The sequence below is a fragment of the Mesoplodon densirostris genome, chromosome 16, assembly GCF_025265405.1.
Source record: "Mesoplodon densirostris isolate mMesDen1 chromosome 16, mMesDen1 primary haplotype, whole genome shotgun sequence".
Lineage (NCBI taxonomy): Eukaryota > Metazoa > Chordata > Mammalia > Artiodactyla > Ziphiidae > Mesoplodon > Mesoplodon densirostris.
Window position 1 is genome coordinate 40,053,677 of NC_082676.1, and position 144,179 is coordinate 40,197,855.

Here is a 144,179-nt window from a genome sequence, read left to right on the forward strand (position 1 = left end):
CTCTTAGGCCCTTTACCCTGCTGGTTTTCAGATGAAATGCAAGCTGCCCCCAAGGCATTTCCTGCTGTGAGAAGCAGGACTGGGGGGACCCTGAGGTCATGGCTACTCTAGAGCCTACTCTTCACTCCTGAGCATCTGTCTCCAAATGCTTCATTCCCTCTCTGCAGCTAGCAGCCATCCATTTCCTCCTTTGAAAGACAATGCCAAAAGAGAAAAAATTAGGTTAAGAGAAAGAAGACACAATTTATGAGTCTTTCCTTGTGTATTTCTTGTTCCTTCTACTTAAGACATCGTTACCCATGATTTGTGCATTGACACCCTATGGATATGGGAAAGCCCTGTATATAGGAAGGAAATAGACACTTTGATGGATGTCTTCTTGTTTTTCTGTCATTCACTTAATAACATATCATACTCCAAACCATAATAGCAAGTAGTTTTTAGATTGCATCTTGCAGGGGAGAAAATATGTTAGAAATGGTCTTTCTCTGCATAATCTTTTCTTTGGTACCGTTTAGGAGGAAAGATATTCACTGATTTACCTGCGAGCTGAGGAGGAAGGTGTCCTTGGATAGACTGTGGGGGCGGGGCGGGCACCAATTTGACTGTGGTTCATTTGTCTGAAATGCAAACATGGTCATTTCCTATGAAATAAGCTGACCCTGCAAACAAATTCCATCCAGGTGTAACATTTTGTACTGACCTCGAAGATATTTGATGTTTTTCGTTATTGATATTTTTCCACTGTGAAGAGTCCTAAATTCCTTAGAACTTCCAAGGGTCATAATGAAATGTCAGTGGTCTTGCCTTCTGGTTTTCTGTCTTCCTCCTCCAATTCATGTAGTCATCAGGCATCACTAAGTGTACCAGGGGCAGTGTACCAGACATATTCGGGTGAACTGGGACGCAGGCTCTGCATTCAAATAGCTGCACACCGTGAGGAAGGTGGATTATGCAAATAGAGTTAACAATCGATGTATAGATAGCATCTCATCAGGCAGGGGCCTTAGAACACAAGCCCATGAGAACACACGGGCAGGGGCATGAACTCCAAGCTGTGTACTGAAGGATGAGTAGGAGTATCTGGGCAAACAAAGTAGGCAGAGGATAGCCCAAGCCAAGGGAAAATGATGTGCACTGCGACACGTCATGCCAGAGGCTGCCATGCCCAGAGCTATGAACGCGCCTCCAAGAGCATGAAGTGACGGAAGTGGCAGAGGGAAAGAAAGAATACTTTAAAAATAAAAAAAAGATAGAGACTTTTATTCTGAGAACAGTACATTTAGCAAGCACTTAATGAGCACCTATTGTATGTCTTACATTGTATGCAAGCATCTTACTATTTTTTGTTTGTTTGTTTGTTTTTGTGGTACGTGGGCCTCTCACTGCTGTGGCCTCTCCCGTTGCGGAGCACAGGCTCCGGACGCGCAGGCTCAGCGGCCATTGCTCACGGGCCCAGTTGCTCCACGGCATGTGGGATCCTCCCGGACCAGGGCACGAACCCGCATCCCCTGCATCGGCAGGCGGACCCCCAACCACTGCGCCACCAGGGAAGCCCCAAGCATCTTACTATTGATAGAACTTCACTGACTAATCCGAAGTTGATTTTATATTTTTAATTAATTTATTCATTTTTGGCCACACCCCACAGCTTGCGGGATCTCAGTTCCCCGACCAGAGACTGAACCTAGGCCATGGCCGCAAAAGCCCAGAATCCTAACCACTAGGCCACCAGAGAACTCCCCCTGATTTTAAAGATATGTATGGACCCCAGACAGCAAACCTCAGTTCAGAAGTGAGAGTGCTGGGCCCATCTACTTGATATATGTGTTCCCAGCACATATATAAGATTCTGTGGTTAGTTCTACATCAAGGCTGCATAGCACAGTGGCTAGGGACACAGTTTCAGTAGCATAGGTTTAAATTCTGGCACCCGAGGTACTAGCCAGGTGAGTGCACCTAAACTCTCTCCATCTCAGTTTTCTCATCTATGATTTGGAGATTACCATGGCACCTACCTCACTGGGTTATTATCAAGAGTAAAAAAGCTAGTTTATTAAGCACCTACAAAATACCCTGGAATATAGGAAAGAACTGTATACTTTCTAACTGTATTAGTTTGTTAACTAAATAAAATAGATTTTATTGGAAAGCTTATCAAGAAATGATCCCTGCCTTCAGGACCTGAGAATAAGAGTTATAACCTGATTCTAAAGGACAGTAACTAGCTACTCACAAACCTTAGCCATAAAAACTGGGCTGTACCTCCAAATCAAATCAACTTGCTGAAATTAACCCTGAGATTACTGCTGCTATTGAAAACTGCTAATTTGGGGAATCTGGTAAAAGTTGGTCCTGTCTAGACTAATCTTCATTCACAGCAAGAGCAGCAATTCTGAGATTTTACTTTGAGTAGGAAAGAAAGGACGAGTAGAGGGAGTTAAATTTCCTCCCTGGTTACAGGCTATTTTCTGTGTAGGGATGAAAACCATTTTAAACGTCCTCAATTTCAAATTCTTCCTCTTTTTCCGTTCTCTCTCCTCACTCATGAGGTACTGATCACAAACTTTACAGTTCTTTTAGTTTAAAGGACAAATTTTAATGCTGAGTAAAAATCGACTGGTATTTAGAGTTGCTATTTGTTAGTTTAAATGTTAAGTAAATTTTTTAGAAATTAAAAAGCTCTTTTTCTTCTCTGACCCCTTGAGCCAGGTAAAAACAAGGATAAAAAAAAATTTTTTTTTTAAAAGCTGACTTCTTTTAGTCAGTACTTGCTCTCACAAAAACACTGACTATTTGCTGGTGTTAACATTTTCTGTCATCGCAACAGCCATGTGGAGGTTTTGACTGATTCTAGGAAAACAGCAGGATGGGGGCAGGGTGTTAATTTCCTTGAACAAATCTGGTTGACCCACACCCTAAAAGGAGGTTCCAGGGCACATGCAAGCCTCCTGCTGTCACTGCAAAGGCTCCATCGAGCCTCAACAGACACTGTTTCCTAGGGTCCTGGGGAGACCTTGCTGGGCGGAGTCAGTGTGCCCGACATCCACGGAAAGGGCATTCCAGGGTTTCCCCTTCATCCCATTGGTTTGGGGTGGATGGAGCTTTTTTTCTTTATGTTCCATCAACAGAGGGAAGAGGTGGGAATAATCATGTCAAAAAAAGAGATATTACAACCACTGCTTCCTTCTCAAATTGGGTCCCGATAAGGACTACCATTAAAAAAAAAAAAAAAAGTCAAGTTTTCAGCCTAGTGGCCAAAGACCCATATAGGTAGAATCTGAATATATAATCTAATCACCATCAGTTTTAGGTGGTTACATTACGAAGAAATTATACGCATTCTTTAACCCAAATTAAAAGGTTACGCGGAGTTATAGCAAACAAGCTTTGAACTTCAGACCTCATACAAATCAGAGATTCTTACCTTCTTCTTGCCAGGAGTTGTGTTTAAACCTCCTGCCTCCTCTGAGCCTACAATTACGCCCTCCTTCAACCTCTTCAGTAACAAGCTCTCAAGGCTACCCTTTCAAAGGGCAATCGCTTACAAACCACAGAGGTACACAGCCCTGGACTAAAGGATACTGTTAAATATGACTTTGATTTAGTGGCTCTGATTTTATCTTTTGCACTGTGCAAGGAAAAACAAAGCAGCAATGTTTTCTCAGCAGCTACATCGTGAGCACATTGTACACTTCAATTAGACTCCCTTTATCTAGCACATCCTGCCTTAAGTGAACTGCTGCCTTGTGTTTCTCCCATTCCCCAGGCAGGCACACGCAGCCCACGTTGAGGGTTCTAAGATGCATTATTAAACAGAAAATTAATATAATGCTATTGTGTCAGCTGGCAGCGTCTTGAGAGTAAAATACTTTGCAATATTTTATTATCAGAACCAAATTCCAGCTTCTGGGAACTGACAACCTAGAGACTTTAATATCCATGCTTTCCCAGGAGAAAATTGCATAAGCCCCAATGTGAAGCTTTGGCTACAACCACATGGAGCCGAAACAACAAGTGATTATATGAATTAAGCCAAACACTTGGCTCTTTCCTAACCAAGCATAAAACTGGTCTTTATATGGTGTATAAACTGATGGGAGTTGGGGGATTTGTGTAGATTTCATTTGTTTACTCAATAAATGTTTAAATGAACCCCTTCTATGCCCAGCACTGTAGGTCCTGGAGAGAGGGGAATGAGCCATGCTCTGGACTTCAAGGAACTCACTGTTTAGTAAGGAGAAAAACAGGAAACAAAAGAATTATAATACCATATGTGGCGGTTGCTGTTGTCATTATCATTTACCCAATATTCAATCCTTTCTCTCATTTTTCTTACTAACAGATGCCACTTGTGTTTGGGTTGGTGATGTGCCCAACTCTATACTCACTTTATCAGTTTCCTTTGTAGCTAGGAGTGGGCTGGTAATACAATTCTGGACAACAAAATATAAGCTGATGTCTAATGGGATATTCTGGGATAGCTTTTGCCTGCTTGAATAAAGAGGACAGACATGGCCAGTGCTGCACTAATTTCCACCTTTTGCATTGAACACAGATGTGATGCCTGGTGCAGCAGCAGCCATCTTGAAACCATGAGGTGACAAGCATGCAAATGAGAGCTAATTCTCAAAGCATGGAAAATAGAAGGACAGAAAAGTCCTGGCTTCCTGATGACAACACTGAGATCCTGAGTCAATGCCAGATACCACCAAAACCTGGATGTTTTGTTAAACAAGAAACACCAAAGAAACAGTTTTTTTTTTTTTTACTTAAGCCATTCTTCATCCAGTTTTCTGTTAATGTATAGCTGTATTCCTACTAAAGACCAGCATAAAAGCTAAAGATGTATACAGGTTACAGAGGAAGGTGTGAGTAACTATTCTTGGGTTGGGAAAGGTCAAGGAAGGTCATACGTCCTCCTTGGGAGGATATACTTCTTCCATGGAATGACATTTAGATCAGTTTCAGTGGAAGCACAAAAGTTCCCTTGAGGGACCAGCACATGTAAGGTTGGGTAGCATGAAAAAGCAAGCATGCTGGGGAACCAGAGTGGTTCAACATGAAGGAAGCATGGGTTTGGGGAAGAGAAAGTGTGGAAGTGATGGTATGTGAAGATGGAGACATATGTGCACGGGAGCTAGACTGTAAGGGGCTTTGAAAGCAGATTAGGAAACCAATAAAGGTTTTAAACAGGTGAGCCATGTGAGTTTGAAAGATAACTCGCTTCCATGGAAACATGAAAGAGAAAGGGGTGGGGGTTGGGAAGGTGGCTTGAGAAAGATCAGTTTGAATATAATTTTATAATTATCCAGAACTATTTAAACCCTGGAGCCAATGAGCCATTTTTATAGTATGTGGGAGAGAAATAATATTCATATTTCAAGCCCGGCACATACACTATCTTATTTAATTTTTCCTTAACCCACTGGGTTGGGTGTGATATATCCTTTTTACAGATGAGAAGACTAAATGTACGGAGCTTAAGTAGTTGCCCAGGTTCTCACAACTACGGATAGGAGGTCCAGTTCCTAAGGCCACGTGGGTCTGGTGTACCACCCTGCCTGACACCCCCCGCTCCTATGTGACAAGGGAATTTGAACCCAACTGGATGGGGGGTTACAGGTGCCCAACACAGGGACCCAGAGATCACAAACATGGTGACCTGGAAACCAATCTCCTGGCCCGAAGAAGTATCATCCAGAAGGACCCGGGTAGACTGATCTTGTCGGCGTGGTACAGGCGTACATAGGCTCTGCCAAAAATAGGTCTGCAGGGAAATCCCTCTTGATAAGAATTCCCTAAATCTGTGGGAACCAGAATCATTGTCTTAAGCTTGTCCAAGATAGATCACCTCGAGACATTTATTTATTTAATATATATATATTTTTTGGCTGTGTTGGGTCCTCGTTGCTGCCCGCGGCCTTTCTCTAGCTGCGGCGAACAGGGGCTACTTTTCGCTGTGGTGTGCAGGCTTCTCATTGCGGTGGCTTCTCTTGTTGCAGAGCACGGGCTCTAGGCGCACGGGCTTCAGTAGTTGTGGCGCACGGGCTTAGTTGCTCCACAGCCATGTGGGATCTTCCCAGATCAGGGCTCGAGCCCGTGTCCCCTGCACTGGCAGGCGGATTCTTAACCACTGTGCTACCAGGGAAGCCCTCAAGACATTTTTTTAAATGGTACTACTCATAACAAACCCTTTAAGAGTAACTTTTCCCAATTGCCAGGCACTGTTCTAAGTGCCTTACATACATTATTTCATTTAATCAACAACAGCATCACATGGGAAAACCTCCAAAGCAGGGTTTTTATGTTGCACATTAAACCGCGTAGAGGCTGCCAATATGGAGTGGTACCTACCAGGGGGAAGGGAGGGAGCTGCCCACCACCCGCTCCCTGCTATTTAAATGCTCTGCAACGGGGGCCGAAATGTGTATTCCTTCAGGGCAGAGCCTCCAGAGAGAGGAACACAGTGGCTGACCCGGGCTGAAGGGAGAAAAGGAAAACAGCCAGCATTTATCAGGACATATTATACGACTGAACTGGAGTCGGGTCCTCTGGAAGCCCATACAAAATTGACTGCACAGTACCCACCCCTGAGCTAATGCTATCAAGAGGGCTGTTTAATGGCATTACCCAGGAAGAATCATGGCAGTTTTGTTCCTGCCCAGCGAGGAAATCCATTTTCACTTAGGACATCAACCAGGAAGTTCCATAGCCAGGCAAATGGAATAAAGCATGGATCCCATGGCCCCACGTGGGCAGCACACAGGTGATAATTCTGATGGCGAACATTTATCGAGTACATATACATGCCAGGCACAGCCCAAAGCACTGTATGTTTGTTTTCTCATTTGTTCCATATGAGGTGAAAATGCCATCTCCAGTTTATTGATGAGGAGAGGGAGACAGAGGGTTTCAGTAACTTGACCAAGTTTATCCAGCGGCTGAGCTGGGGGTTGGGGGAGGGCTACAAAGTACAAGATACAGAGTGGTCAGATCAATGAGAAGGCAGGCAGAGCTAATAAACTGAAGGGTCCATTCTTGGAGTGGCTAATAGGAGTCATATCAAGTCCAGTGATGGCCAGTAAGGCACTGGCACCAGCCAAGCGGACTGGAGGCTGGCCATGGGCACCCACCAGAGTTGGTAGGTGTTGAATGGATGAATGTGTGCCCAGGTGATGAGCAGGCAGCCAGCATCAGGCCAAGTATTTCGGAAGGAAGCCAAGTTTCTCAACAAGAGCACAATAAAGATCTAGCTCTTGGAGCAAACATTGAACAAGTGTTTAAGTGAAGACTAAACATCTTTACCAGGCTTTATTTTATTTCGTGGTGCTCATTAATTCTTTCACTCAATCAGTAAGCATTTGTTGAGTACCCACTGTATACCAGGCATGGCTGTAAATGCCTAGAATACAACTGTGAATAAGAAGAGACAAAAATCCCTGCCCTCATGGAGTTTACATTCTAGTAAAGAGAGGGAGAGACATTAACTAAGAAAAAGTAATAACTAGGTAAACTATACTAGAAGATGATTGTGTTATACAAAATAAAATAGGGACAGGTGGATTGGGAGTGCTGGGACTAGGGCCAGGGCCCCAGTGAAAAGGTAACATTTGAGCAACACTTCATGAAGGTGAAGAGCTTCTGATCCAGGCCTTAGAAACAGCCAATTCACAGGCCCGAAGTGAAAGCAGTGTTTGGGCTTCACGGGGGAAGAGAGGAGAATCCAGCAACACCAGTGGCAGGAATAAAAGCCACTGAACATGGCGCCCTGGAGTCTAGGGGGCGGGGCTCATGTCCCAGCTCTGCCAGGTTCTGAGCAAGCTCTTCACCTTTCTGAGTCTTACTTTCCTCATCTGTAAAATGGGAATAACAACTGTAGCTGCCTCACAGGTCCTCACAAGGATTAAATGTGACAATATGAAGAAAGCGCTTAGCACACTCGTGCCTGTTGCCCCCACTTTACCTGAGGGGCAGGGGCTGTGTCGTACTTAACTCTGAATCTCCAGACCCTCAATCAGGATGTGGCACAGGGTAAACCCAGGGTGTAGGGGGGTGTGGAAGAGGGGACTGAAGATGACCCAGCAGGGAAATGGTAGGTAGAATTGTAACTCCAGTACTTAATAATGCAAGTTATTGGCTGTTGCATTGAGCAATATAAACACTCTCTAAAGATGAGAGTTGGGTCAGGTGTTCCAGACCTCAGCCTGGAGGGGGAGGTGTAGCCAGGGACGTGGAAGAACCACCAAAAACAGACACTGACTGGAAGGGAACCACGTGAACCAGGCCTGTGTGGCCCTTTACGGCTCTTGGACAGAGGTATAATTTGTGAGGGGTCCAGGGCCACTGTCGTCCATAAAGCAGGAGAAGTTGGAGCCTCTTTCTCCTCTGCAGTGTGCCGCCCGAGTCTCAGTGCCAGGGTCTGCCCAGCGCGACTTCCTACAGCTTTGCATCACTGCACAGAGATGGGTCCTAATGAGCTGGAATTCATCTCATGCCTCGTTCATGAGATTTCTCTATTGCCAGGGACAAAAACAGGTACTTTTTCCCCCCTGGAAGCCTGAATCTGTGCTTTTCATGTATCTCTGTCCTCAAATAGCCTGGGGACAACTGGGCTTGTGTGTTAGGTGAAGAGCAGAACAGGAAGAGGAGTGAAGGAAAATCTATATTCAGTGGGAGGCTGGACCCCACGCCCATGACAGGGACATGGCTTGTGCACAGGCTCCCGGGCACCACGCTCGGGCAGAAGGTGCCTCAGGAGCTGCCGTTAATTCCCGAGCCTCTCCTGCAGCCAATTTTAGTCCAGCTCCTTGATTTAATTACACTCCCACGTACAACAGGAAGCTTGCATTCTCTTATTCGCAATGAATATTAAGCTGATAGACCTGTACTTTCCTCCGCCAGGCACACTCCCATTTTTGCATATTGATGCCACATTTATTTTCTAATTTTCCATCCTCCTGGTCCTGTGCTCACCACCTCATCCCCATAATAATTTCTATCAGCAAGCACATGCATCCTCCTTCCCTCTCTCCTCCGACCCCACCCAGATGGCGAGCAGCACACACCTGAGCAATCTGAGCCCCCTTTTACAGCTGTCACAGCAGTGGAGAGAGGTCTGGGCTCTGGGCTCTAATTGGAGGCCACATGGCTATAAATGGTCAAGGACAGTCAATAAAGAACAGAGCTGCAGGTGGGGTTCTAAGGGTGAATGGGGAGATGGGAGACGTGCACATGCTCACAGACATGAGAGCTAGCCTTCCTCAGGATGGCCTCCCTCCATAAGGTGTCCGGTACCTTTAAGGTATTCAGGGGACAGCAACATCTTGCCAGGGAGGGAATAGGAATAAAAGTCAGGAGCAGGTTGGGGTGTCCAGCAAAATTCAGCCTGGCTCCCACGTGTCCTTTCCCGGCAACGGTTTGTAATTTTGTGAGTTCTCTTGGTGTCTTGGTCAGTACAGCCTGCTGTAACAAAGCACCACAGAGTGGGTGGCTTACAAAAAAAACAGATATTTATTTCTCACCGTTCTGGAGGCTTGGAGGGCAGGCTTCCTGGTTCATAGAGGGCTGTCTTCTCACTGAGTCCTCACATGGTGGAAGGGGATGGAATGGGAGCTCTCTAGAATCTCTTTTATAAGGGCACTAATTCCATTCATGAGAGCTCCATCCTCATGACCTAATCACCTCCCAAAGGACCCACCTCCAGATACCATCACATTGGGGATTAGGTTTCAACATATGAATTTCGGGGGAGGAGGGCACATCCAGTCCACAGCACTTGGCTTTAGTCTTATGTAGTAGCCTCCCTATCATTTCTCTGGAACCCTGTCGCAGGGGCAGCTCACTCTTGGCTCCATCCAATTTGGTCTCAGGCTCCCAAATCTATGCATGTTCTCTGATTCCATTTGAACACACCCCCCCCCTTAGTTTTAACCTTGTTTTGTCCAATTCCTGGGTCTGTTCTCACCCAAAACCTTCCTCTGGCACCACCACAGGCTCTGACTCTTCCTTCCCTCCCCAGGAACATTTCAGGGGTCTGCCGTGCCAAGTACTGGGCTAGACCCTGGTTGAATGGGCACTTGGACTCTGGCTTCAGGCTCATGCTCCAGCCAAGCCCTAGGTCCCTTGCTATCCACAAGGAACCTCTCCACCAAAGACAGGCAGAAGAAAAGAAAGCAAGTTCAGAACTATTCAGTGCAGGCAGCTTTGCCTGCATCTCCTAATAGTTCGCCTTTGTGTTGAACAATTTGGACACTTCTAACCTGCTTGGTCCTCAAAGAAATTCTTCATTCATTGGCCCTGTGGAGGTTGATGACCAGCTGAGCTCTCTGCTTACACTTCCATAAAGCACACTGGATAACACTGTCAGAAGCTCCCAGCCCTTTGAGAGGATGAGTGACACCATGCACATCCTCCCATGAATCATAGTTCTCATTCACACAAGTCATTCCTTGAAAGGATTGGGGAACAGAAGGGAAGCAAGCCCCATGGATATCAGAATCTCCATGGAGACTTGTTTCAGTCCCCATCAACACTTTCTGATACGTACCCTTACTAAGACTCGCTGACAGACAACTGCTGTTTACATCTGCAAAGTTTAATAAGAAACTTAAATGGACATTTTAATAGAGATGCATCCCTCTGGATGAAATACAGATATACTTTGGAAACCACATGAAATGTAGATGGCTTAGCCTACTTAAATTTTTAACCTTAATTTGAGTGCCATGTGCTAAATGCATAGTGCATTATTTCATTTCCTCTTCACTAGAGCCCTACAAGGTAACTATTGTTTTCATTTTTATTTTATAGATTAGGAAATTGGGGTTCATAAATGGTGAAGGATCTGCCCAGGTCCCACTGGAACTAAGTGGCAGGATGGAGATTCAAACTCAGAATTCTTTATCCCAAAGCCTATGTTCTTAACCACTATGCAGAAAAGACATCCAGGTGTGATCAGGTGACGGTACAGACTGACCACTCATCTCTCAGGACAGTGCATGGCGAATCCAGAAAAATTCAGAGTTGGACTGAATTTGAGGACAAAAATCTCCATTTTATTAGGCTTTCCAGAGGTCCTAACAACAGATGACCAAATTCACAAGGCCAGCAGTTAAGCCAAGGGCCCCTTATTCTTTGGGGAGGGGAAGCTTCACAAAAGCCTTCCTGCACATCAACAGTCATCTCATTCTCTGTCTTAGAGGCGAGGGTCCAAGGGAAGCCATTCTCCCACCTGGGGCCACGTAGGGCACCTAGAACTGATCAGAGACTAGGATAATCTTAAAGCCAAAGTCACTCAGTTAGGCAGCCTGGGGTCGACCTTCACTCTAAGAAGAAACCCGTCAACCAGCCAGCAGAATTCTTGTTACTGGACACAGCGACTTTTTTCACCAGTTCTGACAAGTTCTTACTCACTGATTGCCCTTCTACAGACTGAATGTAAATACTGTCTTTCTATTATTAGTCTTTGTTTAGACAAACTAGGAGTTACGGTTTAGGTTGAGGCTGGCTTTCCTTTACACGCTCATCTTGAGCACACTCTGGCCACCCCAGTTAGACTGAAAGACATGCCAGGCTAATGGTATTTTCTGGTGGTCCCCAAATCTCCTTAGCAACACATTTATAAAGGCTCTTAGAATAGGTTGCGTCTGCAGCTGACTAATTCCATCCATTATGTGTTGCTTCATATTGGTTCCATTTGGAAGAAGATCTTTCCCTCTGTGATCCTCAATTATCTCCCTGATAAAATGGGGATCATTATTTAGGAGGAGGAGGAGGAGGAGGAGGAGGAGGATGAAGATGATGATGATAAGTGACCTGTATCATAGGATTTCTGTGAAGATAATCAAAGGAATGTATGTAAAAATGTAAACTGTCAAGTGTCCAACTGAAGCAGATGTATCTAACAGACTATATGATAAAATAGAGCAAACACTGAACTGGGAGTTAGATTTCATGCTATTTCCGAGGCTGGGCACATCACTTAACATTTCAGTGAAATGTTCCTCTCCCACCTGTGAAATGCAAGCCATGACCCTTGCCTTTCTGACTAGCAGAACTATTATGGAACCCGCGTGAGCATTCTGGAAAGTCATTTGTAAACTGTAACATGGTGCGCAGGCATACAGGACAGCCAAATTCACCAAGGAGGTTTCTTACATGAAGAAATCGTATGGCAAATCCTTTTGTAAAGCAAATAATCTCCTGCTCACATATGGCACATAAGTCCAAAACACACTTAGATTTCAATTTTAAACCAGCTCAAATGAATGTGCCACATGTTCATACTGAAGTGAACTGTACTCAATGGCTGTTTGATAAATGAATGAATGAGTGAATGAATGACTGAATCATGCCAGGTATAATGAAGAGATGGCTCACTTCTTATATCACCAACTCCACATGAAGTTTTTTTTTCCATTTTTTTATTGAAGTATAGTTGATTTATAATGTGCTAATTTCTGCTGTACAGCAAAGTGACTCAGTTATACACATATACACATTCTTTTTTTAATATTCTTTTCCATTATGGTTTATCCCAGGAGATTGAATATAGTTCCCTGTGCTTTACAGTAGGACCTTGTTGTTTACCCATTCTAAATATAATAGTTTGCATCTACTAACCCCAAACTCCCAGTCCATCCATCTCCCTCCCCTCTGCCCCTTGGCAACCACAAGTGTGTTCCCTACATCTGTGAGTCTGTTTCTGTTCTACATGATGTTTTTCAATTCCTCCATATAATTAGCTTCGTGAACCACCAAGCAGCATAAATCTTCATTGGTGCTAAGAATATCTGAATTATTGGGCCTCCCTGGTGGCGCAAGTGGTTGAGTGTCCGCCTGCCGATGCAGGGGATACGGGTTCGTGCCCCGGTCTGGGAGGATCCCATGTGCCGCGGAGCGGCTGGGCCCGTGAGCCGTGGCCGCTGGGCCTGCGCGTCCGGAGCCTGCGCGTCCGGAGCCTGTGCTCCGCAACGGGGGAGGCCGCGGCAGTGAGAGGCCTGCATACCGCAAAAAAAAAAAAAAAAAAAAAAAGAATATCTGAATTATTGAAAAATCACTCTTACTACAAAGTTTTATTAAGAAGTGTGATCATACAGTGTTTCTGTTAATTGAGCATCAAGTGAAGGCAATACACGCAGATGCAGAGAACTCACCAGGTGAGCAGCAGAGACGGCTTTTGCACCCAGTCTCACAGCTGTCCTGGGTCTCTGTCCCCACCCAGTGCCCTGAGCTCTGACAGCTGTAAGGAAGACCCTGCCAGCTTCTCTTGTGGTCAAGCTGCCATCTCTTTTCTCCACCCACTGCAAGCCCTGTCCTTCAATGTCTGGGCTGCAGTCTCTTCACACCCCATTCAAAAGCACACAGTAAACAAACAAACAAACAAAACAAAAAACACACAGTAGATGGTTCCTGCTTACTCTGCCAGCAGGAGAGGAAGCCATACCTGTTTGATTTCCTGGGTGCCTGGTACTGTGCTTGCTTTGCCTTAGGGCATTCTTCCTGTCCTTTACCCCACAAGGACATCCTTCCTTCTCAGCCCCTGAACCCCACACCTTGTGTAGGACACCCCTATATTACAGGATGCTATTCTCAAGTGCATTTTCTGGCCCTTCCCTAATACTGTAAAAAATTAATGGACTGGAGATTTGTGTCCAGTTCTCAAAGAACTTCCCTTAAAAAGCTGCAATAGGAGAAAGCCTAGTTCAATGGTAAAAATGATGACTAGCTTGGATGATGACCAATTCAGATAATTGGCCATAGACCTCTAATCTTGCTGGCATCCCTCTGTCATTTAGCAGGGAACCAGCCGATCATTCCATCAATACATTTATTTTGTCAGCTGTCACTGTGTGGCGCCCACACGTCTCAGCTGGGTAACTTAGGCTGAGAAATGGAAACTTGACAATATCAGAATCAGTTCATCCCTATCACGTGCCTTTCTTGTCAATGGGTTTCAATGCATTTCTGCCTGGCTTGGCAAATCTAAGCCATGATCTTGCTTTTAGCTGCTGGGTCCCTTTAATTATTACTACCAATTCCAACCAGCTTGAGTCAGTGTGTTTCCAAACTACATTAATTCAGTAAGTTCCACCCACAATATTTCTATTTATTCTGTCCCACATCCACCTTTATAAACACACACACACACACACACACACACACTTATCCATTATCACTTTGAACTGGTTATTTCTTCTTAGCAGCAAACACATGTATGTACACGCATTGATTGATTTTCATGCACAGTTTTTCTTTAGAGTAACTTTACTCCTGTCAGAAGGAAAGTACTAGATTCTTGATAATGTTAAATAACTAAGCTATTGCCTATTCAACCCTGAGTCCTTCCCATCGGGCACTATTAAGTTCACAGGCTATCAGTCATCATTTTGAGATGTGAAGCACAAAAAAACCCCAAAAAATGGTTCTCAGAGAAAAGCTACCTCTTACTTTTTTTATAACCCCCCAAATGAAATGAGGACATCAGACATCTCATGAGAAAGTGATCATGAAATAGCCTGTCCCACCCATCAGGACTAGGGATGCACCACTGCCATCCTCCCTTTATAGGGCCCTTGCCTGCTGGTCTCCAGGTAAACAGTGCTTCTGAGCATTGCACCAACTAAAGTGATTTTGCTCTGATGTTGAAGGCTGGGCACCCAGGTGTGGAAGGGGAATGAATGTGAGTTCTCAAGTCAGGTCTGCATTCAAACCAAGGCCTGGAACCTGTGATCGTGGATAAGCTTTATTGTCTGTATAACGGGAATGATAATAGGGTTGTCAGCTGGGTTCAAGTTAAGTAATGCACACACACAAAGGCCCAGAACAGAGCCTGTTACTTTGTAGCACCTCAAAGGTATATGCTACACCTGCTGCTGCTACTGTTATTACCCCAGCTCAGCCATTACCCAAGTATATAATCTGTAATACTTATTTTGAAACAATCTTTGGACTCCTCACCCCTCTCAAAGAACAACGACAAATAGTGTAGAGATGCTACTAGCTAACTCCCAATATATATCACCCTCTTCTTTAATAACATAATCATGATTTCCCACGAGCAATATTGTTAGCCACTTGGAAGAGTACATTCCACAGCCTCCCTTGCATCTACGTGCAGACATGACTAAGTTCTGGACAATAAGATACAAGTAAAAGTCATGTGAAATTTCAAAATTTTTTTTTTAATTTCAGGAAATATCTTTAAAAGAAGGAGGCATTCCTTCTTTCCTTCTACTTCCTCCATCTTGTTACCTGGAACATTTATGTGAAGACTGGTGCTCTAGCAGCCATCTTGGATTATGAGCAGCGGTCCCCCAACTTTTTGGCACCAGGGATAGGTTTCGTGGAAGAAAATTTTTCCACTGACTGGGGCGGAGTGGGAGGATGGTTCAGGCGGTAATGCGAGCGATGGGGTGCCGCAGATGAAGCTTCACACGCTCGTCCACCGCTCACCTCCTGCTGTGCTGCCTGGTTCACAGTAACAGGCCTCGGACCAGTACGGGACCGTGTCCCGGGGGTTGGGGACCCCTGATTATGAGGACAAGCCCATAGCCCATAGCCTAGGAATGCAGAGTATGAGGACTCTGGGTCTCTGACATCTTCTTATAATGGCTTTACCATTCATGGGCTACTTATTCCTGGACTTCTTTTATATGAGAGAGAAATCCATTTTTACCTCATGTAAACCATAAAGTTATTGGGGAGTTTCCTGTTATAAACAGGCAAACGAACTCATGTGCCTGATTTCTGTCCTCCTCCCCATCAGCTCAAGGGCCAGTTGGGCTCCGACTACTTCTTCTCCTCTTGCTTCATTTCAAAGAGTCTAAGGTCCCAGGATAGACGTTCCCATTCGCTGAGTTTAGATCAGGTGCCTGACCCTTCTCCATCAGGAATGAGGGACACTGAATTGGAGGAAGGAGCCTCCAGAGACTTCTGGACTGACTGACCACACCTTCAGGAGGTGAAGGTAATGTCCCAAAGGGAAATGAGGGCACCGCCGACACAGGTCCACCATCAAAGCTTCTCTTCTTCATTCTCCCACTGAGCAGCTTGTCACTTCTGAGACCACGGCAGGAGCAGTAATTAGTGTGTTTGTGACTGTGAGTGCCAACGTCTCTGCCTTCCCAAAAGGGACACACAACGCTTTCACCATGGGGTGACTCTAGGAGTGGGACAAGGAGGCACGTATTTGTGGCACAGAAGAAGGTTGGGGGCTTCTTTGTTCCAACATTTATCGTAAGTCTCCTAATGCCAGGCCTATTCTAGACACTGAGGACACAAGGATGCAGAGTTAGCTGTCCTGCCTGGTACCCATAGCCTCAAAGGAGATGCACAAGTTGACAGACAAGTGTGTGATACACGCCAAGGTAGAGACCTGGCTGGGAGTTCACAGGAGTGCACACAGCGGCATGTAACCCAGGCTGGGGGGACTTGGGGAGGAGGAGGGAGGAAGAATAATTTCCACAGTGAGTCCAACTTCGAAGCAGAACAGGAGTTGGGGTAAGCAGAGGGCTGAGCAGCCTGGAGGCAGCGGAGGGAGGGAAAGCAGAGTGGGTCTGGGGAAGCACAGGTTACACCACTGGTCTTACTGGAGCCCAGAGTGTGAGGGGATGTCACGGGCCATGGGGAGTTGCCTCATGGGATATGGAGCAGAGCCTGGAATTTATTCTGTAACCAAGGGAAAGCCATTGCAGCATCACAATCGCGAGGCGCAACAGGATGAAATATGCATTTTAGAATGATTAGAATGATGACTCAGTGTGGAAAATGGATGGCGGAGGAGGGGGCCAGAATCAAGCCCCAGTAACTGACCAATCAGGAGCCTGCTGAAATAATATCATCAAAAAGTAACGGTACCCTGAACTGAGAAGAACACTGCTTTACAGATAAAAGTACAGTATAAAAGTATAAAATGTTCTTCTCCCAGCCAGTTCTTTTTGTTCCCCCAGTGAAAGCCAAAAACAAAATGCTAAATGACAGGCATGTCTGCATGTATCCAGGGGAACAGAAGCCAAGTGTCCAGATTGCTGGGACCCCACTTGGTACTCTAGTGGAGCATCCAAAAATTAGCACATAGCTCAGTGCTTCTTTAGACCATCTCTCTGGAATGTCAATGATTTCCAACAAGCCCATCCTTTGTCAGGGGCTGGAAAAGTGACCAATCAGAAAGGTGTTGTGGGTTATACCAGTATTCTGAATGAATGAGAGAGGGAATGAGTGAATATATGAATTTAGCAATTAATTGCATTTCTGAATCAGGGCCACTCTGGTTTCCACAGTAAAACTTCAGGGTGAGGAGATTTTTGCCCATTTCCCACTTCTGCCTCTCTTTCTTAAGTACTTCTTAAAAGGACAGGAAAGTGTTACTGAACCATCCCTACCTCTCCACTCCATGGAAAGAACTGAGCAATTATCCTCCATCAGAAACAGTATCCAGGATGGGTGTGAGACAACTTATAGCCTGGAATTTTAAATGATCTTAGAGTCTTTTACTGACAACAAGGCAGATAATGGGGGAAATGTAGTTTTGTAAATGCAGAAAAAAAGTTAAGCAGATAGATAACATATGGAACCTGAATTATCAAACACCTTGTTAACTCTGTGAAAAGTTTCACTGAGCTGTTGGCCTTCACTTCGGAGCCCTGGGAGAAGTAGATTTTTTCCAGGTATGGCACTTGTCCTGGTGGTAGTGAATTCAGCAAAGGAAATAATGTGCCATATGCCTAGCTAGTCAGTGATTTTATTTATGCTGAATTGTCTGTAATGAGTTTATTCCCTTTCCATTCTGCCTCTTAACCTCTTGAAAGAAGACAAGGAAATTTTCTAGGGTAAATCAACATTCAGGATTATCAAGCAGATGCTGATCTACATCTCATATTTAGAGAATTCTAAGAACATTCACCAGCGCCTCACTTCCCCTTCCACTGTGATCAAACACATTCATTAGCATTTTTGGGCCTGGGGACCCTGAGATGCCCCAGAAAATTTCCAGGAGCCTTCTTGCCACCCTAAGCCAGGACACACAGTGTTTGATCACACAAAATGATAGCACAAACTAATAATGTCAGCCAAAAAGTACCTATGGACCACCTCAGACCCATGAGGATAGCTACTGTAAAAATGAAAATGAATAAAAAACAGAAAATAGCAAGTGTTGGTAAGGATGTAGAGAAATTGGAACCCTTGTGCACTCTTGGTGGAAATGTAAAATGGTGCAGCCACTGTGGAAGACAGTATTGTGGCATCTTAAAAGTTTTAAATTAGAATTATTGTTCTATATGATCCAGCAATGCCACTTCTGGGTACATATTCAAAAGAATTGAAACCAGAGTCTCTAAGAGTTATTTGTACACCCATATTCATAGCAGTATTCTTCACAATAGCTAAAAGGTAGAAGCAACCCAAATGTCCATTGATGGATGAATATGTAAGCAAAATGTGGTAATATATACATACAATGGAGTATTATTCAGCCTTAAGATGGAAGGAAATTGTGACACCTGCTACCACATGGATGAACCTGGAGGACATTATGTTAAGTGAAATAAGCCCATCACAAAAAGACAAATACTGTAGGATTCCACTTAGATGAGAAACCTAGAGTAGTCAAAAATTCATAGAGACAGAAAGTAGAATGGTGATTGCCAGGGGCTGATGGGAGCAGGGAATGGGGAGTTAGTGTTTAATGGGTATAGAGTTTCAGTTTTACAAGATGAAAAGAGGTCTGGAGATGGATAATGGTGATGGTTGCACAAAAATGTGAACATATGTAATACCACTGAGCTGAACTATACACATAAAAATGGTCAGGATGATAAGTTTCATGTTACATGTATTTCACCACAATTAAAAAAAAATTAAAAAGCATCTATGGGCCTGGAAGAGAGAAGAGGTACCAGAGTCAGTGCAAAGCACATCATTGCATTGTGACTATTTTTAAACCTAAGGGGCATGTGTCTTCTCTTCTTCTTGCCCTCTGCCCTCTCAATCCCTCCCTTCCTCTCTCTACCCTACTGACTTTGGACATGCAGAGGCCATCCGGTGTCCTCAGAGCTTGGGAGCCCTCTGCTCTACCTCCTCCCCCACCACAAAGGTCATTGTCACCAAGACTTCAGCCACCCTCCTAGTTCACAATGAGCCCCAAATCGAAACTCCAGATGCCTCCTTTCTGCCAAGTTTCAGACCCACGTTTTCACTTGCCCACTGGAAAGGTCTCCCTGCAGGTCCCACAGAGAACTCATTCTCTCCCCAGACACACCTCCTTCTGAGTTCTGATCTTAGTTAATAGTGTTACTTCTTCAGCAGGGTCCGGGGACTCTTTCTTGAACCATCCCTACCTGCCTGCCTCTCCTTTTCTCAGCTCCCAGGCATCATCCTTTCGTTTCTATCACCAAAATGTTGACTCTCTTCCCTCCATCAGCCCCTTCCAAGTGCCCTGGCCACCCTGTGCCACATCCTAACTGATCCCTCAACTTTCTCTATTCTCTAAATTCCTACGTTCCGTTTTCTACACACCTTTTTAAAAACATAGATGTGACAATTCACTCTCCTGCTGAGAAACTTTACCAAGGCTCCCCATTGCTTACAAAAGAAACCACCTCCAATGTCCCAAGGCAGAGTAAGGTAGTTTCAAATAGCTCAGGAAATAAACTAATTGGCCCAGCTTTGACAATTTCCGGTCTAACCACTTGTGACATGAAGGCTGTGGTCATTTAGGAAGAAGGCAGCTGTGGGAAGCAGAATTCTAAAGATGACACCCCAAGATTCCTGTCCCACGATTATTAAATCAAACATGAATCGAGTGACTTCTGTGAAGGGATTTTGCTAATGCAATTAAAGTCCCAAATTAACTAAACTTAAAGTACAGAGATGATCTGGGTGGGCCTGACCCAACCAGGTGAACCCTTAAAAGAGGGAGCTTTTTCTGTAGCAGAAGAGGGAGTCAGAGAGAATCAAATCGAGGGAAGGATTCAACGTGCTGTTCTGGCTTTGAAGATGGAGGAGCCACGTGCAAGACCAGAGACCAGCCTCTTGCAATGCAGAGTGACCCACCCCCCTTAAACTCTTCCAACAACTGAACGAGCCTGGAAGCAGCATCTTCTTTAGACCCTCCATGCAAAAGCCCAGCCTGACCAACACCTCCATTTCAGCCTTGTGAGACCCCAGGCAAAGCACCCACCCAAGCCCACCCACATATCTACCTAAAGTACCGCAGGCTAATAGATGTGTCTGGTTTGAAGCAGCTAGTTTGTGGCAATGTGTTACACAGCAATAGGAAATGAATACAGCCGCTCTCTGCATGTCTCATGATGGGGGCGGAGAGGGCTTCCTGGAGGGCAGGATGTGCTGAGCAGACAATTCCCTAAGTAGCTGTTCCACCCACCAACCCACTTTGAACAGTTCCACGGACCTCTATCTGTCCTTCATTACTGTCTCTGCCCTCCATCAGATTCACTTGGAAATTCATGGACTTTTCAAAAACAAGCATTAAAATTGTAATTACTTTTATCCTAATCTAGATATATGTCAGATTGCCAAAGTCTAATATATCATCATCTTTCCCACACATTCTTGTATAAGGTTGTAATAAGCTTCACAAATTAATATCAACTCCTCCCACTACCTCCATCCCCCATTTCTCTCCCCCTCTCTCTCTCTCACACACACACACTCACACACACTTACTGCATGATCATATTATGCCTTTATCTCTTAACTGGAAGGAAATAAATGGCCATTTTCAATAAGAAAATAAAAGAGTATTCACCCTTAACCAGTACCCAAGCGGCCCGTTAATTCTGATTTCTGAACGTGAACTTTGGAATCACTTAGAGCAAAATCTGAATCCCAGATGCCTCATTTAGTGGCTAAATGACATCTCTCAGTCTCAGTTTTATCATCTGTCAAATGCATACAGTAATATCACCTACCTCATAGCATTCCTATGAGGATTAATTTAAATAATGCTCTTGGAGTCCTGAGCAACTGCCTGGCGTGAAGTCTGTACTCAGTAAATGGGGCCATTATTGTTGCAAAGGAGAGGAAATGTGATCCTTTAAAAGTAAGGACATTAGAACCAGCTCAGGCTCACTCAAGTCTAGGTGCCCATAGTAGTTTGGTTTGGTTAGGGTTTTGAGTTTAGCCTGGTCTAACTAATTCTCTCCCTGACTCTGAGTCCATCTTTCTGCCATGGAAACATTACCAAGAAACTTCCAGCTACTCATTTTGAGTTACCTGCAGACACTTGGTTGATGAGGAACAGAGAAAGGAATGCAGATAGGAGCCATCATAGCATCTCTTCTGTCTGGTGCATTCCACAGTGAAGCCCAGGACCCTGAGTGCTAGAAGCACGCAGCAAATACACCTGCACCCATCAGGAGGTGCTCCTCTGGGCTGTGACCGCTGTATCCATGGGGGATGTCAGAATGGATTACTGAACACGGCAACAACAAATCAGCGGAGACTAAATGGACACAAAGAAGTGCAGAGTGAGCCAGTAATTGCTTTGCATCTGAGTGTTCAAAAGAAAGAGCTCAAGAACACAGAAAATGCAGTAGAGCTTGCCATGGTACGGGGGGCCTTTGCTACCAGCAGCTCTTGGGACCTGGGCAGAGTCCAAGGCATACTGTGGTCCCAAGTGTTCTTAGCCTGGCAATGAAACTGACCTGCTTAATATCATACTTATTACCTCACTTTTGTTACTTTGATTTTTCGTACTGGAGCCTAATCAAGGTAACTTTGTGAAGGAGGGCTCTTATATAATTTTCGAGGATTTGGAAGAATTTAGAGCTACCTTTCAAATTCAGGTCCTGGGTATGTTATTTTAATAACATTATTAAACTCTCTGATTCCAGTCTGTTCTTTGAAACATGAGAACAAGTGATTCCCCATGGAGCTGTCAGGATCAAGCGAGAAAACATACAAATGGCACCTAGCATGCTGCCTTTGACACAATACAGTAGGTGCTTGCCAAGTGATACCAGCTTGTAGGATTGCATTTCACACTGGATGAAAACTTCCCCCATTATAAGATTCTCCGACGTCTTATAGGCAAGTGTGTGGATAGGTTTTGAGTAGATAAACCCCTGAACTCTCACTGGACCCACTAGTGGATTCCAAAAGCAAACCTGATCTGGAACTTTCAGTTGGGTTAGAATGGTGGGAAATGCATGCTGCCTTCATTGAAGAAAAGGGGGAAGGGATGGAGAAAATGAATAAATGGGAATGCTTTATTCTACAGACAAGCTGAAAAGTGGTTTTAGGGCATGAGAATTACCCAGACATGCACAGCATTCTACCATCCTGTAAGGACAAAATAACATGACTGAAAGTGCCCACATCACAAAGAAAGGGAATCCAGCAACCTTGTCAACTCACTGGTCTAACCAGTTCTCTCCCTTTGTACAGACTCCTTTGTACATGTGCTACTAAGAAAGCCTGCTACAGGAGGGAAGGGTCTGAAGGAGAACACCTGGGGGCATTGCCTCTCCTGGAAATTAAGTGCTCTAAAGGGAGCAGGCAGGTACAATTCATCTCAGGCAGGAGGTCTCTACCTGGGGTTTGTAATCATAATTTTGGATGGAGGGGAAAGAAGTGCCTCTTTAGTTTTCTCTTCCCTCTAACTGAAATATAGCATTTCCTTCAATTATGGATGCAGACAACAAACTGCAGTAGAATTTGCATTGCCTGTGACTTTATCCCTGATAAAAAACACAGATATTTACATATCACATCATGTCTGTTGCAGATATCACAAAATAGCAATTATGCTCGTCGTGACTTAAAATTAGGCTCACCACTAGAAAGTGTTACCTCAGGTGTTAATAAAGAAACAGATCCATTACTATGTCACAAATTTGTTTTTGTAATAGTGTGATAAATAGTTTAAGCATAATTGGTTTCTTCTTTGACCTAAGTTATTTTACTTTATTCTTTAGAGATGGTTTTCTGGGAAGGGGTCTATAGGGCTCACCAGACTTCCAAGGGGTCCATGGCTTAAGTGGGGGTAATGAACCTGCTGCCTGAGCATTAGGACCCAGCGCTGTAGAATGTGTCCTGTCCATGAGAAAAAGTGATTCCTAAGGAAGAGTGTACACTCTGCACCCTGGTGAGGAGGACAAGAAATCCCACAAGGGAAGGAATAAAAGGAACTGACTTGGTAGAGTACCCACTTCATGTCACATACTGCATTTTATTTAAATACGGTACTACCTAAGAGCAAACGCATGAAGTGAGAACAATTTCCCCCAATTCACAGATGAGGAAACTGTGGCTCAGAGATATACAGTCACCCTGCTAGGAAGTGAAGGCACTAGGTACAACTCCAACCCAGGTCAGTTTGACTTTCTACTCTCTGACCATGGCAATGACAGTGAGATGAAACTGCTGGACAAACGAAGAGGTCAATGCACCCAGCAGAGAAGAAGCCACCTTGGGTGGTCTCAGAGGTGTACCACCTAGAGTGCCCTTCATGAGAACCTGCTGCGAGGAATACAGCTTCGGCACCTTCAGCTCCTTGACAGCATCTGCTCTGAGGACACACCCTCCCCAGCTACTCCCAGTGATTGAGGAGGGCTAGGCCATTCCTGCCTGCGAAGCAGGTCTCCTCCAATGGACAATCTGCCTGCAGTCCAAGGCTTCTCCTATTCAACTACATCCTCCTTCCTTCCCTCCATCCTTTCACAGGGGCCAGACTGGCAGTGTGGTGTGTAGGCTCTCCTGGCCTGTTCCTGCTCACTCTCCCCTTTATCCTTCACAGGTATTTCCTTCAATCAATTTCTGGGATGCCTACTTCCATCTTGATGTCTGCTTCTTGCAGGACCCAAATTAATGCAGCCCCCAAGTCTGGGAAAAGCTACAACCCTATCCCCCTCTGATGGGCAATCAAAGGAGAGTGTGTTTCTTATGACAGATTCATGGGCCAAAGAGGGACACCCAATCTCTCCTTCTAAGGACTGTCACCTGGGGAGTACATCATGGGAAAAGAAACACACGTGGCACGGGACAAGGCTGTTAAGGCTGAAAACAGGGTAACTATACCAAAAGTCAAGACAGTGGTTACATTGATGGAGAATATTTGGGGGAAGGGGGCATGAAGGGGGATTTCTGGGGTGCTGGTAATGTTCTGTTTCTTGAGCCGGGTGCTGAATAAAGAGGTGTGCTCATTTGTTGACAATTCATGGAGAAGTTCACTTGTGATGAGTGCAGTTTTCTGTCCATCTGTTCCTCATTAAACAGTTTTTTAAAAACTAGGTATATTTATAGTACTTAGCACCTCTCCCAGTGAGGTGGGATTTGAGGGGCTGCTCTCTGTATATATAGGATGCAATGTATTCATTAACTGGGGGGGGGGTACTCTGCGCACGAGCTCCAGGGATCCCTGATGTGAACTTGGCTGTGGTCCTTAGAGAACCTTAAGGCTATTTATCTTGGGGTCCTGAGTCGCTAACAGAGGTTCTAGACTGATCGGATATAAATGCCCTTTATAGCCAAATGTCGGTTGAATAAATAAATGACTTACTTATGTCTTGACATTTTGGAGATGTCAGAAAGAGAAGAAATAGGGAGTTCTACAATCCTCGGTATTGCCTGTGACAGGATTCAGTGCTTGACTTTGAAAGCATGATGTGTAGCTCGCCGAGAAAATGAATCTTCCCCGGGTGGAGAAATGTGGATATATGTTTGACAAATCAATTCCTTTCTTGGAGGAGGAGAAGGGAGGCTCCCACAGAGGTCGGGCAGCTCAATTACCAGAGGCAAAGCAGAGCAGCGGAGGTCTTGCAGAATCAAGGAGGCCCCTCACGCTGACGGCTGCACAGGGACTGGCTGGCATCCCCTGGTCGGCTGGGCACTGCAGCGAGCCTCTGAAATTAATGACATCCTCACTTCCATGAGCAGGGCCAGCCTCCGCCTTCAGTCTCACCGGTTCAGAAACATCTCAAGGCTAAAAGGCATGCAGCGCTCTGCTAAACAGGAAAAGTGCCCCCACCGGATCACGGGAGCCCGGACAATGGCTGCCTTTCTCCTGTTCATTCTGCCAACCCTCTGCCCCGGGGGCCCCCTGCCTCTAGTGCCCATGATTGAGGTCATTTACCTCTTCCTCCCAGGCAGAGGGAGCTAGCATTGTGGTACCCAGGCAAGCTATAGAGAATATGGCTTCAGCTCAACAGCAGCACATGAGAGGCAGTGAACTAACTGTAAGGGTGAAGCACATGGGTTAAAAGTATCACTCTACCACTCAGTAGCAGTATGACCATAGGCAAGATTGTAACCTCTCTGTGCCTCAATCTTCTCATCTATTAAAATAATTATTTGTTATAGTACTTACTTCAGAGAATTATGAGATTTTAATTAGTACATAGAGAGCACTGTAAAATTTTAAAAAGTGCAATTGATAGACATCAGCTATTATTATCACGGTAATCATTAGTGATGTCCACCAAATATTTCTTGCTCTCTTATCCAGGTACCTGTCACATGGTAGATTGCCCCAGAAAGGTAAGCTATCCATGAGACCTGTTTTAGTCAATGAAATGTATCACATGTCATTACCAGACAGAAGCTTTAAAAATTGGTGTGCAGTTCACCATATTCATTTTTTCTTGGAAAACATGGCAACATGGAGATGAAGCTTCTTTCATTCTGAAGGCTTGAGTGGGGAAGGTAAAGAGCCAAGCTCCCAGCCTACCTTAGGTAGACCTGTAGTATGAACAAGAAATACATCTCCACTGAAATGTCCCATTTATTGGCCGCTTTGACCTCATCTTGCCTTTTCTACCTGAACAAAAAATGGTTCCTAAAAATGAGGTGATGCCATTAACATGAACCTCAAGATGTGGCATTAACTTAGGATTCGGGGGGTCGGTCTATCATAAGGAAATCATTATTGGAGGCTGGAAGGATGGCAAACTCTGATATGCATGGTTGAAATATGTGGTAACACTGTCACCTGCTATAACCCAGAATACAGGTAATATTTTGTGGCTCTAGGGAAGTGAGTTACAAGACAAAATCTGTGTGTTGATTGCAAATGGCTTCATTTGGCCAGGTGATACAAGAAGGTAGCTCAGCAAAGAAGCAGCCAGTTTGCAAGCAGAAATAAATAGAAATGCAGAGTCCTGAAATTCAGACACTTGTAGATTTAGAACAGTAAACATTAGAGGTAAAGTTGGGAAGTACAAAAGCCAATGAAGCCTTTGCAGCAAGAATCAAATCAACAGTGTAGCCTCATACCCATTGTTGATGCTTACGAATGTCCTTACAGCTATGCTTGGAACTCCGGCACCACACAGGGAAGCAGAAGAGCTTCTGCACCTGTGGTTCAGAGCGTGTGGACTCACTGTGGCCCACGCCCAATTCTAAGACCCAGGGTCCTCCCAGTGTCCTGGCCTGTATCTGGTTCCCTGTCTTGTCTCACCTACTGCCTCACAATTCCCAGTGCCCGTCTTTGCTCTCTGTCCAAAATTCCAGCTTTTTTAGCTCCCTGTCTTGCACCCCCACCCGGTGCTTCTGGGGATCTTCTCCCGAGCCCTGGTCCTCATGATTCTGTCTCCACCAGCTCCTGTCAGGCCCTTGAGACTCAGCAAACCTGACACTGTGAATACGGCCCTGACCAAACAATCCTGAATCTGTGACATTTGCTGTAACTCTCCAACACGCCCCTGACTTTGCTGTCCTTCTGCGCTTCCTCTAGTGGTCTTAGCCAAGGACTTGCCAGCTTACAAGCCACAACTTAGTGAGTGTGTCAGTCACTTGAACATGGTTTGCACCAGCCCGGTGTTCCCCAGGAGCCCCACTTGGGACCTTACTTTGTCTAAACTTGGTGCCCAAAGCTGAACACCATAATCCAGATGGGATCTCACAAGGGCAAAATGAAAATGGACCATCCCCTGCCTTCCCTAACTCTTAACTCCTATTAATGCAACCTGAGATTCCACTGGCTCTTTTATTAGCTTTGTGCCTTTCAGTGAGCCTACCTACCTGCCCTTCAGCACAGAGCCAGCACCCCCAGGAACTCCTGCTCTTGGCTTTGCGACTTTGTTGCACCCACATTCTGAACCTTTTCCTTCTTCGTTTATTGACTCTGCTTCCAGACTTCAGATTCCCTCTGCTCTTGGCCACAAAGCCTCCCCTTAAGCTCTTCTGCTATGACCTATGGCTCTATTTCCAGGCCACAATTTTCACTTGTTCCTTGAATTATAGCTGCTTCCAGCAAATGAAACACCCCAGCCCAGGTCAATCTGGCCTATGGGACTATCATGAGATGATTCATGTGGTTGGCTTTCCCACTGAGCACACCCAACTCAGAGAAAAGAAGTTGGACTCCTGCTGCATTGTAGGCTCAGAATGTACTTTTGCTCAACAAAAGTGCCCAGGTGTTTTTCACATGAACAGCTTCCAAGATGCAAAGATCCCTTGTCCTATGTCTGAACATTTCATTTGCTATAACTACATATAATTTTAACAACTTATTTCAGAGCCATCGGTCACAAAATTGGATTATCTAAAATCCTTTGTTAACACACTGTCAACAGTAAGTACAAGTGGTCCTCTTCTGATTTATTTCATTAATATATATTTATATGGCTACTCATTTATTTTTTTAAATACAGTGAAGTTTCACGAACCCGAAATTGAACCCCCCAAAATGAGACAACTAAATATAACCTACATCTACTTCTCTGTTCCTTCCTGATACCATTGGTCTACAACTAGTGCAAGAAAAGGAAAACTGCCAAACATGTTCTTGGTCAATCCATGCTCACTTTACCTGGTCATTCCTTTCCTTTCTGATTATAAACGAATTGCCAGATGCCTGCCTGATCTGACCTTGGGCAACTTTGAACTTCTGCCCTCTCCTGACCCCACTGTTAGCCCAGGGATCCTTGATATTTGGCCACTCAGTACCATGGGCCTGGGGCAGCATTGCTTTGCAAGGCTCAGATTTGCCTTGCACATATTTAGGACTGACATCTATTCTATTCCCCCATGGTTTCCCTCCTGATATTTTTTTCTTCCTATTTCCACAAAACATTAGTTTGTAAATGTCCCATTTTAGAATGCTTTTCGTCTTTAGAAAAACCCACAGTTCTGTTCTTTTGAATCTGGAAGTTAAAATGTAACATCCATGTTCCTAGCCACATGAGAAATTACATCCTGTTGTGTCACCCCTGATATTAAGTCTGCCTGGCTCATACACCTGCACAATTTGTCAATTGTCTAATTTTTTCTCCCAAAGACACCTTAACATCTGCTGGGCTTTCAGGCAACTCATTATAGGAATTCAGCACCTGGGTTGCCTGTGGAGTGTCTGCTCAGTTTTTCCTGGGAAGAGAGTTCCTAAGGGGCTCTATGCTCATCTATTCATCAGAGAATTGATATGGGCAAATCTCATAAATGTCAAAGGAAAGTGCATTCAAGATGCTTCCTTTGGTACATTTTAAGGGCAACAAAGCTCATTCTTAAAAGGCTTAAAGGCAATATATGAAGGGTAATACCATAGCAAGTGTTTACATATAAAGAAAAGGAAAGAGAGAGACAAACAGAAAGAATGTGGGAGGAATAGAAACGGGGGAGAGAGAGAAAGGGGGGCAAGGGAGGAAGGAAGAGAGATAGAGGAAGAGTAAGCTGTCCATTGAAATCTACTCATGAAACCTTCTAGACTTTGCAATGCAGAGCCATATGGCAGGCCTTGTGAAGAACACCCCAAGAGTATGAGGGTCCACTACTGTCATCAAGCTTACAGTCACATGGTGGGGCGGGGCCAGGAAACAAATCTTTTGAATTAATCAAAGGGCCATCAAAGAGTGCAGAACCCTTGGATTGGTGAAACTACTCATTGGCTTGGCCCCATAAATATTAGCAGTTCTGTGACAATAGAGGAATATGGGACATAGATCACATTACACTGTTGGAATGTGATACCAATAAAATCTTATAACTGTTAATAAACTTTCATCATAGGCAAGTGTTCTGAACAACAAAGTTATTGTCATATTATGCAGTTGGCCCAGAGTAAGCAGATGTTTCAAGCTGAAATAAGTCAGTATGAAATCTTTTACAACACATTACCTTGTACAACAATAAAAATTTTTCTCTGATTTGTGACCATTGAACAAATATAATTTTAAAATAAGGGACTTCCCTGGTGGTCCAGTGGTAAAGAATCTGCCTTCCAATGCAGGGGACACAGGTTCAATCCCTGGTCAGGGAACTAAGATCCCACATGCTGCAGGGCAACTAAGCCCGCACGCCACAACTACTGAGCCTGTGCGCCTCAACTAGAGAGCCCACGTGCCACAACTACAGAGCCCACACGCTCTGGAGCCCACACCACAACTAGAGAGAGAAAAAACCCACACGCCACAACTAGAGAGAAGCCCGCGCGCCGCAATGAAGATCCCACGTGCCACAACTAAGACCCAATGCAGCCAAAAGTAAATAAATATTTTTAAAAAACCATAATTCTTAACTTTAAAAAAATAAATAAATAAAACTTTTCTGCTTTCCTCTGTGCAAACTGCCTACTTCTCACCCCCACCCAAAGAAACCCTCAAATCTTTCAGCTGAATTATTCCCAACTCTGTCATCCTACCATTAAGCAGCCATTAATCTGCAAATGTCCTTGCCTCTTTCAATTATCCAACATAAACTTGCACCCAAACTCAGAACCTCACACCCACAGAAGTAAGTCTACATAGAATTTTTAAAAGGAATCAGAACAATGCAATGCCATTAAGTGGTTTTGAAAATTGAGTGGACAAACCAATCAGTCAATGAAGGAATTAAGAAATTAATGCAAGAGCTTGGAATCTGGTAGGAAAGAAGTGAGGAAATTTGAATTGGGCACACTATCAAATCCAACTTTCACCAGTAGGAGCAGAATGCTTCTTTTTAATTTTTTAAAAATAAATTTATTTATTTATTTATTTTTGGCTGCTTTGGGTCTTTGTTGCTGCACACGGGCTTTCTCTAGTTGCAGCGAGAGGGGGCTACTCTTCGTTGCAGTGCACGGGCTTCTCATTGCCATGGCTTCTCTTGTTGCGGAGCATGGGCTCTAGGCACGGGGGCTTCAGTAGTTGTGGCATGTGGGCTCAGTAGCTGTGGCTTGCAGGCTGTAGAGTGCAGGATCAGTCGTTATGGCGCATGGGCTCAGTTGCTCCGCAGCATGTGGGATCTTCCCGGACCAGGAATCGAACCTGTGTCCCCTGCATTGGCAGGCGGATTCTTAACCACTGCACCACCAGGGAAGTCCCTCCTTTTAATTTTGATTAAAAATTAAACTCACCAGAACAGTTAGTCTTCAGTTCTACATCATTTCCGCTTCTGCAGATGGAGAAAATGCTTTCTAGCGACACACTCATGTTGACCCCACGGAGTACAAGGTAAACAGATTGTGCTGCTGGTTTCAAGAAGTTGGCTTCTTGACATTTAGTGTGAAGGCAGGGAAACCCTCAGACAGCTATGGAATCAGAAATTATGTGTTAAGTGCAATTTTTAGTTTCCTGGATATGAAATACTCACTACTCTACATTTGAGGACTCACATGTGAGTCCTAGTGTCTAGAAAGATGGCAAAAGACAAAAATCATAAGACGCAATCTAATAGTGTGCTAGTTTTGAGGCATAATCTAATTATTTTATAATTTGTCATGTTTCTTTAAAAGGTTTGATAAACAGGCTTTTTTTTTCCTATTCAAGTCTTCCTTCTTGTTCTCCTTCTTGTTCTAAACAGAAAGAACAATCTTTCTGATGATTATGAATGAGAATACATAGTCTCTGGTGGGATCAAGGCTTCTAATTCTATTTCATCCCACTCATAAACCATCCTAGGTAAGCTACCGGTTGAATACGAGTCCTGAATTATTCAGTGGAAACTGCACTGAAATATCGTGTGAAATAAGGGAGAGCCTGTAATACGCATTTAGTGTTCTTCCAGTCTGCTGTCCTGTGTCCTGACTTTCTAATCCTTCTCCCTACCCTCAGCTCAGCAGTTCCCTTCAGTGGCATAGGTACGTGCACACATACCCATTCTAAATAATCCCTTCCTTGCTTTACAACACAAGGAGGTCTCCTTTAACATACCTCATTCCCTAATAAAATCATTTTTTAGAGCTATTTCTAAAATAAAGAGTTGCTTTCAAGGAATAATTATAAATAGTACCTCATTAATTGGGACCCAGCCTCAATAATTTTACATACGTAAGAAGAGTATAAAAATGCCATATCTGGTCCCTTATGAGCACAAATAATTTCTATTATTATCAGTCATCCTTCTATCCTGAGGATATGGGTGGCCCATTTCTAAAGCAGGTGTATTTAAAAGAGCTTGGTTTACATGAAACCAACTTAAAATGAATTAGCAAATGAAATCCAGGGATACCTTTGAGTATGAAAGAGGACTACGAATGGAGTGAGGATTGAAAATGTAAGATATGTTTGAATCCAACAAAGGTTAAAGAAATGATTTTGCTCTGCACTTTCTGATAGAGTTCAATGAACAGATTCATGTCGTATATGGAAGAGTGGAAAGAGCAGGGAGATGATTTGCCTAGGGGAAGGGGTAGAGCTAAGAGGCCAGTGTTTGGGAGTCGAAGAAGGGGGAAGGTAGGAAGGAGGAGGAAGAAGACAGAGTGGAAAGAGAAAGGAGACAGAGGGAAGAAGAATCAGATCACTGTTTTAAACATTTGTAGGAAATAACATAGCAGAAAACAAATTGATGAAGCCCCAGAGAGCAGAATTCAAAGTAAGCATAACCGTTTCAAGGAGGTTTTTCAGCTCTCTACAAGAAAGTATTTCCTAGTCATCAGAGCTAAAATGAGATATGTTATAGGGTATTGGGCACCCCATCAGATGAATTATCCAAGTGGAGGCTAGCTCACCATCCTTCCTGGCTCTTCTCAAAGAGATTGCCCTAGAATCTCAGAGATTCTAAGACAATGTGATCACCTCAGTAGCACATGCCTATGATAAATTCCAAAACACAAAGGAGATACAATCCCTTCTTGTTACACTCAGTAGTTATGTTCTCTCAAGTCACCATGAATGCTGAATCATTGCCCCTAGGGGAAATAAAGGGCTGGGTTCCTGTGAGCCTCTGGTCACAACATTTTCACCAACTAATCAATACATAACCTTGTCAATCCCAATCTCCTAATTTATCACTTCCCCCCACATTTCCCCTTTGGTAACCATAAGTTTGATTTCAAGATCTGTGGGTTTAACATATACACACTACTATACATAAAATAGATAACTAACAAGGACCTGTATATAGCACAGGGAACTCTACTCAATATTCTGTAATAGCCTATATGGGAAAAGAATCTGAAAAAGAATGGATATATATTTATTTATAACTGATTCACTCTGCTGTACACCTGAAACTAACACAACATTGTAAATCAACTATACTCCAGTAAAAATTTTTTTAAATAAACAGTTTTATATAAAAAATACATAACATTGTCTTAAGTGTGTTTCTGTTTAAAGACACCCTATTTAATATATAGAATTGATTCTTTAACATTGAACTCACAGCCAACAGCACTATCACTCATGCCTAAACAAGGCTTATCTAACACACATATTCTCTTCTTAAGGCACATCACAGCCTTCTCACACTTAGGACCACTAGACAGCTCTTCATCACTATGCTCAAGAAGCCAGGGAAGTCACCCCCAAAAAAGCAGAAAAATGCAAAAAAAAAAAAAAAGTGGCACTAGAGAGAGAGTGAAAAGGACACTTGCTTACAGCATGAGCTAAAACAAGAAAGCAGAGTGTCGCCTTGTTCAACCTCAGCTGGGGACGTATTGCACGACTCAAAATTTTCACCTCTCTGCACATATCCGTGAATGACTGTGAGAGGTGCACAAGTATCGATTTTGGGGTTACAAATAAATTTTAACAAGTAGGTGAATTTGTAAATACAGAATCCACAAACAATGAGGATGAACTGAACTTGTAAGAGAGGGGAGCAATAATGGGCAAAGTGGCCAGGACAGGGGCTCTGGACAGTCCAAAACTCTACTTCCAATTCTAAAACCTCCTTTATGCAGCAGGGCACAGTGGAGTTTCCACCTTTGCCTGGCCACAGCTGTCTACCCCCCGGTCACAGGCTAGGCAGGCAGCCCAAACCACAAAGGTTAAGTGGCTTTGCCATCTGGTAACAGCTGAAACCTTCCATGAAAATCGGAAGAGCTGGTCTCAAATGACCCACCTTGGGTGGACTTAAGACTTCCCTTTGGAGTCCTGCAAGCCAGTGGCCCTGACTTGGAGATGAGAATCAGTGCCAGAAGGGACTTGCTGGTCCCCTGAGTCCTCCCTGGTATACAGTCCTTTACACTTTCACAAAGAGGAATTATGTCACTATCACGAAGGTACACAGTTGCTCTCCTAACCTGGACCCTGTTTATCTCTCCAGGCTCATCTTTTGCCATCCCTCATTTATATTGAGGTTTTGTTTTTTGTTTTTCTCCAGCTTCTTCAGTGAGTCAGGTTCTTTTCAAGAGCTTTCAATGATGTGTCTCGCTTTGCCCTTCTCCTCTCTCATCTCCTGAGTATCTCTTACTTCTTCAGAAATCAAGCATCATAGCACCAGCCAGGGGTCTTTTAGCTGAAGTCACAGAAACCCTGACTCAGCTGGTTTAAATATAACAAAGATGTATTACATGGTAAAACAGGAAGTCTTTAGATAAGGGAGTTCTCAGGTTGGTGAATTCAGATTCTCAACAATGTCATCAATGACCCTGCTTTGTCCATCTTTCTGCACCCCCATCCTTTGCCTATTTTGCTCCTTTGTGGTCGTAGATGACTGCTATGGTTCTAGGCAAAACACAAGGTCACAACAATATCCAGAGGAAGAAAATGGCTCTCTCAGTCTCTGAGTGTCTCTCTTTAAGGGCAAGGAAATAGTTCTCAGAATCCTCTATCAGACTTTCTCTCAATTCTCAGTGACCAGCATTGTATAACAAACCCATGCCTAAATCCATCACAAGCAAGAGAAGGATTACCGTGATTGGATTAGTGAAGTGCAGATTACAGGAACAGAATTAAGTCTGCTAGAAAAGAGGATGGTGTCAGACTGGCAACCAGTACTATTTTCTACTATCCCCAACCCCCTGCATGTTGCTTTAGGGAACCATGTGCTGCCACTGCTCCCAATTCTGCCCCCTCTTAGAAATCTGAATCCTCTATATTGTGATTGACAATTCACTTACATATCAACCCATTAAACTTAGAGCTTCTTAAAGTTAGACATGATGGCTTATTCACTGTTATATCCTAGAACCTAGTACATACTTGGGGCTTAAGAATGAATGAATGAATACATGAATGACTATATGGATGACAGCTACTGGGTACATGGGTAAACAATAACTTTCTAATGTAGCCATTCTTTCTCCCATTCTACACTTGGGAAAACTCCCCTTCAGAAAGAACAAAAGACTTTTCCATCACCATCATGGTATGGAGCAGAGCCAGAACTTAACTTCAGAGTTTCTGGCTCTAAACTGAATCCAACAGAAATGAGGAAAAGAAGGCCAGAGTATTAAATGGCCTTCCCAGCATCCCAGAGTAGTAGTGCTTGGAACTCTTTATATATATAATTTTATTAACATGTCTGAGGACCATTTAAGTTTTGAGTATAGACACACACATAATCCTAAGACTCTTTTTTCCCACCTGACTCAAATCTTACTCTGACTTCAGCTTTTTCATCCCAGAAACATTTATATAGCAAATGGACTGCGATCTTTTGAGGATTCAGTTTGCAATCCCAACAAATTAAGGACCCTGAAGAATCAATTATTTTTACTTATCTTCCAGGCTGAAGGGGAGAAAGCCCTACATTTCTGGAACTTTGGCTTTGAAACCTCTTGAAAGCATTACAGAAAAGCCAAGGGAATTAGACAATAAGAATTCTTTCAAAACAGTAGGATTTAAAGGATCTTATTACCTACTTTATAATCTTACCTTAAGGCTGTAGAAAGTATTAATTGGAACAAAGACATCCAAAAGAGAACAGCTACTGTAAGTCATCTATATTGTTGAAATCTGTCTTTATCTCTTTAATATGTTATATTGCCTCACCCTTGGCATCTCTTTCAGATAAACCTATCCAACTCCTGACTCCCTGGCGTTTTTTTTTTTTTTTTCTGGGCACAGACAGGAAAAATAAAAAGAGCTAGGCCAAGAGAATCAATGGCACTTTAAATCCCATTTCCTGCCCTGTTCAGTGGTTGATCCCTTCAAGGAAAGTGGGTTGGAGAACAGAGCAGGCTCTAGGCAAGTAGAAAAACTCCCAGTATCTCTAGAGGTAGCTTACATGTGGCCTGAATCCCCAGCTTTCAGTTCTTACTAGAAATAATATACTATTTCTCTATGGAAAGTGTGAAAGACTTTAAAATAGATTGGAAACTGCTCAGATAAATAAAAGCAGGATGTGCTAATAGGATCCTGTTGTTTCTCACTGACTGTGCCTTGGGGACCATCTTCATCCCACTCATACATTTTTGTAGCAGGACTGGAAATACTTCTTATTTTTTATTTGAAGTGATAATCTTTGGCAAAAAAAAAAGTCATAATCCCATAGAAAATGGCAGGGGAAAAGGGAGTTTTGATCTTCATAAAGGGAACAAAATCAACCCCTATTTTAAGGAAAATGGGTCTTGGTATAATTTCCTCTCCCAATTTGTAAAAGGTTTCTGAAGGCATTAGGCTAGCACATAATTCCCTTTTTTCAGAAGTGCTACCTTTCTGAGGGCAATCTAGGGTACTGAAATATTCCTCAAATTGCAGTCCTTGTGTCAATCAAAAATGCTGATTCCTGGGTGCCTCTCCCAGATCCTCTGACTCTGAAGCTCTGAGCAATAGGGCCAAAAATCAGAAACGTTTGAGGCTCCTTGGGTGATTCCTATGCATTCTAAAGTTTGAAGACCATAGGCATGGTAAATGAATTCATGGGTTTTGGAGTCAGAAAGAACAGGATTTGAAGGCTGAAAGCTTTAAAAAGGAGAAATCAACTAGTATGCAGGAAGGAAACACATTTCATTTTTATTGGTTTAACTAGAACAAGATATTTATGAAGCTAGGTGGCTCCAAAATGTCAGTTTCACAAAACTTTATAGATGACAACCAACCAACTCTACTTAATAAAGAGTCCACTGCCCTTTTAGGGCAATGCTGTATTCCGTGAAACTGACTTCCATGATTTTTGTTTCTTTCTCAACTCCTGTCATTTTATCATAACTTATGATTTGGGCCCTTCCTTTTGATTCTCACCAGTTCTGCATATGTCTACATCGTAGACTCTACAAAATAACAGGTGTCTTTGAACGGTCACTTGGATTCAGACATTTAACCTCACTGATTATTTTGACGCATTTTGACAGATTCTAAACTAAGAAATAGCCAAAGGGCTGACCCCCAAAAAAGGCCTGGGTTCGGGGTACTGGGTGCTTTGATTGGTAGGGATTCCAGAGTCTATTTTCTGAGTCTGGATGACACTCAGCAGAGCCAAGGCCCTCATGCATAGTGGTGAATTGGGTTAAAGAATGGATCTGGGTACTTCTTAAACTTGCTCTGATTGCAGCCAGAGAAAACAACTTGAGTGAGCTTAAGTAGGTGGTGGTGGTGGTGGTGATGATGATGATGATGATGATGATGATGATGATGATACTGAGGCATTTCAGAGATTCCAGTGAAAATCTGAGCAACCAACCCAATAGAAAGATAGGAAGCCAGGGCTGCTCTCAGGTTTTCAGCAAGGAGAGCTGATAGGTCTTTGTTTTGGGATCCTGGTCTTTTCTTTTCTTTTCTTTTCTTTCTTTCCTTTCTTTTTCTTTCTTTCTTTCTTTCTTTCTTTCTTTCTCTCTCTCTTTCTTTCTTCCTTCTTTCCTTCCTTCCTTTCTCTTTCTTTCTTTCTTTCTTTCTTCCTTCCCTTGCTTCCTTCCTTCCTTTCTCTCTCTCGCTCTCTCTTTTTCTTTTTCTTTCTTTCTTTCTTTGTCTCTCTCTCTCTTCCTTCCTTCCTTCCTTCTTTCTTTCTTTCTTTGTCTCTCTCTCTCTCTCTCTCTCTCTCTTCCTTCCTTCCTTCCTTCCTTCTTTCTTATTTATTTATTTATGGCTGTATTGGGTCTTCGTTGCTGCACACAGGCTTTCTCTAGTTGCGGCGAGCAAGGGCTACTGTTCATTGCAGTGTGCAGGCTTCTCATTGCAGTGGCTTCTCTTGTTGCAGAGCACGGCTCTAGGAGTGCAGGCTTCAGTAGTTGTGGCATATGGGCTTAGTTGCTCCACAGCATGTGGGATCTTCCAGGACCAGGGTTCAAACCCATGTCCCCTGTATTGGCAGGCGGATTCTTAACCACTGCGCCATCAGGGAAGTCCAATTCTGGTTTTTCTTGACTCTGTTCACAATACTCACTCTCCCAAGAGACAGACTCCAGTGACCTCCCCTCCAATTACTTTCCCCCTGGTTCGATGTGCCATGGCCAGGAGGGAAGTGTCACACAGTGGAAGCATAGGTATTCTGTGAATGGGGTGGCCCATTCCAAAGAGCAACCCCAGGCAACCCTATAGGCATTTACCATGGTCTTAAAAAAATACAATAAAATGGAATTGAAAGTAAGGTTCCAGCAGACTGGCAAACTGTTGAGGGAAGAATCTATGCCTGATTTATCCCCCCAACACCTCTTATAAAGGCTCAGTACCTGGGAAAACTGGGTTTGGACTCAGACTGTCTCAATTTGAATTGCCAGTCTCCTTACCAAAGTTACTTACCTGATTTTGGGTATGTCTCAACTCTCAAGCTACTCTATTCATCTGTAATATAGGATGGTACTAGTACCTAACTTCCAGGTTATTGCAAGCATCCCACCCTTGTTTTGATGGGACTATGTAAACCCTTGAGTTCTTATACAGTCCAATGAGGAGACACCCTAAATATCAGACTTCTTAATGACCTCGGCTAGTTGGGGCCATGGAGTTTTATTTAGATTTATTTAAGGGTGGCATTTCTTGTAGGTCAGTCACAGTAATCCCTCCCTTATTCATACATACATACATACATACATACATACACACTAGTATCATTTAAGCTCCTGCCTGCCCCCTGACGTGGGCTTCATCCCTCTCTTCTCAGTGGGAGTAATTCCTTCAGCAGCTCCTGTTCAATGGGGCTGGACCAAGCAAAGCCTGTGGGTGGGGAGGAGCAGTGATTGAATCTGTTAGGTGGCTTCAAACCCACATCCCTCTGTGCCCACAACTGCAGAATGAAGGTAGAGTCTGACTGGAGTGAGCCCATAGCCCCTGCTTCCCCCACAGAAAGCCAGTGGATCCTGGGCACTACAGAGAGGACCCAGGGCGTGTAAGGTCCAGGAACAGAGAAGCCAGGAGAGGCCATCGGAAAGAAACCAGCAGCAGAAAAGATAGGCAGAGAGTAAAAGGGAGGCTCAGACAAGACCCAGAATAACCAGCCAGGGAAGGCTTAGAACAGCAGCATCACAAAAATAACTCCAACTCAAGATCCTATTAGGTGTATTAATAGTCATTAAGTTTCATGATGAACGAGGTACTGTGCTAAGCCCCATAGGTATACTAATCTCACCTAACTCCCTAAACAACTCTTCCAAATATTATTAAGAACTCCACCCTATAGAAGAAGAAGCAGAGCACATAATTCACCCAAGATACCCAGCTGGTAAGCAAACAGGTTACTTGCCTCTTGAAGCAGCAAATCTTCACTTGCATCCCATGTACAGCTAGAGCTGACCTAGGACTTGGGCAGATCTGATCCTAACAAGGAGAAGGGAACACTGGCTGGGGTGAGGGTGCCATGGGGCAGGGTCAGACCCCTCTGACAGTCTCTCACCCCTTCAGGGATGTCAGGAGAGGCAAATAGAATTGATTCAATGTACAGTCACTACCCGTGATTCACTGTAATCATGTTCTATAAAGTCACCGCAAATACCGAATTAGCGAATCCTGAATCATTGTTCCTGGGAGAAATATATTTTCATCAACCAATCAATACATAACCTTGTTTTATCTATGTTTCTGTTTAAAGACACCTTACTTAATATGTAGTTGATTCATTAACATTGAATTCCCAGCCAACAACAGCACTGTAACTCTGCCTGAACAAGGATTATCTAACACATGTATTTTCTCCATAAAGTACATCGCAGCCTCCTTGCACTTGGGAACACCAGACAGCTCTTCAGCAGTATGCTTGGGGGCCATTCGAAACAGCAAAATTGCCAACCAAAATCACAGAAATGTGGAAAAACGTGGCACTAAACAGACTACAAAAGGGACCCTGTGGACAGTCTGAGCTGGACAAAAAGCGTGTTGCTTTGATCGACCTCAGCCAGGAACGTATGTGTTGGGCAACTCAAATTCTTCTCAGGTCTATGCATGTTCACAAATGCCTGTGAAAGAGCGAGTATTGATTTGATGATTACAGATAAATCTTAGCAAGTAAGCCAATTCACAAGTGTGGAATCACCAAGTCATGAAGATCGACTGTAGCTTCTCCACTAGCCATGCTGCCTTGAGCAGGAGAAGCACCTGAGCCCATTTCTTCATCTGTAAAATGGGCCTAACACCACCTTCTCTCAAGGTTGCCAGGGGCTGTGAGGGTCATGCAGGGAAGCAGGCCATGGCAGTTTGTGAAATGGGCTCAGAAAGCTTTCACTCCCTTCTCCCTCTCTCCAGGGACATACGTGGATTATCTCCAATCCCTACACTGATGAGAAGCCTCAGCAAGGCTGAGTGAGTGCTCAAGGCCACAGAGCTTAAAAGCATCTGACCCAAGATGCTCCTCAAGAAAGAAGGACCCATTTGAAGTCCTCCCATTCCATTGCTCAAATAACTGCAACATGAATGGACTCAGTTGTCCATATTCTTTTTCTTCCCTTCTCCTCCTCAATTCCTCTTCTCTCAGCCCAGGAAGACTGGCCACAGGGAGGAAGAAAACGAGCTGATTAGTCTGGGCTGGGCAAATACCATCACAGAGCAAGCCTGCCTGTGGGGAGTTTATGGAGTCAAGTGCAGACATTGAATCCCAGCACATCACAGCACTGAAGTCATCTTTATCTTTTAGCTTCTTCCAGGCCATTCATTCACCAAATAGACAAACATCTGCATTTTTGTAGATAAAATGAATGCAGAAGGAGCCATTTCCAAAGATAGATGACTGTTCTTTTTCCTTCAGCAAAGTTTAAAAAGGTAAAAATTATCATATTATGGGCACGGTGGTCATGGAGAGAAAATGAGGCCACTGCTCAACGGGAGAAATTGCTCTCCTTGCTTGGGAATGTTTTAGCATTAAATTAACTCTCCTATCTCCTGCCTGCTAATAGGAAAGCTTTCACCTTTCTGTTTGGCAGGGGATCTACATTTGCATTTAGATGGAGCTGTTGTAAAGATGGCTCTGCACAGGGGCCTCCGTCCCTTATTTACAATGGCAGCCGAGTGATAAAATGATTATCACATAAGTGGTTGTTTCACTGCTTTTGATAGAGCTGGAACCAGAATGGGAAAGGCTGTCATGTGAATTAGTCAATGAAAGGAAAGGATAGTTATTTTCCACGTGGTGAGAGCCCTGTGGCCTCTTTGACAACCCTGAGGCATGCTAGCTCCCTCCTGTCTGCCAGAGCAAGGCAGCCCAGATACTGGATGCCTGTAAAAAGGTAGCAGTGGCTGCTGCTACTGTTGCTTCTGCTGCTTCCTGGACAGATTCCACAATACGGTTTGCACCTCACAAAGACACAGTTTGGGGCTTCCCTGGTGGCGCAGTGGTTGAGAGTCTGCCTGCCGATGCAGGGGACAAGGGTTCGTGCCCTGGTCCGGGAGGATCCCACATGCCACGGAGCAGCTGGGCCCGTGAGCCACGCCCACTGGGCCTGCGCATCCGGAGCCTGTGCTACGCGATGGGAGAGGCCACAACAGTGAGAGGCCCGTGTACCGCAAAAAAAAAAAAAAAAAAAAAGATACAGTTTGCATCTTTTCACGCCTCATTTGAGGAAGGCAGCATGTGGACTGTTGTTCCCATATTTCAGATGAGAAAACTGAGGCATGGGCGTGGGGTGCCATGATTCTCCCTTAGCCATGCCTAGAGAATGAGAGAATCTGAAAGAGATCCTAATCCCAACACAATGCACTATTACCAACAAGCCTCCCTCATCAGCCATCCATCCATCCTCCCAGCATCTTCTTGAGTGCCTAGAATGGAAGGTACACTGAAGTGGGAATCCAGAGAACTAAAAGCCATTCCGATTTCTGCAGCTAACCGTGTGACCTTGGGCAGCTCCTCCCACCCACACCTTTTTTTACCTTCAAAGTTTTTATCTGTAAGAGTTAAGGATTTGGACAATGTATCAGAAAGAAAAGCTATATCTCTTGTCTGAGTGTTGCAGGTTCTTCTAACATACAAGAAGCTATCCTGCAGACTAAGAAAATGTTCAGCTGTCAAGGAAATGCATCCATTCCCAGCTCTAGAGCAGTGTTTCTCAGACTTAAACTGCCATCAGAATCACCTGGAGGGCTTGTTAAAATACAGTTTGCTGGGTCCCAGAGATTCTGATTCAGTAGGTCCAGGATGGAGCCCAAGAATTTGCATTTCTAACAAGTTTTTGGGTGATGCTGATGTTGCTGGTCTAGAGATGACACTTTCAGAATCACTGCTCTAGAAATAAGAAAGTTCATACCATTGCAAGAAGGACTCTGACCGTTTTGTGCCATAACTAGAGCTTTGTCCGTTCCTACTGTTTTTGCCCACCTGTGATGACATCAAATGGTGCAAGCCCAATCAGTGAGATATCTCACCATCCATGTGCCCTTATTGGCTAGGGAAATAACGACCACAGTAACTGACCACACCAACATATGGGCAACATGTGAGGAAATGATCTTGAAATGTGTCAATGGAAAAATTCGTACTTTGCCGAAACTATAAAACCAAGTCAAGCAAGGTCTTTGGAAAGCTGGTCAACTTATATGTGTTGCTTGTCTGTCCTGTAATCAACAGCAGTATAACTTCCCTTCATCAGGTGATAGATTCAAAAATAGACAGATTTGATATATAGGATGGATAAACAACAAGTTCCAACTGTACAGCACAGGGGGCTATATTCAATATCCTGTGATAAACCATAATGGAAAAGAATATGAAAAAAAGTTATATATATATAACTGAGTCACTTTGCTGTATAGAAGAAATTAACACAACACTGTAAATCAACTATAGTTCAATAAACTTAAAAAACAGTAGACAGATTTGGACCGAGATCAACCAAATGGATCAAGAGGAAGAACATCCAAGAACACTCAGGATAACCCAGGATAACATCCAAGAAGATCTTCACAGCAGATATTGTTGTCCCTCTAGACCCAGAAAACGGTCATGCTAATTGGTGCCTGTCTCACTGTGTACAAGCTGGAATCCACTCACACATCCCAGCCTGGGAGGCAGTTACTGAAAAACAAACTCCTCATGTCTATAGCTGGGCATCAGGAACCCCCAAAAGATTAGGATAATGAGATGGTCTCCAAGGCTTCCTACAGGAATTAAATTCCCTGTAATTGAGCACCCCAGTGTTTAAGGTGACTTAAGGTGATTGCTCCAAAGAGAAATCCCCATCATATTTTAGATAACAAAATTATCCTTAATTTTAAAAAAACAGTTGCTTAATAAAAACCAGAAAGCCCAGTTTGCTTGAGCAGATCGTGTTCTATCCGTGATCCCCATGAAAATGACACAAGAGGAACAAGGTGGACAGCAGTGGTATCAGCTCTCTCAGAGACTACCTTTCCCCTGCCTGGGGCAGACACTGCTTATGTCCGAGCAATAAACTACGGAAAACTTCCCATCATCCACACTTCAAAAAAACAAAAAAACAACAACAAAAAAACCCGGAAAGCCCAGAATGTCCAAAACCGGTTCTCCCCAATCTATATTCTTTGGTCTCAGAATGGCATGCACCCATCGCTGCCCCCGCCCAACACGCACACGCATACACAGGATTCTTATACTGAATCCTTATCTCTCCCGTGTGCTACCCTCTTGGGCAGGTACAAGGACTCAGCTGAGCAAGGGCTGATGAAAGAGGGAAAGGGAGAGGAATGATGATTCATGGTGACTGTGTCCTTATGGGCTAAGCACTTGACATATACATTTTAGAGTCCTTGTACTGGATTTGTTCTGTAAAACGTCAGCTAAGATGGGATTATATTTCCCAGAATCCCCTTCCCTGCACAGCTCTGTGTTAGTGTGACCACAGCAGACATTTCACATGAGATTTGGAAGTGGACCTGAAGTAGCAGCCATATTCCTTATTTGCTTGCAAGGTCGGTGCCGGGCACCAGGCAATGTTTCAGCTCAGGTGCACTGTCACTCATCCCTGGATAGTGAGGGAACTCGCCAGACACACAACTAGTAAATGGTGGAGCTGGAATCCCAAACTTCAGGGTCTGATCAGTTGGGTAGTCCAACCTCATCTGGCAGGGGGAAGGGTGGGGAAGAAGCCTTCTGGAAATGCACCAGCTTTAGCCTGAAAAAAGAAGTTCCCTCTGTTTTGTGTTCTTTTGATTAAGATAGACATAGAGATAACATGTAAGAGAACTTTAGCTCATCATCTACTGTGTATAAATAATTGCTGATCTTTAAGCTGAGACCTCAGCATTCATTAAAGCATCCTGCCTTGACAGCACTCAGAAAACGGGGTCGGCAGAGATGCCTGGGTAAGTGAATGAGACTGAGTGGCCGTGCTGGCCTCGGGGGGAGGGAGGGTTAAAAGACTGCCACCTGCTACTGCTGCTTCACCTCTGGCCCCCACTGTGGAGTAATGACCCCGAGAGAGAACGGGGAAAACCGGACAGTGTGGAGTGTGGAAATGTAGATGAAAAGAAATCAGAAGGCTTTTTCTTTCATGTTTCAAGTATCAAATTATGCTTGACATTTGAATTTTCCCCAAGGCTCACTTCCACAAAATCATGCCAAATTACCCTGAAAGGGCTGGAGCTTCCCGGAGAGACTTTTGACTGTAATCACACAGGTTTCCCCCATTGTTCCAGACACTCTGGAAGGACGTGGAGGAGAAGTTGGGGGAGGGCAGGTGAGGGAGGGAGGGCTAAGGGATGGCGGGGGTGGCTGCAGTTCTGGTCAGAGACCCACCACCGTGAGACTGGGCACTGAAGCAGCTCCTCGAGATGCGGACACCCCGGGGGAGCTGGGAGAGCGTGAAGAGACCCAAACACTCCAAAGCAAAGGGACATGTAATAATACTCATATTGGCTAACGCTTGTGGAGGTTTATTGCAAGGCAGGCACTGTGCTGGGACCCCTACCCATTTGACATTCATGACAGCCAGGCACTGTTATTATTCAGTCTTCGAATATGAAAGCTGAGACTAGAAAAAAAGTAATTTATCCTGGTCTTCCAGATGCCAAAACCTGAGCCCAGGTGCTACTATATTGCCTGAATGACCAGGTGTAATGCCAATGACAAAGGAAGAGGAAAGGAGCAAGGCAGCGCCAAAATATTCTTGGATAGCAAAATATCAACGGACAGGGCTTCCCTGGTGGTGCAGTGGTTGAGAGTCCGCCTGCTGATGCAGGGGACACGGGTTCATGCCCCTGTCCGGGAAGATCCCACATGCCGCGGAGCGGCTGGGCCCGTGAGCCATGGCCACTGAGCCTGCGCGGCCGGAGCCCGTGCTCCGCAACGGGAGGGGCCACAACAGTGAGAGGCCCACGTACCTCAAAAAAAAAAATTTATATATATATATATATCTCAACTGACATGATTGTCTGATTGAATCAACCACATCACCCAGTTCCAGGGGCTTCATCTGGACTAGCTTATATGCACTGACTGATCAGAAAGCACTCATTCTATCACATCATTCTCCTGCCGGACACATGTCGATGTTGGCTGGGAGTGGACACCCGGTTGGGAAAAATCTTTAAGGCCAGTAGAAGATCACTGTTGCAAGAGGCGTTGGCCCTTCCAAAGAGGTCCTTCTGGATCTTGCCTGGGAAGCTGGACCTGCTTCCTGTGGACTCCTTGCTGGCTTTGTTCTCTGAGTCACCCACAGACTGTGGTTTGCATTCTTGTTTTCACTGTACTTTGTTCTTTGCTCTTTCCAAGCCGTGCACTTTCCTCCCATGCAATGACACCAGCTTCATAGCAGTCTCCATCATCTTCTCACCTGGACTGCTGCTGAAACCTCCTAACAGTTCTCTCCACTCCAACTCTTGACTTCTGCATTTCTGCCAAAGAGATCTTTCTAGAAGCAAATCTGATTGTACCGATTGCCTGCTCCAAACCTTCCCATAGCTTTCGACGTCTTCCGGGATCAGGCCCAGGTGCCTCATGGGCTGCACAAAGACCATCCAGCTCTGCTCACTGGGGCCCACCTCTCTCCAAGCCCTGCTATTTCCTCCGTGCTCCATCCACTGTCAATCATCAGCACGTCTACAAATGCACAGTGCTTTCTGTAACCGCCGGAACTTTGTGGGCCACCCTCATATCCTCAGGCAGATAAAGGCATGATGGGGGGAGGAAGTGTGTTCCAGGTAAACCCATGCTCATTCTTCACTTCTCACTCACATGCCACACGCAGGCATCTCTCTCCGAGCAACAAACAACACAAACAACCGCCTCCACCTTGTTTCTACACCCACGTCCTTGATGGTTCCCTGGGAATGACAGAGGTGACTGAGTGGGAGTTTTAGCCACATGTGACCATTGAATAGGCAACACATGGAACCAACTAGCCATCCAGGGGTAAAGTTCTCTACCAGGAAACGATTCTCTAATAGCATGGAAACCACAGCTGACACTATAGAAAAAGCCAGCTCTAGCTTCCAAGTTGTGGCACTCCAGAGAAGAAAACTTGGAAAATACTGTGTTCATTGCCCAAGTCAGACGTAGCTCAGCTTCACAGCAGAGACAACACCAATGAGGCAGTGAACCATGTGCCCATCCCCCCAGCAGGTAGATGCCAGCATCTTGCTCAGCCACTGTAGGCTTCCTCCATGCTCAGATGTATTAGTTCAGTCTACATGACATGTATCTTTCTACTCCTGCCTAGAAGCCTCTCAGAACCCCAGACCAACTGGCTGGACCTTGACCTTTTGGCAGCAGATTTCACAGAGAGCTGGGCACCCAGCTATTTCTGCTTCCATTCCCAATGAATTATAAGCACTGAGGTGTTCCCAGTCTGTGATTTCTTAGGTCTTCCTGCCTTGGCCTCAGCGCTGACCCAAATCAAGCCTACATCTCCAATGCCCCTTTGAATACCCAAATTTGAACTTCTACTTCTATCTTTCTAGGACAAGGCCTATACCTGGACCAGTTCATCTAACCTGAGGCTCACCCATTTTTGGCATCTTCCCCTACCTTGTCACTCAAAAAAAATTTTTTCATTTTAATTATATTATCTCTCTCTCTGTAGGACACACTGAGTCAATTTGCAAATTCCTTGTGACATCACTCAGCTTAGTGCTTTACAGAGAGTAGGTTTTCAATGAATATTTGATTTGAAACATTAATAGTTTTAGTTCACAATGATGAATTGTGACTATGGGCTGGAGATCATCACTACTAAAAGTCCCCAGTGGATGAGTGAGCTTAGAGGCAACGCCATGGCCTGGCCAGTTCTGCCCCAACATGGGACTCCTTTACAGGAAATCTCTGAACTGAAGCTCTCCATTCAGCTGGCTAAGACTTTCCAGGAGCTGCACCACTGTTTCAAGCTCTTCCCACTTTATCTCCCTTCCTCCGCTCTCCTTTCACATGCATCAGGCCTGCATAATGGCCTGACAGCTTTCCCTGCCCACACCATAAAAATCTGAAGGCTCTGCAGTCTCCCCCCATTCAGCCTTCACAGGTAAGGCTCTTGCACTTCTAACTACATGTTGGCACCCCTTTCCTGGAGGATCTACACTGATACAGTATCATTCCACAGATTAGGACACTGGGATTCAGAGAGGCTAAATATCATTCATGCCTTAGGTTGCAATATAAGATGATATGAAACAGAGAGAATTTACATCTTGGGAGATGAATATCATAGTCTAAAGCAAGACAGCTCTATCCCTGTTAGTGGATGAATTGTCCAAGATTCCAGACAAGGATGGTTGAAGCTGAACTTGCGATGGTTTGGGCTGGGCGGACATGAGAACCAGAAACATTCGGGTCAGTGCCAGAAACCAACAAGCAAGCAGAAGGTCCAGTCTGCCACCCTGGGATGAGATAGTCAACACAAGTATCAGGAGATCATTCAGAATTGTAAAAGGAATGTTTTGGAAATTCAAATCCTGAATGACAATCCACAAGGAAACAGAAATAAGGAAAATGGGGCTAGCCAGGGTCGTGCTCCCAAGGAGGTCCATTGACCCAGGCCTCTCTCACCTTGGGCTGCCTGTACAGTTCTCCACCTCCTGACATTGCAAAGGTAACCCAGACAGATGGCAGCTGAGAAAAGCCAATTTCCCTCTGTGCCTCATTTCCTTCCAGTTAGAGCAGTTCAAAAGCACAATATGGATGACTATTGCTGAGCTGACATTGCTTGGTCATTTTCCAAGTTGATGGGACTTTGAGAGAGGTGCATCATTTATAGGCTCACGAGCCAGACAGAGCAGAAAACAGAGACTGGCATTGAACACCACCTCCCACTTCTTCTTCAAGGTTTCCTAACACTTCAGAGTATGGGGTGCTCTTTTTAACATCAAAAAAACCCAAAGAGCCTTCTCCTCCAAAATGGTAGTCATTATACCTTTGTCCATTGTTTGAGGAAATGGGTAACAACTATTATGAATGAGGCAATTCTTTAAAATATAATCTGTATTTCATGAATCTTAACATTTACAGAGATTAGAAAATCGGTAATACATAGACAGGCAAGGTGTCTTACCTATTTGGTCATAAGACGAGGCTTTTCTGAATATAATTTTCACATATATGGTGTTATACTGGATCCTGACAACAATATAGATGATCCCCATTTTACAGAAGGAAAAAATCGAGGCCCAGGGAGATCGAATGAGTTGATAAAGGCCACTTAGTGGAATCTGGCAATATGCAAAGTTTTTTCCACTCTGCCAGAAGGGTGCTAAGTGTAATGTGTCTGACTCATTCCTGGTCATACATGTAGAAGACAATGGAACTTCAAGGGCCCAAAACAATATTGTCTGGATTTTAAACAGAAAATGGTCAATTTTCTAAAAGGAAAGTATTACCAAGTCTCCCTGTCAACCTCTCTCCCTACCCACACTGTGGTGGCTGTCCATCGCTGGCCTGGCTGCCCTCCCTCTGTCTACACGTCTGTACAGCTCAGAATCCTGTCCATCCTACCCAGTGTGAATGACCTGAGATCAGCCATGGTAATCTAGTCTCTCCATACCCTTAAGGTCCAGCACAGAGTAGCAGTTCAATAAATACTCCTTGACTGTGGAATAAATAAATCTGAGAGGACAAGTCAGGACAGAATCTCCATGGACTGGAACAAATACACAGAGTAAATCCAAGTCGCTAATTAAAGTGCTGAGGCCCCTGCACTTTGCTCAGACAGAAACGAGGAAACCAAGGGACAGAATCCAGACCCTGGATCTGTCAATCAATGACAGCCCATCAGTTGACCATAAGATAATGAAAACCTGATCTTGTGGTCATCAAAACCCAGCAGGTGCTGTCCTGAACACACCAGCATCATCAATTTCTACAAAATGATTTGCAGGACTCTTCCTGCAGCAGAGCAAGTTTGAGGAGGCGGCTCGCGGGGGTGAGGCATTTAGGCTGCGGTAACACAGACCCTGGAGCCAGATTGCTGGGTTTCTACCCCAGCCCCAACATTTAAGCGCTCTGTGGCTTTGGGCAACTCAGGTAGCATGAATCTCATCATCACAGAGAGAAAACTTCCCTGAAAGCTCACTGCAGAGCCGCAGGGGAAGCCAGATTCCACTACGGCAGCAGCAGGGTTCATGGCGAGAATCACGGCTTGTGGGCGGTCTCGTCTTCCTGCAGTTTGGAGACCCTCATGCTTAGGAGGTGTTTCAACCACACCACCTTGAGAGAGTAAGGTGTTCTTGAGACCATCTGTACTGAACCCAGTTAAGACCTCTATATAAACTTTTAAGATTCTGGCAGCACATGCAGAGACCTACTCTTTTAGCCACAGGCTGCTGGAGACGGCCTCGTAGACAAATTGCTCCCAAGTCAGCCTGTTTTAGCTGAACAGCTATCGTAGACCCTCATAATCTGACTTCATCATGGAGACCGCCACATTCACTGCCGTGCGACTGACAGCATCTTGGTGCTCTGGCTGGGTGTCAGGCCTGAGCCTCTGAGGTGCGAAAGCCGAGTTCAGGACACTGGAGCACCAGAGACCTCCCAGCCCCAAGTAATATCAATCGGAGAGAGCTCTCCCAGAGATCTCCGTCTCAACACGAAGACCCAGCTCCACTCAATGACCAGCAAGCTCCAATGCTGGACACTCTATGCCAAACAACTAGGAAGACAGGAACACAATGCCACCCATTAGCAGAGAGGTTGCCTAAAATCATACTAAGTTCACAGACACCCCAAAACACACCACCGGAGTGGTCCTGCCCACCAGAAAGACAAGATCCAGCCTCATCCACCAGAACACAGGTACCAGTCCCCTCCACCAGGAAGCCTACACAACCCACTGAACCAACCTTACCCACTGGGGGCAGACACCAAAAACAACGGGAACTACGAACCTGCAGCCTGCAAAAAGGAGACCCCAAACACAGTAAGTTACGCAAAATGAGAAGACAGAGATGAAGGAGCAAGGTAAAAACCCACCAGACCAAACAAATGAAGAGGAAATAGGCAGTGTACCCGAAAAGAATGCAGAGTAATGATAGTAAAAATGATCCAAAATCTTGGAAACAGAATGGAGAAAATACAAGAAATGTTTAACAAGGACCTAGAAGAACTAAAGAGCAAACAAGCAGTGATGAACAGCACAATAAATGAAATTAAAAATTCTCTAGAAGGAATCAATAGCGGAATAACTGAGGCAGAAGAACGTGACCTGGAAGGTAAAATAGTGGAAATAACTACTGCAGAGCAGAATAAAGAACAAAGAATGAAAAGAATTGAGGACAGTCTCAGAGACCTCTGGGACAATATTAAACAAACCAACATTCAAATTATAGGGGTCCCAGAAGAAGAGGAGAAAAAGAAAGGGACTGAGAAAATACTTGAAGAGGTTATAGTTGAAAACTTCCCTAATACGGGAAAGGAAATAGTCAATCAAGTCCAGGAAATGCAGAGAGTCCCATACAGCATAAAGGCAAGGAGAAACATGCCAAGACACATATTAATCAAACTATCAAAAATTAAATACAAAGAAAAACATATTAAAAGCAGCAAGGGAAAAACAACATATAACACATAAGGGAATCCCCATAAGGTTAACAGCTGATCTTTCAACAGAAACTCTGCAAGCCAGAAGGGAGTGGCAGGATATATTTAAAGTGATGAAAGGGAAAAACCTACAACCAAGATTACTCTACCCAGCAAGGATGTCATTCAGATTCGATGGAGAAATTAAAAGCTTTATAGACAAGCAAAAGCTAAGAGAATTCAGCACCACCAAACCAGCTTTACAACAAATGCCAAAGGAACTTCTCTGGCAGGAAAAACAAGACAAGGAAAAGACGTACAATAACAAACCCAAAACAATTAAGAAAGTGGTAATAGGAATATACATATCGCTAATTACCTTAAATGTAAATGAATTAAATGATCCAACCAAAAGACATACACTGGCTGAATGTATACAAAAACAAGACCTGTATATATGCTGTCTACAAGAGAGTAGCAATTCTCATATCAGACAAAATAGACTTTAAAACAGACTATTACAAGAGACAAAGAAGGACACTACATAATGATCAAGGGATCAATCCAAGCAGAAGATATAACAATTGTAAATCTTTATGCACCCAACACAGGAGCACCTCAATACATAAGGCAAAGGCTAACAGCCATAAAAGGGGAAATGGACAGTAACACAATAATAGTAGGGGACTTAAACACCCTACTCAACGGACATATCAACCAAAATGAAAATATATAAGGAAACACAAGCTTTGAATGATACATTAAACAAGATGGGACTTAATTGATATTTACAGGACTTTACATCCAAAAACAACAGACTACACTTTCTTCTCAAGTGCTTATGGAACACTCCCCAGGATAGATCATATCTTGGGTCATAAATAAAGCCTTGGTAAATCTAAGAAAATTGAAATCGTACCAAGTATTTTTTCCGACCACAATGCTATGAGACTAGATATCAATTACAGGAAAAAAAAAAAACTGTAGGGGCTTCCCTGGTGGCGCAGTGGTTGAGAGTCCGCCTGCCGATGCAGGGGACATGGGTTCGTGCCCCGATCCTGGAAGATCCCACATGCCGCGGAGCGGCTGGGCCCGCGAGCCATGGCCGCGGAGCCTGTGTGTCCGGAGCCTGTGCTCCGCAACGGGAGAGGCCACAGCAGTGAGAGGCCCGCGTACAGCAAAAAAAATAAAAAAACTGTAAAAAATACAAACACATGGAGGCTAACCAATATGCCACTAAATATGCCACTAAATAACTAAGAGATCACTGAAGAAATCACAGAGGAAATTAAAAAATATCTAGAAACAAATGACAATGGAAACGCAATGGCCCAAAACCTATGGGATGCAGCAAAAGCAATTCTAAGAGGGAAGTTTATAGCAATACAATCCTACCTCAAGAAACAAGAAAAATCTCAAATAAACAACCTAACGTTACACCTAAAGCAATTAGAGGACGAAGAACAAAAAAAACCCCAAAGTTAGCAAAAGGAAAGAAATCATAAAGATCAGATCAGAAATAAATAAAAAAGGGCTTCCCTGGTGGTGCAGTGGTTGAGAGTCTGCCTGCCAATGCAGGGGACACGGGTTCGTGCCCCGGTCCGGGAAGATCCCACATGCTGCGGAGCGGCTGGGCCCGTGAACCATGGCCACTGAGCCTGCGTGTCCGGAGCCTGTGCTCCGCAACGAGAGAGGCCACAACAGTGAGAGACCCGCGTACCGCAAAAAAAAAAAAAAAAAAAAAAAAAAAAAAAAAGAAATAAATAAAAAAGAAATGAAGGAAACGATAGAAAAGATCAATAAAACTAAAAGCTGGTTCTTTGAGAAGATAAACAAAATTGATAAACCATTAGCCAGACCCATTAAGAAAAAAAGGGAGAAGACTCAAACCAATAGAATTAGAAATGAAAAAGGAGAAGTAACAACTGACACTGCAGACACAACAGATCATGAGAGATTACTACAAGTAACTATATGCCAATAGAATGGACAACCTGGAAGAAATGGACAAATTCTTAGAAAAGCACAACCTTCCAAGACTGAACCAGGAAGAAACAGAAAATATAAATAGACCAATCACAAGCACTGAAATTGAAACTGTGATTAAAAATCTTCCAACAAACAAAAGCCCAGGACCAGATGGCTTCACAGGCGAATTCTATCAAACATTTAGAGAAGAGCTAACACCCATCCTTCTCAAACTCTTCCAAAATATAGCAGAGGGAGGAACACTCCCAAACTCATTCTACAAGGCCACCATCACCCTGATACCAAAACCAGACAAAGATGTTACAAAGAAAGAAAACTACAGGCCAATATCACTGATGAACATAGATGCAAAAATCCTCAACAAAATACTAGCAAACAGAATCCAGCAGCACATTAAAAGGATCATACACCATGATCAAGTGGGGTTTATCCCAGGAATGCAAGGATTCTTCAATATACGCAAATCAATCAATGTGATTCACCATATTAACAAACTGAAGGATAAAAACCATATGATAATCTCAAGAGTAGATGCAGAAAAAGCTTTTGACAAAATTCAACACCGATTTATGATAAAAACGCTCCAGAAAGTAGGCATAGAGGGAACTTACCTCAACATAATAAAGGCTATATGTGACAAACCCACAGCCAACATCATTCTCAATGGTGAAAAACTGAAACCATTTCTGCTGAGATCAGGAAAAAGACAAGGTTGCCCACCCTCACCACTATTATTCAACATAGTTTTGGAAGTTTTAGCCACAGAAATCAAAGAAGAAAAAGAAATAAAAGGAATCCAAATTGGAAAAGAGGAAGTAAAGCTGCCACTGTTTGCAGATGACATGATACTAAGAGAATTCTAAAGATGCTACCAGAAAACTACTGGACCTAATAAATGAATCTGGTAAAGTAGCAGGATACAAAGTTAATGAACAGAAATCTCTTGCATTCCTATACACTAATGATGATAAATCTGAAAAAGAAATTAAGGAAACAGTCCCATTTACCATTGCAACAAAAAGAATAAAATACCTAGGAATAAACCTACCTAAGGAGACAAAAGACCTGTATGCAGAAAACTATAAGACACTGATGAAAGAAATTAAAGATTATACAGACAGATGGAGATACACCATGTTCTCAGATTGGAAGAATCAACATTGTGAAAAAGATTATACTACCCAAAGCAATCTACAGATTCAATGCAATCCCTATCAAACTACCACTGGCATTTTTCACAGAACTAGAACAAAATATTTCACAATTTGTATGGAAACACAAAAGACCCCGAATAGCCAAAACAACCCTGAGAAAGAAAAACGGAACTGGAGGAATCAGGCTTCCTGACTTCAGACTGTACTACAAAGCTACAGTAATCAAGACAGTATGGTACTGGCACAAAAACAGAAATATAGATCAATGGAACAGGATAGAAAGCCCAGAGATAAACCCATGCACATATGGTCACCTTATCTTTGATAAAGGAGGCAAGAATATACAATGGAGAAAAGACAGCCTCTTCAATAAGTGGTGCTGGGAAAACTGGACAGGGACATGTAAAAGAATGAAAACAGAACACTCTCTAACACCATACACAAAAATAAACTCAAAATGAATTAAAGACCTAAATGTAAGGCCAGACAAACTCCTAGAGGAAAACATAGGCAGAATACTCTATGGCATCAATCACAGCAAGATTCTTTTTGACCCACCTCCTAGAGAAATGGAAGTAAAAACAAAAATAAACCAATGGGACCTAATGAAACTTAAAAGCTTTTGCACAGCAAAGGAAACCATAAAAAAGATGAAAAGACAACCCTCTGAATGGGAGAAAATATTTGCAAATGAAGCAACTGACAAAGGATTAATCTCCAAAATATACAAGCAGTTCATGGAGCTGAATCTCAAAAAAACAAACAACCCAATCCAAAACTGGGCACAAGACCTAAATAGACATTTCTCCAAAGAAGATATACAGATTGCCAACAAACACATGAAAGAATGCTCAACATCATTAATCATTAGAGAAATGCAAATGCAAGTTACAATGCAGTATCACCTCACATCAGTCAGAATGGCCATCTTCAAAAAATCTACAAACAATAAATGCTGGAGAGGGTGTGGAGAAAAGGGAACCCTCTTGCACTGTTGGTGGGAATGTAAATTGATACAGCCACTATGGAGAACAGTATGGAGGTTCCTTCAAAAACTAAAAATAGAACTACCATATGACCCAGCAACCCCACTCCTGGACATATACCCTGAGAAAACCATAATTCAAGAAGAGTCATGTACCACAATATTCATTGCACCTCTATTTACAATAGCCAGGACATGGAAGCAACCTAAGCGTCCAGCGACAGATGAATGGATAAAGAAGATGTGGCACCTATATACAATGGAATGTTACTCAGCCATAAGAAGAAACAAAATTGAGTTATTTGTAGTGAGGTGTATGGACCTTGAGTCTATCATACAGAGTGAAGTAAGTCAGAAAGAGAAAAAACAAATACCATATGCTAACACATGTATATGGAATCTAAGGGAAAAAAAAAAAGGTCATGAAGAACCTAGGGGTAAGACGGGAGTAAAGACACAGACCTACTAGAGAATGGACTTGAGGATATGGGGAGGGGGAAGGGTAAGCTGTGACAAAGTGAGAGAGTGGCATGGACATATATACACTACCAAATGTAAAATAGATAGCTAGTGGGAAGCAGCCGCATAGCCAGGGAGATCAGCTCAGTGGTTTGTGACTACCTAGCGGGGTGGGATAGGGAGGGTGGGAGGGAGGGAGACGCAAGAGGGAGGAGATATTGGAACATATGTATATGTATAACTGATTCACTTTGTTATAAAGCAGAAACTAACACACCATTGTAAAGCAATTATACTCCAATAAAGATGTTAAAAAAAAAAAGAGTCATGTACCACAATGTTCATTTCAGCACTATTTACAATAGCCAGGACATGGAAGCAACCTAAGTGTCCATCAACAGATGAATGGATAAAGAAGATGTGACACATATATACAATGGAATATTACTCAGCCATAAAAAGAAATGAAATTGAGTTATTTGTAGTGAGGTGGATGGACCTAGAGTCTGTCATACAGAGTGAAGTAAGTCAGAAAGAGAAAAACAAATACCATATGCTAACACATGTATATGGAATATATATTTTTTAAAAAATGGTTCTGAAGAACCTAGGGGCAGGACCAGAATAAAGACGTAGACATAGAGAGTGGACATGAAGACACGGGGAGGGGGAGGGGGAAGGGTAAGCTGAGACGAAGCGAGAGAGTGGCACTGACATATATACACTACCAAATGTCAAATCGATAGCTAGTGGGAAGCAGCCGCATAGCACAGGGAGATCAGCTTGGTGCTTTGTGACCACCTAGAGGGGTGGGATAGGGAGGGTGGGAGGGAGATGCATGAGGGAGGGGATATGGGGATATATGTATACATATAGCTGATTCACTTTGTTATACAGCAGAAACTAACACAACATTATAAAGTAATTATACTCCAATAAAGATGTTAAAAAAAATGATTTGTAGACTGACTACACTACTGGGCTACGCAAACCAAATGCCAAACAATAAACTACAAAACGGGGGGAAAATCAGACAAATGGGTGTTTTGAGTACCAGAGAGAAAAAATAATTTTCTCCAGCCATAGCCGTCTGTGTATCGAGATACAACAAACCGTTCTGTGCTTTCATTCTGAGCAGAGAGCACTGATTAGTTGCCAGGTTCTCAAACTCTTTAAAGTCTGTTTTTAAACTCAAAGGTCTGACATTCCAAAGCATAAATGTTGTGGGTTTGCATATCATGGCCTGGTGTGTTTGCAGTGTGACAATTCCAGGCATGTCAGCAATTCCCCACAAAAGGGAGAATTGAAGGAATGCCTTTCTAGCCCAAAGACTCCACATTCACATGCTTGCCTTGGCATCTCTCTTCTTCTCGATGGCTTGGGGGAGGTGATGTGACACTGTGTCCTATTTCAGAACTCACAGCAGCAGGACCCCGGCCTGGACCCAGGGGAAACTTGACCATCTGGTTCACTCCCTTCATTGGCCTCTTGCCCACCGGGAGTTGAGTACTGGGCAGGGATGGAGCCAAGGTTGTCCCATGGAAAGGTGTCATGAGGGAAGGGGTTATCTTGGGGAAAATCAAAGAGATATTCCTGGGGATTACACTTAAAAAGTTTTATCCAGTGTGGAACTCCTTCCCTTTGGCTGTAAAGCTTCTGTGCGTACTAAGAGATACACAAATCCAAGCCACTGCAACTTTATAGAAATATGGCAGCCAGTTATACTGATAACAAAAATAGCTGACATGAATTGAGTACTTACCAACTGCTGAATTCCTTCCATGCTGTCACAGCTTGTAGCCAGCCCAGAGAAGGAGCCCATAGCAGGGAGTACAATAGCAGAACCTGAATGGGAGGAGGAGATACGAATGAGTGGGAACAAGGTGAGGAGGCATCCCAGAGACCAGCAGCAGCAGGAGGCTGCGAGCCCCTCCACCTTTTCCCATTCAACCCTCCAGCCACACTCAGAGCAACTCAGACCAACTAGGATCTTTCCAGCTGTGACCTCTGTGCTGTTCTCTGTTTGCTACCTTGAAAGCCCTGCTCACCCCACTCTGTCCTTCTCTGCCTGGGAGGCTCCACCCTCCACTGCCCTAGGCTGCCTCAATTTGTTCTTTGTGCTTCCAAAGCCCTCGGAGAAGCAAAACATAGTTACAATGCAGTGTGCTGTCACCTCATCAGAACAGGAGCTCCTTGAAGGTAGGGACCAGGAATAAGTCATCTTTGGTCCTTGACTAGCCACGAAATTGATAACTCAGTAAATACGTGTTAAAAGACTAGACAAACTAATGGTATAGTACACAGCTTCATAATTAGGCAGGATACAAGAAAAGGTTCCTCTGACATTCTATAGGCTCCAAAGCACTATATAATTATAGGCTAATAAAAATTTAAATTAATGAAACAATGCTGTAATTAAAAAATTCATTTTTTCTTTATGCCCGTCCTCTTCAGGGCATGAAGAGATACAACACAACAACTGCTTAACAGATCAAATTGCTCCTTGATATTCTTTTTCTTACCCTTGCTACCATTCTGGTCTCTGGTTATTTGTCCACATAAACTTGTTTGAAAACTTCAAAATTCATTGAAATAGGCTAACAGCAGGTAACCAGTTAATGACTACTAATAGTCACTTTAAAAACTACCCATTTTTGGGCTTCCCTGGTGGCACAGTGGTTGAGAGTCCACCTGCCGATGCAGGGGACACGGGTTCGTGCCCCAGTCCGGGAGGATCCCACATGCCGCGGAGCGGCTGGGCCCGTGAGCCATGGCCGCTGAGCCTGCACGTCCGGAGCCTGTGCTCCACAATGGGAGAGGCCGCAACAGTGAGAGGCCCACGTACCGCAAAAAAAAAAATAATAATAATAATACAAGTAATACTAGTGTTCCTGAAAGGTTTTCTATAGATCATATTTTTATAAGCTAACAAATTTTCTAATGATTAACTATGTTAGAATCAAGTACTATTTTTTTAAAAGTAATTCAGTGCTAATAAAATAGCCTTCTAAAATATAGAATGTTGGAACAGTCACTCTAGAAAACAATATAGTATTATTGAGCAACATTGAACCTGCACATATTCTATGACCCAGCAATTCCACCTCAAGAATGCGCTCAGGGGGCTTCCCTGGTGGCGCAGTGGTTGAGAGTCCGCCTGCCGATGCAGGAGACACGGGTTCGTGCCCCGGTCCGGGAAGATCCCACGTGCCGCGGAGCGGCTGGGCACGTGCGCCATGGCCGCTGAGCCTGCGCGTTCGGAGCCTGTGCTCTGCAGCGGACAAGGCCACAACAGTGAGAGGCCCACGTACCGCAAAAAAAAAACCCAAAAACAACAACAACAACAAAAAACTACCCATTTTCGAGCTGATTTTAGCTCAGACCTTGTTGGGTTTCCTGGTTATTAAGGGAGGCAGTCTGTACATAGTCACAGCCTCTATAATTATTCCCAAATGCAATTACATTTCCAACAGGAAATCCTTCTCTAGAAGTCATCCCCAGCCGGAGCAGCTGGACCATTAAGTTCGTGGAACACTGGGTGAGAAGGCCAAAGCCTCGTTTCCATTCCAGTGGTGACTCCAAAGTGGCACAGTGCTCTGAAATGTTAATAGTAGTGGGATTAAAGATGAGTTCTTCTTATATATGTCTGCCTCCCATTCAGCATATGGAGGACTGTGCTATTTTGATTATAGATTTGATTACAGATTATACTATAGCCATAGTGTACATGAGTACACCATAGATATAGATAGATCTGATGATAGATTGTACTGTACCCTAGATTATACTATTTTGTAATTATAAAAAATTATTTGTAAAATGAAGACAAGTTAAATTTAAAAGCATATTTCTTAGTTAAGAAGCAAGATTCAACAATTTTTAACTGTTAAGTCAGAAAGACAAACCAGAGTAGGAACATAAGATGAATCCAGGACTGAATCTAAATCAAACATACATGCTTCCAAGACCATGCACATGTTCTGCATGGAACACGTATGTGGCTCTAAGGTTTCCAGCAGCCAATGGTGAATAAGGATACCTGAGCAATTCCCCAGGTCTGACTTCAAACAGGAACAAACCAATTAGAAAAGGTCCACCATTTCCTGACTCTGGGCCCAATGGAAATTTCTCATTGAGGTCTTATACGAAGGCTGGTTCTGCTAGTGGCAAGGTGAGCTTTTCTAATGGCCTGAGCTGACCAGCCAGGTCTCACAGACAGCTCACCATCGCCCCTTGGGTTTGCCAAGCCAGGAACACACATCCTCCAGGGCAGAGCTGCCCCAGGTCTGCTCTCTCCATCATTTGTAATCTACCCCATCCTCTCATGGTCCTTCTGCTGACAAGTGCTCCTCCTCTAGTTTCTCTCCTGCTCAGTTCTCCCAGTTTAACCCAACGTTTAGCTACTTGCTCAGCTTCGCATCCTAGACTTGGCTCCTGGGACTCAGCTGAGCCTTTTCCCTTCATGGTGGCGAAAAGCTTCTGCAAAGTGGTCAGTCAGTCTTCAAAGTCCCTGTGCCTGCTTAGGGCCTGCGTCTGGTCCCCCTCTCATTGCCTTCCTGCCCTTCTCACCACACCCTCGGGTGAAATCAGAGAAGACAAACAGTTGCTGCCCCATGTAATCAGATGGCTATCTAAAGCAGTCTCCTCCAAGCTGGTGCCTCAATCAGCGCCTGTCTACTCGGCCCACCGAGAGAGAAGGGCAGAAGCCAACAGCAAGCTTGCCAAAACTCTGACGGCATTGCCAGGACAGCCAACCATGGGAGCACTGGACTTGCTCCTTGTGCAGAGTCTAGACTAGCTCAGATGTGGCTGCCTCAAGGTGACTCACATGTGGGCTGAGCTGCCTACCAGTCATATGCTGGAGGACCACTTATCAGTGCCTGATGGATTGGGAATCTTTAGGAAGGTCTTTCTCCAAGTTGGTTTGGAAGCACGATCTGGGGCCTTGCAACAAGTCTCTTGTCTGAGCGTAACAGCACCATCAGGGATTGAGTTCCTACTACTTTCCAGGCACTGTGTGAGACAAACTGCATGTGTTTTCTCATGTAATCACACCCACGCCAAGAGGCAAGTACTACTGTCATAATCCCCATTTCACGACTAACACAACAGAGTCCCAGGGTAGTTGTGCATCTTACTCTAGGTCTTGCAGATGGCACGGGTGAATCAGGAATTCAGACCCAAATCTGTTTGAATCTGAAACCCATGCATTTACTATTGCCCTTCACAGAGCAGCAGGGCAATGTCTGCTGAACTTAAGGAACTGGCAGGAAACCTCAGGCTGTTTCCCCTTAATGAGGAGGAAGTAAGAGGTAGCTACCTCCCCTGTTTTCCCTACCTCAGCTCTTTACAGTTAGAGCTCGTTATTCCTGATTTAAAAACAGTTGTTCCCATGGCAACCCCCTGGCAGCCTCTCTTAGCAACCATAGCCATCTTTCACCATTTTCAGGAAGTTGGTCAAATACAAATTGCTTTTTGAAAGAGTTTTCAGAGGCAAAACCAAACTGACCAGTTGACCAGTGCTTAACTTCTTATACATCTTTTAAAAATCAGGGCAAGTTTTGAAAACCACTAGAAAGTGGTTTTTCTAGTGAAATGGGTAAAAAAGGAAACACCCGGATTTGCAGTCCAGGATAGTGTTCTAAACCTAAACAGCAATATGTAAACTCCCAAGTGTGAAATCTTCCTCTGGTTGACAAAAGGTTCACAAATTAAGAGTATTTACAGATTGTATTGGTTCTCTGCTGCTGCTGTGACAAATTGTTGCCAATTTAGTGGTTTAAAAAAACACACACACACAAACTGAATATCTTACAAGTCTGTAGATCAGCTGTCTGACATGGAACTCACCAGGCTAAGATCAAGGTATTGGCAGCGTGCACTGCTTTCTAGAAGCTCTAAGGAGAAGCCCTTTCCTTGCCTTTTTAAGCTTCTAGAAACTGCCTGCTTGCCTTGCATCATGGCCACCTTCCTCCTCCTTCAAAGCCAGCGACATTGAGCTGAGTCCTTCTCAGGCTGCCATCTCTATGACAGCTCTGCCAATTCCCTCTTCCCCCTGTAAGGACCCTGTGATTACATCGGGCCCTCGGATAATCCAGGCTAATCCCTCTATTTTAAGGTCATCCAATTGACAACCTTCATTCCATCTGCACCCTTAATTCCTCTTTGCACCTCTTTAGGATGAGCACGTCTTAGGGGAGCTATTTTTCTCTCTACCACAGTGGAGAAGCAGCCTATGCAGCTTTTCCTAATGAGCAAGAAAATCATGGGGACGATGGTGGGGTTTCTACCCTGACTCCTCCTCCTTGTGTCCAGAGCCACCCTGCATCCTCACCCTGGTCCAGAGCCACCATGCATCCTCACACTGGTCCAGAGCCACCATGCATCTCTTTGGCCTCCTCCTCTTGTGTATTCTGGCTATTGGCTAAAGTACATATTTATGAAGAAAAAAAAATGTGGCCCAAAGTCTTTTCCCCAATCTTTACCCCAAACAGCAATGGTTCGTGCTGAGAAAAGGTCTGTAGAGCAGGACTAGGCCACTTAAACATTTGTTACATGGAGTTGGGAGCTGGTATTGGGGCGACTACCAGGTTGCCCACTAGGGCAGGACAAGCAGGGGATGGGGAGAAGCTCAGACTCAGAGCTGCTGACGTTTGCAGTCGACAGTGATGGATGCTGGAGAAAGGGCTGACTCCATGAAGTGTAAACCTTCCCTGAAAAGCTGCGACAATTATCCCATAAAGACATTTATGTAGCAGGACAGAAAACAAATCCCCGCCGTAATCAATACAAACAAACTGAAAGCCATAATTTCCTGGGGAGAAATGGCTTCCAGTGCTGGTTGAAGAATGCACCAGAATGACCTCAAGTCCTGTGCCCGGTTCTGTGCTGACACCGTGGAGGGAAGTGATGGGGGCGAGGGCCCTCAGGAGCCCCCCGCCCTAGCTGGAGAGGGGAGACACAAACTCCTGAAAAGCTAACTTACAATAGCGAACATGCTATGCGAAGGGCCGAAGAACTGTGAGTTGCTTTTTAAAGAGTCAGAGGAGTTTGGAAGAGATGGAGTCCCTGTGGCCTGGGGAGAGGGGAGTGAGGTGGTTGGCAAACAGAGGCGAGGAACAATAAGTGGCCGGCGGGAAGTGGGGCTCTGCTGCTTACCAGCTGTGTGACTCGGGAAATGACTTCACCCCTCATGCCTCAGTTTTCCTGTCTGTGGAAAGGCAGTGATCTCAGAACTTTTGGGTTATACCTGTTGCAGCAAGACCTCGAGTACAGTGCCGGGAATGCAGTAGGCATGCTCCGTATTGGATTTCGTTAGTTTCTTTTTGTTTTTTGTGGTAAGAACACTTAACATGAGATCTACCCTCTTAACAGATTTGTAAGTGTCCAATCCAGGACTGTTGCCTACAGGCACAGTGCTGTCCGCAGATCCCTAGAACTCATGCACCTTGCATAACTGACTTGTATGCACCTTGATTGGGAATTCACTACTCAGTGTGTTGGTTCTGGTGCTGCAGCTGTGACTGTAAGAATACTTAAGTCTTTGTAGAAATGTGGGAATGAGGCTGCACCCCTAAAGCTTTGGCTAGCTACTGAGGAAAGAAAAGAAGGGGCTACAAATGGTTCTCACTGAGACAGTGAGAACCATTCAGAACAGGAGGAGCCCAGGCGGGTGGTCCGACTTCCCTCACTTTAGGGACAGAGCCTCTGTTCAGCAAAGAGGTCAGGATCATGTTGCACAGTGGTCCCAAAGGCTGCCTAAGAAACCCTCCAGGAAGTCCCCATGTGAGTGAGACCAAAAGAGAGACACCAGGCCATTTGCAGCTGGCACAGAGAGAGATATTCTAGAATGCATAGTTTTCTAGAAAGTATCAGAGATCCTGACTTGGCCACACTCTGAGTCCATTCCCTCACTCATAATGTAAGGATGACAGTCACCTTCCTCAAAGGGCAAGAGTGAGGATTAAATGAGGAAATGTCTTTAAAGTGCTCAGCACAGTGTCTGGCGTATAGTAAGTGCTCAAAAAGTATTAACTATTATTATTCCAACAGGTGTGTGATCTTCTTTTCTAGTGGTTTTCAAATGTGTTTCTGTTGATTTCAACAGTGAAACATTTTTCCCCCCAAGAAACCTCATGTGGTAGAAGAGGGCAGGCCTGGTTGGTATGGTGGGGTCAAGGCCCAGAGCCTGCCTTGCTTGGCCTCCTTCCTCCCCGCAGGGCACCTCCCTGGAGAAGGGCCTCCCTGTGCTCTTCCGACCTGGGCTGGCCCCAGCTGCTCCACTGGGAGGCCCACAGAGGAAGGCACCTTGGCCAGGGTCCACATTAGTGCCTCTCCACCTGGAGCTGAGTCTGGTTTTCGAATGACCAGTTCATTGAACAGCCAGTTTGTTGAGTCAGTTTGATAAAAGTCAGCATGCTTGTCATTCCACCAAATGCCAAGTCATCAATGACTAATTTTTGAGTTTCCCAAATCATCAAAAAAGTGTGCTCCAGTTTTAACTACTTATTAGGTTTAGAGCAATGCCTACTGGACCTATGGGTGGTGCTGCGGGGAGCCAGAACTCCTTAGCTAGGTATCTTCTCATCCTCAGCATAACCCTTGGGTCTCTCTTTCACTGACCCCCAGTTCCACCTTCTCTACCACCAGGAGCCTCTTCCCCACAGGTCCCTGCCCTTGGATGCTCCGTGTTTGCCCACCCTTACCCTCGGCACCTTGGTCTACCCTGCCCTGTCCTCTGCTGCTCAGGAACCCCGGGTGGGGTCTGCAGTCCAGGCTGTGTTCTCAGCTGACCCCTCTCTCCACCTTCCTCCAGCAGAGGGGGGGCCCCTCTGATCCCCTTCCCTGGGCTCCAGCCACCACGGGGCACTTAGGGCCCGACACAGGACGAAGGGTTCCTAAAATCTTGTTCTGAAGGCAGAATGAAAACTGATCGCCTAAAACTTCCCCAAAGTCATCTAAACCTCTTGTTTGAAAAAATCAACCAACAGTTTAAAATAAACACAATTTTAGTAAACTTTGCAAATTCTTTGAATTTGTTATTTGGCAAGTTAGCCATAATGAATTCTCTGTTGGCAGACTGTTTTTTGGAAAACTGACCTAAAACTGGAACTCAGGCTCCAGATTTCCAGTCCTATTTGCTTTCTTCTAAATAATATTTCTCAATACTCATTTGTCAACACAATCAGTATGTCTTTACTGGTAGGTTAAATTTGGTTTCTTTTTTCTATTTTTGGCAACTTTGTTTTTGCAAAATGCATTTCCTCAATTTTTTTCAAACTCGCTTTCGTTTTTAACATGCAGTGTATTTAAGATGTTAATGGCCTCATTTTAATTTGCACATATTCTGGTTAATAATGAAATCTACTTAATGTGAGTTAAAACTAAAGGTCTGTCAGGGTAATTCACAAACATTTAAAAACTCTGTAGCAATTCTTGGAGGATTCCTATTAATATGTTCCCATTAATATGTATTAATATATCCTTAATATGTTAAGGACTTTCAATGGATATACTAAGTGGGCCTTGGTATTAACAGAAATAGCAAACAAATTAAAATTGGACTCTTCGTAACAACTGGGAAAAAATGAACATGCACAGCCTTCAGCATGCAACTGAATCTAGTCGTACCAGCGCCTCCTACACTTTAAGAATATCTTTACTGAATAACCATCATAGTAATAAGTATCACTGAAGACTGGTATTGAGTCACCTGACTTCACTATTTTCTTTCAGGAATGCATAAGAGAATGACATCAATCAAATTTAAAATAATGCAGCCCTCATTTGGCATTGATGTTAGCTGCAATCTCTATTTGCAGCGTATAGCACATTTTCATGTGAGCCATGTAATTTACATGGAATTAAAATTCCAGCCTAAGAGACATCTTAAAATCCATTCTCAGGCCATGGAGAATATCCTGATGATCCATGAGAAATGTCAAAATGATCCCCCATTTCCACAGTGGATTACAACGTCGAGAACAGTGCCCATCGCTGCATGGATAAATCTCTCTTCAGGTTTAATCTCTCTGAGAATTCGGTTTATACTAAAATAAAAACACTTTGCTGTGTTTTTGTATGTAAAAAACAGGATTTAAAGTGGAGATTTAATACATTATCCTGTTTAATCTTCACAACAATCTTTGGTGGTAGGTATTATCATCACCACTCAAAAGATGAGACACCTGAAGCTCAGAGAGCCTAAGTGACATTCCCAAGTTCACGCAGCTAATGAGAAGTAGACCAGCATTAAATGTAAGTCTCCTGGCTCTGAGCCAGTAAGTTAAAACAACAAACAAAAATCGCTTGTCATATACATAGACCCTCCTCTTTTTCCTTTTTTCTCCCAGGTTTATGGAGATGAAATTGACATAGAACACAGTGTAAGTTTAAGCTGTACCACACAGTGTTTTTATATATGTATATATCGCAAAATGATCACCACAACAATGATAGTGACCACCTCCGGCGCCTCACAGTTAGTTTCTGGTTGTGTGGTGAGAGCTTTTAAAACCTACTCTGGGGGCTTCCCTGGTGGCGCAGTGGTTGAGAGTCCGCCTGCCGATGCAGGGGACACGGGTTCGTGCCCCGGTCCGGGAAGATCCCACATGCCGTGGAGCGGCTGGGCCCGTGAGCCATGGCCGCTGAGCCTGCGTGTCCGGAGCCTGTGCTCCGCAACGAGAGAGGCCGCGACAGTGAGAGGCCCGCGTACCGCAAAGAAAAAAAAAATAGTAGGGCCCGCATAATGTGGAAACCTAGTACATGATAAAAGTGGCATCTCAAACTACTGCTTCAAAAATGGGCTTTAAAAAAAAAAAAAAAAAAAAAAACTACTCTGTTAGCAACTTCCAAGTTTCTAATACAATACCGGTGGCTATAATCACCATGCACTACATCACCTCTCCAGAACTTATTCATCTTATAACTAGAAGTTTGTATCCTCTGACCACCTTCACCTGCTTGCATTTTGTCTACGGCGGCTTTGCATTACAAGGACAGAATTGGATAGTTGCAACAGAGATTGTATAGCTCGTAAAACAGAAAATATTTATGATCTAACCCTTCGCAGAAAAAGTTTACTGATGCCTGTGCTGAAAGCAAGGGCAGAAATAAAAGTCAACTTCCAGCCCTACTAAATAGAGGGGAAAAAAACCCAAAAAGCAACCATATGGGAATCAGGGACTTGAGTTCCCGTGTAAGCTCTGGGATGGGCTTAGTCTTAGATATTGGACAAATCAGTTCCCTGTCTGGACCTCAGTCTCCTGATCTGTAAGATAAGAAAGTTAGATTAGATCAGTGGTTTTTAAACCAAAGCTCTTTCCCTCAATGCCATCTATAGCCATGTAAAGCAAATTAAGAGAGACCTAAATGTCCATCTACAGATAAATGGATAAAGAAGATTTGGCACACATATACAATGGAATATTAGCCATAAAAAGGAGTGAAACTGAGTTATTTGTAGTGAGGCGGATGGACCTAGAGTCTGTCATACAGAGTGAAGTAAGTCAAAAAGAGAAAAAAAATACCGGATGCTAACGCACATATATGGAATCTAAAAAAATGGTACTGATGAACCTAGTGGCAGGGCAGGAATGAAGACGCAGACGTAGAGAACAGACTTGAGGACATGGGGGGGAAAGGGTAAGCGGGGACGAAGTGAGAGAGTAGCATGGACATATACACTACCAAATGTAAAATAGATAGCTAGTGGGAAGCTGCTGCATAGCACAGGGGGATCAGCTCAGTGCTTTGTGACCACCTAGAGGGGTGGGATAGGGAGGGTGGGAAGGAGACGCAAGAGGGAAGGGATATGGGGATATATGTGTACATATAGCTGATTCACTTCGTTGTACAGAAAAAACTAACACAACATTGTAAAGCGATTATACTCCAATAAAGATATATATTTTAAAAAAAAGACCTATTTGGGTAAGGGCTGGGGCTGGGGGCTGCAGTCATAACTCATCATCTCCCAGTCTTTCCCTGTACTCAGGGGCTCCTGGGGGGTCTCACAGTCCCCCACAGCCCCAAACACAAAGGTCACTGAGCTCACCACTCTCTGAGCCCTTCCAGAGTCAACGTCCATGATTCTGAATCCATGGCACGTTGTAAACCTCCCAGATTTAGAAACCTCCAAATGAAACTTCATCTTTGAGAATTTTCTTCATAACCAAACCACAGCTGAGATAGACTGAAAAGGAAATACATACATGTATACATACATACACACAGACATACACACAGACATGCATATATACACACATATCGGACATTTCCCCTCGTTGGCCACAGGACAGCCTAATGTATATCTTTCTGCTTACTGGAATAAACTGGCACGTCCTGTGATCTGTCTTGGGCATTTTAAAACACAAAAGCAGAGTGTTAGCTTTGGGGAGCCGTACACCATGAGGGACTGTAACTCCAGTGACAGAGCACTCCCCGGGACAGTGCTGCTTCAAAAGTCATCAGGCAGGTAACAACATTGTGAGTTATTTTTTGCCTTGAGCAGGGACTATTCTGAGCAGCTCAGAGGTGCATTGGAACTGCATCGAAGAGTATTTTGTTCCCTTAGTAGGGGGCTTCTGAGAAAGAGAGCTGGTCAGAGGTCCTTAACGTCCTGAGCTCTGGACCAGAGGTCAGGGTGCTGGCACAGCCATCCCTCTGGCACTCTCCCTGTACCTGTGACGAGTTCTCTGGGCTCTCTGGGGTCTGGCTTCCTCCTCTGTGACCTGAGTAGGCTGCACCGGATAATAACTGTGTGTCAGGCTTTGTGCTAAGGCTTTGCATACTTAGCTCAATTAATGCTCACAAACCCTCTACACACATCAGATCTCCATTTTATGACAAATGTAGGAAACTGAGTCTTACTTAAGTAACTTACTCAAATTTACACAGCCAGTCAGTAGGACAGCAAGGCTTTAAACTAGCTATAGGAAGCAGTTTATCAAGATGGTTAAAGTATATATGTATAACTGAATCACTTTGCTGTACACCTGAAACTAATACAACATTGTAAATCAACTATACTTCAATAAAAAATTTTTTTTAATTAAAAAAAATTTTAATGGTTAAGGTGTGGCTCTGAAGTCAAATAGCTTCTGTTTGAATCCTGGTTTTGCCACTGATGGGCTGTAACGCTAGTCATTTTGTTTAAATACTTTGCTTTCTTTTTCTATAAAATGAATATGAGGGCACTACCTGCCTCACAGAGTTTAGAGGATTAGACGATTTTTACAAAACACCTGGTAGATACTGAGTCATAATTATGGGTGCTATTACCATCATCTGGCTAATTCCAAAATCCATGTTACTAACCACCCTGTAAAAATGGAGCTTTCCTCCCTGTGTCTTCTCTTCTTCTCTTATCAATGTCACTGATGACCTACATCAGGCAGAGGCCAGGGATTGGTCAATTCTTCATCCTCATCCCACCCCTAATCTCTCAGCAGCATTTGAAATATTTTCTGTCTAGGCTTTGGGACATCACATTCTTCTGTTTTTCCTCCTGCCTCAGAGGTCACTCCTCCACCTCCTTTGCCAGGTCCTCCTCCTTTCCCAGACTCCTAAAACTTGGAGATCCCCGAGGTCCTATTATCATGCCCTTCTCTTCCCCATCAACACTCTTTTCTTAGGTTATAATGTGTGACCCACAGCTTCCAATGAGCTGACAACTCTCAGATTCCTATGCCCTCCCTGGACCTAGCCTCAGAGCTCCAGATGGCTTCATGTTTCTACTTGGATATCTCAAAAGCATCACAAACTTAATGTCCTAAACAGAAATGTTGGTTTCCTCTCTATTTAAATTTCTGTCCTCCTTCCAGCCCATGTCAATAAATAGCACCACCATTTACCCGGTTACTCAGACCACAAACCTACTCTTAGTTCCTCTCCTTCTCTTACATCCATATCAAGTTCATTGGTAAGTTCTTTTTTTCTGTACTTCTAAAAATATATATTGAATCTGACATTTTTCACCATGCTCACTGCTACAAGTCTAGTCCAAACCACCATCATCTGCTTTCTGGGTATCTCTAACAGCCTCCACTAAACCTTGATATGCTTCCTTTTGAGCATTTGAATACAATTTAATTTGTTTCCCGAAAGAAGTTACTGAATTTTAACCCTACTTCTTTAAGGACCACAGGCTCAAAAGCTCTCAACTCGATAGAGTTAAGCCATGTCACTTTGTTTTCCTGTTTTAAGAATGGAACAACTCATCAATGAAGTCTATTTGGTCACTTTTGCAAACTGGAGGAGAATTTGAGCCCAGTTGCTCTTCCATCCACCTCCTCTTCACTCTGCTTCCACCACCTGACCCTAATCAACGAAGGTACAGGCTGCACTTGGCTGGACCGGTTAGCAATCATCTGCTCATAAGTGATGTGGTCATGAGAGTCCATGCTGGAATCTCTGGCCTGGGGATAGAATGAGTGACCTGGAATCAATTAAAGCCTATGCGAGGACAGAGAAATCGACCCCATGTGACAAGCCAGGTTAACAACACATGTCCAGGAAGGTATGGTAAACTCAACTCCAGATGAGTTGAATGGAAAGCCCACGGGCTTCAATTAGAAAGGCTTGGGAGAACAATGAACAAGAGGGCAGTGATTCTCTGTGTTGACACTCATTCAACAGGTATTTTTAGGATCCACTACTATGGAACCATTTCAAATCTATGTCAAACACAGTTTAGTTATCATAGAATCAAACCACATCAGGCCAAAGAAGACTAAACTTCAGACCTAATCTAGGGTCAGAGGTATCTCATTTTGAGGCTCAAAACCTCTAGTTTGGTTGATGAAGGTAGTCTACACATGATTTTTTAATACATGTTTCAAGAAAACTTAGCCAAACTCATACAATGACTGCTGCAAAAGCCAATTGCTTTAAATATCTTGGCTCTTTTCTGAAATAACATCAACTCAGTTCCACACCACTCACATCGGGATCCCTTCCTCTACTTCTGAGATTAACAAAAAGGAAAAGACAAATTTTTACTTATGTTAAAGTACAATTCTCAGGATTTTAAAAACATAACTCATGCAAATATAAAATGAGCACTTGTCAAAGATTTTATTCTACTTGTTAATTACTGAGGGAACCAGTGAGATGTTAAGACTTGTTCAAACAGCATTTAAGGAAACAGGTCTTAATAGGCAATTAAGTAAAGGGCTATTTGGACAAAATTTCTGAACTAGACACAAATCCTTTAATGTCCACTAGGGCAGGAGGCTTTAAACTTTGGATTTCCTGTTCCATTGAACAGAAATCATTTGCATATATACTGGACAAAAGTCTACAAAAGTTAACATGTAACTTCACTAAATTTGAAAATTTTACCAATTTTAATCAATAAGAAACCCCTCTAAATTTGGGTGGGCCTGTGCTCCACTGAAAGGACATGTCACCCCATTTTTTGGCCTTATTTCCAAATTTTGGACAACTCAGAAGTCTCTCTACCACCCTCCTCATATCATAAATAACCTCCAGAGAGGCTGGTGTCAGTATGTTTGGGTGGCTCACTCATATATGTGCGAAAAAAGGGTCTTCAGTAACCATACATGCCTCTATAGTCCTTCAGAATAAAGCAACTTCTGTGCAGAAATTTTTATAGGGAATCTTGGACTGGACTTTTGAAAACCTCTATTATTTGTTCTTCTATCCTAAGGCTAGGAAATAAGCGCAAGACACTCTCTCCACCAGATTTTACCTGGTGGTACGTACCTATATTTGGGGATGAATTCCTCTCTTCTTGAGGTCCCCCAAATTAGTGAAGGTCCCTGGCCTAGCAGGAGATAGGCTTCCTTACTCACTGACACTGGGATTCTGTAAACCAGATACGAAGCTGGTTTTCTTGGGAGTGATTTGTAGGCAATGGCTCCACATAGCAGGTCAGTAATTGTATTAGTCAGGGTTCTCTAGAGAAACAGAACCAATAGGATATACATATATAGGAAAAGATATATCATAGGAATTGGCTTACACAATTACGGAGACTGTGAAGTCCCACAGTCCGCTGCCTGCAAACTGAAGATCCAAGAAAGTGGGTGGAATAATTCTAGTCTGAGTCTGAAGCCCTGAGAACCAGGGGAGTCGATGGTATAAACCCCAGTCCAAGGGCAGAAGACCGATGTCCCAGCTCAACAGGCAGGCTGGAAGCAAAAGGGGGTAAATTCTTCTTTCCTCTGCCATTTTGTTCTATTCAGGCCCTCAACAGGTTGGATGATGCCCACCAACACTGGGGAGGACAATCTAGTTTACTGAGTCCACTGATTCAAATACTAATCTCATACAGAAACACCCTCACAGACATACCCAGAAATAATGTTTAAGCGAGGCACCGCATGGGGCAACCACAAAATAACCATCAGAGTAATTTTCCTTAAGATTGGGTCTGTCATACCTAATTAAATGAGAATCCTCCTCAAATGTGACATCCAGTCATGACCTTGGCTGCACAATTGATTTGTCCAATTATATTCCAGTAAAAAAGAGGACAGATTCTAATGAACCCATGCCAAAACTATATTTAAAAAAAAATAAGGAGATATTCAGTAAAAACATTTATTTTTGAACTCTAAGGAATTAGTTAAGAATCAGATATCGTTAAAAGTTTTACTAAGTTTAAAAGCAAAGTCTACTAAATTGAGGGTTAGTGAAGAAGGAGAAAAGCCTTTCTCATATTTTCTTACATGTCCATAAAATATAGAACATTAAAACACCATCAACAGGGCTTCCCTGGTGGCGCAGCGGTTGAGAGTCTGCCTGCTAATGCAGGGGACACGGGTTTGAGCCCTGGTCTGGGAGGATCCCACATGCCGTGGAGCGACTGGGCCCGTGAGCCACAACTACTGAGCCTGCGCGTCTGGAGCCTGCGCTCCTCAACGAGAGAGGCCGTGATAGTGAGAGGCCCGTGCACCGTGATGAAGAGTGGCCCCCGCTTGCCACAACTAGAGAAAGCCCTTGCACATAAACGAAGACCCAACACAGCAAAAATAAATAAATTAATTTTAAAAAAAAAGAACTGTGGTGTTAACACATACCTAAAACCTCAAAAAAAAAAAAAACCCACCATCAACAATACTGCAAACAACTCAAATTAAATTTCCCTCATCAGTCTCTTCAGTCCCATATAATTGATTCTCATTCTGCTGGGTGTGGGTAAGCAGTCTGCTTTCACGTGGTAGGCTAAAAAGAGTCCTTGAAATCTTGACTGTCTACTGATGCAATCTGAAAGTTGGTTCAGCTATGTCAGCTCAGAAGCATGTGCCTTAGAGTCTATTCTTAGACATATCAATAGTTTAGAGTATTTGGTATAATCCCTTTCCAGGAGGTTCTGAAGCTGCCCTTTTGTTGAAGAAACAAATTCTAGCTTGTAGAATTTGGGGCAAGCCTCAGAAGAAAGCAGAGACCTCTTTGACTATGAAACTGAATGACCCTGGTTAATTCATTACAGTAATCAATAATGTCAGAATGGAGAAGAAAATTCTATATTGGGGTAGAGTGCATATCCATTTCATCAGAGTTTGATTACTGTTTCCCCTGAGGGTAAGAACACATTGTGGAGAGCATGAGTATTGACCAATCTCCAGGGCATTCCTATAACGTGTACAACTTCTGAAATATTTGAATTAATATCATTTCAACTATGGAAACTTAACCTAGGGAGAGCTGAACATCCCTTTTGATTTGACAATTTTTCCCATGCAGCTCTTACGCTAATGTAGAATTGATTTAGAGGTATGGAGCAAACCAAAAGAAAAACCTAATTATTTCTAGCATCTGTTTTTATAAGGCAGAATAACAAATCTTTATGATTTCCAGGGGACCCCTTGAAAATCTAAAATATTGCGTTAGATGTAAAAAATATCCTGGGAATGTCACTTTATCTTTCTCAGTTTAGATCCAAACTTGGGCAAAATCAAAAGAGTTATCAAAGGAGATTTAGTCACTTGATTAAGACAGGATCATGGATGCCTGAGGGAAACAATTTGGTTACCTATTTAATCAAAGTGACAATATAATATTTTAAAGGCAACATGATTTTAAGGAACCTGAACTTGTGTACAGTGAAGAGTCTTTGCTCTTTGTTGTTGTCGTTTTTAAATAATCAAAGACGTGATAAAGTCAACAAAAAGACTAGAAAATTATCCTAGTGAGACACACAATCTCTACTACTAGGCGGATAAGAGCTGTAAAATCAATTTATCATTTTAACAAAGAGAAAGCCAAATTCAAGTAATGAATTAATATAGTTGTAGCATAAGTTTTCTTTTTTCTTTTTTTTTAACGTAATCTTATGAATAGGCCCATCAAAATTGAGGAAACTTTGCCAAAATTTTAATACACTTTGTATCCTCTTTTCAGACTCTGGTATTATAAACCCAGACAAATAAAAGCTGTTTATTTGTTCACTAAGCTCTTGTATTCTGGAACAAGCTGACATTGTAGGACAAATCAACACTGTATTTTTCTTGAAAAACAAAATTTAATCCCATTGCCTCATATACATAGTTGTATTTCTCGATCACTATTGCTCCTGGTATAGCTTTAAGCACCAATATTATTTTATTGAGGTGTAATTTACATCATCAAATTCACCCTTTCACAGTGTACCATCCTGGAGTTACGACACGTGACATGCATTCCATCACATCACTAACACCACCACCATCAAGGCATAAAACAGGTCTTCACACATACCCTCAAATCCCCTCACACCTCTTTTAATCAACCCCTCACCTCACTCCCAGCCCCTGACAACCACAGGTCTGTTTTCTGTCCTATACTTTCACCTATTCCAGAATGTCTTATAAATGGAATCCTACAGTATGTAGCCTTTTGAGCCTGGCTTCCTTCACTTATCATAATGCATTGAGCTTCATCCACGTAGTTGCAGGTCTCAGGAGTTTGCTGAGCAGTGTTCCATTGCATAGACGTACAATAGCTTGTTTATCCATTCATAAGTTGAAGGACACTTGGATTGCTTCCATTTTTGAGCAATTATGAATAAAGACTCTATAAATATCCATGTACAAGTTTATGCATAAACATAAGTTTTCATTTCACTTGGGCATATCTAGAAAGGGAGGTTGCTGGATTTTATGGAAAGTGAATGTTAAACTGCCAAATTTTCCAATGTGACTATACTATTTTGCATTCTCATAGAAACATATGAGGGTTCCAGTTGCTTTGCATCATGGATGGAGAGTCATTCTTTTGCACGTGGGTGTCCAACTGCTACAGTATTTGTCGAAAAGACTATAATATCTCTAGTGTTCCCATTGTACCTTTGTCAAAATTGATTGACCGCATATAGAAGGGTCTAAATCTGGACTCTGTTCTCTGTTTCACTGACCTATGTGTCTATCCTTTTGCCAATACCACACTGTTTTATTAGTGTATCGCTATAATAAGTGTTGAAATCAGGTAGTGTGAGCCTTCCAACTTTGTTCTTTTTTTTAAATGTTCTGGCTCCAGACTTCCCTAGCGATCCAGTGGCTAAGACTCTGCACTTTCAATGCAGGGGGCACGGGTTCGATCCCTGGTCGGGGAACTAAGATCCCATACGCCACATGGTGTGGCCAAAAAACAAAAACTTTTTTTAATTAAAAAAAATTTTTTTTAATGTTCTGGCTCTTCTATATTCCTTGCCTTTAATATTAGAATCACCTTGACGATTTCTACAGAAGTCTTTCTGGGTTTGACTGGGGTTGGCTTGAATTTATAGATCAATTTGGGAAGAACTGACATCTTGACGATATTGAGTCTTCCTATTCACAAACATAAATTCATTTTAGACCTTCTTTTATTTTATTGATAATTGTACTATAAATTTCAGCATGTAGAAGTCTTATATAATTTGTTAGATTTATACCTAAATGTTTCATGGTTTTTTGGTGCCATTGTAAATGGTATTTTTTTTAATTTACAAATGTTCATTGCTAATACACATAAAAATACACTGATTACTATATATTGACCTTATATCCTGCATCCTTACTAAACTCATTTATTAGTTCTAGGAGCCTCTTTGTGGATTCTTTGGGATTTTCTATATAGAAAACCATGACATTTAAGAGCAGAGACTTTTTTTTTTCCTTCTAATCTATATGCCTTTTATTTCTTTTTGTTGCTTTTTTTTTTTTTTTTGCCCACCAACACTAATCATAACTTTTAAACAAAATACTTCACTTTAACCAAGATTATTTCACAGAGAAAACTGGGAGAAGGGAAATTGAAAAGTCACTCTTGTACACAAACATTTTACTAAATTATCAAAGTTCATGAATACATAGAACAGAACTATCTATAGCTGCACACTTCTGTGCCCCTTCTTAATGTGATAAAAATGAAGTTTTCTTAATATGATCCCCCCAATATAGCCATTCTTTAGCATATAAAAATAATAAGTCAAATATATAAATTTAAAATTACACTTAGTCATCAATGTTTAATTATCCATTCTTAGAAAGTATCTAAGTAAACAACAATTATCAATTAACTCAATTTAATATTAATTCAAGGTTTCAAGTTACCTAAAGATGTTGGAAATTATGTCCAAGCTGACAGACTACACAGCATAAATACTGCTATGAAAACATTTTTCAGAATTATCATTCAATTTAGTTAAACAAAATTTACATTTTTTTTATAATCTTAAATGCTATGTAGGAGTAATGTTAGTTTATTTGATCAGTAAACCAGGTTAGGAAGTTCATGAGAAAAAGCACCAAGATCTTCATACTTGTAAAGTCAAGGGAAAGATATATAGTTATTGCTTATTTTTTAAACCAAAATAATTGAACCAGTCTGACTTTTCTACAGATTTATCTTAATTATGTGAACTTGGATTCTTATACTAATGTGTTTATGAGCTAACATTTTCATTAAGAATCATTTTTAAAATTTAGTACTTTAAAGTGTAGTTTACTTATTTTCTGTATATTGGGGGAATATGAGATTTATATAAGATTTATCAATTTCTGACAACTAGTCAGATCAGAGCTCCTTTATTTTAAGACATAATAATCTAACCTGGAGGTAAGAAAACACTTCATACTTGTACAATGTGATATCAAGGCCTTTTGTGAATCACAGACACACAGCCCTCCTGACACACAGACAGCTCATAGCTTCAGTTCTATAGCTTCAGCCTCAAGTCAAAAATAACCACAGAAACACAAAAATTCACCAGTTCAGATCTCAAAGAACTATTCTTTCCAGTGAGCATGAAATTCTTAATTGATTTGCGCTCACAAATAGACAAACATACAAGTTAAAAAAAAAAAAGGTTCTCAAACCAGAGTATCTGTCTCACCTGTCAGAGAATAGATTTCCATCATCCATTCACAAGAGACCATAAATCCAAAATCCCAAGTCTTTTTTTTTTTTTTTTTTGCGGTACGTGGGCCTCTCACTGCCGTGGCCTCTCCTGTTGCGGAGCACAGGCTCCAGACGCGCAGGCTCAGCGGCCATGGCTCACGGGCCCAGCCGCTCCGCGGCATGTGGGATCTTCCCGGACCGGGGCACGAACCCGTGTCCCCTGCATCGGCAGGCGGACTCTCAACCACTGCGCCACCAGGGAAGCCCCAAAATCCCAACTCTTGCTAACACCAAGGGGAATAACGAACCAGAAACTAAAAAAGACCATAAAATCTACAGACATGAAAAACAGAAGAAATCTAGAGAAATAGAAAGCCAGCAAAGTTAGAGTTCTGTTGCCATCTGGGATTCACTCTGGAAGCAAGAAAAGATGTGTCTGGGCTTACACAGCCCTTGAGATGCGTTTCTCAAGCAACACAGTTTAATCGGCTGTCAGGTTAGTCCACTTGGGCATCTCTGTAGAGCAACTTACAAAAAGCATAATTTTCAAAAAGATAAAATCTTGACTCTTGTGTAAATATAAAATGAACACATGTCAAAGATTTTATTCAATTCATTAATTAATGAGGGAACCAGTAATGTACTAAGACTTGTTCAAAGAATATTTGAAGAGCTAGGTATTTAAAGATAATTTACTACAGAAATGTTAGGATATGATTTCTGGGTTAGATACAAAACCACTGAAAGTTCAACAGGCTAATAAACTGTAATATTTGGGGTTATCAGTTCAATCAGACAGAAAGTACTTGTATCTCTACTGGACAAAAAAATCTCCAAGTTAACATATAATGTCATATAGTCTGAATCTTTAACCAATAGTAAGCAGAGCTGAACAAAATATACTCCCCCCCACCTTGGGTGGGTCTGGGGCCATTCATGATGTTCAAGGGACATGCCACTCGCTTTATTTCAAAGCTCTGAATAATTTTTCTGAGCACTAAATAAAAGCTGTATTACTTGGAAGATAAAAGCTTCATGCCATTGTGTTCTTGGACAGCAAAAATAGTCAAAGATTGATTGCTCTTGATTGATGAAACGATATCCTGTTCCCTTTGCCCAAGACCACAAGGCTACTGCAGATCAAGGCTGAGGCTAGAACCGAGGATTTCAACGCCCATCATTCTACATACATTGTTTGAAATACTACTCTCTAAAGAAGGTTGATTGGTTCAGACAGTTTCAAGACAGATCAATAAAATGAGGGAAATAGACCCTCAATGCTAATGCACAGGTACCCATTAGAAGAAGCTGATTGAGGAAGAGAAGATTAAAGAGAGAGGACCTCTTTCTGAAAGGGTGGAAAGAGGTTCCAAGTTTGAAATTCGTAACAGTAAAATGCCCAGCATAATCCACCCCCACCCCTTGAATGCCTCCTTCCAACAATATTGCAGACCCCAACCTGAGGGAATCCCATTCGGCTAAGTTCCTGGCCTGTTCATTGACTCCGGAAAGCCAGTGCGGGGTAGATTTCCATCCCAAAACGTGACTTGTGGATTTAGTTCTCAAACCCACTCCACCCACCCCCTGGAGCATGGCCAGAGGAGTGGTTTTGCTGCTCTGCTCTGTTTCCTAGGGTCCCTTAAATCACCCTTGGGTTTTTTAGTTTAAACTTCTCTCTATGCTTTAAAAACAAAACGAAGATGGGCAGGAATGTTTCCACACCCCTAGGACTATGTTTTCCAAACTGCTGGAACATACACTTTTAACCTTTATGTAGCAAAATAAAACACAGGTACAGATAACCATGTGAAATGATACTAGTGAATAGTTACAAGATGAGCATCTCTATAACCACCACCCAGGTCAAGAAACAGAACTTGGCCAGCCTCCCCAGAAACCTCCTTCCTGCCTCCAAAAGTTACCTTGCTGGACCATGTTTTAAGTGGAGTGGAATAGAAAATATTGGTGGGTATGAAAAAGAGCTAAGCCTTGTATTCTAAAACTTCTGTTCCATATAACTTTTATGTCAAAGTGTCAGTACTGGGACACAATTTCTTATTGCGGGTCACAATCAAAAACAGTTTGATAGCCACTGCCATCAGTAACACCCCGCCTACCGGATCACGGATCACCAGTGGGGAAAAGAAAATGCCATGCTTTTGTCAGATCTCCTGAAGCAAGGGCAGGTACAGGCTTCACATTTTACAATGACTGTAGCGTTTTCTTTTCCCACCTATCAGAACATTTTAGAAAACATAAAATATTTTTAAATAAGATGAAATATCTGTCCAAGTTATGCAAAGAAATGAATATGTAATATTATAAAGAAAGCAATTAATCCACACTTAAAACTAATTGCCTAACCCAGTGGGTCTTTAAATTATTCATTAGTGCTATTTAAAAATAATTGCAGTTTATGAGGAAAACCCATTATGGATTTCTTTTAAGAACTAAAAAAAAAAGGGGTTTCCTTTTTTATTTTCCAACTGCTTACAGCTCTTGAAACCAACCCATTTTTAAACCAGTTTAATAGTCTCATGATCCCCTCCCCAATCTAATCAACTTTAACATTTGTCATACCAACACTTCGTGAGGGTCCCTGTAATAGATTCTGAACTCATGGAGAGGACAATGATATTGTTCTAAAAGAATATGAGAGGTGTACCCAGAAAGGAAGAGAAGAAGACTTTCAGAGAACAAAGCAAGAAATCATGATGTAAGCGTTTCTGCAGGTGAAGATTATACTGGTTCCTCCATCTCCAACCAAGTGGCCTGGGGTTTCCCACCGTGTTTGCTCCTGTCAGCCAGGGCTTGTGAGTCCTCCCTCTTCTCTCCTCATTTACTTCATGCCTCAAGTTCCTTAATCTCTGTTTCTCTGGTTCCTTCAAAGGACAGTCAGAACCATGGCCATGAAATGGTAGGACTAGAAATGACTTTTGTCAAGTTTAGTGGCTTTTACACTGTGTTCACCAGCACCCCAGGAGCTCCCAGTGGGAAAGGGCTGCTGAACCAGCAGGGCTCTGTGATTCCCCAGTCCCACCCTGACTCCCCACTCCCCAGACTCCATCAGAAGAGCCTGCTTTGAGTCATTTAAGATTCCATTTGAAGGAAGTGCTTTTCTGCTAAAAACAAAACTTAAAAGTGACTCTCATGGTGTACCTAAGAACACCACATCCCAGAAAGGGGAAGCAACTTGCCAAAAGTGGGACAGTCAGTTACAAAACTGGGAACAGACCTGGCCTCCTGACCCTGGGTCTAATGATCTACCCCCTCCATCAAGTGAGGTATGCCGAAAAGAACATGAGTCTTGGGTCCAGAATGATGTGGATCTAAATCTGATCTCAGCCACTTTCTAGTTATTTGTCCTTAGAGTTGCTCTTTTTTGGTAAGATATCTGAGTCTCGGTCTCTTCCTCTGTTAAAAGAGGAAGCAGCCTCATAGCACAGGGAGATCAGCTTGGTGGTTTGTGACCACCTAGAGGGGTGGGATAGGGAGGGTGGGAGGCAGGGAGACGCAAGAGGGAAGAGATATGGGAACATATGTATATGTATAACTGATTCACTTTGTTATAAAGCAGAAACTAACACACCATTGTAAAGCAATTATACTCCAATAAAGATGTTAAAAAAAAAAAGAGGAAGTAAAAATACCAGCCTTACATAACTGGCTAAGCTACTATAAATGAAAACACCTTATATATAATACAATATAATATATAATACATAATGAGTGCTCAGGTGTGAACAGCATCTTTATCATCAGAGATGTTCCATAAGTACCCCACTGAGAATGTGCTTATGACAGTCATCACTGTGCCAAAGGTGAGAGCGTGCGTACGCACACGCACGCACACGCACACACACACACACACACACACACACAGAGTTATTAGGACTGTAGACAGACACAAAGAAGACCTTGTGGGCTACAATTTCACTGATCCCCCTCTACCTTAACAGTGTAGGTCCATGGACACCCCATCCTCTTGGAGTCCTCCGACCCACACCAACACCTCTTCCTTCTTAACCTTGTTCAAAGCAAACAGACTGGGGGTGGGGAAGGCAAAATAAGCAGGACGTGGACTTTTGACAATCATGATAAATATCAATTTGTAATGGTAAGCAAATAAACATAGTTTTGGGGCTGGATGAAAAGATAGAATCTGGTTAATTAAATTAACGACTATAGTGAAACATAGCTTACTGACACCTGAGATTCATGCCGCCTTCCTAGGTAACAATACTGTGATTTTTATGGTCTTTCTTTCTGGAGCCAGCTCTCCCATTCATTGTTCTTTGGCTTGATTACCACTGATCCCACCCCACTTCAAAAGTGGACCCTGATTAGCTGAAGCCAGTGGGCATGTCCCACGCCTCTGGCCACAGCAATTGGTTCTGGAATGGGACATAACTCAGGGCCCAGAAGAGAAAAAAGATGTTTGATGGAACTACTGGGAGAAAGCATCTCTCTTCAGCTGATTCTGATTCCTTTATTTAAGTGTTTGATATTCTGTTCATCATGGATTTTTGCATTATTTTTTTTTTACACGTAGCATGAAAATATTATGTACCTTGATAACTGAGTTTTTTTCATGCCCACTTAAATTTTGCAGCTGAGGCAAGTGCCTCAATCCTCTCAGTCTTGTCCTGGCCCTGGGGGAATGTGGGGCTCACAGCTGCCATAGATATTTCTTTTTTTACTTGAGGAGAGACTTGGGAAATGAGATGGGGCCACCACATGGAGCTTTGGGAGGAAGCCATGGGAAGTACACTGGACCAAGAGAAACCAAGTCCCGGTTATCTGAGCTACTAGATCAAGCTTTGCCTAAAGTTTAGTCCTGCTGCCTGACAATTTACAAGAACCAGTAAATTCTCTTTCCTCTTATAACCAAAATAATGCAAACTGACATGATAGCTAATTACAAGGATTTCACCTCTGAATGTCTTGCGGAGAGTGTTTCTAAATATCTGAGTAACACTTCCGCTCTAGAGACACATGGTCCATCAAACAGAGCCAAGTGTCTTTGCTGGCTGTGGTCAATTTTCTGAACAGCAGCTTTCACTGTAGAGTAATATTTTATTCTATAATTTATTAAGCCCCTTTTACACACCAGGTACTGTGTAAACACTCTGTATACCTTATTTCCTGTGAGTCTCACCCCCTCAAGATGATATCAGGTCATACTATTATTATCCATATTTTATAGGAAAGGAAGCCAAAACTGAAAGAAAAAAAAATGCAGCATGTACAATGTCACGGGAGAAGTGGCAGAGGAGGGGTTCACAGCCAAATCTGCTAGTACCAAAGCTTGTGTTCTTAATCACCACCCAATACCGTCTCAAGATTTGGAAGGAAATACCGTTACAGATGCTCAATATGTATTTGAGGGATGTATGAATAAATTTGTTACTTAATTAGTTGAAAGGTGAAATGTTAGCCATTTTGATATCTACTCATTTCATTTCAATTTACTTCCCTCTACAAATAGAGTGTGAAACAGCCTCTTTAGGTTAAGTTTGGGTTAACAGAAGTTTTTCTATTAAGGACAGGATTCTCAGGAGTTGCACATCATCAACATTTTTGAACACAAATTGATGAAAAAGCATAGACAGATGGAATAATGGCTCTATATCTAAAGAAGTTCCATGGCAAAGTTGGTCTCCTCACTTCAAAGTTTCAGGGGGAAATCAAACCAGGTCAAGGACTTCAAAATGTTTTGTAAACTCTGAGGCAAATATACAGCTAATTATTACTATGTTTTTATGTTTATTTTCTTGAGGCAGGGACTCAGTATCCAAAAAGCCTAACTGAATGCTGAATTTCTCTCCCTCTATGACCTAGAGCGATCATTTGATAAAAATGTTTATAAGACAAAATCAATACAATCTTAAGCAATAAATTTATCTGAAAGGTAAATATCACAGTACAGAGTTCCAGGTTTTTAGCATTCTTAACCAAAGCAATAAATAAACAGACTCCTCCCAAAGCAAAGATGGAAATATAATTATTCAGTCTCTCCGTGTCAGATTTGCCCAGAAACTGAAATATTGTTAGCAAACACGGATTTAAATTTTGTGCTCCAATGAATTGGTAGATCTCTTAGTTTATTGTTTTGAATCCTCTGCATTCTACCACAGGGAAATTATGCAAACTCTCACAGTACACGAAAAGAATACTGAAAATTACAGAATTTGCCCCTTAGCTGGAAGATAATTTCATGAATCTCTTCTGATCTATTGGCATGGTAGCCTGTGTACACTTGTGTCGCCGCTATTCTTAAGACCCATGATCTGATACATGCACTAACTGTGCATGAAACTGCAATGTCCAGCCAACTGCTCAATTCAGCAAATAAAATTCAGGTGGTTTTCTGTGAGGGACTGGTTGCTGAACAGACTTAAGTCATCCTAGAGTCCAAGGTTGGAAATTCACTGTCTGCTTCCAACTCTACCAGCCAGTCAGAAGCCCTTGGAAAGTTTTATGAAATGGAAACTAGGTCCCACCCCAGGCCTGTTGGAGGGGCATCAGAGCCCAGGGAATGTGCCTTTAAATACACCCTCAGGTGATTCCTCTGCACTGCCAGATGGAGAACACTTCACGTCCATGACCCACAGAAGAGGCAGAAATAATGCAATCCTTTACTTTGTCTGCATGACACTTAACCTAACTACTTTCATTTTGTTGTATTTATTTACTTACTTATTTTGTATAAAACTTGTTGGACCCACTCCCCCCAACCCCAGCCCTGCACCCTGGCTGCTATAATGTCATGGAGCTACAAGCTCACAGGCTTTGCTTCCGTCTGGAAAGTCTACACTGCTTAGAAGCTCAGAGAATTGTATTTATCAAGGAGTCTTAGAAGGTGTCTGTTTCAAATGTTCTATCTGCATTCTCCACAGTAGTTCTCTTCCATTGAGGTTCCAAGTTTTCTCTCCATTATAAATAACAACGCTTCAACTCCATGAAGGCAGCAAGTCTTTCAGTTAAACACCTCTTTTCACCTGACCATCCAAAATCGAAAAAAGTAACAGAGTGTAGCAGAAAGTACATGGGCTTTAAATCCTGCACTTATTACCTGGCAGATTATTGAGTCCTACTGGGCCTCAGTTCCCTCATCTGCAAAATGGGATTTAGTGGCATTATTATAATATATTATATATACCTCATGGAATTATATGAATTAAATGAGATAACTCATGTAAAATGTATGCACTAAATAAATGGTTGCTATTATGAGCATCTTTATGGCTAAAATGATGGTTTCCAGACCGCTGAACACTGGAGTTCTGTATTAGATGTTGTTTAATCTACCGTTTTCTTACTGAAGGTGGGAATTTAATTCCAGCTATCGTTTGCCCCAAGCAGTGTTAAATAAACAGATTATTTTATTTAGGATTGGGGAGGCCATACTCCCAAAATGCTTTTCTCTGGTCAGATAACACCTGGAATGATACAATTATTTCTGGACACCCCTCTTTAAAAAAGATACTGACAATCCAAAGTGTTGGGGAAAAGTGTCCAGAAAAGTGTTGGAAACTAAGACTGTGCCCTGTAGGAAATCATTTTAGAATCTGGCGTTCTCAGCTAAGAGAAGAAAAGCCATAGGGAAAAGTATGACAGTTGTCTTCAAATATCTAAATAGCTGCTCCAAAGAGCTAGAAAAGACTTACTAAGATGGTCCCAAGAAGTAGAATTAAAATGCGGGCATCAGAGATGAGCTGTAAGACCTCCCCAGCACTCAGAATCTAAGGATTTTCCTTGAACTGAGCACTCTGCTTCTCTTCAAGCTAACAAGAAATGTGTGTTAATTTGTAAACAGTCATATTACAGTGTTGCCCTTTCTGAATATTCAAAACTGGCTCGGTTCTTGCTAGGAATGGTAGCCTGCAAATTAGAAAGGAACCACTGTAATTCACATAAGAAAAACACCCCCCAAGACATAGATATATGAGTCACAAAGGTCAGCTGCCTCAGTGAATGATCTAAGGGGGTCCAAAAGCCACATTTACAGGTGTTGGGCTCTCCAGACCGTTTAGAGCTCTTGAATATCACGATTACTGGTAAAGGAGAGAGGAGGTTCCCACACAAACAACCCTGGCTGCTCTACAAAGCCCTGGCCACAGAAAACCCATCCAGAGGAAAGCAAAGACTTTCCTTAACCTGGAAGGCAGACCATTGTTTAACACGACCTGAATTCCCTAAATTCAGAAAAGAATAGGAAAGCTACTTTTTATTAAACTTGATTTTTGTGATCCAAGGCATGATGCAGTAGGTCAGGAACTCTGAAATCTCTAAGTTTATTCCATAAAAATATAACAACATTTGCTTTGTTTGGTAATAATGCCACTGTATTAAAATACATGTTTTCTGGGAAAATCAAAGTCTAATGAAATTTTTTATGTCTACTACAAAAATAAAGGAATTAGCTAATCTAGATGATATATAAGTACTCTTCCTGCAAATAAATTTCATGCCTCTGTGACTCTCTATCATTTTATTCTCCAACAAACTATTTATGGGTGCAGTGGTCTGAATGTGTCCCCCCGAAATTCATATGTTGAAACCTAACCCCCAAGGTGATGCTCTTAGGAGGTAGGGCTTTAAGGTGATTAGGTCATAAGGATGGAGTCCTCATGAATGAGATTTAGTGCCCTCATAAAAGAGGCTCCAGAGAGCTCCCCATCCCCTTCAGCCATGTAAGGATACAACAAGAAATCTTTAACAAGGAAGAGAGCCCTCACTTGACCATGCTGGCACCCTGATCTCGAACTTCCAGCCTCCAGAACTGTGAGAAACAGATTTCTGTTGTTTATAGGCTACCCAGTCTATGGCATCTTGTTTTAGCGGCCCAAAATCAATGAAAGAAGCCATTTAAGGAGGAAGACAAAGGGGCATAAAGGGTTTACACCCCTTGCTCTGGGTCATGCAGTGGAAGTGGCAGAATTGGCACCAAAATGCAAACCTGCTTCTCCTGCTGGTATGTTATAGACTGAAGCAGCCAAAGGCCCTGGAGACAGCTATTGGGCAGTGGTGGACAAAATGCCAACCAAACCTGGGCTAACCCAAGGCAACAGAATAAACTGGAGGGGGTGCCATATTAAGACCCAAGGTTAGAAAGAGTGAACCCAGCACCAGAAATGCCAAAATTAAAGTGGAAGATGGGAAAGAGGCTTTTTGGAAAATCAGTGATGTTCCAGATATTCTAAGAGGCACTCTCACACCAAGCAGAGCCTTGGCATTTGCAAAGTTAACATGAATTTCCAAATCTTAGTTTTGAAATCTTGTAACCTGGAAGTCTTACAACGAGATCACAAATTAGACCTCCATGTGGAAAGGGAACACCACTATTTTGCACAACTCCAAGGGACACGATTTACAATACGGAAGATGTCTTCTAGAGGTGTACAACATGGCAGACCTGCAGCGTGGTTGATATATTAGAAGAGATATGAACTAGTGAGCAAGCCTAGCTTACTGCCCAGCATCTGTATCTTGATGTGGCCTTGTTACTTTCTCTATTCAATGTCAATGTAAAATATTTTGTGTCTTTATGGAAAAAAGAAAGAAGATCCCACTTATAAGCCAGTTGCAAATATGAATAGTGGAAATAGAGAGAAAGTGAAGTATTGGATAAATTCAAGGGTAAGATATCGAAGCTGGTAGTTGCTTGGAGGCACCCAATACTCTATCAGGAATCAAGAGAAAGTAATTTCTGAAACTGTTCAGCGAGTGTTCCAGCAAGAATTTATTTTAATTGCTTTATAAATTGCTTTAATCCTATATTTAGTGAATCATTAGGGGCCTGAAAGGGTCACTTAAAATTTTCACTTATGCTTAACTAAGTTTTATAGAGAAAATTACATGTTTTAATAGTATTCATAGAATTGGGGACTTGCAAAGGTCTCGAGATGTGAGATGTGTTCTTTTAAAATAGCAAAGGTCTGTGACTCAATATCACTTAATTCTCACAATAGCCCTGTGAGATAAGGATAATTATTCTCTTTTTACAGATGAGGCAAGTGACCTCGGAGAGTTTGAATTATTTGCAAAGTAAGCAATTTGAAGGAAGAATTCTACCTTATTCATCTTTCCATCTCAAGGGTCTGGCACATGGCAGACACTCGGCATTATTATCTCAAGAGATCTCAGAGCGTGGTCCCCAGAGCGGCAGCAGCAGCATCACATGGGAACTTGTTAGAAATGCAAAGCGTCTATGCTCCACCCCAGACCTCCTGACTCAGACACACCAAGTACAGGGCCCAGCAACCTATGTTCTAACAAGCGCTCCAGGAGATGCTGGTGCACAGGAAAGTGGGGAAGAAGACTTGTGTTCAATGAGCAGCGAATGGAGTGTATCCAGGTGGGAAGGGGTGTATCCAAGTTCCTCAAAGCCCTAAGAGAAGTAGGGCGACAAGTTTCAAAGAGCTAGGATAGTCCCATCCCAGTTCTGGAATGCCCTCTGCTGGAGTCTCCCCTTGTCCTCATTCTCAGAAGAGCCAGGTGCTCTCAAACCACAGTCTGCCAGGATTTGCTCACAGCCGCAGTGCCCACGCCTCACCTTGCCACCAGCAATGTTCAGAGAATCCGGGTCCCTTCCCTGAAGTGAATACAGTTAGTCAAGTTTCCATTTTCCTTTCTTCCTCCCAAACCTCCCACAGTGAGGGCCACCTGAGGAAAGAGGATTTCCTCTTGCACAAAACCAGATTTATCTTCGTTCTTTGCACAACAAAACAGTGAAAGCCCAAATGATTTTTCCCCATTTGGTAGCACTCAGAAGTTTTTCATCAGTGCAAGAATAAAGAGCAGAACTATTTTCCTCATTTCTGTTTACAGCAGCAGTACAGCTGAAAGAAAACAATTTAAACCCATCAACCACTGAGATATTTTTGACTTAAGACAAGCACCAAAATTTCAGGTATTAATCTAGAACCACAGCTTGTCTGAGATGAAAAGGGCTTAGAAGATCATCTATCTAGTCAGTGCAAGATGCTGTGCAGTGGTACCCAGATACAGTTTGTTAAAGAATTATGTATATATTATAATATATATCAGGAAAAACTATATAACTTTCATATCAAACCCATGATTTCATGGATATTATTGCTTAGGGTAAACCTAAAGTAATTAGTGAGTAAAGACAAAAGTGAAATGATTTCAGAAAACACCAGTAAATGAGCAATAGCCCAGGTGTCATGCAGATATGGCAGAAATCATGAAAGTGATACACGAAGTTTGGTGATTAGTTAATCACCCCTAATAGGGTCCTGGCAGGAAAGAGAATTCACCCTACCTGGATGGTTCAAATGGAGAGACTCCAATGAAGGAAATTCTTAGGGAGTTATAGGCAGGGTTAAGGGAACCAAAGGTGGTGGTGAGACATCCAGAGACCAGCGAGAAGAGGAAGTCATCACTGCCCTAAGGCTGAAGGGACAAGGGAAGGAAATAGGGTGGCTGGAGCTGTGGAGGAGAAATGGCCTGGCAAGAGCCAAGACAGAGCCCTGCAGAAAAGGAGAAGGGAAAAAAACAGCTCAACCTTTCCTCCTGCCCTCTCATCTCCTGTCTCTATTTCCCATTGGCCAAATACAACCGGAAGCTAGGGGGGCAAAGGAACCAGAAGATCCCAATGGTAGAGGCCTGCCTCCAGGATACAGGTGGCACAAAAGATGAGTACAGTGGTGGGAAAGGCAATGGCTAGTGACAGGGAGACACAAGTCTATTGCACCTGCTCCTTTAAAAAAATTTTTTTTTATTGGAGTATAATTGCTTTACAATGTTGTGTTAGTTTCTGCTGTACAATGAAGTGAATCATACATAATGATTTTATATATATATATATATATATATATATATATATATATATATATATATATATATATATATATATATATATATATATATATATATATATATATCCCTTCCCTCTTGGACCTCCCCACCATCCCACCCATCTAGGTCATCACAGAGCACCGAGCTGAGCTCCCTGTGCTGTACAGCAAGTTCCCACTAGCTATCTCTCACCTGCTCCTTTCAGACGTGCAGAGCTATCCACCAAGCAGGAAAGGCAGGCCAAGCCGGCTTCAGGGAGAGTCACTGGGCTGGTTAGAAATATGACTAGAGAGATTGGTAGATCTTAGAAAAGTTCCTTAAGCATTCTGCACCTCAGTTTCTTTATCTGAAAAGTAGAAAGGTTATTTCTACGTTGCTGGTTTCTTGGGAAGATTATAAACTACAGGTCACATTGCTGGGACACAGAAGATGCTCAATAAAAAGTAGCCACTTGGGCTTCCCTGGTGGCGCAGTGGTTGAGAGTCCGCCTGCCGATGCAGGGGACACGGGTTCGTGCCCCAGTCCGGGGAGATCCCACATGCCGCGGAGCGGCTGGGCCCGTGAGCCATGGCCGCTGAGCCTGCACGTCCGGAGCCTGTGCTCCGCAATGGGAGAGGCCACAGGAGTGAGAGGCCCGCGTACCGCAAAAAAAAAATAGCCACTTTCATGCCAAGTGAAAGAAGCCAGACACAAAGTGTCACATATTGTATGATTCCCTTTATATGAAATATCCAGAATAGCTAAATCTATAGAGACAGAAAGCAGATTGGTGGTTGTCACAGGCTAGGGGGAGGGGAGAATGGGGAGTGACTGCTTAAGGGGTTGGATTTCACTTGGAGGGTGCTTGGAGGAGGATAATGAAAATGTTTTGGAACTAGATAGATGTGTTGGTTAGACAACATTGTGAATATACTAAATGCCATTGAACTGTTCACTTTGAAATGGTTGTATTAATTTGCTAGGGCGGCCATAAAAAAGTACCAGGAACTTGAGTGGCTTAAACAACAGAAATTTATTGATTCACAGTTCTGGAGGCTGGAAGTCCAAGATCAAGTTGTCTCATGGTTAGTTCCAGGCCTCTCTCCTTGCCTTGTAGATGGACAGCTTCTGTGTGTCTCTGTGTCCAAATTTCGCCCTTTTATAAGGATAACAGTCATATTGGAACCAAGGACCCAGCTACTACACCAGGATCTCATCCTAACTAATCTGCAGCAATCCTATTTCCAAATGAGGTCAATTCTAAGATACTGGGGGACTTCAACATATGAATTTGGTGGGGAGGGGACACGATTAAACCTGTAACAGTGGTTAATTTTATATTATATGAATTTCACCTCAATAAAAAATGGGGAGAAAAGTAACTAATTATTATGATCATTATTATGAAAGTCAGTGGCCCATTATCTCAAGGTTGGGTGTAGCATAAAAACATCTATCAAGAATTAATTCTTCCAAAAAATACACAAAGAATTAATTCTTCATGGGCCCTAATTTAGCCTCTTCCAAATAACACTACTTTGACTGTCATGGATAATGCCCACCCATCCCACGTACCTTCAAAAGCACCTGGAGGTATAGATAATGAAGTTTTCATGGGGATATTAAGAAGGTAATTAGAATGTTTGTTGAAGATACCAAACTTTTACCCTGGAATGAAAACTGTATACAGTGTAGCATGTTTTAGTAAGCATAAGCATGCCATAGCAACCTATTCAGCGACCTTAATGTCTGTTAATTCCTTACTAAAGACACTCTGACAATCCTTAACTAATTAACTGGGAGTTTCCTGCTCTGATCTACACTGGCCTCATCTTCACCCCATGCTGGCTGAATTTTGCTGAGCCTACTCACTCCCTGGGGGTCTCATAACACTCCTGTGCCTTGTCACTCTGTGATATGACCATTGCTTACGTGTTGCCTTTATCATTGTCTACAGCTGGACACTGGGTCACTGTAAATGCTCAGAGTTCTCTTTAAGCATGGACCTTTGTTTCCCTCCAACATGCTTTGTCAAATGGGAGCAATCCAATTCATCTGTGAACCCTGGAGATGGCATCTGTTTGGCCCTAGAGTCCCCTGTCTAAACCTGGAGCTCTGTCTTAAGTCAGCATGGTCTGTGCCTGCTCCACTGTCCCTCCTACAAAATCACATAGCTCTACAGTCCCCACCCTCCGTTGATGTATCATTACATTACCAAACCCATCCCTGAGAGTAGCGCTTCTAGAGATTCATGTCCCCCACCATGTACGCTACACGGCAGATGGCAATATGAACCCCAACAGTGTAACTTTACCAGGAAGACAGCAGACCGCTCCAAAAACCAGTTAGAAGGGGGAATTCAAGACCAAAGGAGGATGTCAGGGCAGGGACAAGGCAGGACAAGAATGACAGGAAGTGAGCAATGGTCCAAGGAACTCACTGGGAGGTTCTTATTCAGGGTTGGCCACCAGCACATGGCATAGAAAGTTCCAGTCTCAGAAAAAGGCAGCAGAGAGAGGGGTGATTTTGGCGTTTCATGGTTCTCCCAACCAAGATCAAATTCATACCGGAGCTGGGGTAGACCTTCGTTATCAGCCAAGGTTAAGGCTGAAATAAGAGAGAAGAGGGGCAAAGTACCATGATATCATTTCCCCCATTCCCCATGGGGTGGTCCCACCTCTCCGAAGATATTCCAAAGCCCCTGAACATCTTTCTTCCAGGCCTCTCTTCCCTACCACCTTGCTCTTAACTCATATTTTTTATGCCACTTTCTACATCTCTACCTTTATTAGTTACCTATTGCTGTTCAACAAAGCACCAAAATCTAGTGGCTGCAAACAACAATAATTTTCTGTGCACAATTCTGCAGTTTGGGCTGAGCTCAGATGGGAAGTTTTGTGCTGGCCTCACCAGGGGTCACTCATGCAGCTGTAGTCACGCAGGAGCTCAGCTAAAGCTGGGTGGCCCAAGACGGCCTCACTTACATGCCTGGTGGTTCCTGTGGGCTGTTGGCTGGGTAGATTCCATTCATTTCCATGCGGCTTCTCCAGCAGGATAGCTCAAGTTCCTTACGTGATAGCAGCAACATTCCAAGAGAACAAGCCTCATGTTCGCTGAAGTCCCGCCAGAGAAGTCACATGGCCAAACCCATAGTCAATGTGGGAGGGCAGTAAACAAGGCATAGATACCAGGGTTAGGGGAACCACTGACTGAAACCGCCCACCATGGCCAGGCATGACAGTAACCACGTGCATGAGTTATCTTACAATAGGAGGTCCTGGTAAGGACCACGGAACTAACAAGCTACCACCAACTGGAAGAACTGAGGAAAGGTCAAAAGGATAGAGGAGATGCCAGTCCATATGTCCTACCAACCTCCCAGAATCCTTCTCGCTGAAATCCATCTTGGCTGAGCGATGCACGTGCCACCAGGAAGGACCCTGAGTCAGAACGATTGGCCAGAGACAACCCAGTTACCATAAAACCCGAGACTGGGAGCCATGTGGCAGAGCGGTTCCCCTGGGTTCCCTGACGCTGCTGCTCTCCACCCGGCCCCCCTTCCCAATAAAGTCTCTTGCTTTGTCAGCACGTGTGTCTCCTCGGACAATTCATTTCCGAGTGTTAGACAAGAGCCCGCTCTCGGGTCCTGGAAGGGGTCCCCCCACCTACAGCACCAGGAGTCATGAGTCACTCGGGGCCAGTTGATGTTACAATTTAATTCACCATTTCCAAGGATCCAATAAGGAGAGAAAATGAAAACTGAAGTCATCAGACAATTTTTAAGCACCTACTATGCACCAGAGATTGCAGTAATTGCTAGAGAAACCAAACTAAATAAGACAGGGACCCTTCCCATAAGAAATTCACAATCTAGTGGGGACATATAAGAAAATAACCCACAACACAGTGTGATAACAACTAACAGCAAGGAGTAGTTGGCACTAACGAGGAAGTAATTAACTATTAGGGTCACACCCATGCTTAAAGCCTTTCAAGGACTTCCCATTGTGCTTAGAATAAAACCCAAGTTCTTTATATCAAACTAGGAGACCCATCATGAGCTGTCCCTTTAATTCCCTGACCTCCTCTCCTGCCTCTCCTTACAGGATCACAGTGTTCCAGCCATAGTGGCCTCCTCATGAGGCTTTAGACACCCAAAGTTCTTTCCAGGTTACGACCTTGACTGAGCCATTCCTTCTTCCTAAAATGCAACCCCTTCCCTCCAACATCCAACTCCAGCGTGATAATCAGGGCCCACTCATGGAGAACATAACACACACCCTGGTGCTTCAACAGAGGAGCTTCAATTATGGGAAATTAGTTACAAAAGTTTTAGAAGAGCTGCAAGAGCCAATGGGGAAAGTGAGGCAACCTAGAGGTTAGCAACCTGCAGAAAGGTGCTACCAATCCCAGGAGTGAAGTGACCAAGGTGGGAGGTGGTATAAATGGAACCCAGGAGCTGGGGCCCCGGGGCCCCAAGCAGGGGCTGGGACTGCAGGGGAAGGGCCTGCACAGATGATGCTTGAAACTTGGAGAGACACAGTCGCTGCAGAAATGCCCCCTAAAGCCGAGAGAAAATGGGAGATACACCTTGATTGTCTCTTTCCCACCCCGCAAACTCCTGCCAGTGCTTCCCATTTGCCAGATCTAGCCAGAAGCCAGTTTGAAAGGGAGCCTGGGAATTGCAGTTTACAAAGGCCAGCCCCTTCTTATATAGAGCAGAGCTGAGAAAGGGCAGGAAATAGTTTGAGAGCAAATAGGCAAATAGTCTTTATATTACTGACTCCTGCTCATCCTTCAGGTTCCAGCTTTAAGTCACCTCCACAGGGAGGCCTTCCTCTGAAACACTAGGTTAGTCTCCCCCTGTCCTCTATCACAAGATTTGCTTGTCACTTCCTGCATAGCATTTAACAGCTATGAACTTCTTTGGTGAAACAGCAGTGAGACACCACTACACACCTATTAGAATGGCCATAATCCTGAACACTGACGAGGATATGGAGCAACAGGAACTCTCATTCATAGCTGATGGGAATGCAAAATAGTACAGCCACTTTGGAAGACATTTTGATGGTTTCTTACAAAACTAAACATACTTTTACTATATGACCCAACAATCATGCTCCAAATCTGCCAAACTCTGATTTCTTCTTGGTTTATTCCAGGGAAGGCTGTGTGCACTGTGAACCAGCTGAGAGCACATGTTCCCACATATATAAGAACAGCTGAGAGGTCACCATCCCCTCCCAACTTGGATTTAAAAGAAATATTATGTACGCCAGCTCTAGCCATTTATCATTTGGTATTTAAGTCCATCTCCTGGCTGGTTCTAGCACATGAAGGTTAGGTGCTTCATTAGGGAGGTGTCATCAGGATTTCATGTTCCAAGGTCACCTATGGCAGTATGTCCTGATTATGACTTGAATAGCTACGATGAGTGAGAGCCCTCTTTTTTTTTACGTTTGAAAAATTTGTGCATGAACTGAAAAAAAACTAATCAAATGCTAAATTCAGATGAACAAGCAAAATGTATTTTTCAAAAACTTCAATGGAGAGTTACCACATGTCTCAGCAATTCCACTCCTGGGTATATGTCCAAGAGAACTGAAACCTTACACCCCCACACAAATTTGTGCATAAATATTCATAGCAGAATTATTCAAAATAGCCAAAAGGTGGAAATAGCCCAAATGTCCTCAAATGATGAATGGAAAACAAAATGTGGTAAATCTATACAATGGAGTATTATTTGGGTCTAAAAAAGAGAAAACTACCGATACATACTACAACATGCATGAACCTTGAAAACATGATGCTGAGTGAAAGAAGCCAGACACAATAGGCACATGTTATATATTTCCTTTTCGAGGAAATGTCCAGAATAAGCAAATCCATAGAGCAGCAAGTAAGTGAGTGGTTGCAGGGGCTAGGGAATGGGGGATAGAGAGTGACTTATAATGGGTATGGGCTTTCTTTTTGGGGTGATGAAAATATTCTGGAATTATATAGTGGTGATGGTTGCACAACTCTGTGACTATGCCTAAAAAAAAAACCCATTGAATTATATACTATAAAACGGTGAATTTTATGCTTTGCGAATTGTATTTTAATTTAAAAATCTTCAAGAAACAAGTGACATCTCTGGATTAACACATCGAGCCCATTTTCATAATCATAACATACATTTAAATGGTATCAAGCTGAGCAATGGTACATGGCAACCTAGTGGACCATGAATATGGTCAGTGTTCTGAGTCAGGGAACCCCGAGAGTTTATCATTTCTTTGTAGCACTTCTTGTAACAATCATTAACATGTATTAAGGGTTGACTACGTGTCCAGGGCTGCTCCAAGAACTTCCCATGTTTAAGCTCATTGAATTTTCACGACAACCCTGTGAGGTTGGTACTAGTATTATTATCTGTATTTCAGAGATGAGGAAACTAAGGCCTCAGAGGGTTATATGTCCCAAATCACAGAGCCAGGACATATCAGAGGGGAAGTGATCCTTGGCTCCAAAACCTCTATTCTTACCCACAACACTGGGCTGTCTTTCAATGCCATGAATGCTGTTAATATTGCTACCTTACTAATATTTTAAATCTGAATAGCACATCACAGTCTACAGACTATTTTAACATAACTAAAGTAAAATGTCATTGAATTCAGTGTTGAAATAGCATCCTGGGTTAAATTCAGATTCAACAAGTATTTATACACTACCTAATTGATTTTAATCGTTCTTTTCCCCCGCCTATATATAATTTCACAAATAATGCCTAAGACAAGGAGTGTACTCATCATTTGAATAAAAGCAAGAGTATACCTTATTTCACCCCGTGCTTTTACAGTTTTCAAAACACCTCCACATATATTATAATATTTGATCTTTACAAAATTCCTCAAGTTAGGAAAAATTAGAAACAATTAATCCCTATATTTCAGATGATAAAATTGAGGCTCCAAAAAGTTGAGACAGAACTTGAACTAAGGTCTCCTGGCTTGTAACCTTCTATACCACATGCTGTCTACCAATTGACTCGTTTCGGGATAATATACTCACAATAATTCAGCTAATTTGGCAAATGCTGTTTTGTTATCTATGCTGTAAAAGGCAGCATGCCACTTTCCCTCCATCTAGCTAGAACCAATTTCTAATAAGAGCATGCTCCAACAGAAGTGTTTCTGTGTTAACTATCATTATTTCCAATGTTGAATCGAAACATTCAAACAACTGGATTTATGTACAACATGTATGCAATGAAGGTGGGAAAATGACCCCTGATTCTCCTTGGCATCAACATTCTTCATTTAATTGGGGGTTGGGATGGCCATGGGGTGAGTATTTGGACTGGGTCCCTGTCTCCAGAAACTGCACAGTGAAGGCAGGGGAGCTGCTCTCCTCCTTGCTAGAATTACAGGAAGGAAGGAGATTTCACATCTCTTATGGGCGTCCCATCCCAAAGACTATATTTCCCTCTGCGTTTTCACAGCCAGGAAATCCCTCATCAAATCCAAATAAATCTCTTTCTCTTCTCTAAGCCCTCATCTTGTTCTGTTTTCTAGGAGGAGCAGGAACAGCTGGTTGTTCCTAAGAAGCAGCAACCCCTGAAATCTGCCCACCCCAGCACGCTGTGGGATTCCAAATATTTAGTGTCAGACATCTGAGTGTTAATTACCTTACCGTGGCTCCCACATGCATGCTGATGGGTGCAAAGCCAAGCTGGCTGAGCTAAGCATTGCAGGAAGAGAAAGCAGAAAGCAGGTTCTGGCATCCCCAGAGGGTCCTAACGTCACCCAGCTTCTCACACTTTGCTTATTCGTTACCATTCCTCACTCTCCCTCAATGCTCTGCATCCACCACCCTCACCCAGACACCCACGTCTGCAAAGACACACACACGCAAAGAAAAACTCTGGGATTGAGCTTTCACCCACTTTCTCAGCTCCCCTCCTACCCTATCTCACCCCACCCTGATCCATTTATTTCCTCTTGGGCATTGGAATCTTCCCTCCTCCCTTAATCCAAAACTAAAGCCTCTTCTCTACAGCCACATGTCTTATCTAGTCCCTTGCCCACAGCTAGGGTTTTTTGGGAACAGCTTTGCACAATAAGTGCTTTCTCATATAGCCCATGGTATTTTCCCATGCTGTAGAATGACTGGGAGAATCAGAGTCTGCACCACACATTATTGACGGGAAGACTTAAGGAGTAATTACTGTAGAACAAACACCCCATAAACATTTGGTATACCCTGACCAAGGATGCAAAATAAAACCTTAAAAGTTTGTCACTGGGCCTCTTTTCACAAAATCCACTGTGGGTGGGAGGGCATTTAGCTGGAACTAGAGCATAAATATGGTTATTACATAAATATAATAAAAATATCTAATTTTATAATATATGTAGTGATCTAATCAATAAAAATCATAAAAAGAAAAAACTAGATCGTTAAAAAAAACAGTCTCATTAACCAGAGATAGTTCTGGACCCCACCTGCTATTACTATTGGGGGACTGGGGTCCCTTGAGGACTTGAATCCACATAATCCTGGTCTCCATGCTCCTCTTGGGTCCTTTGCAGACCTTACAAAATCTCTACTCTGTTCCTCCTGCAAATGAAATGTTATCAGGAACACGCAGATCCCGGGCTCCAGGCCCTCATCACCTGGTCCCCCCAACACTCCCGGTGAGAGGCCTAGATCAGGAGCTGGCCGAGGGGACTTCTAATAAGGTTTTGACCATTCCACAGAATAGAGGGGACGTAACCTTATAATCACATACACAACAGCCCTTAACGGGGGGAAAACTCCCCAGAGAGCCACCAAAACCTTTATGCATTCACCAACTTAGGCAATTACTTACTGTTTTGCAATTAAATTCACTCGGGGAAACGGAATCATTACTGTGAGGAGTAGCTAACCAGCAAAGGGTGAAAGTGTGCTTTCAGCCACATGGCAGGCAATTCCCAATAATGTCGACAGAGAATTGCACGTGAGTAACTGTGAGGCAAGACTCATCCCTGGGAGAAGCTCTGAAGTTTCACTATCACAAAGGGAAGCAGTGAAGTGTAGGGACTGAGTGTGGCTGTATAAAGCCATCGTTTTCATGCAAACAGACAGACCTTCTAGGTCAAGTTGACCAATGCTACCCAGTTGGTTATAGAGTATTCTTCCATCCTGTCCAAGCTTCAGGGGGACAAAAGAGAGAGTATCTTTTGCAAAAGCTTCATTTTTAACTTTCTTTTAGCATATTGAGATTCTGCTCAAGAGTAGTATCTGTCTTGAGTTAGTGAATAAAGACCCTTAATATGCTGAGAATCGTGTGAAAGGAATGCACAGGGTCTCAAACAAAATGGACCATCGTAGGATCCGTGTTTGGGGCTGCTGGTAATCTTCTCCAGAAGGGACACACTGAAAGCAATCAACACAGAGCACCCATCCTATTCACTGTTGTCACTTTCTCAACAAGGAGACAAAAGGACGTCTTAGAACAATCTTTGTCATCAGCCTCTGCACAGACAGGTATGAAGGTATCAAACTGGTATCAGGTCACTGGATAGTGCCAGTCCTGGCACAAATATGCTCAGCCTGGGTCAAACCCCATACAGCATGTTATTCAGTAAAAATCATCATCCTTATATCAAAACAATCCAGATTTTCACTCATTTGCATGAAATAAAGCCCCTGCCCTAAGGGTTAGTTTTATAAAGGCTGGGTGTGGATTATAAATTCAGAGAGGAAAGACATTGCTTCTTGCTTTTATTTTACTCCTGTAGGCTCTCAGTGTGTGATTGCTCCATCCATCCCACAAGAAGGAGGGATGCCAATGAGAAAGCAAGTGGAAGAAAACATAAGAGTTAATCGGGAAAAGGCAGGAGATTCAGGAGAATCTCTCACTGGGTTCACCATAGCATTGCTTGCCTGGAAGACAGTGAGCCAACCGGGGGTGACCACTACAAACAGAATAATCCCAATAATAATAATAATAAGAGCTAACACCCACTGAGTGCTCTCTGTGAGCCAGGCACTGAGCTAGGTGCCTACACACATTACCTGACTACATCCTCTTAATACCCCATGTGAATTTCTACCTCCCAACTTCCCTGCATGGTAGGTACTACTGTTATTCCCATTTTACAGATGAGGAAATTGAGGTTAAACAATGTAGGAAAGGAGATATAAAGTGAATGGATCGGTTAGGAAAGGATGGAATTGGGCAGGGTAAAGGATGGTCATTGAGTGGGGGAGTCTGGCCAAAATATGCAGGGGAGGAGATAAGTCCGTAATGTCAACAAAGGCAGATGAGAGTAGGTGGGTACCATGAATCCCAGCAGGCAGGCAGGGTCCAGGGTCTGGATCATTAGAGGATGAGTCAACCAGCCCAGTGGTCCACAGTAGCAAGCTCTAACCATAGGCACAGAAAACACACATATTGAGCAGCGGCTCTTTCATAGTTGCTGCCACATGAGATTCTTATAACCACCCTGAGGTACAAACACTGGGACAGAGGCTCAGAAAACGCCTTACCTAAGCTCTACTTTGGGAATCAGTAGAGCCATCACTCAAGGATCATTCAAGCTCAGGCCACCTGTTAAACGCAGCTGTCTCCCAGGGCTGCTTAACCAGTTCCTGATTCATATATTCCTGAAACATTCACATGTCGACCATTTGGAGTATACACCAAAGTCCCAGAGCCTGAGTGACCCCCTGGATAACAAGAGAAGACCATTTCTACAATGGGATGGACTGTTAGTTCAGCAAGTGACCTATGGTGGCAGGGGCAGGACATCCAGGATTAAAGGGCAAGGCAGAGGTCAAATCATCAAACTGAGAGGAGTGAGGCGGCAGGCGTGCCAGGGGATGCCCAAGTCATGGAAGAAGAGAGGTCGTAAATTAATGGATCAGAATGAAGCAAGAGGCCCGGGCTTCAGTTGGCCCATCGCACCCACAAATGGCCTCAGTGTCCCCTGCAGCAGTGAAAAACTCACCAGCAAGAAACTGCGCTGTTGAGAGAAGGGAAGGGGATTTGTGTCTTTCGGAAATTCTCTACCTGAATGCTCTAGATGCTGCGATGGTAGATGACAAATGTGAGCCTCCTTTGAATTCTTACCCCTTGGGATGACCATGATCCAGCCCAGTATCTTTTTTTCTCCAACACTAACATCCTTCCCACTTAGTCTGATGTGGTGTCATCCCTAAGACCTTATTCAGATGCTCCTTTTTAATTCACTTCCAGGTGCAACCCTGGCAGTCAGGCACTTTGAGGCAGGTCTAAAGAGCTGGAGCATCCTCTTGTGTTATTAACTGTGTTATTAAAAGCTTCCTCCCAGTGATGCGTCCCCAAACCCTCAGAGGCTTCTAGCCTCTGTCTCACCTGAGATACAGGTAGATGCCCCTTGTTAAGCTGTCCAGGCTAATTACCAGTTCACACTCTAACCTCTTTTCTAATTTAGAAAGACTCTTCATTTGAGTTCCTTTTGACTTCCTTGATTCCAATTCTTTCTTTTCGGCAAAATGAGAGATTATGGTCTAACAACCGTAATGAGAAAACCATTGGTTCATTATTTTCTAAAGATAAGAATGTAACATTCTTTTCAAATAAGGGAACAGAAAGGTTTTCCAAAGGAAGCAGCTGGAAAGGTGATAACTAAATGGGGAAATAGTATAGCAACAGCAACTACACTTCAGTCTGCAACTTCCTTCCCAGGTCCCTTTGAAGTAGACTCTCCTGAAAGCATTTGTTTCTTTACAAGAACAGAATGTTTGAAAACCAAAATTAAAACCATAGGCTTTTGACCCTATGGTTAAACAAAGTTTGTGATAATCAAGTACAGAGCTGGGTTTAAAATAAGGGGAGAGGAATGCAGCCCCCGTAAACTTGCTTGGGGAATTAGAAATGGCCGTTAATGAACCGGTTTTGGCTTTCAAGAGTGGATGTATGCAACACACTGATGGTCAATTTTCAAATAATTTGCCTCTTTTTAAAACGCACTTACCACACACACCCTACTTCACCACATTTAATAATGTGTTGGTATTTCAAAAGGCACTTCAGAATCTAGTGTGGCTCAAGGTTCTCACTCTGAATTAAAATGCTAACTCCATCACAGACTTGTCACCCTGTAGTCTTGCTTCAAGCCAGCAGCCAGAATGAGCCTTTTAAAATGGGACAGCTCACATCGCTCTGTGCTTGAAATCCTCCAAGGATGTCCCTTTATCAGTCGAAGCAAAATTCAAAGTCCTGGCTAAGACATCTAAGGCCACCCAGTCTTAGCCCCACCTTTCTCTCTCTCTCTCTCCCTTTCTCTCTCTCTCTTCCTTTCTCTCTCTCTCTCTTCCTTTCTCTCTCTCTCTTCCTTTCTCTCTCTCTCTCCCCCAAGCCTGCACCTTGAGGTCCCTAAAACAGCCTCACCACCCACTCTGTTTCCCCTCTGCAGAGAATGCTCTTCCCCCAGGGTTTCAACATAATTTATTCCTTCACCTCTTTTAGATCTGGACACAAATCCCCTTAACAGTGAGGGCTTTTCTACCTTCTCTAATCACCCTACTCAAAACAGCAAACCTCTCCCTGCAACACACACACACACACACACACATTCCTTATTTCCTTTATCCTGCCTTCTTTCCTAACACTGCATTCTTCTATTGTTTATTCATTCCGTGAATTCCACCCCCCTACCATGCCCCCCACCCCAAGAGGGCAAGGCTTTGTCTATTTTGTTCATTGCTGAATCCCCAGCACCTAAGACAGTGCCTGGAATATGGTTGTCACTACTGAATATTTGTTGAATAATTTATGCATATGCCTGGCACATAAAAGTTGTCTGAAAAATTCAAATTCTTCTTACAGTTACCAACGGGAAGGGTGAAGGGGAAGGATAGACTGGAAGTTTGGGATTGACATGTATACACTGCTCTATTTAGAAGAGATAACCAACAAGGACCTACTGGATAGCACAGGGAACCCTGCTCAGTATTCTGCAATAACCTAAATGGGAAAAGAATTTGAAAAAGAATAGATACATGTGTATGTATAACTGAATCATTTTGCTATACACCTGAAACTAACACAACAGTGTTACTCAACTGTACTCCAATATAAATTAAGAATTAAAAAATAATAATATTAAAGAAAAATTCAAGTTCTGGCTTACTAGTCCAAACTGACTGATCCAAGGCCTGGGAATTGTCTGCCTAGCTCAGGAGACAAAATAGAGGGTTCTAGTCACCTGTCAGCCACTAGCTACCTCCATATACTTCAGCGCTCACTCTTGCTCCTGCTATAAGCACTGGCCACTTTATATTTTAATTGTATATTTACCAATCAACCCTCCTTAGACAATGAGTTCCTTGGCAGCAGGAGTTGGATTTTTTCATATTCAACATACATTGCGTAAATGGTTACCATGTGTCAAGCACTAAGCCAGACATTCAGGATATAGAAATAAAATGCAGCATTGGTCTAAGGCTGCTGCACATCTTTGGGCAGGCTGGGCTACTCACATGAAGTTGTGCAGTGCACAACCTGCACAATGGTACATAACGGCCTTGTAATGATGATCAATCAATGACCAATTCCAATTGATCATACCTTCCAATGTCTCTCATGTCCTTTTGCTGCACTGCTGGTGACCTGGTATATGTCTAATTAATCTAATTAAATAATCTTCCTGGATTATTGGCTTACACTTCTGTGACAGCCATGAGAATGTGCTTTGCAGGGACTGTAATTGGCCAAAGGCCTCCACTGCTTGAATGTTCTGAAATCCATTGACCAATCTGGGGCTCCCTGCCCATGACTGAGCATGACAATCCCACCAGTAAATTCACTGTCTAAGGAGGGGTGACAGGTAAATACACAGACCCGTTCCTGGGAGACACATGCCCCTGTGATGGCAGATTGCGGCTTAAGGACTCTCTGACAGCCTTTCCAAACCTTCCTAAGAATACACAGCAAGGGCTTCCCTGGTGGCGCAGCGGTTGAGGGTCCACCTGCCGATGCAGGGGGCGCGGGTTCGTGCCCAGGTCCAGGAGGATCCCGCATGCCGCGGTGCGGCTGGGCCCGTGGGCCGTGGCCGCTGGGCCTGCGCGTCCGGAGGCTTGCATCCCGGTCCGCTGGCTCTCCCAGCCTTCTCCAACTCCCTCCACAGAAACTCACAGGTGTTTCCCCTAATAAAACCTTTGCATGTTTAATCCTGTCTCTGTTTCTGCTTCTTGGAGGACCTAGACCAACACCCCTTCTTAACTCCCCCAACTCTGGTTTCGATTCCCTACAACAAGTCCCCCAAATAGAGTGAGCTTCCCAACAAGAAAATCAGACTGTGTTTCTCCCTGACTTTGAATTCTTTGCGGGCTCTCCACCACTCAGGATAAAATCAAACTTGCTGAGTGAGACATGGGAACACACGAGGCCCTTCTTGCACGAGTCTTCCCCGACTTTTCCAGCCCCTCCCAGCCTTTGCTGCCTCCTATCTTATGCTACCACTGCTCCAAAATACTGTAATTTCCAAAAGGGCCATGCTTCCGTAGCCTGCTTTATTTTATGTTTATGTTTCCCCTGCCTGGAAAGCCACCCATCCCCCCAAGCTTCCATGGCCCCTACACACACACGCACGCACACGCACACCTTTTTGTGTTCAAGATTCAGCTTCAGTTAGGGGTGTTCCATGGAGCCCTCTGTACTGCTGTCAAACTGACTTGGGTCTGGAGCTCTAAAATCTAGAAAAGCCTCCTTTCCAGAACTCTTCACAGCGCAGCGTTTAGAGGTTTCCTTTCAGGTAAGCTCCTCAAAGGCAGCAATTATGAAGGGGACCCCAATGGACTATCTGCTCATCCCCCCTCTTCCAGGGGCCTCTCCCCGCTCCCAGGGCCCCAGACAACCACGTTCTTCACCTGGCTCCTCTCCCCACCACGTGAACCGGATGCAGGTATGGAGCGCTTGAGACAGTTCCCTCTCCAGGAGGGAGAGAAATCCAAGCTACCTTTGGGCGGCTTGATCTGCAATATCATCTCCCACCGTTTTGTGAGTAACAGAGAACTAAACTAGTGTCCAGAAAGAAGCAGGAGAGGAGAGGTAGTTCTAAGGCCTGCCACTTGCATCGTCCCCCTTGTTATGCTATGGTGAGACACCCCAATATCCTTGCAAGAAGCTTCTCTTTTCTGTTAAGCTAGTTTGAAAAAGACAGGCTATCTTTTTCATCTCTGCATCCCAAGTGCCTGGCATGAAGTAGATACTCACTAAATGTTTGGAACAGAATAAACGAACAAATGAATGAATGAATGGAGTGGCTGAGTCACGGTGGAGGGCAATGATGCCTGTCACTGATAGAGTAAGGCACTCTGAGAGACACTGGAAGACAGCTCTCTGTGACAAGGCAGTGACACTGGTCTTAAGAGACCCAGAGAGAGAGAGACTCACAGTAAATGTCATAATGAGGGCATTCCATGCACTTGCCGGAGGACCTGATCAGGAAACAACTTCCAGCCCCTCCGGATGTCTTGAAGTCAGCCACGCTGCTGGTTATTAGTGCTCCAACTGCTGCCCTAAGTCAGCAAACACCAGCTGACAGTGCAGGGCCCTACAAAGAAGTCTGTCCTGAATTTCTTTAAGTGATATGTCACACCGTCCCAGTGCCCATGCCTTTGAATTCAGTGACATGGTCCTTTTGAGGACAGGTGTCTTAGTAGCAGAGAGTGGACTGAAGTTGGAGGTCTCCTTCTAGCCCTTAGGTGTGCCTGGTAAGACAGCATCCTCCTCCCAGCAGTGCATGGTACCCAGTACATGAGGTTCTCCCTGCAAAGTGCTTTGCAGAGGCCAGCTCCTAGTGAGTGCTCGATAAAGATGGCTTAGCCAGTCTCAGCCTTGGTTTCCTGTCAGTAGACTGAATTAAATTGGACTGGATGCTTTCTAAGGTTTTTCCAATTCTAAATGTCTATGATTTTTATCAGTCATAGCACAGTTTGGGGGCATAGCTTTGGGGCATTCTCAGTGTCACCCAATCAAGCCTCTGCCCAAATCAAAACCTGCCAAGGAAACAATACTCCCATGAGGACTAAAGGAGCAATATCGGGGATGGTGCCAGTGATGGCAATGTTCTTTTGTGGAGTTAATGGTCGTTAGCTGGTCTCCAAGGGTCCCCCGAGGACCTCTGCTGCTAATTAGGAAAGATGCAGCAAGAGGCGCTCTGGTCCCGAGGGCCCCCTCTTCATAATTTCTCATGACTCCTACTTCTTTGTGGTTGATGCTCCATCCCATTAGTGCAGGCTGCTCTCCTTATCTCTGATTGATGGGAATAAAGTAGGACAAAGGCAGCGAAAGGAGCCAGCAAGCCTGGGTCCCCAGGCAATGCCTGAAGTGCCATCCCCCATATGTGAGCCCTTATCACTGGAAATCTCCCAGCAGAATCTAGGTGCTCACTGGAAGCCCTGAACTTGACCTATCTTCATTCCCTCAGTATTTGTTTAGGGCCTCTATATGTGTCACTAGGCACCAAACTTATAAACAAGCAATTAACGCAGCATAATAAGTGCTTCCGTAAATATGCGAAAGTGTGTTGAAAGCTCCTCGCTTTGCTGGAGAAGGTCACAGAGGTGGAAATTTCTGATCAGGGCTGAACAGGTTATCTGAGGACTTGATGGAGGCCAGCCGTGTCTACCTTGGTTGCCCCAGTCCCCATCACAGCTCCCTCCTTTCTCCCTGCAGCCGTTATAAACTGAGGTCCCGGCACACCTAGGACCTGAACCCAAGTGGGTAATGACAGTGTAATGGTTATCGCCATTCCCCCCCTAGATCCGCTCTTCATCTTTTTCCCCACCCCACCCCCTGTTCCCAGGAGACTGGCCACTGTGGACTCCATCAGTGGGGTCCCCTGGCTCCCTGCATCTGAACCAGGAGCCTGCAGGGCAGGAGGAGAGAGAGGTCAGAGTGTGTGTCTCCCCAGCCCCCTCCCTGCCGGGCAGTGGTTGGTAGTGCTGGCTCCTCCACCTAGGACCACACTCCTGCTGCATCAGTTCATGCCGACTTCTAGGACCACCCCCTTCCCCTGAGCCTTCTTCCTGCCATCGCCAGCCCAGGGTACCCGACTACGTCCCATCAGTCCCCTTGTAACCTGGCCCACATCTGTGTAAATAGCCCTGTCACTCCAGTCTTCCCAGCTTCTCCTTTGGAGTGTGCCATCTGTTTCCTGCCGGGACCTTGCCTGAGACAAATGTTGACATAAATACTTTGAGACTAAAGGATTTACATCAATCCCAGAGTTATTTCCCTGGTGAATACAATATTTTATAGAGGGTCTCATTTGTAAACTTAAGAAAGAATTTTACCAATGAATATCTAAGAAACCTTCTTTCGGTATCGTTTTCCCCCTAGAAGGCTTTCAGGAAGCTTAAAAATCCCCTGGAATTTGACCCTCCTGGATTTCTGGTATGGAATCACTGCTCAGAGTTTTTTAGTAACTGCAAAGACTCCCCCACAAAGAATTAGGTAGGAATGTCTCACTCAGATATTCAGAACCCGTTATAATTAGGCACCGACTGACCCTCCTCACTGGCTTAATCCTCTCCTCCCACTCTGCCCCTCTATGATCACAGCCCCTGGAGTACTGCCTCTCCGCTTGGTTCATTCTGGTTGTTTCAGCTGGCATATCCCGTCCCCTCCAAACACCATCCACCTTCCATTTCTCCTGTTATTGAAGTCCTAGCCATTCCTTGAAGCCCAGTTCAAATCCCCCTCCCAGTCTTGCCTGATACTCTGCTATTTCTGGCCTTTAATCCATCCATCTCCTGTTTGCTCCCTACTTTGGGTTCCCAAAGCATCTTTATTTTTTAAATTAACACCCAGTAAAACTGGCTTCCTGGGGAATATCCATTTCTGTGAATTTTAACACATGAATAGATTCATGTAACCACCACCACAAACAGGATACAAACCATTCCATCACCAACAAAAACCCCTCATGCTATCCCTTTAGAGCTATGTTTACATGTATATATGTTTGTGTATATATGTACGTACATATATAGAGAAAGATTTATTATAAGGAATTGGCTCACGTGATTATGGAGGCCAGCAAGACCCAAAGTCTGTAGGGACTGTCAGCCAGCGGGAGTCCCAGGAGAGTTGGTAGTGTTCATTCCAACCAAAGACCAGCAGGCTCGAGACCCAGGAAGAGCTGATATTTCAGTTCAAGTCCAAAGCAGGAAAGACCTATGTCCTAGTTTGAAAGCAGTCAGGCAGGAGGAGTTCTACCATACTCAGAAGAGGATCAGCCTGTTGATTACATGGTGAATTACTCACCATGTTAATAGTCCAGTGAAGAAAAACCACATGATCATATCAATTAATGCAGAAAGAGCATGTGACAAAATAAAACATCTCTTCATGATAAAAATTCTCAGCAAACTAAAAACAGAAGGGAACTTCCTCAATCGAATAAAGGACATCTATAAAAAACTATAGCTAATATCATACTTAATGGTGAAGACTAAATGCTTTCCCTGCAAAATTGAGAATAAGGCAAGGATGTCCAGTTTCATCAGTCTTATTCATCATTTCACTGGAAGTTCCAGCCAGTGCAATAAGGCAAGGAAAAGAAATTAAAGGCATACAGATTGGAAATAAATAAATAAAACTCTCTATCCACAGATGGCATGATTTTCTACACAGAAAATCCCAAGACGTACAAAAACCTCCTGAAACTAATGTAATCAATGTAATATTGATGGATTTTGAATATTGAACCAGCTTTGCATTCCTGGGGAAAAATGCCACTTAGTTATGCTATTCTTTTCTTTTTACGTATTGCTGAAAGTGATTTGCTAATATTTTAAAAGAGTTTTTAGATCTATATTTATGAAGGATATTGATTTGCAGTTTTCATTTTTTTATACCTGCTTTGTCTGGTTTTATATCAAGGTAATCCTGGCCTCATAAAATGAGCTGGCAAATGTTCCTCTCTGTTTTCTAGAAGACATTATATAGAATGGGGTCTATTCCTTTACATTTTTGGTAGTATTATCCAGTGAAAGCAGCTGGTCTTAGAGATAACTTTTACAGGTTATTTTAAACTATAAATTTAATTTCCTGAATAATTAAAGGTTCAAGTTATCTCATATCTTGAGTGAGCTTTGGTAGTTTGTGAATTTTTAAGGAATTGGTTCATTTTACCTAAGTTGTAGTATTTATAGGTGTAGAGTTGTTCATAGCATGCTTTTATCATCCTTTTAATAATGATACCCCCTCTTTCATTCCTGATTTTGGTCATTTGTGTCTTTTCTATTTTCTTCTTTGTCAATCTTGCTAGACCCATGGCATTTGATATCTCCTTTCACTTTTTGATGTTTCTTTCTCACTTTTGTACATTGTAACAGTGTTGTCCCCAAGCATATTTTATGCATTCCCCCTGCCCCAAGATTCTTCCTAGGATCTAAAATAGAGCCCCACATATTGCTTAATGGACGATAAAATTTTCTTTTAAATAAGAGAAGCACCTGCAGGTCTGGGTATAGCTCCTCCGAAAATGCAGTTCTCACTCCCTAAGCTAGATTTTGATGGCACTTTTGTCTGCTGCTGCCACATTTACCTTATTAGAAGCAGCAGTGCCTGCTCCTGGTTGGGGGTGGGGGGAGAGGTGGTCATCACTTCTCTCTACCTGCCCACACCCTCTCCTCTAAGTGCCAGCAGTTCTCCAGTGCACTGGTCAAGTAGAGGGACATTCACTGACTGATTAGGCTAGGGGTTTAGGTTTTCTTCCTCTTTTTCTCTTGGTTGTGTTTTTTTCTCCCTTACTTCTGTAAGTCTGGGGTGGAAATAGTGGGGGCTGGTTATAGTCAGTTCCCGTTTGGGAATCACTTAGCCCTGAGATGGAAGATTCCTGGGTTTCTACGTCTTCTGAGCTTTGGGAGGATTTGAAGAAGGAGGAAGGGGAGGAGGAGGAGAAGGAGGAGGAGGGAAGGAGAGGAGGAAGCAGAAGAAGGCTCAAGGGTCCTTCACTCCAGGAAGGATGAGTGGTCCACTCTGTTCTGGGCATGAGGATAAACACTCCATTCGTTTCTTCAATGGTTTGCTAGTGTTTCCTTCAATTGGCCTGTCTTCACTTGTTAGAGAGAGAGAATACAGAGGGCCAAACATGACTGCTATGGGCTTAGAAGAAAAGGAATGGAAGAGTGTCCAGACTGCCTTAGTTGTATGTCTGGAGTCTGCCCGTAGGCTAAAAAGAAAGGCTCTGTGAAACCCAGTCTAGTTCACCAGGAGAATGCACTATGGTTTGGAGCAAAAGCTTCTTGGTGTCAAAGAGTGTGCTTTTGCCTGGCCCTCCACTCCGAATATATGTCATTTAGGCATCTCATAAGGTGGGGCTGGGGGAAGCTGTGGCAGGAAAAGCTTTGAGGATTCGGGTGCTGAGCCCCCAGCCGTCATTCTACACTTACACAGGGCTGTGTTGCAGCTGATGATCAAGAGGCCACCATGGAGACTCTATGGCCTCCCAAGAGGGGCCATAATCTGGGTCACCCCACACATCAGAGCATCCAGGTAACAGGCCCCAGGGCTTAATTAAAAACCAAGCCTGTGCAGCTACAGAACAATTCAGCTGAAAATGTTTTAGGAGCTCCCAGCAGTTTACTCCATCCACAAAGCAGGCTTTCTTGTCACTGAGCCTGTAAATATTGATTTCATGATAACGTCAGTCTTCTGAAAACACGAGCACTGCCTGGATCAAGGCCCTGGGTCTCTGACTCTGCTCCCTCTCCTCCTTCTCACCAGCTTGGGCCAAACTTTAAACCAAATCATACAAGCAAACCACAAACAGCTCAGTAAACCCCAAATCATTTTTATCCCAATAGCTGTCATAAAATTATCAACAAAATTCTAAAGCATAATTTTAAATAAATTATATTAAATTCCACTCAGCTTTTCTGAAGTACAGGAAGAAATTAAGTTGAAAAGTGAAGAAGCATTCTTAGAAAGCATCCCTACAGTGTCCTTTTTAAAGGCTTGATCAAGATTTATTAAGTTTTAATTATCTGTGAAGCACATGACTGGTTTCTCTGATGGATACAAAATAAGCAGTGAGCATGGTCAACCTTGAGAGCATTCACTCTGGTATGAAGACAATTACCCTTGGGACCAGCGCTTAAAATCCAGATCTCGTGCTTATGTGCCGTGTGATTCAGGTTCTAGATTTGTGCACAAATTATTCAGAAATCTAAGGCTCAAAGAAAAATCTGTGTAACTGGGGTGGTAACTCCCTCAGGGTGTTTTGTGAAGAATAAAATAAAATTACTCGTGGGAAAGCAATTTAACACAGTGTCTGCACATGGACACTGGTCAATATTGGCTGGTAATGGGCTTCCCTGGTGGCGCAGTGGTTGAGAGTCCGCCTGCCGATGCAGGGGACACGGGTTCGTGCCCGGGTCTGGGAGGATCCCACATGCCGCGGAGCGGCTAGGCCCGTGAGCCATGGCTTCTGGGCCTGCGCGTCCGGAGCCTGTGCTCCGCAACAGGAGAGGCCACAGCAGTGAGAAGCCCACGTAATGCAAAAAAATATATATATATATTGGCTGGTAAAATGGTTAAATGGATGAAGGCTTGCATCGATCAGCTTACTTACTATCCAGTTGGAAAACCAAGAAAAAAAACAAATTAAACAATGAAGAAATAACCTTACATTGTGCACTGGCTGTAATATAAACTGCATACTTATGAGTGGGATAAAGTAAAAAAAAAAAAAAGTAGCACTCGTAGAGCGAATGTGACCAAGACACACTTTTGGAAAGGAGGAAGACATCGGTTGGGTCTGGAAAATGGGCACAGTTTCGATCTGCAGAGATAAAGCAGCCAGCAGTGGAACAACCAAGAATAAAGACAGAAACAAAACAAGAAGGGGATATGCAGCAGCCAACATCCATACGCAAGCCATCAGATGCCACCACAAGTGGAACCAAACAAAATTAAAACAGTGTGTGACACCCAATTACTACTTGGCCTCTAGCTATACCCTTAACTAAGCTCCACAGCTCATCACACCGGAAATGACACATACTCACAACTCCCAGCTTCAGCCTCTCTGCCAGAACCTCTCCAGGATTTCTGCCAGAGGAATAAGCCTCAAGACAAAGTCAGCAGGCATCCACGTGCAAAGCATCTTCCTTGACTGCGAGTCTTCTCACACCTCAATCTCTAGTATTCTCCAAAGGAAAGATTGCTTTTTCCTCTTTGAAAGGGGTAAAATCAATATATACAACTCTCCAAGGTAGGCGATGAAGCGGGTGTGCAGGCAAGCTGCCCTGGAGCCCCCAGAAAACACTTCCATTAGCAGGTTGAGTGTAATGGTTTGTTTACATGCCCAAGCGCCCAAGCAAGCTCCCTGCAGTGGGAAGCGGAGAGGCATCAACCAAACTCTTGATAAATTCTAGTCATCAAGCTAGAGAATCTATTTCCCGTGGAAGGGAAAAATGCTCTGTGTTAGAAAACGAAGCAGAAAAGATTTCACATTTTCAAGAGCACAGACTCAGCATTCTGTACCAGACAGCATGCTAGGGACCTGTGTGTGTTACCTCCTTGGTTATCACAATGGCTTTAGGAGGTTGGTAAAGGTATCCATAATTTACAGCTAGTGAAACAGATGCCACTTAGAGAGATGACATCACAAAGCTGGAAAATGGAAAAATCAGAATTTGAGTGGGTTTGTCTGACTTAAAAGCTCGTTGGTTGCAAAGGGGGAGGTGGTGGGGGAGGGGTGGACTGAGAGTTTGGGGCTGGTAGATGCAAACTATTACATATAGAATGGGTGGACAACAAGGTCCTACTGTAGAGCACAGGGAACAATATTCAGTGTCCTGGGATAAACCATAAGGGAAAAGAATATAAAAAAGAATATCTATATATGTATAACTGAGTCACTTTGCTGTACAGCAGAAATTAACACAACATTGTAAATCAACTATACGTCAATAAATAAATAAATAAATAAGCCTGTTCTGAATATGCTAAGTGCTGAGACAGATAATAGGGCCCAAGAAGGAGTAAGTTACACTGTAGAGTCCCCGTCCATACATGTCGATGAAATTTGGGGCAGTGATCTGTGAGACAGGAAGGGCAAATAAATAAATGAAAATGATGTGCAAATGTAAGCACAGAGAGGTGTGGAAGACGAGCATTTGATACACACAAGAGGTTTGGTGACAGGGTTGTGAGATATCATTCCTTAACATCATTACACTTCATTACAGATGCTTCACAGTCCTAAATTTTGTATTTATTTGTGGCTTTTTTTAAACACAGTCCCTTTTTGATATGAAAGTCATGCTGACAAAACAAGATTGATTAAAGTTTCTAATTATCTGTCATCACAGCATGACCAGTGGCAAATGGAATGCATTTTCTCATTTCTTCCAGCAAAAAAAAAGAGAGAGAGAGCTCCCTAATGCAAGACATAAAGCTCTTCTGGTTCACTCAAGTGCTCAGTAAAAACCTGCATGGCAGGACAATAAAAGGGGTAGGTGACAACTCACAGCCTCTCAACAAAGCTGAAAGCAATCAGCCAGAGCCAAAAGTAAGGACTCCAGAACGAGTGTCCAATGCAGGCACCTTCTAGAATATTCTCCTCCTGTCTTTAATTTTGGTACCAGATATAACTGGGTTATATCTGCCCTTCCTATGGTAGCCATGAAACAATCCTATTGAAATTCTATGTGAGTGTCTACTTACAGCAACACTAGCGGCTAGAACAAATAAATTATCAGCATCTTAACACAAAAGAAACGCATTTCTTCTCCAAGCGACAGCCCAATGCAGGTGTTCCTGGCTGGTCAGCAGCCTTCCACAAGGTGATTCAGGGATCCAGCCTTTTTCTCTCTGTGGTTGCCCATCCTTTCCAGCCTTAGAGTCCCCTCAATCCAGCCAGTGGATGGGGGAAAAGGCACAACCACGTTTAACCTCTTTAGCATGTATATGGCACTTTAGACACAGTTCATGGCAAGAACCAGTCATCATACCTGTGTGGGCTGGGCAGCCACTTCCCAGTAAAACTCTCATCCCTGGAAGAGCAGACTTTGGTGGGCAGTGAGTCATCTTTCCACTGCCATATCCTTTGCCCATCAATATCCACCTGCCCCCTTTTCTCCACACATGCATATACTCACCAGCTCCTTGGGTCTCACTCATTAATATATCCAGTGCAAGGGCTTCCCTGGTGGCGCAGTGGTTGAGAGTCCGCCTGCCGATGCAGGGGACACGGGTTCGTGCCCTGGTCCAGGAAGATCCCACATGCCGCGGAGCGGCTGGGCCCGTGAGCCATGGCCGCTGAGCCTGCGCGTCCGGAGCCTGTGCTCCGCAATGGGAGAGGCCGCAACAGTGAGAGGCCCGTGTACCGCAAATAAAAAGAAAAAAAAAATATATATATATATATCCAGTGCAAAGCACAGAACTCGGAATGTCATCTCCATCCGGTTTTTACAAAGCTCCTCATGGAATGGTAAATAATCTGCCCACCCCCAAAAAAATTTATCTACCCTACATACCCTCAACATACACTGTGGTGATTAAAGCAGGGACCAGAGAACCACCAAAAAAGGAAAAAACCTCCCATTGTCTCTGCTGAAGGGAAAGCCAGCACTCACCAGTAACATTCTGTTTTCTACTTTTTTTTTCCACCAGTGCTGTAGCCTTAGAGGCACTGAGCTTGCCTTCCGAGTTACTACAGACACTTTTTAGCTTGTCCATTGCATAATGTGAGTCTGGACCTGTTCAGCCTCTGATATCCGTAACCTCACCTCACCACCCATACACCAAGCCCACAGTATGTATTTTAGGCTTTTTCTAATGTCAGGACCCCTCACCAGGGAGGATCTGAAACTGGGAACACATCCTTTTCCTCTTAGCAGAATTCTGAACATGCTCTAAACTGGTATTAGAAGGAAGTCATTCTAGAAATGTTCTGTGTATTTGGCAGGCTAAGTTTAGCACTTTATAGAGTGGTTTTTATTAACTTCTTAGAAACAAAGAAGCTATGAAACTGTATTCTTCCTTCCAATCTATGGTTTGACCATTTCATATGCATTCAAGGACTGATTAAAACCAAAGGCGGGCTTCCCTGGTGGCGCAGTGGTTGAGAGTCTGCCTGCCGATGCAGGGGGCACGGGTTCGTGCCCCGGTCTGGGAAGATCCCACATGCCGCGGAGCAACTGGGCCCGTGAGGCAAAAATTACTGAGCCTGCGCGTCTGGAGCCTGTGCTCCGCAACAAGAGAGGCCGCGATAGTGAGAGGCCCGCGCACCGCGATGAAGAGTGGCCCCCGCTCTCCACAACTAGAGAAAGCCCTCGCACAGAAACGAAGACCCAACACAGCCAAAAATAAATAAATAAATAAATAAATAAAGCAAACTGTCAACAAGTAAAAATAAACACTATAAAAAAAAAAAAAAAAAAAAAAACCAAAGGCAATCAGTTGGTAACATATCTCCTAGGCTACATATATTTATATTGTCCCTTTAGAGTGGTCTCATTAAGAGTTTATGTTTGCATCCTAACTATGTTCCTCTTTACAAATCATAGTACTGTCTTTTGACTTTCTGCATTGTGGCAAACCTTTGGTATTAGGCTATTTCCAAAAATCAAATCTACTCTCAAAGGTATCCATTACCAAGTCTGGTGAGTAAAGTGGATGATCGGAGCACTATCAAGTTGGGTCAAAACTGCGGGGTATATTTCAGGAGAGGCACGCAAGTAATCTGTGTATAAGAATCCCAGGTGGACCTTTGTAAAAATCAGCACCCCCCACCCGGGCTTCCCTGGTGGCGCAGTGGTTGAGAGTCTGCCTGCCGATGCAGGGGACACGGGTTCGTGCCCCAGTCCGGGAAGATCCCACATGCCGCGGAGCAGCTGGGCACGTGCGCCATGGCCGCTGAGCCTTTGCGTCCGGAGCCTGTGTTCTGCAACGGGAGAGGCCACAACAGTGAGAGGCCTGCGTACCGCAAAAAAAAAAAAAAAAAAAAAAAGCAGTACCCCAGGTGGGAATGTGGGGATATGTGCATTTATCGTCCTTCACATTGTGGAAAAGGTTTGAAGAATGCTATAATATATACTTGTGAACCCACCACCCAGTTTAAGAAACAAAGCCTTACACATACATTTGAACACCCCCGGAACCACTCTGCGGTGGCAGGGTCACCCTACCCCTCCACCCTTGCCCAGAGTCACCAATGTTCATGAGCTGGGGTCTCTGTTTCCCCTAGGTGTGTTTATACTTCTTTATACCTTTACTAGATAGGTATTGAAATGATACATAGTGTTGTTTTATAGATTCTTGAGCCTTAAACAAATGATATGCTATACTCATCCCTGTACAACTTTCTTTTTTCAATCTTATATTTGTAAGATTTATCCATGTTGATAGATCGAGCTCCAGTTCATTCATTTTTCACTTTCATCTGGTATATGAATATAACACATCAAATCTCTTCTCCTGCTCTTGGACATTTAGTTTATTTCTAATTGGTCATGACTATATATATATCTGTTATGACATTTTTGTATGTGTTTCCTTATCCCATCGATATATTTTAAGAGTTTCACAGGTATTCTGCTTGTCCATCCAGATCAAGAACTGATGCTCCAGTGAAGGAGTTCTCAAAATGTGGTCCCTGGACCAGCAGCATTCACATCACCTGGGAACTTGTCAGAAATGCAAATTACCAGGCCTCACCCCAGATTTACTGAATCAGAAACTGGAGGGGCAGAGGGTAGTGTGAGCTGTATTTTAACAAACTTTCCAGTTTATAACAAGATTCTGATGCTTGCTAACATGTAAGCACTACTGTTCTAGTCTGATGTAATGATGTCCCTGGTTTGCATGTCTTGGAACCCAAATTAAAATTTCTGAAATGTTTCTGCAGTGGCTGAACATTGAAACAAATACAGAAATTCCCACTGACGGCTTCAAAGCACTAGATGCATTTTAATGCAGTATACTAAGGTCTAAGGAAGAGCTTTGGAAATCATAAAGCATAAGCCAAATTAGTAATAGTCAATGTGGGAAATTTGTTTTAAGATACTGTTGTGCTGCTTTATAAGTCATGACTCATGTAACTATAGACAACAGCCAGGGAACACAGAAATACAAAGGCATAAAGTCATTTCAGTCAAGTATAAGTGTTTAAAAAAACACTCAAGAGCATCAGAGTCATTAAATATATTTCTGAATGAGTTTCAGTACCATCACCCATATGGCACGGAATTGTTTTCCTCTGTATTTCAATGTGTGCTTTTGCTTGTGTTTTGGCTGTCTGGGCTACTTAAAATTCCATGCTCTTGAAACAAACAAAAAGTCCTATCTCTAGATTTGTTGGTAAAGCATGGCAACTTTCTAGACTAAGATAGGGCAGTGAGGAGAACAGGGCGAGAACTGTGTCTGCCAGTTGCAGAGGGGTGGGGGGATTAGTCAGATCCACAGTGAACAATCAGCAAACCAGGCATGAACCAGTGCCCTAAGGGCTTGGCATTTTCTCATCACCATTCAGGGAAACAGTTGATACCATGGGTCTTTGATGTAATTGGAGGTTCCCAATAGGTGAATAAGCATGGCTTCAAGTCATAAAAACAGAACATGGATAGAGAAATCCAAGAATCACCAGTAGTTTTCATCTAGGGTAGGGTCTGGTCAAGAGTAAGCAACGTCCCCATTCTCATTGAGAAGCTGGGGTGACTCAAAGGACCGAGGATGAGAAGCCAGTGGAAGCTCAAGTTCTAGGATAGGGGATAGGGGAAATCAAGCACAGGGACTCCATTAGCAAATGGGAGGTGGTGTGACTCTGGGTCCAGAGGGCAGCCCTTGGACATCATCTAAGGATCAGAGCTGCCCAAAGAATAAGACATAGGCAAGTCCTTGGATGGAGAGATGGAGCATCTGGTCTCAATCAGGTTGGCTCAAGAACATGGGCAGGTGAGGGGTGGGCTGAGTCTCTGTGGGAACATCAATGGGCCCAGATATGAGAAGCTAGGGAAGGCAGCCCATGGGAAAATGAAGAGGGGGTCAACAGAAAGGAGAAGAAAAAAACAAGTCAAATGTTTAATCTACTGATCTATGCCTCTCTTTCCCCAAGGGACTTCTGAATAAGACGTCCAATCCCCTTCCTTCAGGGTACAAGGTGAGTGGAAGAGGAGCCTCCTGAACTCAGGTGGGTGCTGTGTGGAGCCAAGAGGAGCCAGAGGACAGGTACAGCAAGTTGTGCCATGCTAGAGACACAGAGGTCAGGGCCAGGAGCACAGCTTACTCCATTCTGAATCAGCAGACAGCGTGGCTTGGGGGAAAAGGTGGAGCCAAAATAAGAAGGGAGAAGGAATAAGTTAAGGACCCAGGAGAGCCAAGAATGAGGGAAAAGTCAAAAGGACAAACTGGAGATGTTCTGGATCAACTCTGGCCACCAAAGCCAGAGCCTACGATGGTACTCAATGGAGCCAGACAGGATGGCCAGTATCCACCTGGGTCACACTCAACCAGTGGGAAGAAATAGGCTTGCGACAAAAATCCTGGTCTCAGAGAAGGGAAGAGAATAGAGTCCTTATAAGAGACTTCCCTTCTCTCTCCCCACCCCACCCACCCTGTCTCTAGGCAGGCGTCATCTCTCAAGTAATCCAGACAGGTATTAGACCCAGAACATTGGATGCTGCTAAGAAGTTTGACAAGACTTGAAAGACCAGGGTTTCTTTCACTGAGTCCTAAATAAACAATGATCGAACTCACAAAGCAGACTCTCACTCATTTGCAAATCTAATTTATGTAAAACCACCAGTGACCATAGATAGATTGTATCACCCACCCCTAAACCACTTTCTCCTGTGACAACACCAGAATCTTTGGTCTGCTTTGTGTTCATTGAACTGAAATGAACCCACATTCGGAGCCAAATGGTTGTTGAGAACTTTCTGAGTGCCAGGCCATGTGCCCTGAGGACAGAAAGGGTGAATTGGACCCAGTTTCCTTGTCTGGACAAGGCAAGCATTGAATAGGAAAGACAATAATGTCAGTATATCACTCCAAACTCATCTGGTTAACCAGGTCAATATTTATGTCAAGTTTGGGGTCTTCCTCCCTCCCTAAAAAGAGTTTCTGATTCTGTAGTGATTTCACCAAAGTGTTAGACATTTAAAAACAGGGCAATTGAAAAAGGAATATTTATTACTACATTGGAGCCTTAAGGTAACACTATTTGCTTAAGAACACAATCGATCATTAAGTTGGGTACATTGTGGACTGGATTTAGTTAATGAACTACTAGGTGAACCCTTCCAACGGCATTTTATCCTGAGCCCTGGATGAACTACTATTATTTTTCTCTAATCTTTTCCATCACTCACACACAGGGATTGTCAGCATGGGCCCTACAAGGGAAACACTTTCTTCCTTAATTAAAAAAAAAAAAAAATTCAGTTCTGTTGATTCACAACATTCTCTTTAGTGTAATTCTCTAAAAGCACTTAAATTCAACAACAGTTTTTTGTTTTTGTTTTTGTTTTTTTTGTGGTATGCGGGCCTCTCACTGTTGTGGCCTCTCCCGTTGCGGAGCACAGGCTCCGGACGCGCAGGCTCAGCGGCCATGGCTCACGGGCCCAGCCGCTCCGCGGCATGTGGGATCTTCCCAGACCAGGGCACGAACCCGTGTCCCCTGCATTGGCAGGCGGACTCTCAACCACTGCGCCACCAGGGAAGCCCTCAACAACAGTTTTGCTGCTTATTAAGCCAAGTGGGTGTCCACTAACTGGCATCAGTGTATTTCCCACTCACATTTTGTGGGTCCCCTGTTGATAAGACATTGGCAAGAACCAGATTCACTATGTGTCTAAGGACATTGGATAGGAAGTAATCCCATGACTTCTGCTATCATTTTACTCGTTAGTAAACAAGCACATTTCAAACCAGAGAGAGGTTTATGTAGAAAGGACACACACCCTCAGATCGTGTGTCTATGCTTCCAAAGGTAGAATTACAGTTTGGCTTCTTCTCTGTCCCTGAAGACTAATGTATCATATATGCACAGGCCCTGCCCCAGGCAAGTCTGGCCATGTTCCAGACAAGGGAAGCAGAACCAAGTAGGAATACCAGATCCATTTCCTGAGGATGCTTAACAAATTATCACAAACTGGGTGACTCAAAACAACAGAGATTTATTCTCTCGCAGTTCTGGAGGTTGCAAGCCCAAAATCAGTACCACTGAGCCAAAATCAAGGTGATTGGCTGCCTGAGGAAGCTCTAGAGGAGAATTCATTCCTTGCCTCTTCCAGCTTCTGGTGGCTGCCAGCATTCTGTGGCTTGTGGCCCCATCACTCCAATCTCTCCCATCTTTTCCTCTATGTTGGTTGAATCTCCTTCTGCCTCTCTTGTAAGGACAATTGTGATGGCATTTAGGACCCACCCAGATAATCTCAAAACCCTTAAATTAATCACACGTGCAAAGACCCTTTTTCCAAATAAAGTAACATTTACAGGTTCCAGGGATTAGGACCTGATACCTGTGGGAGCCATTATTCTGCCTCACTCGGCTCCCCTGGAGGTTAGGCTGACATCGGAACGTCACCAGGAATTAACCCATGCTTGGCTTCTTCCCCTCCTCTACCTGCTTCCACCCTTCCCTGATCAGTTTTCCCTGGGAGCACATCCTCCATCAATCACTTTCTTGTCTCTGAGTCTATTCTCAGGCAACCTGACATGAGACAGTAAATAGCAGAGGGAGAGGAGGATAATATATTAGGTTGTATTGTTTGAAGCCACCAAATTCATGGTCATGTTTTACAGCAGCCATAGGGAACTAATACACCTGGAGTATAATTTACTCCACAGAGACTGTTCCTCCTCGATGCACTGACAAACGGCTGCTGTGGGGAAATTAAACTCCCAGACACTTTTTGGCCTGGTTCATCTGGGTGAAGCTCCAGTAGCCCGAGGATAATCAGCTGATAAAGGTTGCAGGTGTGAACAGTTAGGAGGAAAGCATGCAAAACCTAGAGAAAGCCACACAGAGCAAAAAAAAAAAAAAAAAAAAAGGTTGGGGGGCTGGAAACTGGGCAAAGCGCCGACCTCGCCGGCAACGAGGGGCAATTAATTCCTTCTCAGAGACTCCATTCTCCCTCAGCCTCTGACTGTAGGAAGCTCAGCTCCCCTAGAATCAGCATGCATGTCCCTCAGCATCAGAACCCTCATTTCTGAGTCTGGGTTCCTTATGACATAGTACTTATCTCTCTAGCGCCAGCCTCTTACCATCACTCCAGACTGCCCTGTTTCAGGTTGGGCCGGTGCTTCTATTGGTTTGCTAGAGTCACCATAACAAAGTTCCATAAACTAAGTGGCTGAAACAACAGAAATGTATTGATCCACAGTTCTGGAGGCTAGAAATTCAAGATCAAGTTGTCAGCCAGTTTGGTTCCTTCCAAGGGCTATGAGAAAGAATCTGTTCCAGGCTTCTACCCTAGCTTCTGAGGGTATGCTGGAAATCTTTGGCATCCCTTGTCTTGGAGATCTCTGTCTTCACCTTCACATTGCTGGTGTTCCTGTGCGTGGCCAAATTTTCCCTTTTTGTAAGAATACCAGTTATATTGGATTAAGGGCTCACCCTTCTGTAGTATGACTTCATCTTAAGGGCATTTGCTACAACCTTGTTCCTAAATAAGTGCTGAGGTACTGGGGGCTGGGACTTCAATATACTAATTTGAGAGAGACACAATTCAACCTGTAACAGTGCTCAAGGACCTACTACCTTCTTACAGATTTTTCTGCTGTTTACTGTCTGCCTCAGTTTCTGTCCATCCCCAGCCTCTGGACAAGCTCTTTCTAACTTCCTGCCTAGGGCAGCCCTGGCACAGATACAGACCAGTCCCTGGCCTGCCACCAACTGACTGTCATCTTACCCTTACCTTGTTCTGACTGTTGACCTGGAAGTCTTCCCAGCTCTTGCAGCTCTCATGCTGGTACAGTGTAGGCATTCAATAAATAGTCATTGGATTAGTTCAGTGATCGGTCACCATCCAACAGGTGGATGTACTTCCAGGGCTGTCACAAGCATACATATGCACTTAAGCCCCACTCAGCCACATCTTCAGTCATGACATCATCCAGCAGTGAGATATCGGAGAAATGACTGAGAATCCATAATTCTGTAACTCCTGCATGGCAGGCCCAGGTTATACATGGCAGCCAAGGAAGAGAAGCAAGCACACAGCTTTCTGATAAGTCAATAGAGAAGGTAAGATCACTTGCAGTCCCTAACTGCCATCAAAAACGGCTGTTAAGGGGCTTCCCTGGTGGCGCAGTGGTTGAGAGTCCGCCTGCCGATGCAGGGGACACGGGTTCGTGTCCCAGTCCGGGAAGATCCCACACGCCGCGGAGCGGCTGGGCCCGTGAGCCATGGCCACTGGGCCTGCGCATCCGGAGCCTGTGCTCCACAACGGGAGAGGCCGCAGCAGTGAGAGGCCACGTACCACAAAAAAAAAAAAAAAAAAAAACGGCTGTTAAGAAAATCAGACCATGTCTCTTTGTGGCTTCAAAATCTTAGAAAGTCAGTGTGAGAGAACTTGAGCCAGGAATGCTAACAAGGAGTCCTGTTAGATATAGTTTTCCTAAGGCTTTCAGATTAAGTTCAGCTCCATAATTACCTAGACCTACCTGTCCATCTACTCCCCTCCCCACCCTGTCCTTCCCTCCTTTCTTCTTAGGTGTCCATGCTCCTCACCTTCCTCATCCATCTTATTTCAACACTATCAAAAATTCCAGAAATCCTAACTTCAACACAGATAAATTTCGGGGTGAGGACACAAGAATCACCATCCATTTTTGAGGTGTCAATATACACAAAAGGCCGTGAGCCAAAGATAGGATAGTAGGAAGTCATTTCATTTCCTACTCCTTTAAGAGGTCATTGCTTTTCTTACATTGTTTTTATTAAATATTAAATACATAGATAAGGACGTTTCTAATTTGTGCCAAGTTTATAAAGAAAGCCTCTAACAAACGTGAAGGCCCCAAAACCCAGATCAAAACAATTTCAACGAGTTGAAACTAGTATTGCATTGGATTCCATGGATATTTTTTTTCCATGCATCACTTAATGCAGAGGGAAATAAGTAAAAGAGAAGATATTCTATATCTGCACACTTGATCTGGTAGCTTTAAGTCAGTCCAATTTTCCATCCCATGAGTTGTGGTGGGATAAACTCTGTTCCCACCAACGATCTCAGATCCATCTTGCTTTGTTTGTGTTTTGTGCCCATTTCTACTCCGCCCCTACCCCTTGAATCCTGTCTTCTCTATTCAGCTTCAAGTTCATCCTTTATATCTATTGACAGCTCATGGGAGTTTTAACCACAGCAAGATTTTGACTCGAACCCACTTATCTAGAATTGTTCTGAAATTCTATTTTTTTAATCAGTTTCAAATATCTGAAATCCTTGCGGGTCCCATTCTTCTGTCTGTTGTGTCTGTAGGATCTGAGCCTCCAGCCTTGTTATGTATCAGTTCACATAACAGCCAAGCCCAGCCTCATACAAGGGGAGGATTTGGGAAATGCCTGTCAATTTCTGAAACTGTCCTATTCTGTTCACCCATGAGTGGTTATTTACAAAAAGGGTTAAATAGCAAAACCCAATTGAAGGATACTTTAATCTTATCTGCCATAGGACTGGGGCAGGGGGTAGAGACACACAAATAAAAGTAAATATTGAGTATATCATTTCTGAGTACTGAGGAAGACTTATTTATATGCTCAACATGGAACCAGTTCTTCTGATTCAGAACTCCTGAAAACCTGCATGGTGAATGCCTCACTGTTAATAGGGGTGCCAGATACATAAATATATCATTGCAACACAGCCTGAAAGGCAACAACCGCAGGTACTCAACAAGGTACAGAGAAGAGGCCCTCACCTGTCCTTGGGGAGATGGGAAGCCCAAGGTCCAGAGATGTCTTTCCATAGGAAGTGACATGGAATATGAGTGATAAAAGAAGAATAGATATCTTTCCCCTTGCTCTACTTTTTTAAAGTGTTCACCCAATATTGCCCTTCCCTTCTGTATGGTTGATTTTATGTGTCAACTTGACTAGGCTTCTAGTGACCACTTGTTTGGTCAAACAGCAGTCTAGATGTTGCTGTGAAGGCATTTTTAGGTGTTACTTTAGGTAACTAATATTTAAATCAGTAGACTTTGAGTAAAGCAGATTACCTTCCATAATGTGAGCAGGCCTCATCCAGTCAATTGAAGGCCTTAACAGCAAAGAATGAGGTTCCCCAAGGTAGAAGGGATTCTACCTCAAGACTGCAACAAAGAAACCATGCCTGAGTTTCCAGACCTGCTGCCCTGAGGAATTCAGACTCAAGACTGTAACATCAACTCTTCCCAAGTCTCCAGGCAGCTGACCTGCCCTCCAGATTTTGGACTTGCCAACCCCCACAATTACATGAGCTAATTCTTTAAGACACGTAGATGATAGATAGACAACATGGATAAACAGAGAGGTGAGATAGATAGATAGATAGATAACATGGATAAATAGAGAGGTGAGATAGATAGATAGATAAAAGATAGGTGGGTAGATAGATAGAAGATAGATAGATAATATGGATAAATAGAGAGATGAGATAGATAGATAAGATAGATGGGTAGATAGATAAAAGATAGATAATATGGATAAATAGATGAGATAAATAGGTAGATAGATAAAAGATAGATGGGTAGATAGTAGATAGATAGATAGATAACATGGATAAGTAGAGAGGTGAGATAGGTAGATAGGTAGGTATGTAGGTAGATAGATAGATAGACAGATAGATAGATAGATAGATATTCACTTGGTTATGGTTCTCTGAAAAACACTAACTAATACACCTTCTAAATCAAAAATGTCTAGGGTGAGTGGGTTTTGACAGAGCTAATTCAAGACCAGCAGCAGCAAGCATGTTATGAAGGAGGGCTGGGGGCAGGTGAAGAACCCACAATGTCAGGCCTTCTGTGGGTTGGCTGCACAACCACCAGGGGAGTTACTTCTCTGGCAACTTGAATAGGCCTCCTCTTAAAGAGCAAGAAATCCCCTGAGGCAGGTCTCTGGGGGACTCAAAGATGTGTTGCTAAGTGCCATCACCCCTGGGAAGGTACTCAGAGGCAGATCCCCAGAGATCTTCCCTTGTTCAATGGACTGAGGGTGCCCCAGAGACTTGGAACTCCAGTGAGTTGAGAGCACTCAGGAGCTAGGGAAAGGGTGGTGGGGAAAGGGAAGAGAAGCCACACTGTTTACATACAGAGCAAGGGAAAGAAATCCCACTGCAGGGAGGTGCTCTCTCTCACTTCTCATGCATTCCCACAGCTACCCTCTGGTCCAAGATGAAATCTGAAACACACACAGTTCTGAAGCCTCTAGGTGGGTCCCCCATGCCTCTTGCCATGCTCTCATCATCCCCCCAAACCTGGATGCTTGTGTGATTAGGGTCTGCCTGTGTCACTGGATGATCCTGGTTTCAGAATCTTGATTCTCTACCAGAGGCTCAAATGGCTCCAGAACCTCAGAAGGGTCTCCCAGGACATTTGGGAGTTGACTTAACTTCCATGAAATGCTGTATGAAGTCAAGAGCTTTTCACAAGAAGAGCTCACAAGATGGAGAAATGAGGGCCGGCTGAGAAGTCAAGAAAGTCTTCCTAAGTCACGCTTTGAAGAAAGGATTCAATTTGAGTAGATGAAGAATGGGATCAAGGATGCATCTTAAGGAAACAAATGGCAGCCTGCAGGGGAAGACAGGGCAGAGAGAAGACCCACCTGCTAGATCACAGAATACAAGTCAGGACGTTGTCAGAAAAAAATGTGGAGGCAAGTAAGGGCTCTGTCTCAGCTTCTCACTTGCCCATGAGCCACATCTTCATTCTGAACCTCCTCCGTGACCCTCGCTTATACCTGATTCTTGTCACTCTCAGAGTGACCTAGCTGACCGTGCCCAGGCTGCAGCCTCTCCGTGATGCTTGGTAATGTTCCCGCACTAACCTTGGATGCTTTTAATAAAAATCCTGGTTCTTCACACTGCTAGTCGGCCTCCATCTGCCTTCAGAATGCCCCTCCTGGTTTGACTTGACCCCATGACCAGGACCCCTCAGTCTACCCATGAGCAAGGAGCAGACCTCTGGGATGTGCTGCCTGACTTCTCTACTGGACAGTTTACCCTGAGCCTCCACCATCAATGGTTGATCATTTTCAGTTTTAATAGAGATGCAAATCCAGATTATAAAAAGCACTTTTAAAAATAGAACGTCTTTGACCATAGAATAAAGCAGCACATGCACAAACACAGAGCGTGTGAAATGCCTGTTTGTAAAATGAAGCCACATCCTCCAAGTTGGGAATCATACCATCCCCAGAAAGTGGTGCCACTTTTCTGTGACGGCGTGACAGGGTCATTGAATCGGGCTGCTACGAGTCTGTTCAGAGAGTGCAGCCTTGTGGGATGAATTAAATGGTCATTTCCACCTGTCACTAATTTCCCTTGCTGGGTGAGCCACAGCTCTATCAATCAGGAGAGACCTTGATTGGTGCAGCTTCTCTGTCTTTAGATTCAGATGTGCCTGACGTGGTCTGCGGAGTGCAGAAGGGGCTCTGGGCCGGCCAGCCTGCAGGCAGCTGCCAGAGTGGGTCAGTGAATCTGATTACACTGCTGCTCCGTCCGGAGTGCCTAGCTCTATTTTTTTTCCCCTCTCCCTAAAGAGTGGTGTGATTACTTTATGCCAAACCACTCAAGGATAATTCATACTGTCAGGCAACCCTTGTGTTTGCCCATTATCTGACAGTTTTGGGCTCACTTCATATTCCAGAGTGGCGTGATATAATGTAACGCGATTTGAAATACTGTAAAGCAATAACCAAAGTAACACAGTTTGACATCTTGAATCTCAGAGGAGGTATGCACACACTGGCTACACTGTATTTCTACTTCTCCGGTATCTGCTACTTGATATTATTTGACTTCTTAAAGCATTATCTGTTTTTAAATGCAATTAGAAGGTTGAGGCGTTGGCAAAGGAAATTCCTCGTGCTTGAAAAGAACAGTCAGTGACATATCAGTCCTAGACAGAATCTCTCCAGTAGGGACACCATGCACCTGCACATATGACATGAATGGTTAGTGCTCACCCCATGTTATGTGATGAGAACATGCTTGCTCCTTTATGGGAGCTGCAAAGGTCTTTGTACATCACACCCATCCAACCAAACCACAACTATTTATTGTGCACCCACTATGCGTAAGACTTTCAGATGAAGGAGCTGGCATGTGAAGTGGAAATCAGACGGGGTATGATGAAAACTAGCAGCCAGCTTAGAGCAAATGTGGTTTAAAGCTTGGAAAATAAGCTGGATCAAAGCACCAGGCTTACTTGCCCAGCTGATTTGTTTGTTCTTCATATGAGCCAAAAGCAAGGGTTTGGGGCCAAATGGGGAGTGACTGTCTTAGCCTCAGCAGCCCGAAGTTCCAAAAAGTCAAGAAAACTTGCTGCCTCAGCACTAAGGCCCAGATTTGGTCCTGAGCCCATTCTAAGGAAAGAAAGAAATTCTTAAAAACAAAGAATCTTCCTACAATCCTTTCTCCTTCTCAAACAATTACCCAGTGAACTTTTAAACAACAATTCCTGCTTGCTGAGTCCATTTCCTTACCTCCTGTGCTCACGCCAGGCTCCAGCAATGCCACTTTCCTCCAGTCATTCCAGTGCAATTCTAACTATTGCTTCATCTCCCCCACTCCCTTGCACTTGACCTCTGAGCTGCTCCTGAGATGTGGACTACCTTGTCCTTCATAACATGAAGCCTGCCTCTGTTTCCTCCTTCTCACCTCTAAGACTGCTTATTCTAGGTCCCCTCTGGGGTTTGTTCATTCTCTCCCAAAGTTCTGTGCTTGGTTCTCTTTCTGCTCCATGCTCTCTACCAGGGCAAGGCTGTCTGTTTCCCCATTGATTTCAGGGCCACATTTGCATTTACAACTCCCAAATCCTTACCTCTGGCACAAACCTGATTCCCAGTTTCCAGGCTAGGAGTTCCAGTTGTCTGCTGAGCATCAGCTAGCTGTCTGGTCAACCTCTCCTTCTAACTGACGTAAATGTTGGAGGCAGCCAATGTTCAGCTTGGGGCTGTTCACTCTCCTTCATCTCTCCTGGTCCAGCGGCAAGGACTTCTTGGAGTTCCTTGAGCATGTCAAGCCTTTCCCCAGCTCCTGGCTTTCCAACTTTGAGTTCCCTCCTCCTAAAATCCTGTCCTCAAACATCACCTCCTCGGAAAGTCTTTCCTTGCTCAAAGGGGCTATGCAGGTTCCCATGCTTATTCTAGTCCATCACTTATCACATTCAGGAATTATCTTGTTTATGTACTTATTTGTTGTCTATCTCCATTGCTAGAATGTAAAGTGCATGAGGGTAGGTGCCCTGTCTTTCATATAAACCAATTTATTCCCAGCACTTATTAGGGAATAGTAAGTGCTCTATAAATGTTATTAAGTGAGTGATTGCTGATGACTCCAACAATTTTATATTCAGCACAGGTGTCTTCTCTGAGCTCCAAATGATACGCCTAGTGGTTTACTTGGCATTGCTTTTGATGTCTCCTAAATCATGTCTAAACCTATATTCTTGATCTTCTCTTGTTGCTTTTTTACCTTCTTCACAGTAAATGAATGGGCCCAGTTACAAGCTGCCCAGCCAGAAATCCAGTTGTTTTTGATTTCTCCCTCTTCCTCATTCCTGCCCATGTCCACCTCATGACGAAGACCTGTGAGGACCGCCTCCAAAATATACCTCAACCCTTCTCTCCAGCTTCACTCTATGTCATCTCCCTTATTAGCCACCATTATATCTAGAAAGGGATAGCCTAACCAGTGTCCCTGATTGCACATTTCCTCTACATAGCACACAACATTTTCTTTTAGAAATCTAGTGATGTCATATCCATGCTTAAATATTTTTCTTTGCATCCCACTCCCATGACATCCTACAAATTCCAGTGTGCTATGTCCCTAGTCTTCTATCCCAGCTTCATCCCACGATCTTCACCAACTATTCACCTGCCACACTGGACTCCTTCCACTTCCTGGGACACTCAGAGCCTTTGTATACGCTAGCCCCTCCACCTGAAAGGCTCTGTTCCCTCCTTTCCAAGAGACTAGCTTCCTCTGTCCTTGAGGCCCTGGCTTAAAGCCTACCTTCTCAGTTCACTAAGCTGGCTCTTCCCCTACCGCCATTATTCTGTTCTCCTGTTCCCAGTCTGTTTCCCCATGGTACCACAGAGCTCTCTCCTCCAGTAAATAATAAATGCCCCAATCACAGTTTCCAAGTCTGTTTTATTCTACAATGTATACCAAACTCCAGGCATAACTTATAGGATATGTTTAAAGAGTTTTTGAACCGCATGAAAGAAGGAAGGAAGGAAAGGAGGGAGGGAGGGAATGAGTTTCACAAGTACTTTTATTTATTTATTTATTTATTCATTCATTCATTCATTCATTCATTCATTTATTTCAGTATGCGGGCCTCTCACTGTTGTGGCCTCTCCCGTTGCGGAGCACAGGCTCCGGACGCGCAGGCTCAGCGGCCACGGTTCACGGGCCCAGCCGCTCCGCGGCATGTGGGATCTTCCCATACCGGGGCACAAACCCGTGTCCCCTGCATCGGCAGGCGGACTCTCAACCACTGCGCCACCAGGGAAGCCCCACAAGTACTTTTAGACCAAATAAAAACTTTATCTTTCCCCATCATAATACCTCCCACCAAACATCCCAAATTCTCTCTATCTCCATTGATGGCATCACCAATCACCATGCTGCCCATGTTAAACACCTCAAAATCATTTCATTTATTCTTTCATCTCTTCCATCCAGTAGACCACCAAAAGTTATCATCTCTACCTCTAAAACATGTCTCAGATTCCCCCCTCATTCTCCATCCTTGTTTCTTAGTAACTTGGATACAGCTTTCATGATGTCTCATCTCATCTCCAAGCTTTAAACTGCATGAGCTTCCTGGCTGGTCCCTGCTTCAGACTAGCCCTCCTGCCAAGATCCAAACTCTAAAATAGAAGTGTGATGTCATTTCTCTTGAAATCCTTCAATGGCTCCCCATTGACTGAAGAATTCTTTGCCATGGCATTTGGAGCTCTTGAGATTCTGACTATATCCTACACTTCCTGTCTTATCTCCAAAGGATGCCAGAGATTCTCTTTCTCTCTCCATTCTCACAGGCACCTTAATCATCCCCCAATCTTATGCATGCTGCCAACCTTTATCTTAACCACGTCGTCAGTCTAGAATCCAATTTCAACCCCTTTCCTCTCTGCAAGATACCAATTTATATCCAAGTCCTATCATCTTCCAGTAAATTAAGTAAATGCCATCCTCCCATAAATTAAGTAAAAGCTAAGTATTTTAACATAAACTTTATTTATTTATTTATTTATTTATTTTTGTGTGTGTGTGTGGTATGCGGGCCTCTCACTGTTGTGGCCTCTCCCATTGCGGAGCACAGGCTCCGGATGCGCAGGCTCCGGATGCGCAGGCCCAGCGGCCATGGCTCACGGGCCCAGCCGCTCCGCGGCATATGGGATCCTCCCAGACCGGGGCACGAACCCGTATCCCCTGCATCGGCAGGCGGACTCTCAACCACTGCGCCACCAGGGAGGCCCTAACATAAACTTTAAATCACTTATTGGACTTTTATATGTATTATAACACATGAGCAACTAAGCTCTCTCTAAACTGAGCATCTACTGTGTACTAGCCTTTATATATTGTCTTTACACACACCCTCTAAAATAAATACTACTATCATCCCTACTTTTATAGAGTAAGAAACCAAGCTTAAATAAATGGAACTACTTCACCCAGTTAGCAAATAGGAGAGGCAGGAATCTAACCCAGGTAAGTCTGTTTCATTTAAAGCACTATTTGGTACATCCTCAAAAGACCGAGGTCCCATTTGATTTATCTCTAGTGCTCAGTATCTAGGCTACAGATATTGCAGACAATCAATAAACGTTTGTTGACGGAAGGAGAGAGAGTGGAAAATCATCAGGCTTCTCAAGGTTCACAAGGGAAACCATGAGACAACTTTGTAATTTGGCTGAAGTAACTATTCAGTCAACATTGAATCAAATGTGAGTTGAATTTAGTTAGCCCAAGTAATAGAGCTAGATATGTCTCCCGAATTGAAGACAGAAAACTCCCTTCTATATGACTTTGCAACTTATCACTGTCAGAAAGGCTAAGCAGGGAGCACCGGGGCTGAGCCGGCATACACTGAAGAGTCTGGAAAAGAAATCAATTGAATTCAAACTACCATACATCATGGATGTTTAGGGCCAGGAAGGACCTGGGAGATCATCAACTTCTCTTCCTTCATTTCATAGAAGAAGAAAATAAAGCCCAGCAGGGGATGTAGCATCTCCTAAGCCACCGAGGCTAGTGGAACATTAGGATGAGGAACATACTGGAACCAGTCCTTATCTCTCCCATGGACTCACCCATAGCTTGCCAGAATGAGCCCTCGGTTGTCAAAATGACTCCATTATTCTCTTTCTTTCTAAATAATTTTAAGATAAATATCCAACCTTTTTCTTGCCTTACATGTCTATTTAGAACTTTTATGTATTCTTTAATTAATGGTTATACTGTTTTCCTCAAAAGGATCATCTGCTTAAATGTTTTGCTTAAATTTGGGGCAGGGATGGGGAGGAGGGAATAAGATAATTTATAACATCCGTCAGCAAAAAAGCCGTACATTTAGAGAACTTCCATTTTCAGATATGGAATGTGACCTTTCTAGCCATCAGCCCACCAAACCATAATAACCCTAAACCTCTCACTCTTAAGGTAAGGGAGACCAAATCCAACTCAGGTTAGAAGGGGTGGGGTTCAGATGGCAGCAGGATGGTGCTGAAATACCACATCAGCTAGGATGCTCCCAGTTGCAATTCACACAAAACATTGCTCAAGCATAAAGAGAATGTTTGTCAACTCATGCAGCTGGAAAGTCCACTGGGAGTGGTGGCATCAGATGAGGTTTGCTCTAGTAGTACCAATGGTATATCCATGACTCAGTTTCACTTAACTCACAACTGAGGTTACAAAGGTTAAAAAAAAAAAAAAAAAAAGCATAGGCAGCTATCCTCTAAGAGCTCACTGCCCATTGAGGGAGACAGATATAACATCTGGGCATGCTGAATCTCCTTCCTCACCACCCATTCACCATTCAGCTCATTATGAGTGCGTAATGAGAGGTATGCACAGAAAACTTGAGAACATAGGAAGAGGAACTTCCCCAGACTGGGCACAGCACTCAGGTTTCCTCCTTAGAGAGGTCAGAAGGTAGGTCTGAATCCTTAAAGAACTAGTTAAAATTAGTCTGGGAGGTGACGTGGAAGAACTAGGAAGCATGAGGGCAAAAAGATTATATTCGTGGATCATGGTAGAGAATTACTGACTGTTCAGTGCTGACAGAGAACAATCCAGACAGGCAAGGGAAAGACCAAGAAGTAGGTAGCCTCAGATAACAGAAGGAGACTCACACAGGATGGAGAGTAAGACTCTGGTCACCAATTCCAATGTGTGGGTGTTTTCCCCATACATCCAAGCAAGTCTCTGACACCAGCTGGGTGTCTTACAGTTCAACTCAATTTGACACTATCTACCCAGAGAGAGCATCAGATTCCACAGCTTAAGGTCTCAGTCCTGTAAGACTGTCCCCCAACCCCCTCCCACCTCAGATGCCAGTCGCAAGCTCAGGGTATATCACCTGTGCTTCTGACCAACCGGCTATAAAGGTTCCCACGACCTCCTCCTTAAGTTTGATTAATTTGCTAGAGCAGCTCACAGAATTCAGAGAAATATTTAAATTATTAGATTACAGGTTTATTATGAAAGGATATAACTCAGCAACAGACAGCTGGAAGAGATGCACAGGGCAAGGTCTGTGGGAAGGGACACAGGGCTTCCATCCTTTTTGACCACACTACTACTCTCCTGGAAACTTCATGTGTTCACCAGCCAGGAAGTTCTCTGAACCCCATCTTTTTGGGTTTTTATGGAGGCTTCATTACATAGGCAACATTGATTAAATCATTGGCCATTGATGATCAATTCAACCTCCAGCCCCTCTCCCCTTCCTCTCCCTGTTTAGAAGGTGTTCCAACCTCCTAAACACCTGCTTGGTCCCCCTGGCAACCGGCCCCCATCATTAGGTGTGGTCTAAAAGCCACCTCCTTAACATAACAAAAGATACCTTTATCTCTCTCATCACAGGAAATTCCAAGAATTTTAGGAGCTCTGTGCCAGAAACTATGGATGAAGACCAATTATATATTTCTCAGTATAAATCACAGTATCACAGAGAGACACCAAGGAGATGAAGGGCCACCCTTTAAGGAATTAAAACAAATGTATATTGGGGGAGTTTCAGCATATAGGACCTGAGAGTGGAGGAGGGAGTCACACAGGTAGAATGAGAAAAGATGGAAATGGGCTGATCCCTGAAAAAAGCCATACTGAGGACCTATGCATGGAAGAGGGCCCTTGAAGGAGATACAGAATAAATATAGGCAGTTGTTACTTGTCACAGAAGATCAAAAAGACTCTTAATCATGAACATTTCCACTGGAAAAAAAGGTTCAAATTTTTGTGTGTCAATAGGAACCTTTTTATGGAGAAAGGATCGATAGATTTCATCAGACATTCAAAGATACCTGTGACCCCAAATTGACAAAGAATCACTGGCAAAAAATAAAAATAAAAAATAAAAAAGGAAGTCATGACAAACAGTTTTAAATCCCCCAGAGGACTAGTCATGTGAAAGGCAAGAACACTGGGAAATACAGGGGTCACTGGTGAGGGGAAAGGGAAGATCGAGGTTTTACCACAATGGGCTGAAAAGTGAATAGCAGGGGAGGAAGCAGAGGCAGCAGGTCCAAACTACTGTTTCTAGACGTCTGACCCTAAAAAAGAGGGAGGCTGGGACAGTAACTAGCAGTGAACACTGGCGTCTAGAGGGTCATGTTTAGAATGTGGGCGAGTCTATCATGTTACGGCTTAAAGGGAATGAATCAGTGAAGTAGATAATGGAAGAATCAATCAGAGGCTTTTTGTAGGCCCAGAACTCTGACCAAACCTTCCTCAGCCTAAAAAGTATAGGTTTCTGGGTCCAGCATTTGGTGGCAAGCATTCCATAGCCACATTTCTCAACATGATCCCCATGCAGTTAAAGAGAGAACAACAGAACAGATTTCCCACAAATCAACTTTTTTTTCCTTTGTGCCCCAAAATCCCTTGCTATGTAAAGGCCCACCTGGGAAGGCTGTCTGCAATTCCCTAACATCCCCTCTCCTCTTATACCAAGAAACATGTTATAGAATATCAAAAATACAGTGTTGTTTTATGACCATGAGAGAGGCACATTTCCTTTGTCTTTAAGATATACAGACAAAATGTTAGTCTACATTGAAAATCCAAAATTTTTCTTCTTTATATCCCCAAATAAAGCATTTGGCAAACACCAAATGTGGTACCATGTTTGCATGAGTCAGCTATTGCTGCGATAAAGCTGCATAATAAGTCAACCCCAAACTCAGTACCTTACAACAATAAACATTTATTTTCACACTAAGGGTTCTGTGGGTTGACAATGAATTTTCTGACTTAAGCTAGGCTCAACCAGACAGCTCTGTCGCAAGCTACAGGTTGGGCTGACATCTACTCAATGTGTGTTCTTTCTGGGATCCAAGCTGAAAGGGCAGCAGCTACTTATGGGAAATGCTTCCAATGCATGTCACCAGAGCACAGAGAATGGGTAGAAACAAGCAAGGTTCTTAAGGCCTTGGCCTGGAACTGGCCCATTGTCCATTCCATTAGCCTAGGCAAGTCACTTGGCCAAACCTAACATTAACAGTGCAGGGAGAAATATTCCACCCTCTCTCTAGTGGAGCTGCTGCAAAGGCAAATGGCAAAGATCATGAATGTATAATTCTACTACAAGGAGAGGTGAATAATGGTGAACAATGATTCAGTCTACCACAGTGTGGACCAGGACTGGGGAGGAAAGAATAGTCAGGACTTGCACGCATGTTAAAGAGTACCTTTTTCCTTTTTCAACATTCAGCATTCAATGGAATCCACCACTATGATTACACACTCATACACACACACACACAGAGGCACACATTGTTCATGTCCACCATCCTACTTCTTGGTATGAATGTATCATCCTGGAAGCATCTTTTAAACAGGTGGTGTGATATAGTGGAAAGAGCCCTGTATGAAAAGTCAGAAAAGCTGGTTCTAGTCTTGGTTCTGCCAGCAACTGGTGTGTGACATTGCTCCCAATGCATGTGCATAGAGAAAATATTGGCAGTAGATTTTACACCCAGGACCGCACTCTCTGGGGAAAGCAGCAACTAATCCTGTGAGGCCCCAGGTGGCAGACAGGTCTTCTAACCTATTCTGTTAGAGCAGAACAAGGTCCAAGTAGACAATATTCAGCAGGGTCTTTGGGGGACATTTTACCTGTAGTAGGAGCAAATCAAAGTGCCCCAAAGCAGACTTCCCTGGTGGTCCAGTGGTTAAGGCTCTGCCCTCCCAATGCAGGGGGCCCAGGTTTGATCCCTGGTAGGGAACTAAGATCCCACATGCTGCAACTAAGAGTTCAGCCAAATAAATAAATAAATATATTTTTTAAAGTACCCCAAAACAGAGCCCTGTAAAGAGATCACAGCATATCCATGGCTCAAATGTAAATTTCCTGACCATTCCACCCATGTTTTCCAGGAAAACCTAGACTTTCTCTTTCAGTGTGTGCTGCACCCACTTTCAGTCTACAACAGAGCTTCCTGGCCTATGTGCCTGAGCACCTGGCATCCTGCATAAGGGTTGATGCACCAAAATATTGATCCCTTAGGTCCCCTGGGCAGCCAGGCACAGCCTGGGATCCATGTTGCTCCTAGATCCACAGCCTCTGGCCACAGGCAATGTACTCTATTTCCCACAGTGTGCCATGCAAAATCATCCCTTTCTATGTGTGCCCTGACTATAAAAATGTTTGAGAAGCCCTTGTCTATATACTCAAAAAAGGTTAAGTACTTCGAAAGTATATTCTAACATTGTCTGAAGAACTAGTAGAATTCTCAGCCGGTGCTCCAAGAGAGAATTAATCCCTAATGCCCTAAGGCATCAACTGCATGTAACAAATTAAACTCTCTGGTCATCTAGAAAGGTACTAGTCATATTCTGCTCTTGGAAGAATTGAGAAAAAATAGTCACACAAATCAGCTTCTGTGTTCTGTGGTTCCAATGAGGAGCCCAACTGAGAAGAACTACATGACTGCTTGCTGTTTACGTCAATGGATTCTAACATTTTTTTAGAAAAAAACCCCCCAAAAACTAGCTGTTTGTCAAATAGACACCACTTAGTTCAAATATCTAATTTAACAAAATAAACATCGCACCAATATAGATGTATGGGGGATCACATGAATGCTATTACTCTCTTCAATGGTTTGACGTTTCTTGCAGATGTTTTCTTTTATCTTTCATTTTTACAGAAAAAGAAACAGGGACTGGAAGGGTTCCAGCAGGGGCAGTGGCTCACTCCATCATGCTGGTTACTCACAGAGATGGGATAGAACCAGGGTCTCTTGATCCCTTCCCTTCTTCTCTCCTTTCCTTTGCTCTTTTTCTGTCAAAAGCATGTTTTCTGATTATTTTCCATTAAATGCATCATTCACATTCACTCTCCAGAGAGCACTTTTGAAGCATCCTTATTCTTTTACCCAATCACTTAGCATGGTTGCTCTGTGAAATCTGTGGTTTGGAAACCTTCTTCTTGCTCCTAATTATTTCACTTCTTGGATTCCTAGGATGTGTGCACCTGATAATCAAGAGTTATTCACTGGAAGTCTTCATTACATTTGATACAGATAATACAAATTTTACTCGTGAAATGCTACTCAGGGTCTCATTTTTGAATGAAGACATTGATTTACTTACATTTTCAGAACACACACAATAGGCAGAGAATTAAAATAATGGACAACAACTAATAGAAAACAGGTGTGACTCTGAAACTTAAATGGTGCATTCTCCAGGCTTAGAGCAATGCTGGGAGAAGAATGTTTACCATACAATAATAAAGACAGCAAAAAAAATAAATAAAATGAAATAAACAATAAGTTCTCACTGAATGAGTGCAGCTTCCCAGCTGGAGCCTATTTCAGCATTGGGTAGGGCAACCAAAAATGAACACACAAAGACTGCTAAACCAGGTTGGTTTTATTTCCCCTAGAGACTGGGAAGAAGATGGCAAGAGTGTAATTTAATTTCTGTAAAATATTTTCTAAACAGGTTCAGGGGCTGTATCATTTGGGTTGACAAATTGAATACCAGGTCTGAAGTCCTTGTAATAAGGTATATGCCCTGACTTCATAAGAGAAACTCATCACTCAAATCCATAGCTGAGAAGGCAACAAAATTTAAGGGAGATACACAAAGCCACTAAAGGCCAAACCTGCAGGCAACTCCCTATGCCTGACAGCTGAAGGGCAGAGGATTTAATCTGCTGACCTCAGCGTCCAGAAGAAGCTGGAAGTGGTCAGGACTAACGTAAGTGGTTAGTTTTGGCAGCCTGTGCCTATGGGTAACACTGAATTAGTGCCACCAGCCAGTTTTGTTTGAAGAACCTCTTTTCCTCCTGCTCTGAGGTCTGAATTACACTCTGTCAAGTTAGGCTAATTCCATTCTTGGTGCATTTCTATAGATCTCATTGCACAGACGGATTGAAATAGTTTAGGGGAACTGAGATGGACAAAGATCAGTCTTTTTTTGTTCTTTTTGAAGACTGGCCACCTAAAAAATCCAGGCCTGATTAAGGGGAGTGCTATAGAGTGAATGTTTATGCCCCCCGAATGTTGAAATCTAATCCCAAATGCTGTGATGGTATCTGGAGGTGGGGCCTTTGGGAAGTGATTAGATCATGAGGGCAAAGCCCTTCAAGTTCACACAGTAGCTGGTCCAGAAACATAGAATCTGAACCCCTGTAGTGGACACTGTTACTACCTGGATTCCGCTTGCTATCCTGCAGCAGGGAGAATGGTCAGCACACAGCTTCCAACTGTCAGCACTTCAGGTGAGCTGCAGAAAGCCATGTGCCCCTGGTCGCACCACAGAGGCAGCCCACATTCTGATCCTGAATGCAGTGAGAGTATAAAGGCTCAGACATTTCCATCTGACCTAGGACGCTGGCGGACAGCAGATTTCAGAGTAGCGGCCGCTTTGGCCAAAGATTTATGGGGGCTGCTCCATAGTTCCACTTCTTTCCCAGTCCCTTCCTTTCATAAGGGATCCCTAATAAATGTCTTACACCCCAAACTTTGTCCCAGCATCTCCTCCCAGAGAACGCAACCTGCGACACCTCAGTCTCTTGACTACAAATCTGCTGTTTACTTCCATAAGAGTCACAGATACGCTTCTTTAAAGCCTGAAGAACAGCCCCTCCACACAGCAACGCCTGAGGCAAACAGGGCAGCAGATCACTAGGTTTGTGTTAAGCCAAAATCTCTCCAAGGTGAGCACTGTGTGCAGACATCTAAGCCCTTGGAGTTACTGCGATTTATATTTAATGTGCAAATGCTCCAAGGAGGGCCGCGTGCGGAAGCCAGATCAAAACATTTATCCTCACTGTGTCTTAGAAAAACTTATTAGCTGGCTGTATAGCATATTCAGGAGGAGAAGGAAAAAAGGTGGGAAAGAAAAAGAAAGAAAAAAATCTGTAGCTACCAGATAAATGGAGAGAGCCCCTCAGCGTGCAGGATGGCGGTGGCGACTGTAATATATTGTGATGCATCGCCAGCGAGCACTTGTAGAGCAACCACAGACCATGTCTGACATTGCCTCCGCTGACCTTTTCAATATTGCCAAGCACTGTGGAGCCCGTGTTTCTAGAGGAATTCAAATCGAATGTACTCAGGCAGAAAGGATTTGGCTGTGGGCAAACCCTATCAGTCTCTTCAGGTTTCTCCGTGTCATTTTCATGTAAATTGTAATTCTTTATTAGCATGGCCAGTCTTCTGCCCAGGTGCACGAGGCACAGGCTAAATGGCAGCGGGACCACATCTGTCTGCACAGAAGGTGACACGGGTAGCAAGGACACCAGCGCAGATCACTCCCCAGGACAGGGAGAGGTGCTGAGCCCACCATGGGCCCACTTGAAAGCACAAAAGGGGGAATGTGAAGTTCAAAGAGAAAAAAGGATCTACCCTCTTAACAAATTTCTAAGTGTGCATACAATACCATACTGTTAACGACAGGCACCATGAACAGAACATCTCTAGGCCGTATTCATCTTGCGTAGCTGAAACTCTACACCCATCGAATGGCAATTCCCCATGATCCGCTCCCCGTCTCTTTTCTATAAGTTTAACTTTGTGTTCTTACAATACACACACACACACACACACATACAGAGGCATGAGGAAATTCTTGGAGGAGATAAATGACGGGTTATGTTTATTACCTTGACTGTGGTGAAGGTTTCATGATTATATGCACGTGTCCTAACTTAGCAAATTGCGTAGCACTTTTTGTATATCAATTATATCTCAATAAAGCCATTAAGATAAACAGACACATGTATAAAAGATGATGCTAAGAATACTAGGTGTACATGTGAATAAGGACGGTGTTAAGTGAAAGGATGTGTTCATCACACTGGGGTGTATGGAATACACTGTAAATGCACCTGCATAAAAGATACCTCTAAGAGTGCTTGAAAAATACAACAAACTAAAAAAAGAAGGGAGGGGGTTTCCCTGGTGGCGCAGTGGTTAAGAATCTGCCTGCCAATGCTGGGGACACAGGTTTGATCCCTGGTCCGGGAAGATCCCACATGCTGCGGAGCAACTAAGCCCCTGTGCCACAACTACTGAGCTTGCGCTCTAGAGCCTGTGAGCCACAACAAGAGAAGCCACCGCAATGAGAAGCCCATGCACCACAATGAAGAGTAGACGCCGCTCGCCGCAACTAGAGAAAGCCCACGGACAGCAACAAAAATTCAGCACAGCCCAAAATAAATAAAATAATTAATTAATTTTTAAAAAGACCCAGTTCGAATGTCACCTCTTAAAAAAAAAAAAAAAGGTAGGGAGAGAGGAAGGGAGGAAAGAAGGAAGGAAGGGAGGGAAGGTGGGAGGGAGAGAGGGAGGGAGGAAAGAAAGAACAGACTAAATCTTGCCATTTGGTCAGCTCTTGGTTTTCTTTTTATAATTTCCCCCAAGTAGATCATCATCCCCATCGCTCAGCTCCATGCATTCCTTGGCTGCCTCAGGAGGCAGGGGAGCCCCAGAGAAGGGCTGGGAGGGATGACTGGTGGTGGGAGGTGGCAACAGCGTAGACCACATCATCTTTCTCTGTCTTCACTTCAGCTAAGAGCAAGGTCAGAAGGGTGAGGGAAGCCAGCTTAGTAGGACCTGTTTAAGGCCCAGTACCTGCCCGTGGAAGTGCTCCAAGGGCCTCTTATGGGCAGGCCCAGCAATCATGGCTTCAGTCTTTCCAAAGCCTTTCCCTTATTCCTGCTCTCACGTACCTTGCTTAAATATGGTGGTGTTCTCAAAATGTGGTCCCCAGAACACAAGCATCAGCATCACATGGCAACTTGCTAAAAATATAAATTCCCAGGCCTCATCCCAGACCTACTAAATCAGACACTCTGGGATGGGACCCAGCAATCTGAGTTTTGACAAGTTTTCCAGAGGATTCTGGTACAAAGTGTGAGAACCATTTCTCTAATAGCAGCTTTTGCCTGTCTCTCTAGCCTTATCTGCATCCAACCCAGGGACATTTAACCAGAGGAGGGAGGGAAGAGGAGATTCATCTCACCACTGTCACCCCCTGAGGGGCATATCTAGCTGGGAAGAGCTTGTGGATTTTGGAAAACAGAATCAACAATTTAAAGTTCCCAGAAATGTGGAATGGAAGAATCAGAAGAGAAGGATTTAATGGATTGACTCCTTCCCAGAGTGTGTAAGAGCTTCCAAAAGAATAGTAGCTGGATGTTGTAATATGGGAGAAACTAGAATCACCTCTTACCTGGCATCCCTGGAAACAGGTGAGCCTCCTGGGGAAGCAGCTATGCGAGGGAATCTAAGATCTGTGCAGTTAAGAGCCCGGGTCTGATTCGACATGCAACATTCTTAGCTGGATCATCAGGAGTCTAGCTGTCCACTGGAGGAGGATGCACCCAGGCACTTACAGGAGAGGTTGTGCAGCACCCCTGCCAAGTGCCTGGGGCAGGGCTCCAAGCGTCAGAAACGCCAGGCAGGGTAACGGAGGCAGCAGCCCAGCCTCGGGACAGGACGTGGAGGAATATGGAACTCATCTACCGAGAAAACAACTCTGCGGTAGCACCAGCACCCGGCTTGTGCATCCTGCCCCAGTTAGGGCTGGATCAGGAGCTGGGGAGCCTCACTTTGATAGAAGAAGTGTCACACACTCCTGTTAGGAAACACTGGGAAGACAAGATCTGATGGATCCAATCCAACCTTGCAGGTTTAGGAGTTTAAATGAACTCAAGGACTTTTTTCCCCCCAGGTGTGGGATCTCAGGCTTTTACTGGGGCAAATACAAATGTGCGCTAAAGAAGAAAGAGCTTATAAAGAAGGCAGAAGGGAGACAGACGCAAGAGGGAAGGGATGTGGGAACAATAAACAAACAAACAAACAAATAAATAAAAGAAGGCAGAAAATGTTTACAAGACATCAGAAATCTTTGAGAAAACAATATTTTGTCAAGTTAAGTGTAAATTAATTTAAAGAAACACATGGATTGTATTTATCTAAAAATACGCACAGCTCTGAAAGTCAAGGGGGTGTAGGAAGCTGGTAAAATCTGTTTTGGGTTTGGCAGAGCAGACTACAGCATATTTGGGAGTGAGGTACAGCGCTTCAGGACACAGGTTTTTCCTATTATCTTTCTTTTTCTCCACCCATAATCATTGGGATACAAAGATTTTTAGAGGGAAAAAACCTTAAAAGTCATCCACTGGACTACCTTGGTGGACACATGAGAAATCTGAGGATTAAGGAGATTAAGTAACGGTTTACAGTTTCACAAGTAAATGATGGCAAACTTTAGAGTACTTGAGGACCAGATCATAGAAAGACAGGGTCAAGGTCCAGGAGTGAGGATCATTAACAAGTCTCTCAGAAGGCTGGCAATAAGACACTAACGCCCCATTATCCATTGAGAGATACATACATAATCACATAATGATAAAAGGACCAATCCACCAGGAAGTCACAACAATCCTAAATGTGGACACATCAAACAACAGAGCCTCAAAATATATGAATCAAAATGGATAGAGCTGAACAGAGAAATAGAGTAATTCACAATTATTGTTGGAGACTTCACTACCCCACTCTCAGCCATTGATAACATTACTAGATAGAAAATCAGCAAGAATACAGAAGAATTAAGTAACACAATCATCCAGCAGGATGTCATTGACATATATAGAACACTCCACCCAACATCAGCAGAATACACATTTTTTATCAAAGGCCCATGTACATTCACCAAGATTCATGTTTAATGTGACTGCTGGTATGGTACACTTAAGTCTATCACCTTGCCATTTGTTTTCGATTTGTAACTTCTGTTCTTTGTGACACTCTCTTTTTCTGCCTTCGTTTGGATTAGCTTAGTATTTTTATTTTTCCATTGTATCTCCTATATTTGCTCATAAGCTATAACTCTTTGTTTTATTATTTTAATGCTTTGTTTCTAAATGTATCAGTTTACCTTAAAGGACATTGTACTATTTTACAAACAATATAAGCACCTTACAAAAATACACTTCCATTTCTCCCCTCTGATCTTTGTGCTACTGTTGTCAAACATTTTACACACACACACACACACACACATATATATATATATATATATATATATATATATATATATATTATAAGCCCCCAAATATATTATTAATATTTTGGTCTAAACAGTCAGTTCTCTTTTAAGGAGATTTAAATAATAAGAAAAAATTCTTGTAGTAACCACTTCTTTGCTCTCCATTCCTTGTGTCAATTCATATTTCAGTCTAGTCTGATTTTCCTTCTGCCTGAAGACTTCCCTTAATATTTCTTGTAGTGGGAATGTGCTGGTAATGAATGCTTTCAGCTTGTGTATTTCTCTGAAAGTACATTTATTTCACTTTGGTTTTGAAAGATTTTCACTGGCTATAGAATTGTAAGTGGACAAACTTTTCTTTCAGTACTTTGAAAGTGTTCCCCATCATCCTCTCACTTGCATTGTGTCTGATGAGAAATCAAATGTCACCCTTATCTTTATTTCTCTATACGGAGCATGTCCTTTTTCTTTGACTGCTTTGAACATTTTCTCTTCATCAGTGGTTTGAGCAATTTGCTTACACTGTGTCACAGTGTAGTGTTTTTTATGTTTCTTGTGCTTGGAGTTCATTGAGCTTCTTAGACCTGTATGCTTACAGTTTTCATCAAATTGGAAATTTGTTTGGTGATTTTTTTCCTCTGAATTTTTATACCCTCCCCCTCCTCTCCTCCAGGGACTACAATTACATGTATATCATGCTGTTTGAAGTCATTCCACAGCTCACTCATACTCTTTTCACTTTTTTTCCCTTAATTTTCTTTTTACTATGTAATTCATTTTAGATAGTTTCTATTGCTGTGTCTTCAACTTCACAAAACATTTCTTCTGCTATGTCTAAATTTCTGCTAAACCCATTCCATGTATGCTTTTTTTCATCTCAGACATTACAGTTTTCATCTCTACAACTCTGACTGGGAGAGGTATATAAATGTCACACATACATATATTCCATGACTCTACTTAATTTCTTGAACATATGGAATATAGTTATAAAATCTATTTGAATGTCCTTGTCTGTTAATTCTAACACCTGTGTCAGTTCTGGATTGTTTTAGTCTCCTCCTTACAGACCATGTTCTCCTGCTTCTTTGTATGCTTGCTAATCTTTTATTGCATGGCAGCAGACTAAGTAAATTTCACCTTGTTGGATGCTGGATGTTTCTGTATTCCTATAACTATTTTTGAGCTTTACTCTGGGATACAGTTAAGTTACTTGGGAATAGTTCGATCTTTTGAGGTCTTGCTTTTATGATTTGTTAGGCAGGTCCAGGACAGGGTTATTATCCCCCACTATTACAGCAAGACCTTCCTGAGTACTCTACCCTATTTCCCATGAATATCAAAATTTTCCAGTCTGGTTGGTGGAAACAGAACTATTCCTGACCCCAGGTGACCTCTGGGTACTGTTTTGTGATCCTTTCAATTATCCTTTTATGCATGTGCTCATCAGCACTCTGCTAACACTTGAGGGCATTCCTGCAGATCTCCAGGGTCATCTCTTCATGCAGCTCTCTCCCTTTCGGTACTATGCCCTATGAACTCTAGTCACCTTGGTCTCCCTGGACTCCCAGCCCCATCTTTTCAATCCAGGGAGACTGCTGGGTTCCTCCTGGGGTCTCACTCCTTGTGTCACAGCCTGGAAACTCAAGACAGTAAGCTGAGGCAGTGTTGGGCTCCCTTCATTTGTTTCTTGTCTCTCAGGAATCACTATTCTTTAAAAAACAAAACAAAAAAACAAACAAGAAAAAACACTGTTTTATATATTTTGTCTGGGTTTTTTGGTTGTTTCTGGCAGGATGGTAAATTCCATGACTGTCACTCCACCTTGGGTGAAAGCAAAAGTCCTATAGGAGTTTAAACTGGGGCCTGAGCCCAGCCACAGGGATCTTGGCAAAGAGGCCAGAGCTGGGAATTTATCATACAGCATCCAGCAGGAATGTTGTCTCTGGAAGGCTCTCTGGGAGCCCATGGTCAGCAAACTTATCAGTCATTTTTAATCTCAGTGGTAGTAGAAAATGCACATCAATATCTTCTCTTTGTGCTCATCTGGCTAAAATAGAAGGGTTCAAAGTTGAGTTTCATTGAATATAGAGTTTGTTCATTTTTTAAAAATTGAAAACAGCTCATTGACCCAATTGTTTTAAATTATAATTTAAACTTAATTTATTATAACCATCATATAATAGAATGGTAATGTTATGGCTTTCAAAATAACTTTTAAATAATGGTATTAAAAATAACAGATTATATAGCCTTTATAATTTATAAAGCAATTTCATATGCATTATCTTTTTTAGTCTTTTCTAATTTCTTTAATATAGAAACATACACTAAAGCTCTTAATGGTTATTTGACCTCAAATTTCATCAGCTAGAGCTAGGACTCAAACTCACATAATTATTTAACTGTAATTTACAATGTATAAATAATTATAGACTCTAACTTTTGAAAAAATTGATGTCATGGGGGGAAAATTTAGGGTCTATTCTAAATTAAGGAGAACAAAGAGACAAAATTAAAAATTGCAAATCATAACTCTTGACTGAATTTCAGTTCAAAAAAACTATAAAACATATGTAGGGAGAAAAGTGGGGAAATCTGAATATGGATTGGATATTAGATCATATCAGAGAAGTATTATAAAATTCACAGATTTACTCATATTATCATTTATAGGGGAATATTCTTATTCCTAGGACATATGTGATGAAATAATTTGGGACAAAATGTCATCTCTACAACTTATAAATGATTCTGGAAAAATTATATGTATATATTCACACACATATGTAAATAAGAAAATATGACAAAATGCTAACAGTCATTGAATCTAAGTGGTGGGTGTATAGGTATTCACCATATGATTCATTCAATGTTTCTGTATGTTTGGAAGTTTTAATAATAAAGAAGATGGCAGGTGAATGAAACGATAATATCAGACTCTAAAAGGGAAGAAAAATAATCTATGCATGAACAAGGAATGGCTGTAGAACTATCTATCCCCACTGGCCATAAGGAATCCCAGGACTATGAATTTTCCTTCCTTACATCAACCATGCGTACAATTTTAGTCACATAAGTGAAAGTTGAAATACATTTAAACTAGTAACCTATTTAGATTAAAATATTGTTAAAGTAAGTAA